Here is a 122,014-nt window from a genome sequence, read left to right as displayed (position 1 = left end):
TGTGGCGGAGTCTGCTGCGGCGGCTGTCTGGGGTGGCAGTGGAACTGCCTCCGGGGGTGCTGTTGTATTGGGGCCCTATGTTCGGCGCCCCCCCCCCCATCCTTGCTGGTTTGGCTGCTAGCCGTCGCGGAGGTCTGAAGGTAGCCAAGCAGAGTGGTGAGGATCGGGACCATCCGAGTCACTGTGCGTGCTACAGGTGGACACCAGCATCTCACTCCATCCAGCGCCAAAGCGCGGGAAGGGAGCCTCATGTTCTCGGTGGGAGCACTGCAGTATCTCTTCCACTGCTGGCCCGAAGGTATGGCCAGGAGATATCGGCGAGTCCAACAAAACCGGTTTGTCCGCGTCAGGAACTCTCGCTTGGGACAGCCAAAGCTGCCTATGAGCTACTATCAGGCTTGCAAGGCTCCGGCCCAGGGCTTGTCCTTGGCAGTTGGAAATCTGGAACAGCGTACCTGATACTAGGCACAGCTTTGAAGTCACTGGTTCAGGGAGGGGCGCTAATTGCAATATGCCATCTAGGTAAGTCGTGAGGAGGCTTGCCGTGTTCACCAGGCGTGTAAGCCTTTTTTAAATGGGTCTCTGTTACTCTGCATTGGCTGTTAGGGCATGCAGTCCTTAGGTAATCCCCCTACTGGAGGGGGTTTTCCTAATATATTTTTAAAAATATATATTTTTTCCAGTGCACCCAGCGGGTGGGCCGAGACAACCGGTGGAATCCTACTATTCAATTCTGCAGAAACGATCCTCATATTGAAGGGTGAAAATTATGAACGCTCCTGTTGCCACACTTTAATTAAGTTAACTGCTTAAATGCACTGAACTGACCAGCAGAATACATTTAATTACTGTCATTAATCTTCACAGATTGACACCACCATTAGTATGTCTACAAGTGGCTATATGTCAGATCTCTTAATACAGTCTATGAAATGTTAAACTTGAAATTTAACTTTAATAAAATCACAGCTGTACTGTTTCATGGTACATTTGCGTGTGTCCAGTGGGTAACTTCCCATTGATGTATGTCCTCATCACAGGATAATAGACACATACACTAATCTTTGTATATTGTGATTTAAACATTTAACACTGGAAAAAAGCGTGTGTGTGTGCACCACACACTGGCCGTCACAGGTGTTCCTATATATATATATATATATATATATATATATATATATATATATATATATATATATATATATATATATAATATTTAGACACAAATATTTATTTTAGGATATATAAACTGGCTAGTTTCAGTAAATGGAAAACTTAATATACATACTGCTATTGATACAGAGCTCTTTCGGTTGCTAATTCATCATATATGAGACACCAAGTTAATTGGAATGACAAAAACAACTGTGCATATATTTCAAAGTCAGCCTGATACATTACAAAGCTCTTTCAAGTTGCAGTTTGTCAATACAGATATCTACTCCAATTAAATAACCTCAATTCTGTTGCCTACTGTTGTGTCTATACTCTTTTTAAAATGTGAATTTACTAGAAAATACATGTAATGCGCTCTCTGCTGTGGCCAGGACAGTTTTATATACATTAATAATAATAAAAACACAATGCTATATAATGTATATTTTCCAGGGCCCGTGGTCAGTCCACAATCAAAAGGAGAATATGACATGTTTTCCTTTTTATTCAGTATTCCAGTTTGGAGCAGCATAATACAAGCCCACTGCCCCTGTTAAATACTTAGTATTGCCCTGATGTCAGTCACGTGGCTTTCCCCTATGGTGTTTATTTTTCTGTGTTAAAACATTCATGATTATGTCACCCCCTATTAACATTTTGACTAGAATGACTAGAATGAGCATGGTATTTGATTTTCCTGCCCGTAAACAATAAAACAAAATACAAGTTTCAACTCATAGGGATGCTCTTGTTTTGCAACTCGGTGACAGCTTTGTTCAGTGCATTCGTAAAAAAATAAATAATAATAAATCCCCTGACACACGTTTTGTAAAGTGATAGACTGGAAAGAGAACGGGTGGTGTGTATTGTAGAGAGCAACAAGTTATTTCTGGTCCCTGCTGCTTCTCGCCGCGCCAAGTTACATGCTGGCAGTCAATTATACAGCAGTCTGAAGTCTGTTGTTTTGTTTAAAAAATATCACCTAACCATGAACTGGAAATTTGAAAAAAATAGGTGTGAAAACGAATGTCTGATTTGTAATAACATGTATATTAATACTTTTTTTTTTTTCCTACAGTGCATTGAGTTGCTATATTAATTTCATGTTTATTTTGTTCGCCAACAATACACTAAACATTATAAACATGTTTTCTATCTCATATTACGGTACTTACTCGATTGGAAATCAGTTTTCTTGTATTGGAATGGTTGTGGCCTCAAATAATCGTGTGGCTTTCTGGCTTTATCTACAAGTTGTTAAAAGGAATCAAAATCCACCTTAATATAAAAAGGGGTCGATGCCTTTAAATCAGACAGTGTCCACTAGAGGGGGTCTGGGCGCTTTCAAACGCGTTAAACATTTCTATCTCACCTCAGCCTGAAGATCCAATAAGTAGAAGATGCCTCGTGATTCAAAATTATTTCAGTTTTCCTGACAGACAATTAGATTGTGCGAGAGAGACAAATCACTCAAGTATTTCAGTTTGAATGTTAAACAGTCTAGTTTTTGTATTAGTAGCCATTATTTAATTATAGGAAATACAAAGTTAGCCTAATGTCGAGACAGGCTGCCAAGTTAGTTTTATGTAAAACGCTTTAAAGGTGGCCTTATACGAGTAAAAGGCGTTTGGCCACCTTGATATGTACATTTTATCATTACTGGAACGGTGCGGGTATTACACAAGCTTCAGCTTTAGCACAACAACGCTCTCATCGGTAACACTACAGTCAGTGTAATTTTCAATTGTATTTAATTAGTTCCAACAGACATTTTTTAAAGTTTCATTAGCACTTTATATGAATACATACTCGCAAACCAATGCTAAATGTCAATTCTAGACAAGGGGGGATGATTATTTCAAAAGTGCTCTCAGCAAAGTGTCAGAAACTCAATTTCAGTGTTATTTCTGGTCTGGTCAGAACAGAATGTATCGTCGTGTAAACATACAGAACACTTTCCACAAATATAACGTTTATTAAATACACTTATATTATACATTTTAGAATCTGCTTTATATATATATAATTGAATATAATTAGTTTAAAATATTCAAATAATAGCCTATTCTATATTATTATTAAATAACTGTGACGGCTTAAAATAACAATATTTGAAATACCGAATAGGATTATTTTTTTACATTAAGAAATGTTTACTTTTGTATCATAAATTAATTACAGAACAGGTAAATTAAATAATCTGAAAAACGTACTTTAATTTAGTAGCTGTTACATTTCCAAACCAAGTTAGCACAGTTCTTCATTACTTAGTCGTGACATAAACGTAGTTGTGACATAAAAGATTATGTTATTATAAATCCATTAAACGCGTCTGTGGTTTAATGCGGGAATAAGTGCCAGTCAGTTAGTCCCATCTGAGAAGAAACAGGAGAGCTAAAAAAAAAAAAAAAAATAATAAAAATAAAAAAAAAAAATCCAACATACTTGTAAATAAATCAGTTTATTAAATGAATACATGTGAGTTGTTTTTTTTTTTTGTTTTTTTTTTTTTTGTTATTATTTATTTTTTTCTCTAAACCAACATCTGCACAAACGAATTCGTCTTTCTTGAGATGAACCCAGATGCAGCACTGGAGCTAGTCCTGTATGCATTGTTCTTAAACCGCCTTGTAGCCTACTCCAAAACGCGCACAGCAGCTATTACCCAACTTCAATTGAATTTCCCACTGTGCATTTATTTTCTTTTTAATCCCAAACGATCGCAGTATTTGTCAACAATTACTAGAGTAGGAGCATATAATCCCGGCGCTTCACACGTATTAGCAACATTTGAAGCCAAATACTCTGAGTAAGCCTGCGTCATGAATGAACCACTGAGACAGGGAGCTTGGCGTGCAAAAAAGAAATAATCATTCGACTGTACAGTGGTAACATCTAGGCGATGCCTGGATGGCATCTGTGTATGGTTACGTGTACTGTTAGTTGACAAGGTAATTATTTTACATTTTTCAGTTTAATCTGTTTGCAAATGCATTTATCCTTATACCAACCGGCGGTCTACTCTTTTGGAACGAGGCATTCAGATCGCTTTCAGTAATTGAATTAGTTGAGGCTTTGGGAGGAGTGTGTTTTTTTCCTTGAAACGCCCATTTTCATAGTTGAAAACCAATGAGGTTGCGCTGTGTGGGGCAGGAGCCGAACCCACTCACACACACTGGGTGAGTGGCTGCCTTTGCTCTAACCTTCTCATTCCGTCTAACTGAACGGCACGAAGTAGCACATGATCAGCGACTCATTTCAGTATTCCTTATATATTGGATCATTGGGACTACTCGCATTCAGATCCAGGATTTACAACCGGGTGTACTATGTTGAAGTATTTGAAAATGCTTATTTGCTTTTCATTTCAGGAAAGGAGTTTTTTTCCTCATCCGTGACAGTTTGAAGGCAACCCCTGACTGAGCACCCAGCTCCTTTATTCCTCACGAAAAAGGCATAAAAAAACCAAAAAAAAAAAAAACATTTTGAATCAGCTCTTGGGGTTTTATCTTAAAGTTACAAAAACAGACTTCAGAAACAGTGGACTTAAAACGCAAAATATGAACTGAAAAAAACTACTGTCTTTTATTTCGAGATTCTTTGACTGGTTACTGGTGGTTTGTGTTTTACAATGACTGGCTTTGCCCTGTCTGTATGACGACCTGGAAACACAGAGAGTTTTGTAACACTGTGGATATTATAAATACATTTTCACGTTTTGCTTGCTTTGCCTGGATCAGCCTACACGGTACATTTTCAGTTTGTTTGGAGCGGTCCTGACAGATAAGCATTGCATACAAACTGGCACTGTCCAGAACTGATGCAGCTGCTGACAATAACACACAAACTCAACGCGAACATCATAAAAAAAGGATCCTCAGCTGGAAGCACCATATTGACTTCATCAACGTTATAAACTACGTGAGCCGATAGACACTTGCTTTTTCTTAGATTTAATCCAACTTTTACCGTCGGATCTGTGACTCTTGCAGTTAATCAGTCCAATTGCATTGCATATGATCGGCTCGGTCCAGGCTGCAATACAGGCTCTTCACGCACTATTTTAATTGTATATTTCCAGATACTGATACATAACAAATATTGCTGCATTTTCTAAAAGGTCAGGCCCACTGATGTAATTGAGATTTATTTCTCCGATAAAAAGTTGTTTCTGACCCGAACACAGCTTTATAAAAAACAGTTTCGAAGAGGATTGCGTGCCGGACTTTAGTAGTGATGTTGCATGTGGAGATGCTGATGTTCGTTTTTCTGATCCTGTGGATGTGTGTATTTAGCCAGGATCCCGGGTCCAAGGTAGTGGCTGATCGCTATGCCGTCTTCTGGAACAGCACTAACCCCAGGTAAGTAACACTCAAATGGGGGAGAAGGCCTTCGAGGGCCGTGGCTCAGAAACTTACCAAGGTCGGGGAGGAAGACGTCCGTGTCAAGACAGTTGGGTTGTGCGGGTAGAATTTAGTATATGTGTGGAGAATGTCAGTAAGATGCTATTAACGATGCTTGTTTAGACTTTCCATTAAGACATATTTTAAGGCACTATATCAATTTAGGTTACTGATCAAGGGTACCTTTATTTTATACTTTATTATACCCACAACCCCTTCACACACAAATTATATATGAACAGTGCTGGTTTCATTTTAAGAGGGGGAAGCGTTAAGTTGGCAAATAGTTTTTCAGATACCTGCGCTATGACCATGTTTATTTTGTCAATTAAAAACAAACTACAACTTTGTAACCATTTTATGTAGATGTCGCTAGATGTTTCAGTAACATTTTAGTAAGATGCAATTCAAGAACATCATGGAACCAGAACTCTCCCCCCTCCAACAAAAAAGCAAAACAAAATCTAAAATGGACTTTTATGCCCACAAGTAAGGTATACGCTGTTGCACGTAATGCTACTGTTAGCATTGAATAGTTTATCTGAACAATCAATAAAATGTCAATTGTTCAGTAAACTATACAGCTGAACTGCTGAAAAGTGAAGTGTACTGGAGTTTAGATTGCTGATAGAAACAGGTGTTCTCGCTGTTAATACGCGTTGAAATACAGTACGTCTGGTTCAGGTGACTACAAAACATATGTTTTCTATTCAATGTAGTTACCTGAATATTGTCATCTTTATCTTAAACAATGTTTCCAACCAAAACTTTCAATTGTTATTTTTAATTCCCTGAGTCTTAAAGGTAGCGAGGCATTTTCTGGGTTATCTCCAGACCATAAACCAAATACTAGTGTTTGTTTGGGGCTTAGAACATAGATTTTTGTTACAGGTCATCGTTTCATAGATTTTTCTGTGTGGTGAAAAAAAAACCTCTTATATTGAGGATTTTTGCTAATGTGATTGCTCATAGCTGATAAGTCCATCTCTTATAATCGTAACATCGTCAGGTTTGAAACCCTCAAAGCAAAGTCATTTTAGTTTTCATTGACAGGATCACACTGCTTGAAGGTAAACTTTATTTTTTAACCTTGCAGTGACAGACATAACAGATCTCAAGTTTACTCTGAATTATGTTAGCTAGAATAACCTTTAAGTATCTATTATTTACAGAGCAATTATTCATGTGAACCTGGTAAACGAAGAATATATCTATTTTCTTTTTTAAATATGGAGATGATAAATCCTATTTAAATATGCAGCAGTGAGGTGTATCTAATGTACAATCAAAATTAAAGACTAATATATTACAAACATTACTATGTAAATATGTTTTTAAAATGTTGGTCTAATCGTGTGGAGACTTTTGAAATATACACAGGTTTTGATTCCTAGGAAAATGTTCCTGACATGTAAATTCAACAGAAAGTTTGAGTCTAAAATATACTTGGCTGATTAAATGCTAAGCTACTCCATTCATTGACAAAGTAATATTATTGGAATGCTAAGCTACTCCATTCATTGACAAAGTAATATTATTGGAATGCACTTCTAAGTTACTGTGCAGCTTTTACAGTGGGAAAAGTTAAGTGCTTTTAAGTCAAAATAATCTTTTTTTTTTTTTTTTTTTTTTTTTTACTTTCAAATTTATAGAGAAAAAATAGAAAGACTAAACTATTCTAAACCATACAAGGAACTTACCGATTTAGAAGAATCTTTTCCACATCCTTCACAAATACCAATAAAACGAGATTGTTTCGCACTATCCTCAAAGCATTACACTTGTATTTGACTGAACTAACGATAAAAAGTATATATATATATATATATATATATATATATATATATATATATATATATATATATATATATATATAGAGAGAGAGCGAGATTGTCAGTGAGCTACTGTAACAACAGTAGCTATTGAATAGAGAATTTATTATGGACCTCTAATAGCAGTGGAAAATGTATGCCTGCTTCCCATAACAAAACTGTTAAATTGGCTATATCGCTTTTTCGTTGCATAGATTCGCTTCAGTTTCTGTGTTCCTTTTCAAATAAATACTGTGTGCCAGGTGTCGTTTACTCCAAAGTGCAATTTCCATAGTTTCATGTGAAAGGAAAATGTGAAGGTCTGAAAACTAGCAACAAGGGAAAACTAGCAATTCAGTTGTTTTGTATTAGCGCTTCTATTTGTAAATAAAAAGGCTTGTGATGATTTTATCCACTCTGAATTACTAAACAAATTACAAGTCTTTATGATATATATTTCTTCTTTTCAAAGTATTCAAAGTTTGTTTCTTTTGATGCTTTCTCAAGTAGCTTCCTATATTTCCTATCACATTTTCCAGAGTTTGAAACTACACCAAATATTGATTTGGTTTCCAGAATTCTATAGGGAATGTGGTACATCCTCATATAAATATAGACAAATGAACATGTAAATAATTAAAAAAAAAAAATTGTTGTATATTCAGACATGTACTAGACTGTAGACTGACTCCCAGTATTGTGCAGTGCAACTATCTTTAACAGTCAAAAATAAAAAAACTTGTTTCTGTAGTCACTTTAGATTGTACAGTAGATTAAGCAAGTGTGTGCTTCTCGTGGATTCGCTCATGGGAATTTCTCGCTGCTTTCAGTGTTGTCTGCTAATGCTGCCTTGCAAATCAACTCTTCAACAAATCTTTATTAGTGATAAACATAATGTCATTATGATATTCAGGTTTTAAAATTGATCGGCAAGTATCTTGGAATCACTGTTCTGTTAAAGAAAAATTATTAAAAAAAAACAAACAGTTGTGCTGACATTTGAGTCCACTTGTCAGAAGAAAAAACTCAAAAGAATCAGCATTCCTTACTTTAAATTGTAGGACAGACAGGGGTAAATTGATATTTTACCCCTGCATATAGACAGGAGTCATTTATTTCCCAGTGTTATTGAATTTCTGGATTTTAATATGCATCAAATAGACAGTAAAACAGAGAGTTTTTTATTTTTTATTATCACAACTTTTCAGTGCCTTATGTTGCTAGTTTTCTCACTTTCAGTAGCATTATTGAGAGCTTATTTGATTTGTCAGCCTTAGGGCATCACTATCTACCACTAAGCAGGAGAATGCTTTTTCCTATGTGTAGATACATTTTTCTGTTTAAAGAATTTAAAATTTTTTTGTTTTTTTACAGTGGAAGGATTTACTATATATTAAACTGTGTGCATTTGATTTAACATAGTAAACTGCCTGTCCTGTTCACATTCATGGGGTTTACATCTGCTTATTGTTTATTGTGTAATGTGCATCTTGTTTCGGGTTAAACTGGTTAAATATACTGTATCAACTTTATACCCATATGTATTATTTCTCTGTCCAGTTTAGTTACAATTACTTACCCACTGCTGTATTTATCATTAGTGATAAAACAATAATATCATAAAGTATTTCAAGAGTTTATTATTTCCAGCTCTGCTGATTCTCTGTACTTTAACCACAAGGAACTCTGGGTTTGGGCACAATGGGGCGATGGTTTTACAGGCCTAGGCCCCATAAGAGAGGACACCTAGTTAAGGGGTTAATTACTGAACTGGACTTCTGTCCAATGAAACATGCAAATGCACTTAATGAAGGGAATGCATAGCAGCCCGCCCATCAGCCCTGTTTCCTGTTGGCAAGGTTCAGATAAAGATGAGCCTTTCTCTCTCTCTCCCCCTGTTGCTATGGACCCAGCAATCACACAGCTCCATGCTGGGCTGAGAAAATGAATGAATACAATTAGTACTTCAGGAGCCCTGGCCCCAGCTGGGTATGCTTGTGAGAAAGACACGCATATTGAAGAGGAATTCTTTGGAAATAATCTGTACAAGAATTGATAGTGTCTTTACAAGAATTTTAAATTTAATGCCTTGAAGTAAAGGCCTTTTTTTTTTTTTTTTCAATAAATAGCTTCAATTGAATGTAGCGGGTCATCGTTTGACAGTCGCGGTTCTTTCCAGAAACACTTGGGTAGTTACATTTTTAAAGTTTAAATTTTGGGATTGTGAATTCTGTGAATCACATTTTTTAAAATAGTTTCTGTAATGCTGTTGATACCCATTCCCGAATGCTGATTTACACTTTGCTGCAGAAGTAATATTGTGATACAAAAAACAATCTTATATTGTAATTTTATATATATTTTTAAAATTAGGCTTAGAAGTGCATTTATTTTGAATCAAAGTTCCTCATGGGAAGTGGAAAGAACTTGTTTAGCACTATCCACTGTACAGTACAGGTAAAACAATACACTTCTATTTGTAGTTTTGACTTGCTTGCTTTGTGTATAGAATTAGTTATGTGACATATTTCCACAACTGAAATTGTAATTGTAAATACTGTACAACCATTGTAGTTTTATATAATGTTTTGCTGTTTTTTTTTAAAAAATAATGTTAAGTTATTATACCTGCCAAGGAAAAGCAGAACCCCAAATCCTCTAGGTGCATATCAATTAGAATAAATGTCTCCTGGCTTTAATAGACATCCAATGTCTATTGCAGTTCCCATCATAAAGAGGCCATGGTAGCTGTTCCAGTAATTAAACCCTCATAATAACTGTATTATTTCTCATACACTGAGAGAGGAGAAGGCAGAGGGTTCTAGTACTGAGTTTGCTCTGTCAGGAGAACAATGAAAACTAATTACACACTCTGCTATCACTATTGTTGCTAGGCTTGTCATTGGAGGAATGAACATGACAAACTATGTGTGTTTTGTTTCTGAGTGAGGTTTATGACACACAACTTTGAGAAAAGAGTTGCTTGGGTTGTTTCTTCCATGCCAAGCACCCCTTCCTTAGTCCCCCCCCTTCATTAGCCCTCCCCCATGTTTTCCCAGTGTTTCATTTTTCTGTTCCCAAGTCTTGTTTTTTATGTACTCAGCCGGGTTTCCTCTGTTTTTAAGGTTAATGTGCTGAGCCCTTCACTCAAACTGCTGGGATCAAAGAGAGTGGGAGCAAGAATTCATTAGTGAGAACTAATAAGCCAGACTCAGGGATAACCCTGTGCTTGAATGGTAAACAGAGTAGAGAAGCCCCACAAAACAAAAACAGAAATATCAAATTAAGCATTGAACCTGAAATTACACATGAACTAGCCAGTAGTTAATTGATTGTATTTAATAAGAACATTGTGATAGTTAAGATGACTTTTAGAGCCTTTATAAATGGCACCAACTTCATTTCAACATGTAAGAATAGAAGATACAATATGATTAATACTTAGTCATCAGAATCAATAAAAACAAAAACTATAGTTCTGTAATATAAGGTTCCATTTAATGCTTTAAAATAATAGTGTGATAATAAAGTCAACTTAAATAGTTGAGGAATTTCCACTCATGAAAAAGGATTCCACATTGTGAAAAAGGATTCTTAACAACCACAATGAAAGAGCTCTTATTAGCCTTGTGTCTATCATATTATTAGCAAATTAAAATAACCCATTGTATAGAAAGTGCAGATGTGGGGAAGCATCCATTTCCATTTGTGTGAGGATGTGTTTTGGGATTAGTTTTACATGAGTAAGTATTAGAGAAGCAACAGCAGTCCTTCACAGGTTCAGTCAGTGCTGCACAGCCCCGTTCAAATGAAGCAGCAGTACCCATACTTGACCTTTAAGGTGCACTCTTGTTCAGATCTGAGTGGGGACATTTTTTTTTATACCTGCAGCCATCTGGCAGAGTTTTATTAGGAAATGGCAAAAGCCTGCTTGATCCAGAGTCGCTGACTGGTAACATTTGTAGACTTTCATTTTTTTTTTTATACCTGTTTTTATGTAATTGGAGCACAACATTCTCCATTGATGGGCAGGTGATCTCATGGATTACTCTGTCTCCATGTAAGAGGAGAAGGCGGCTAGGTGGGGATCAGTCTGTGGCTGGGTAAGAAGTACTAGTGTTTACAAACATAAAAGTGATGTGCTTTGATTCACCAGATGACCACATTTTTAGTAGACGTTAAACGTACAGTAAATATACATAAGTTGGATGCGGTCATATAAAATCAATCAATTAGTTTTTTAAGTCCAACAAATAGCCGTGTTTATTGTAATAGCAATTGCTTAATCTCAATCGGACACATCTCCCCCTTTATCCTTTAAATGCCAAGCTTTTATAGTAAGTGTTTGGTCAAAAACTGTTTGCTGTTCTTTCTTAAACATGCTCTCATACTTTCCACTGGCATCAGCCATAAATTTCTGTCAAACCCACATCATGTATGTGATATTATCCAGGTTATATTAATTAAATGTAAATCACTGCCATTAAACATTGTATAGTTTACCATATATTTTGTTTGGAGCAAGGTTTTAGCAATACACAGCGTGCACAACTCTTATTAGGAAACCAAATTCCTTTTTTCTTTTTTTTTTCCCCCAATGTTGTAATGAAAATGAACAAATTGAAAATGCTTCCGGTTTAAGTAAGACCATTTGAACACTTCTCTTTACAGTAGCTTGTATTTCAGCATTTTCTGAAACCAAGAGATGAATACTGTGCTTGGGGAGGGAGGTAGATCAGTCTGAGTTGTCAGTTCTTGGACAGTAAACCTACAGAAATGTAATTTGAGGAGTGTAGCAGTTAAAAGTTAAGTCTTTTACTTTTTGTCCTCAAACCTCACTTCATTTGCATTGGACTACAGGATATATCTTTTAATGTCAAAGCACATTCTCAGAACTGTGAATTAAAGTGAAATCCTCAGCGCATAGTGAAAAAGCTGATTTTTTTAAACTGGTTCCATACTTACAAGGACATGGATTCAACTGATTTGGAAGAGTTTTAGGTAGCTTAAAGAAACTTGTTCTTACAAAACCATTCCTGACAGCTATTGGGGTGTAAAATTGGAGTTCCAGCGAAGGTAGCTCTTTCAAGAGATTTTGAGACACAAAAGAGTTGGGTTAAGTAGATACTTTTGGACTAAACATGCATGTGGTCCTAATTGCGATTAATAGGTGTGTTTACACTAGCACATATATTCCGCAACGAGAGGACACGCTTTACGATTCCAGAACACTTTGCTTGTGTAAATGCGCTGAGGACATATTCTGGTAAGATTGAAGAAAATGTCATCACGGTGCTGCTTTTGAAACGGAAGAGGGAACACAACATTTTCGACTTGAACCATCTAAATAAAGTAAGACGTTGTAAATATATATATATATATATATATATATATATATATATATATATATATATATATATATATATATATATATATATATATATATATATATATATATAAATTGTGTTGTAGCTCACCTTTCTTCGGAAGTTCTACAAATGGCCAAAATTCTAAATATGGAGCTTGATGATGTCGTCATTACGACACAACGTCAGCGGCTCTTCTTCTTACGGTGTAGCAAAGGAGAAGCCATACTAATGGGGGATTTCAACTTCCCCCAAATAAAATGGGAAAACCCGGTGGGTAGCACGAACGATGAAATAGAAATGGTGGAAATGACAAATGACTGCTTCCTAACACAATTTGTCAAGGCACCGACTAGAGGGGAGGCATGCCTTGATTTAGTCTTTTCAAATAACGAAGATAGAATAACTAAAACAGAGGTCAGAGAACCACTGGCAAACTCAGACCACAACATGGTCTCATTTGAAGTGTTTTTTAAATCCCCAAAAGTAATGACTAACGCTAAGGTTTACAATTTTAGAAAAGCAAACTATGAAGGTATGAAACAGAGACTTACAGAAGTAGATTGGAGTAAAATAGAGAAAACACCCACAGAAGAAGGATGGTTGTTCTTCAAAAATGTAGTACTTGAGGCGCAAAACAATTATATCCCTAAAGTAGACAAATCTGAATGTAAAACTAAATTGCCAAAATGGTTTAATAGATCAATTAAAAAATTAAAAAGTTAGAAAGGCCAAGAGAGAAATAGAAATGAACATTGCTAAGGGAGCTAAAACCAATTCCAAAATGTTTTTCCAATATTACAACAGCAAGCGAACATTCAAAGAGGAGATTAAATGTTTAAGAGATACAAATGGCAAAATCGTAGATGAAGAAAAAAATAGCAAATATATTAAATGATTACTTTTCACAAGTTTTTACAAAGGAAGATACTGACAACATGCACCACATGTCATCCAGTTCCTATCCAGTTTTAAATAACTTTAGCATAACTGAGGCAGAAGTGTTAAAGGGACTAGGAGCTCTTAAAATAAACAAATCCCCTGGGCCGGATGAGATCCTCCCAGTAGTACTCAAAGAAATGAAAGAAGTAATTTACAAACCGCTAACCAAGATCATGCAGCAGTCTCTTGACACAGGGGTGGTACCGACAGACTGGAAAATTGCAAACGTAATACCGATCCACAAAAAGGGAAACAAAACTGAACCAGGTAACTACAGACCAGTAAGCCTGACTTCTATTATATGCAAACTTATGGAAACTATAATAAGATCCAAAATGGAAAATTACCTATATGGTAACAGGGTCCTGGGAGACAGTCAACATGGTTTTAGGAAAGGGAGATTGTGTCTAACTAACTTGATTGATTTTTTTGAGGATGCAACATCGATAATGGATAATTGCAAAGCATATGACATGGTTTATTTAGATTTCCAGAAAGCTTTTGACAAAGTCCCGCACAAAAGATTAATTCTCAAACTGAACGCAGTTGGGATTCAAGGAAACACATGTACATGGATTAGGGAGTGGTTAACATGTAGAAAACAGAAAGTACTGATTAGAGGAAAAACCTCAGAATGGAGTGTGGTAACCAGCGGTGTACCACAGGGATCAGTATTAGGTCCTCTGCTATTCCTAATCTACATTAATGATTTAGATTCTGGTATAGTAAGCAAACTTGTTAAATTTGCAGACGACACAAAAGTAGGAGGAGTGGCAAACACTGTTGCAGCAGCAAAGGTCATTCAAAATGATCTAGACAAGATTCAGAACTGGGCAGTCACATGGCAAATGACATTTAATAGAGAAAAGTGTAAGGTACTGCACGCAGGAAATAAAAATGTACATTATAAATATCATATGGGAGATACTGAAATTGGAGAAGGAATCTATGAAAAAGACCTAGGAGTTTTTGTTGACTCAGAAATGTCTTCATCTAGACAATGTGGGGAAGCTATAAAAAAGGCTAACAAGATGCTCGGATACATTGTGAAAAGTGTTGAATTTAAATCAAGGGAAGTAATGTTAAAACTGTACAATGCACTAGTAAGATCTCATCTTGAATATTGTGTGCAGTTCTGGTCACCTCGCTATAAAAAAGATATTGCTGCTCTAGAAAGAGTGCAAAGAAGAGCGACCAGAATTATTCCGGGCTTAAAAGGCATGTCATATGCAGACAGGCTAAAAGAATTGAATCTGTTCAGTCTTGAACAAAGAAGACTACGTGTCGACCTAATTCAAGCATTCAAAATTCTAAAAGGTATTGACAGTGTCGACCCAAGGGACTTTTTCAGCCTGAAAAAAGAAACAAGGACCAGGGGTCACAAATGGAGTTTAGACGAAGGGGCGTTCAGAACAGAAAATAGGAGGCACTTTTTTACACAGAGAATTGTGAGGGTCTGGAATCAACTCCCCAGTAATGTTGTTGAAGCTGACACCATGGGATCCTTCAAGAAGCTGCTTGATGAGATTTTGGGATCAATAAGCTACTAACAACCAAACGAGCAAGATGGGCCGAATGGCCTCTTCTCGTGTGTAAACTTTCTTATCTTCTTATGTTCTTATGCTCTTACAAAGTAAGCATGCTCACACTTCTGTCCTGAGAGAACTACCCCCTGCTGTTTTATGCACGGATAAACGCACCGTTTCTGAATCTTTTGTACCGGAATCGTTACGGAAGGGTTCCGGAACTACAGTGTAAGAAAGAAAAAAAAAAAAAAAAAAGGATTAACGTTGAAGTCATTTAAAAAAATAACATGATGGAAATTACTGGAGACAGGAATAAAAAAATAAATAAATAAATTAAAAAAAAAAATACCTGGAAGGGTAAATCAAAAAGCCACTTTAAGTTGGCACTTAGCCATTCAATTTGAAGTTTATAAGAAAATATTTTTATATTGTATCCAAGCTTTGAAGTTTGTCAGTAGGTCACCAGAATGTAATTTTGCTCTGCGGTAGCCACGGCATAGCTTTAGACATGGTTAGATTATTTTAATTTGCCTTTTACTTGTACATACTTTATTTAATTATATAAATGTTGACTGATAAGGGCTAAACAAAGCAGACATTTAACCCTCTTGTGGTAGAGGAGTGTGTTGGACTGCAAAATGCCTCTTTTTACTGATCCTTTTTTTGAAACTTCTATATATAGAAAGATATATCTTCCATGCACAATATGAAATAACCAGTACACAATGAGAGTAACTAAACATTCAAACATTCTTTTAACCTTTTTCCAAATAACCGTAACATTTTATTTAAGGGGAATTCATTTTTTAATTTTTTTTTGCAAACTTTGTTTCTTTGATTTAGCCCCCCCCCCCCCCCCTTTTATTATCAAGGTTTTTTTTTGTGTTGTATTCTGTTTACCCTCATTTTTTCCTCCCCAAGAAAAGCCGGGAGCCATGCATGGCTCCCTGCTGGTAAGTTCTGCTTTGAAGGAGCCACAAAACAGTCGCATCAAACTGCAGTAAATATTGACTGGGTCTCTGAGCTGAACCCTTCTCAAAGCCAGCGCTGCCAACTTGAAAGGCTCCTATTGTTCCTCTCTTAGTCAGCACTCTATAGCTGGGGCTGAAAGTATGCATGTGTTAAAGGAGAATAAAGAGAGAGGGGAAATTAAACAGGGAGCACAGTTGAACTTGTAAATGCTCAATGTGGAGGAAAAGGAAGCCTACAAAAAAGGGTAAAGGCTTATGCCACGTAACAGAACCTTTGAAGAGCGCAGTGAAAAACACTGGAGTAAATAATGCATGTAGCTGCACTTGTCTCATTTTAAAGGTATCATTTTAAAAGACTGGTGTTCTGCAAGTGTATCAGAGATAGGATTACCCCATACACGTTTGAATTCTATTACTACTGTACACCACTCTATAGTACGCAACTGTAAAGGTTTCAGTTATTCACTATATGTCTTAAACTTGTAGCTTAACCAAGCTGGCATTGATATTTTAATTTATCAGCATTTTAATGTAAGTAGCATTCATTTTGGGGATAAAAGAACTTTAAATAATAGCTATTATGTTATTAAAAGTTATATTGAACAGTTATGAAAATTACTCTTAACAGCAGAAAAAGGAGTAGATGCATTTGGAATAGAAAAAGTTAATATGCAGAGAATGGTGTTAAAGTACTGTAAGAAAATTACCATGAAAGTGCGTGCAGAACCAATTTACCTGTTAAACACCAGTTCTAGACTTGTTTTGAGATTCTTGTGAACGAGTCCGTAAGTTTCAAATGTGAACTGGGCACCTTATTATTGCTGTTAATTTCAATTGAGATTTATCTAAATTACCATATTCCATTTAATTTAAGGCACAGCCTAAATTTCCCACCCTCGGTTTGAGGAAAAAATAAAAAAAATATGTTTTTTGTTAGTTTTTTGTCCATTTTTGTTAGTTTTTACTCGGCAGGCAGTCATGCTGCTGCTTGTGTATTCATGCAGTGACTTCTTTAGTTGGTGATTTTTAATACACACATCACTATACTGTACTCCAGTTTAGGACACATTTTTAATAAGGAAACAATGGGTTAAAATGTGTGTCTTACATTTGAAGAAATACTGTAGTTTGCTGCTCTGGCTGCAACTGGTTCAACACATTTGCTGTGGTGGTGATGACGATGATGGGGGGGGGGAGTTGCCATAGATACTGTAACCAGCATACCTTAAGATTGATCAGTTAGACTGAGATAAACACTGTTAAAAGATTAAAATGGGCAATAACTTGAACTCAAGAATTGATAACATTGGCAGTTTTTGGGGACTTTTGTAAAGTGTATCTTGTTTAGGGGAGATCATCTTACTGAAAACCCATACAACTGCAAAGCAGTGAGCCACTAAATGGCTTAAGAAGTCATCACCTCATTGTCTTTTGTACACAAAACCCTTCCGCTGGGATCTTTCAACCTCCCCCTTCATTGCTCAAGAATCCGTGGGCACAACTGTGCATTCATGTTAACCAGTTTAAAAGTTAATGAGATAAGACTTAAAAATAACCCTAAACTGCATTAAGCCCCTCAAACAAACACAAGGGCTAATGGTTACCACTGACAATGGCCAATCCATATGGGGGGGGGGGGAGTTATTGGGAATTGAGGCAGGAAAGGCTAAGATGATAAAATACGACTTAGCAGCGGACTTACTGTCAGAAGGGGCTCTGTTTGGATAACTGTCCCTTTCCCCAACTCTCACTCTGTCCACTCTCAAGCCCACTTCATAAATGCTAGCAGCTGGAGGTCTCTTCCTGGTAATCACGGATTACTGCCGCTTTTACATTTTTTTTAATAAGTATTTAGAATACCTACTGAGTTTCTCTATATGCTTTAACATTCTCTGTTATTGCAGCTCCATGTTGGCTGCCGGACTCTGGCAGCCCCACATTGCACCAGATGGTTAAGGTACATTCAACATCAGTAACTAAGGCGTGTAAAGCAGCATCAGCCATGTCAGAAGCAGAACTGTCTGAACGAAACAATATGGCGGTGTCAGAGAAGGCTGCAGCCTGTGCTCTGAAACACAGCAGGGCAGACATTTTGAAACGCAATTCATAATAATAATAAAAAGAGCCAGATACAGTGGCATATTTTCTTATTTCTTGATTGTCTGCAGCTCCCTTTTGACCTCCGTTTTAATCAGGTCGGTAATTTTGCAAAACAAAAGATTAATTCATAAAATAAATACATTCGTTCAGAATAAATGTGTGCTGTTTTTTTGACTGCCCAAGAAGAAAAAATAATACAGACTTCTGGCAAAAGAAAATTGAACAGAAAATATTGAATGAATCAGTACAACATTATAATTAGCAGCAGCTGTGTTTCTTCTTCAGTGTCTGATCAGGTGAATAAAAACACATTGATTTTTACAGTTAAAGCCTCGCAGCAGTATTCCTCTATGGGAAATAAATGTTGAATTAACTGTCAGGTATCACTAAATTTAGATTTCTGCTTTAACACACATTTTTCTACAATTGGTTGCTCACCTGCCGACTTCCACATTTCTTCAGCTGCAACTGCTAATTATACTGCTCCTGGGCATCCAACACTTGTTATTTGGACCCAGTTATGGGCTTGGCTGAGCAGGTATGGGACAACTTTTGTAGTATGTTGCAAACCTAGAAAATATGTTATTATAAGTTGAATGCCTCATACCTATTCCAGTATACCAATAAATAAAACCAAACCTGTCAGTGTCAGATTTGTGTACCTACCTTGCCTCAGTTATTTTTCTGCTGTCCACTAGGATTGAGCTTGAAACAGGAATGGCAGGATTTCTGTGCAGTCCACCGCAAACTGTCTTGAAATGAAAAGCCACATTTAGTACAACAAAGGTATTAAAGTTAAATCGCCAACATATACTAAGTTATTTGTAATTGCATTAGATCAATAATTTGTATGTTCTGGAGCTGGATGGTTTATTCTTTTCCACCAGTACTTTGTGGGGGGGGGCTGAAAAAGTACAGTGCTGGGTATTTTTTTAAATTTGGATCTGGTATTGGCCTAGTTTTTTTGATTGTGTTTTACAAAGACGTGTGTACGGGTGAGTTAGTATTGTAATCATTTTTATGTTTTTTTTTTTTTTTAAACTGCTGTAAATAACGCATTCACTTTAAATCATGTAGCCAGTGCGGATATGAAAGTATTGGGAGGCAAGACAGCAGTTAAAAAAAAAAAAAAAAAAAAAAAAAAAAAGCAATGGGTAAAAGCAAGTAGCAATTAAACCAGAGAGAGTACGTAAAAGACTGTGACGTTACATACCTGATACAGTTTCCATTTAAGATGTGGCAGGTTCAATAGGTGAAGTATATGAAGTCCAAATTACTTATTTAACAGTAATAGAGTTTTTCAGCATTCCTTCTTAGATGCAAATTCATTTTCTAAGACTTCTAGCATTATTCACAATACCCATCATCTGCATACATTTATCAAAAGCGTGTTGACCTTAAAATGGATAGGCATAGTAAATATTTTTCCAGTGAGCAAACCAGAAAATAAATTACACTCATACATAAACTCTTAAGTCAGCTACCTTTTGTGGCCCAGAAACACAAAAAAAGATTTAGCTTTCTTTTGTTTTGCTGCCAGTGTTTCTGGAATAAGCATGGCTAATGGTTAGGCTGTTTAATGGATTGTCATGGTTTTGTGGGCATGGGCACAATACAAAGGTAAAGTTTAGCATTACAACTGCTTACATTAAAGACGACAATGCAATGTGGTATTTTTCTGTTTGTATGATAATGCCAGGGTTGTAGTTTAGGCTAAGGAGTATGCTTTTTTTCTTATCTCCAAAGGTTCTGTCCTCTGTTGTGTACAGCTTTACAGTGCATTTGAACCCTGATAGAGAATAGAGAAAGCTGGTTAGTTTGGTTGCCATTGTGGGCTTAGAAATGTAATTATTTACTGTCACATTTTTTGGTCTAGACAGTTTTATCACTGTTTAACTCCTTTTAGCAACATATACTTCTGCACATATAGAATCAAAAATAGATGTGGATGCAGAACCCATGAAACAAATCCTATACCAGTATTTTGTAATAACATCACGTAGTCACCTGGTTGTCTAAAAATGAATCAGACCAGTGAGTAGGGTTACTGTAATAGTGTTTTAATGCCCCGTCTCCACATGAAATATTGCACAGAGCTGTACCACAGTAAATAAGAAGTGAAGGAAGTCAATCTGTAACTCAAGGTACCCATGGGTTCCAAGCATGTGTGAGAGGTTGTATAAATGGAATCTGATTTGGTAGGTGCTGGGAAACTTTACAGATCAGAAAGGCTCAATTTTCTCACAGCTAAGCTTCGTTATAAAATAAATCGTTGTGTTTGCAGTTGGTAGTACTTTGTAGTCCTATTTGTTTCTTCTTCCGAACTTGATGTGACTTCATGGTAGTTTTTGTTGTGTCAAATGATTATTAGTCTGTGAAGGAAGAGATAAAGCATTTCCTTGTGTTGAATTTGAGCATGCTCTGTGCTTTGGGCCCAATGAAATATTAAAAGCTGTTTGCGGTCTCAGTCAAGCTGGGCATGCAATCCTTTGCACGCACATAGGGAAAATGTGGTCGATACTTACAAAATTCATGTAATTTAGGCAATATTTTTCACACTTTGCTGTTTTATCCCTTTACAGGTATTGTAATATTCTTTTTAAAAACCTAAATTGAATGTATTTTTTAAATAATTTTTGTTTTGTTACTTTCATCTTGGTTTCACAGAAAACAACCACTAATTTTAAAATTATTTAACAAAAATATCTTCAGATAGAATTATACCAATTTTATTTTCAGTCAATACACATCTGTTTAAAAAATTAATACATTGGCATGATTTAATTTAAGTAAAAAAAGGACAGAACCTACTTAGTCATCATGATTGTTGAAAGTTAAATTTAAAATATCAAATTGTTAATGGCTTTTTAGACTCCTTGTCTGTTTTTTAGTTTATTTGTGTCAATTAGCATTGTGGTTTTTAAAGATTCCAAACTTTTTTTTGAGCCAGACTTTATTCACTCCCGCCCCTTACTTTCACCAATCCTGCAGTGACAAGATCCCACAGACTGAATAATACAGGAGCTCTTCCTTAGCAAAGTACATTAGGAAGCTGAGCCTGCCCTGACTGTACATTGCTCACACTGGGCTCATATCACTGGTAAAAGGAACATGGCATGCAGGTGCTTAAATTATTTACACTCATAATCGGCCTTTATGTTACATCGCCCATCCAGGGCTCTGTTATTCTAGTGCATAATTGATGGTGCTCAGAAGTGGAAAAGTTAGAAAAACAGAAGTAATGCAGTGCGAAAGTGCAGTGAGGCGGTCGGAGCAGCCAGCTGGCCGGCCTGTCAGCCTGTTTGTGGTACAGCCTGAACAGGATTGCGTGTGTAGACCCGCCACATCAGTGGGAGAAGAGGGCATCAAGTGTAACTGGTCTTGACGTTGAGCTGGTGCAGAATGTCATCTTCCCAGCTATGTGACAGGCTGAAAAGTCTCTGTTGTCTTGGTAGCCATATTCCTAAGAAAACACTAAAAAGGGACAGATAAAGGGGGTACTGCATAGCTGTCGTCCCAGTCGAAGACTTTTCCAACGAGGTTGAGTTGGGCACAGTCCCTGTTCTTTTCCATTCCAGAGGTTTTTCTCGGCGCCTCAGTAGAAGTAGGTTGCAAATACGGACCCTCTAGGCTACAGCACTTATTTTATTGATTAACTAATATTACACATGTAAACATCGAAACTAAAAACGGTTCATTTTAATTTACATTGTTTTTCAAGGAATAGTGAAATTTAAACACTCTCTAATAAAAATCAAACGCTTAGATGGATAAAAGAATCGGTGGTTTGCGATCTGAGGAAATGCACTGCTTTTTAGTCTTTCCTACCAGTTTGACAATACAAATCTGAAAGGAGAACCTCTCATCTCATATGGATTACTAGACATGCTTATATTTGACTTCCTTGCAATGCTTAACTTTCTGAAAAAGGCCCCCCACTCCTTGTTGGAGACAGTTGTCAGTGCATTGTATGCAAGATGAGCTGATTAGTTCTGAATGGTTTAGCAATGAAATATTAGTGAACTCAACAACTGCAGCATTATGAGCTGATTTTAATGGTACCAGTAGGTATCGTATATCTTAAGATTCTCCCAAACTGCCATATATAGGACAAACGTGCGTGGCATAGCAATATCTAGGCTAGAACAGAAGCACAAAAGGGGTTCGAGAATTTACTTGCTCTGTTTATGTGGTTGCAATAGAAATGATCACATTCTTATTAAGATACATTTACAGAGACCCGCTAAAAAGCAATGTGTGCTTTGTTGTTGTAGGTTGTTTATAATGGAATGACATAGTTATAAGGAAATAAATTATATGAAATAAAAAATAAATGTTGTAAATCAAGCACCATTGCAACCATGTTTATCCCAGACACCTCTATCCCAGATTAACCTAAAATGACAGCTTTTAAAACTATTCATGCTGTTATAAATGGATTAGTCAGAATCTTGCTTTTTTTATATAGAATGGTCTTTTTTCTGTTTTTTTTTTTCTTCTCATTAATCTTCTAATACCAGTGTTATTGGTGGATTGCTGTGTGGCAGCAAGACAAAGTGAGAGGGCTGGTTGTTTTACTTCAATTGGAATTACGGCATAAATGTAATGTAGTATTTCTGTGTGCTGCTGGGTTATGTTTAGAAAACGTGCTGGTATGTTAATGTACTTTATACTTGGATGGAAGAGTAGAGAATGTATCAGTTTGAGTATTTGGAACCCTGGGGTCACAGTTGAAAACCAGCAGATACATTCAGAGTGATTTCTCTGCTCAGTTCCCACTTTCGTATATATATATTTTAAAAAATTTAAACCCACAGCTTTCTCCTCAATTTGGAATGCCCAATTATTATTTTTATACTCGTTCACCACTGCAACTTGGGAAATGGAGGCTGAAACACACGTCCTCTGAAATGTTTTTCTGCCAGTCTGTCATTTTTTGGACTGCGGATGCACAGCGAAGCCACCAGACCTGTAGTGCCGGAGGACAACACAGATCTGAATGGCTCCACTGCAGACCTGCAGGAGCCCTATCAGCCACAGGGGTCACTGTTGCGCAGTGAAACATGGATTGTCCTGCTGACCTAAGCCCTTCCTACCCGGGCAGCGCTCAGCCAATTGTGTGCTGCTCCTAGAAACTCCTGGTCATGGCAGTGGCATAGGTTTAGACGCATTATCATTTCTTAATAGATTTTCCTTTTAGTGTCACCAAATGCCGAATCAAGCATTAAAGGGCAACATGTGGGTCAAATTACGAGCAGGATTATCAATAGATGTATTACTTTAATACGATTGAACGGTATAAAGATTAGTTATTTTTTATAGTTGCACAAATAGGGAAGTGGAGAGGAATAAATTAGCATAGCTTATTTGTTTTAAAAGTGTGTGTTTGAAATTCTGTTCAGGCAAGTGTACAAAATAGTTGACAGGTTTACACTGAAGCTCATTTTCCAGATAAAGTAACCTGCTGTTTAAATGCTAAGTATGTTCATTGCAAGCAAACAGATATATATGTGTGTACATATACACATACACATAGTCTTTGTCCTCATCACAATAGGATGTAGCACCTAATACCCAGAAGTGACCAGCTTCCAGGATTTATTTATTCTAAGAAATTGAGTATGGAAAAGCCACACTTGTTTTCTACAATGAGGGAACCGGGGGTAAGATTTTGAATAAAAGAGTATTTCAATCTGCATGCGATATAAATTTGAAATCGGGGATGACAGCAGTTTTTACACTTTTTTTTTCTTACAAAACAACATAGTCTCAAATGTAAAAGTCACAGGAAAACTCACAACAAGCCCTTTATGCCTACAATAAATCTCAATCCAAAATGAAGAATTTGTTAGACAGTTATTCTAGTTGTCATAGCGGGTTGCTTTTGTGAAACAAACAACAATGTGTATGTAAGGGTTAAATATTAAACTAACATTCAAATTGAAAACAAAACGCAGTAATTGTGTCATTCCATAAAGTATTGCATTCATTATAATACAGTCATTGCATATTTCAATTATTATATTTTACACAGTTTACCCTGGATACCTAATGCAGCAGCAATGTTTATGCATCTGTCTGTATGCTGATAGCTCCCTCCGTGATGGTTCTTGTGGTGATAAAGTGGCTAATAACTTTTATTATTTCAGCATGCTGAAAATAAATGTTTCATCCTATACCATCAAATTAAGAGTTTTGAGATTTCATCTCCATTGATCCTTCTGTTTTTAATACCCCATTTCATTTACATATTTTATATTAACACATCAAATTTGAGATCATACAAATATTATCATTACAATAAAAAGTGTATAAAAGATATAAAATGCTTTGTATTTGGAGCCAACCTTATCATTTTAAGTGAAGCAACACAGAATCCACTTAACGTAAATCTTCAGAAGATAATAATGTTAAACTCGGTAACAGGCTGTAAAAAAAAAAGTCAGTTTAAAATGATATTGGGCTTTGCTGTTTCTCACGTGTGAATGAAAGGATTTGGAGATAACGCCTGAAATGTTGGATGATTTTTCTAAAAGATCAAGGTAATATTTGCATGCGCCTTGATTGATTTTACATTTCAGTAAGGGGTAACTTAAAATACATACAAAAAGACTGTCCAAGAATTATCCACCTCATACGTGTTTTTTTTTTAAATGAAACGTCTGATTTAAATTAAACGTCCTGTTGCTGCTTCACAGGCCAGTTATAAAGATTTATAAATCTTAGAAGCATTACCCGTAATGTGCCTGAAAAGCACTTTTTTTAAATTGCCCTTTAATTAAAAGGGCTTTGTATGTAGTTAGAGACTCAAGCACTGAATATCATACAAACAAGCTCCAAAGGTTTTTAAGAAAAAATATTTCAACAGAAATCTTACCAATCTTTCATACTGCTGTAACCGATATAACGTAAGGTAACAATATACCTTTTGCTTTTACATTTCATATTAAAAGTATATAGTTTTAACAAATTGAATCTGTTTCTTTGTTGGTGCTCTACTTTGCATTAACAAAATATGAGCCACATGAAACCCTGCAATCCCGACACATACACATTTGCTGTTTTCGCACCCGATTGGTATGTTATCAACCATTGAATGGACGTTATCAGTATTTATCAGTCCGATTTTTAATGAGGCAGTAGGTGTCAGCCATTGGTTGGAACCTGATCTCACAGCAAAAACCTTATCATGGAAACGTTTTCACTAGGCTCTGAAACATTACCTGCATAACGTATTTCTGCATTTTACTGCATTAACCACAATGCTTTGCAGGTGAAATTATGACGTTTTCAAAACGTATATTCCAACTGTTGCATTTATTCCAATTATTTATTTGTGATTTAAAACGACCAATTTGTTTGCTTTTAAACCAATTAAATGGTTATAAAAAATGACAATTCTATGTCCATTCATTTTAATTCCGTACACAGTAATGTTATACAAGTGCTAAAATATACACTGCCTTTTTTGTTTATATATTTACAAGAGACCTTGCTTAATATAATTTTAGGAGTGTCAGCACTGTACTTGCATCCAGAGTGCGTCTGCCAATGAAAATAAAAATACGGCTGAAAACAAAACAGCATTTGGTTCAACAGAGACAGTCAATAGCTTTAACACATTTAAGCTAAGTGCTCCATGTTTCTGCGTAGTTCTGCGTAATTTAAATATGCTTCCTGCATGCTCTTAGTTTTAAAACCTTGAAATATACCTTAACTAGTATGACTCAATCCCACAATTCTTTTCAACATCCTGCAGAAAAGTCTGTTTAAGCTACTGACTGTCTCTGTTGAACGGAAATACTGTTTTGTTTTTTGCCATATTTCTTTTATTTTCATCGGCAGATGCAAGTACAGTGCTGACACTCCTAAAATTATATTAAGCAAGGTCTCTTGTAAATATATAAAGAAAAAAGGCAGTGTATATTTTAGCACTTGTGTAACAAGACTGTGTACGGAATTAAAATGAATGGACATAGAATTGTCATTTCTTTGTATCAGTTTAATTGGTTTAAAAGCAAACAAATTGTTTGTTCTGAATCACAAATAAATAATCAGTATAAACGCAACAATTGGAATATATGTTTTGTATCTGTATGCAGCATTCTATCTTGACTGTTCCAACTTATTCAAGCCTCAAATCTTTTCGTGATCTCCAAGCTTGCTCTCCGCACGCCAGTGGTGAATGGAGGCAGCGATGGTGGCATAAAAAAAACATTCCATAATGAATTTTTTTTTTTATTATTCTTAAATTTATGCTGTCGATTTTGGGTGTGTGGTTGAGAAATGTGCTTACCGGAGTACAGTGCACTGATAAATTCCAATTTATTTTTTAAAACAGAGTAGCAGTCAAACCTTGCTTGAACTGGAGTGGAAAGCATACCTTAAATAATGCAGAAAACATGAATAACAAAGGACAGAAACTCATTGATATATTTAGGGCTGTAATTTATATTAAGACAACAAGAAAATCAATCCTATCCTTAGTCAATCTGCATTCAGAGTTACAACTATTGGCAAATTAGATTGTGAATTGCAATTATAAGTACACTTATTGTTAACACAACATTAAAGGGGTGTATCACTACATATGAACAGATGAAATGCAACACATAATGTACAGGCTGATTTCCAGTGAAGAATCTACAATAGTTTCTGAATTAATCCAATAACTGTGTTTTAAAAGAAATAATGGTAATGTTTTATTTTGCACTGTGTGTGTGTGTATCTATCTATCTATCTATCTATCTATCTATCTATCTATCTATCTATCTATCTATCTATCTATCTATATATATACACACACACACACGTGGTGGGTGTGTGTGTGGTGGTGTTGTGTGTATATATATAATATATATATATATATAGTCATTTTAGAATCTTATTCCATTTAGAATTTTATTTTTGTATTTAGATAAGTTCCTTTTTTTCTATATTTAGTAATTAAAGGCTTTGATTGGTAAGCATAACAAAAACAAATGTTTTAGTATGGTAAGAATTGTTATCCCATTCAAGTTTGCAATTAAGTGAGTCTTATCTTTAATTTAAAAGGCAAATGGAAGTTGACAATAGCAATTACGTTCCAGTCTTGTAATTTATAGATGCACGTTTTTTATTTGCCGAAATTGGATTTTTCTCTGTTCAAAAAACTGCTGAAGAATTTATAAGCTACTGCATACCAGTACTTGTGTAGATTGAGAGCCACTCATCGGTTCATTCATCAGATGCTGTATGAAAAGTTATATTTTATGTCACTGAAAGTATGGCTGAGCTCTTCAATGGCTTGATGGGTTGTTAAATTTACAAATGTCCTCCAGTTATAAATTAGAATTAACGATTAGTACAAAAAGCAGAAAGAAAGAACTTGCTGCAGTGTACTCCACATGATTTATTTTACCAGATGTAAAACAGGAAGGTCCTTCACACTTCCAGTCTGTCATTAAGACATTTCCATAATTCGACTTTACTGCAGGCTTGTGAAAGTGACCAAGTGTAATTTGACCTTCACATTAGGACACATGAAATGAATTTGTATCCTGTAGTCCCGAGCAGGATCCATCAGTGCCCATTAAAATGAGTAGAAAAAAAAAAAAAAAAACCCTGTTATCTTTAATCGCTTGGATGCTAAAACCTTGAAATAAGTTCAATATTTATTAACATAATAAACTAAAACAAGACATTACTCTTTGGGTTAATGCGAACAAATAATACTTTTTTTATTTATTAAAAAAATCACAACTGACCCGTTAGCAAGTTATGGATTTATGTTAATTAACTTTGTTTTCTTCATATTATTTCTTAAATATGTGAAATTAAAATTGTAAGAATGTGGATTTCAAACAGTATTGTTTACTTCTCAATGGATGGGGTTTGGTGCAGTGCACTGAATTTTCAACATATATTGTTCTGGGTACAGACTTTTTTTTTTTTTTTTACAGAAATATTGAATTTGTATTTTAATAATTGGGTTACACACTAGAGGCTATTACTATTGCTTTTTTTTTTTATCGCTCACCAGCCCCTTCGAATGTATTGCTGTGAGTAAAGAAGATATTTTGTGCACAGTATAATAAGTTGTTTTTATCCCAGAGCGACTACAGACAGGGGCAGTGGATCAGACCCTCAGATAAACTAGCCTTTGGAATTCAAAAAAGACATTTGTCCATGTCACTTTCATTGTCCTGTTTTACGTGTCCATTCATTCAAGTGTTATGATAATCTTGAATACTTTTTGAATACATTTCAGTTTGTTTTGAAAAATAGTGTCCTTTAAGTTTGGCCTTTAGCGAGAATTATGGGATGCTGTAACCATGATACATGTCATTTGAATGACAAGATTCAATCTGGATAATCTGCACAAGCTTTCTCACAGAGATGTTTTATGTCTTGCATCCAATTGTAGCACTGTTTAACATCTCTGCGGAGTGATTGTCTTGTCATTTCTAGTTATTTCTAAGCCTGTTATTTCTGCTAGAAGTTCTCAAGAATGAAGTAGTTGGGCATTAACAAGACGTATCCGTTACTATAATCTATATGGAAAAGGAAATTATTTGTTTTAATTTATTTTCCTACATTTAAAAGTGGTGATTTTAGTTTTTATAAAAAAAAAAAAAAAAAAAATATTTTTAAAATTTCACTGGTGGTTCAGAAGAGGAACTGTGTCTTTTCTCGTACATGGCTGTTGTTATATATATATATATATATATATACACACAAGAAGCTAAATAATATGCCCAGTATTATAATTTGCAAAGGAAGACTAAAATGTAAAAAAAAAAAAAATGAAACAAAAAGTGTAAACAAATGTGAGGGTGGCAATGAAGATCTACACTTTGGTGTCAGAATTAAAAAAAATCTACGTTAAGGCATGGAAAGAGTTAAGCGTGGTCTTCAGTGTTTCGTGCCAGATTTCGTGTCTGTCACTGCCCCACTTTCATGCTTGTATGAGTATGCAAAATTATTTGAGACAGTAAAGCATTCGGAGGGGGCAGATAGATAAGTGCCCGTGTCTTGTAACCAAGCGTTGCATCATCACATGTGTCTCTGCAGAGCTCTTCTGGTGCTTTCTGACATGCAATACACAGAGGAAAAGGAAGCACGCCATGAAATATCTACCAGATTCGATTTTAAGCAATGCCTTTGTCGAAAGAAGAAAAGCATTATTAATATTAATCTGCTACATCGTAGTGTAAAATTATTGAAGCAAAATATGTTTTCTTTTATGTTTCTGGCTAAATATTGCCAAGAAATCATGATTTGTGCATTTTGCACCAATCCTAATATTAATGACAATTGTTGTTAACTCATTTACCCTGTTTTACACATATTCAAACTCCTTTAAAAGTTGTATTTTATTTCAAATTGAAGTCTACTTGGATAAAGAACTATAATGAGATCTGTAGAATGAAACAACTTATTTTTACATAGGAGATACTGGGAGAGGTTTTATTTTTCATTTTTGGTTTTAGGGTGATGATAATTTTAAGAAGTTATATAAATCTCACATTTTGCTTGGCAGTAAGTATATTGATTTTGAAGGATTTGCTATTTAAAAAAAAAAAGAAAGAAAAACATCAATGTGTTTCTACTTCAAAATGAGCCTGAAAGTTATGGTAGCGATTCAGTCCAATGCACTCCAGTTATGCAGCCACTTGTTGTGCCCTGGCTTTCTTTTGGTCTCATTTCCTTCCTCTCAGTTTTAGTCATGTTGCTGATGTTAATAATGTTGGCTGTTAGTAGTAGCTGAGAAGAAGGTTGTCACAGACAAAGGAAAGGTTGATATGACTGCAAAACAAGAAAAAGTAATAATAACAGCACTAGACTCAAGTGACCATCCATACATCGGGCTGGAAACTAAAGAGCAGTGCTGGTGTTCTTGGAGAGCGGTGAACACCATTAAGCAGAGAGAATTGATTTTTCTTTTCTCTTTTTATTTGTTGAACCATTACCTGCTCCTTAGTGGGAAATCAATAATGCATCTGCATTGTGATAAAAGCATATTCTGGTGTGGCTGCCAGCTAGGAACCCCTTCCAAAACCAATTATACTGTACAAACTGCACTTGGGTTAAGTGGACAAAGACACGTTTTTAAAAATGCAGTTTTAGACATTCGGGGACTGGAGTTTTAAAAGCTCTTCAACTCTTATTTGATGTTTTGTGGCACGTGACCAAAGTAGGAGGACACCCTGATGTTTCCTTGTTTACAGGTTCACCAGTCTGCTATACTTGCTGACTCTGAATGAAGGTTTTCAGATTTGCACTGAGATGAAACTGGCAGACTTCACAGCGTGGTATTCATCCATGTCGTCTCATCTTTTGATATTACTCCACCCTTTAGTGACCTGCATAGATACTGTATCACATCAATGAGTACCATGTGGAATTATCCTGTGGAGTTCAGGCATCAATGGATAAATGATTGAAACAGGGGGGGGGGGGTAACATGATGTGATATATATACAACACAGGTTGTCTCTTAAGAGGGCCTGTAATTTATGAATTTTCTATTTGTCCCTGACATGCTTTCCTGTAATTATGTATGTTTTATACACACTTTAAAAGCCAGAACATGTAATATGAACAAAAGGATGGGTGTCATTTAATAACATGCATTTAGATTTAAATGCATTTACAAAACAAATTATTGTGTGAGAGTAATGAGTGCTTGTCTGTGTTGGGTCACACCAAATGTTTTAAATCCTTTGCAAATTTCAATGCCTGTGTCTGCCTTTCAGGTACGTGTTGATTCATTGCATCCTGAAGCCAAGGCCAGCATAAGCATTCGATCTTTTTCCGATTACGGTGCATTGTTTTCATACTTTCAGAAGTATGGCTTGAATTTTTCTGTGTTTATTTTCCATTTTAACGGTTTGCCTTTAAGTCTTAAGCCGCTACCATATTTGACAGAGAGAGAGAGAGAGAGAGAGAGAGAGAGAGAGAGAGAGAGAGAGAGAGAGAAATCACCGTAGCTGGTGAGTTTGTCTGAGGACTCTGCAGTAGATAAGGGGATAAAATATACTTCTAAATTAACTGAAAAAACTAAACAAAGAACAGCCTGCATTTGTCTATTGGATTGCTATATTATTTATATTTTCAAACATTTCTAACTCTGCTACACTGTTTTAGAAGTGAGACGATAGTAGTCATAATCTTTGGTTACATATATATATATATATATATATATATATATATATATATATATATATATATATATATATATATATATATATATATATAATTATAACAATCTCTCCCCATATAGCTGAATTAAGATTGGATTCCATTTATGTTAAAGAAAATAAAAAACCAATAGGACACAACTGGTCCCTTTGTTGGCATTAGGGCTTTCATCAGACCTTAAACATTTCATTTTAAACAGCAGTTCCTAATGTATCCCACATGGCCTCTCTTCCCAGTGGAGCTGTTTGCCATTTCCTCCCTGCATTCATTTGATCCAAACCAAACAGTTAATGAAGAATCGAGCAGATTCTGACAGCTGTCACCAGGGCATCAATGTTGAGGTGTCAGAGACAGGAAGCTAGGAGCACACTTTGGTATAAAAAAATGATTGGGGGGTTGAAATCTGATGCACCGTCTCTGTACAGGGAAAGGAAAGATAACCCCAAAACTGTTAACATTCAAGATAGACATTGCACTTGATGTCAGGGGTTGTTCTGCTGCAGTTCAAGTGCAAATCAAGTACTGGGACTTTTGTCAACAACTTTATCTAATACATACAAATGAAAGGGTCAGGGCAGATATACTATCAAGATATTGAGTTGTCAGGCCCTGCTGATGACATTTTTGCTGATTTTCTGGGCTCATTTACTGAACAACATATTATACAGAAGGATAGTTGTTTTACTTTAAAATAGCTACATTTATATTCTAGTAAAATTACAACATACCTAGGAAGTGCCTGAGATAACAGAAGTATCTCTGTTTTTTAAATCTAAATGTAAAGTACAGTAGTACCATATACTTAACACTAGAACCACCATTTAAAACCGCTGTCGTCAGTCATAATGACGGTTACATTTTAAACAACATCAATATTAACATGAAAGACAACTATCGCATACAACTCAAAAGTTTTATTCAAGCACTTAACATCAAACATCTGCACAGCCGAAATGCTGTGTTTAAATAAACAATTAAACATAAAAGGGTTTATTTCTAACTTACCATATATAAAGCACTACTTGAAAAAATGAAAAACTATAATAAAATAGACGTTTCAAAAGAAACTAGTGTGTAAACAGGTATGTGTACATACAACACTGTAAACACGAAAGTAGCTTTTACTTTAAAATGAAAGTAACATGTTTTCTCTTGCATGTGTCACTCGGTGCAGCACAGAATCCAGGTTGAGCTGCTTTGCAGTTTTCTGATCAAAATGTTTCTGCTGAAGCAATGTGGCTCGCTTCAAGATGAAATCTGTCCTACTGATATTTTCCCTGGTGCATTCCTTGTACAAAACAAAATAATTGTTGGCTGTCAGGTCCAGTAGAGATAACAACAGGCTTGCATATAAAAATTTAATAGAATACTGTAGGTTATATTCAAAATAAAAAGATGTATTGTAAAAGGCAGTCAAAATGACTGCTCTGGCAGTTCTAGGTAGAGGGGATTATAACATTTTTATTTTTGTGATCCTGCCTTTCTAATGCCACCAGGGGATTTAATGCATGGATTTAGAGAAAGTCAAGAACGGACAACCATGTATCTTTCACACACGCAGAGTAATTTAAATTTTAAAAGTGAAAACCGTCAAAATTACTGCAGTGGCGGTTCTATCATTAAGGGATTGTATATATACAAAAAAAAAAAAAAATACAGTTGTTAACATGAGCGAATCACCTTTCTTGTTTTGTAAAGATTTATCAATCTTAATTGCCTCAGTTAACTACATTTTTTTTTCTTAATCTGTTTTGTCTTCGGTATTCCCCAGTTCTCGTTTGCCGATCCTGACTTGCAGTAATACCACTGCTTCACAGAGACAATGTTTTAAGGGGGGGTAGCAATGTAATGTAGGGTACCCTGTGATATATGTCCACATTAATTAGCCACCATTAGAAGCCCTACGTTTTCTAAATTATGAAAAGTGCCTCCGTCGGCATTATCCATAAAACTGCCCTGCTTTGTCTGGCTACTAGAAATCGTTTGTTTTTAATATACAGTGGTTCCAGGCATACTCGGCAAAACATGCTCATGCAATCCAAGTGTTTCAGAAACACAGACGAGGTTATGTTTTGGTGCATTTTGGTTGATTGGCAGGAAAATAGGGAAGCCAACACCCATTTTCTGTGTTCGTTGACAGAGGTCTAGTTTTATCAGAGGCAGTAAATTCATGAGCATATCTTGATCTACTTATACAGATGAGGAGCTTTCCACGTTTTAGTATACAGGGATTTCTATAGACAATTATATGATGGTTAGAAAATGTTCCTATATGTAAGTGATGCAGTCTGTCTGTCTAACTGAATACTATGTCTGTGTTTTATAGTGGATCTATCCAGCATGCATAATTGTTTTCTGTTCGTCATGAGACTGAATAGGAGTCTAGTTGTTTTCCTATTCACTATACAGGGAGAGGCAAATTAATAGTTCTTCTCTCTAATAAGCCTTCCTATGCTGTTCTTGTCTTGCTTTCTAAAGGTTACTGCTATCATGTCTGTAGGCCGACCCATCTGGCCACAAAACACCTTTTCAACAGACTTGTGTGACATTTTAATTATTGTTTCTGCTTTATTAAATCGTGTCCCAGATTTGTGACATACCAGCAGTACTTCTGGCTCTTGTCTTTCCCTTTGTTCCTATTGTGGGTTCCAGCAATTTTTTTCTTGTGAAGAAAATGCTGTAAAAGACCACAGGTGGACTGGCGAAAGCAATAGACTCTTCCAGTGGTGTACACTACAGACTGACAAGTGACACAGCTTTAAAAAAAGTCTTATCTGACCTTTAAGCTATCTCAGAATATCTCAATACCGTACAATAAAAAGAGGTATTCATACTGAAACTCAAGAAGAGAATGGCTAGGAAACATTATTTTTCTAGCTCGTACTGCCTGGGTTTTATACCATGTAATGTATGTTTAACACATGCACATGGACCATCTCATAGCAACTACAGTTTAAATTATCTCGAATATTCATTATCTTATATGTTGTACATCAAACCCAGTGCATACAAATAAATAGCAAATATTAGTGGGCAATATTTTGTTAGCCATAGGTATTTATACAGTAATGTGTTTTTTTTTTTTTTTTTTTTTTAGTTTTAACATTACCTGTTTTAGATGAATAATAGTCTTAAAACCAGTTGTTGCTGCAGAAGCAGTTTAGATGATTAATACCCAAATATTTTTCTGGCATTCTTGTAATTCACTGTACTGTGACTTCACATACTGTAATACTGATCTAAGTGGATTTATTTTAATCGAACTACATTTTCTATAGTTAAGTTCCTTGTTCATAAGGCATTTGGAAAATAAACCCATATAAGTTTTCGTCACATGCCTAGGGTATTTAAAATAAACGTCTCTCATTCACCAGTGAAATTGGGCTTTTATATTTATCACTGAGAAAAAAGCAACAACAACAAAAAAAAAAGTTAGAATCGATTGACAAAAAACTGCAAACAAATGCTTCAGTGGCTTTGCCGAAACATTCAGGACTAAATCCTTCTCCCCCTCTTCTAGGATTAATCACATTTACTCATAACACAAACAATAAACAAAAGCGTAAGAGCCTCCCTCCTCAGATTGAAATTAAACAAACACTCCACACAAAAGAGGACAAGGAGCAGACTGTGAACCACACATCCCTAGCACCTACACCTTCATACAGACAGCCTGCCTGGCCTGTGGGCTGTGGGCTGCTCACTAATGGTTCAGCCAAAGGTCTGTTTAACAGGCAAAGAATGAGACCTCAAGGCATTTCATCTCAGAATTCAACAAAGAACTGTGTTTTTCTTTATGAGAACTGTGATACCTTTGTTGAAACTGGCATTTGTTTCTGATATTGCTTCCTCTCATTCTTCAGTGTGTCAGATGTGTTTTTCCACATGTTATATATTTGCAATAGGGTTTGTACAAATTAAAATTATCACGCTTCTGGTGAGGACTGTTTTGTCTCGCATGTCAACATGTCATAAATCAGTTTTTCTTGTGTTAAGTGCTGAGACTACCTGAAAGCCAGTTGTCTACAAAATGTTACTGCAATGCCAAAATCTTATAATTTTATATGAATTAAACTTAGTATGCTGTACCAGACTGACAACTGTCCAAAAGTCACAGATTAGTTAGAACATTAAAACAGGGTTGCTTATACTATATTTGAAATGATGTGCATATTATACTTGCTGTAACTAAAGCATATGTGGATGGTATATTGTGGTTGGGGTTCTAGCGGTAGTTTTAAATACTAGAATAAAAACAGATAAACCATTGTCAGAATCATATTAAAAATGGCATACAATGTTAAAAATGACAGAGTTTCCTGACCATGTTTTGCAAAAAGTTGCCACACCATTTAGTGTCCAGTCATTAAACTTTATAATAACAGGTTTCTGCACTGATATTTCTCATGTTAAAGTCCCTAGCATATTTTTGAGCAGTGTCCGAGGTCAGTAAAAAAAATAACCACTAGGGGTATACGCCAGTAATTACTTCTAAACTGAAATAAGGGTTTGTTATATTTTCCATTGCAAATCTTTGACCATCTCACGGTTTTATAAGAAAACAAATTACTGGCGTGCATGCCTAGTGGTCATTTCAAACTGGCCTCATTACAAACATTGTTGCTCAGAGACTTCCATAAAGGTGAAATACTCTGGCGCCTTTGATAAACATGACAAATATCAATGAGTGCATAAATCTAAATAATTAATTTATTAATTACACATTATTGGCGAGGGGGGGTGGGGGGGGGGTAATATGAAGAAAAAAAACTATTATGAAAAAAGTTCCTTAAAGTCACTGCTATGTAGTCACATGCTGTGCACACGACTCCAAGTACAGATTGTGGTCTGCAAACTACACTACATTTAATCGCCATGAGATCACTTTTGGAAATGAAATGTTATTTGGTCAAGAGAAAAAAAATACTCCACATTGAATTCTTGCACTCATTTCAAGAAAGGTGTTAGGCTAAAAGCCATGTCTGACTCCTTCATGATTTGCCAGTCTGTATTAAATACCTCCTACCATTTCTTGGCCATAAATCTTTTTAATTAAAACAGAATAGCAACTTAAAATAACATATTCATATTACATTTGTTATGATTTTCTATGCTGTTTTTCTTGTAGTGCACTTGTCAGTAGCCTTTGGCATATAGGATGGTATTTGCGTTCAAGGACACAAGCTGTAACTAAAATATCCATGCCTTTTACATTCTTGCTTTTTTTAACTAGTGCACCTCTAAGCTGGTGCTTAGAAAGAAAAAAAAAGGAGGTCACCACACAAGTGTTCAGCTTTTTGTCACCCATGCTGTATTGTCTATGTGCAAGGACTGTCTGGCTTTCATTAAGTTTTCTTGTGCTCTGTATTTCCCTGCTGATCATTAGCATTGCCTCCTGCTGATGCTGGGTTAGCAATTCTCCCTTTTCCTGCTCAGTGGAGAATAGAAATTGCTTTCATTCAGCTCCACTAATTTGTGCCCTTACCATTCTCTATTGGAGGTTTTAAATTACTCCAAACATATAGTGTCTGTCTTTCTCTGTTTTTCTTTCTCATGAAGTCCGATTGTATTTACGTAAGGGGGAAATATGTGACCTAATTGGGAGATCAAAGAAGAGCCTTTGGTTAGTGTCCAGGTGCTCGGCTAATGGAACTGTCAGGTTGACTGTACTTTGGTGCTTTAAATCGGGTTCTCCAGTGAAGTAAGACCAGGACAGTTAAGTGATTTCATAAACCAGAGGGCAGGAAATCTGGTTGGTAAACCAAGCTTAGATTAAACACCATGCTAAAGATCATACTGTGTTGGAATGAAATATGAATTCAATAAATCCTTGCAGTGGTTTTACAACACATACATAATGTCAGATTGCTGCTTTTAAATCTCTGGAATAGGGGTTTTCTAATGAAGAAAGATGGATTAGAGTCACATTGCTGATCGTTACTGTTAAACGGGACCCTACAAAATTCATATTATGGTCAAAGTTCAAAGGGTAAAGAATATAAAAACATCTGATACACGATGAACCAGACAGTAATGTCTTCTGACACACCGGAGAGATCACTGTCAACTAAGCAAAGTATAAACAGGACGACATTAAACGTATACGTATAACGTATAAAACTTATACTTAAGAAGTAGTAGTCGCCAGTCTTGATAATTATAATCCTGCGCCGTGATCTTCCATGCTGGCATGTGAGACAGGTGGCGCTGCTGTGCACATAATGATCATTTAGGTCTGCTCGCTCCTCTCATGAGATCTTTCCATCTGGAATGTGACTTTTTCAACCCATTTCTGCTACTCACAGTACAGTAGTACATTACCTTTTTTAAATGTGAGAAGACCCCTCCCAGTTGGTGGCAGCTTTCTAAACAGGAAGAACGAGGTTGTCATTTTGCCTCCAGTATCGAAACTGTGCTAGATTAGCACTCCACTGTGTTCACCTTCTGAGCCCAGTATCCTGGAACGGTACAGCTGATTTGATTTAAGGCACACACAAAAAAAAAAAAATCTAACTCATTTATTTCACATACCTGCTGTTCATTTGTCTGCGGCTTTATATGCTTTTGTTGGAGCCTTTTGAGTATCATATTTAATGTGGCATGACTTTAATTCTTTTCATAATTTGCAGTCAGGATGAAAAAAAAGGCAAAAAATGCACAATATTAATCATTGCAAAAGACTAAAGAAACTAAAAAATGTATTTTACCTTTCATGGCTAATCTGATAATGAGAATGTTTAGCCTTACAAAAATCCTACCTCACCAAAACATACAGATTGCTTGTAATTACAAAAAGGTGTTTTCATACTTGTGCATTTGGGCTTAAGAGACTGCAGACAGTAGATGCAGGTCTAATTAAACCATGCACATCATATGGCTTCCATTACTACTAGCAAGCAACAGTCTTTTTAAACATGTCATATCATTCATCTTGACTGTGCTTTGATCAAGAAGGCAATGTCCCCATTTTACATAGGAAATGAACTTTTGAACTGGAACCACTATTCCTAGCAACTTTCTACATACGTGTTTGTCAGTCCTGTTTATGCAAGCGGTGGCCAGGTTCTCCAGCTATGTCACATTACTTTATATAAAAGATTTCTGTTTGACTTCTGAGAGGTACCTAATATAATGAGATCCCAGATTCATAATAATACTGTAAATACGTTGTCATACACATTAGGTTCCAGTTATAGGCTCAGTTAAGCTGTTTGTAATTATTTGCAGTAGTTTCCTCCAATTTCCACCCAAGTAAAATAAACTAGGGTTGCTATTATTGACAGAACAGGTCAATACCACATTCAAGTATGGATAGCCATCACTATTACTGTTTGGAGGAGTGCTCTTTTTTTCTTGGTAAGGATTAAAAGAACAACTTCACACAGGCCCCTAAGGGTGTATTTGTTTTATTTTTTTCTGAATGACCCTGTAAACATTCAAAATGTTATTTCAGCATTTTAGAGATTATTTCTCTGAGGCCCAGGCATGTGAAAACCTGGAAGGAAAAATGATGAATGCGTCTACAATGTAAGGTTTTAGATGCCTAAGAATCTCTCCTTGAATGTTTTAACAGCGGACCTCTTTCTTGGATTAAGACATTCATTAGTGGCCAACCTGAAGAGGACGTCACCAACCAGATGGGACAAGGCTGTATTTCTGGCATTTTTGAAAAACCCTTTTTTACTTTTTATTTTTTAGTGGAGATTCAATCCTGGGAATGGCACGCCTCAAGAATAGTCATTACCATGGTAAAGTACTATAAGTAACTTTAGCAGGGCTTAAAATAATAATCGCTTTAATAGGGTTCTTGTGTGGAAAGTAAACAGCGACAGTAATGTGAAGTCTTTGAGGCCTGTGTGTGAGAGAGGAAGATAAGTGAGACAGTTTGCAAAGCGAGTACTTTTCCTCTGGACAAGTTACCAAGGAAATACAACTAATGCAGGGAATAAGGTAATACTTTGATGGGGAGGCAAGAAAGTGAGCTAAGCTTTAAGCAAAGGTTTTTCAAAGAGGCAGTTGACGCCAATCTCTCACTGTCAGTTTTGTCTAAGTGTGCCTTAGGTGCTTTTTAGAGGATGTCTACTTACTTTTCAGCATGCTTTAAACTTTTAATAATTTTATAGATTTATTTTCTGTCTTGCCTTATAATTTATAATACTTTTTTTTGAACCAACCACATTACCTTAACTCTATCTTATCTCACCACTGTTTTGTCATCTTGGATAGACATTTTATAAGAGACTTTCAGATCAGTGTATGCTTTAGCCAGCTTTTATAATTGGCTTTCTTTTTTTACAGTCCTTTGTCAAGCTCTTTAATTGAGTAGACATCTCTGAATTGTTCTCCTAATTCTTTTTCTCTTTTTGAAAAAAAAAAACTTTATATAAAAGGAAAAAAAAAAAATCTTGAGCCTAATCTACTGCCAACTGGAAAATTGAGAAGCCAGAGGTTGCTAGCATGAGGTCACATCCCTTATGTCAACTGTCAAATTCTTTTCACACTAAAGGCAGATCACATTAATAACCAGTTCACACTGGTACCAGCCAAAACTAATCGTAAATCTTCCTAATAAAATTTTGATGGTGCTATTGTACTTCAGAATGTGTTTACATCTGTCTAGATAGCAGATTCTATAAACAGCTTTCAGAACAAGAAAGGGTATTCAACAGGGCCATGTGAAGCAGAAATTCCACCTTGTAAAAGGCGACCCCACTATATTTCCTGTGGTGCTTATTGCAGTAAAAAGTGGACTTCTTTAAACAGTTTATTAAATGGACATACCATGATATGAGTGTCTTGAACTAAATGCGACTGAGATTTATTGGACTGTATACCCATTCTCTCTCTAATTTCAGAAACTGTTTATTAATATACTTTTTTATATAGAGGTAAACAGGTGTGTTTGGATGATGTGAATCATTTAGTTGCCCATTGTTAATGTGTATTTGTTACTTTCATGTGTTTTCATGATGAAAGTAATTTCTTTGTTGATGATACACTGCTGGGCGTTCTGCTTAAAGTGTAATATGAATACACATTTATTTGCATATCTAAAATAATTTCTTGATGACTTGCTGTTATAAATTGCAGAGGTTTTATAGCCTCCAGATTTCAGTTGGAAACTTACTCAGAAATCAATATTTCAGTTGGAATGGAACATTTGACTATAAACTCACCTTTTTTTTTTTTTTCCTACTCTCTCATCTGAACAAGTTTGTTAAAATGTGGTTACCAGTGTTTGTTTAAGCCATTGTGTTTCTCCACTGATTAATTTTGGCTGGTCTTTGATGTGGTCAGATGGGAGAAGCCAGAGGGCTGAACTCTCAAGGGAAGTCCGTTCAGCTTTTTAGAGGACAGCTAGCTTTCCCTAGAGGAAGCAAAATTGAAGAAATTAGCATGGAAAGCCGTGAATAGCATCTGGCCTGCCTCACGAGTTAGAAGAGACAATGACAGAGTCAGACGCACGCACACACACACAAACACACACAATTCCAATAGTCCCCAAACAGGATCATCAGAGCCCCTGCAGGCAGGTTACGTAGTGAATGTGCAGGAGTTATTATACACTGGACAGTTTGTCATCGAAGTGGATGGACTCAACTGGAACATATTGCCAGCTTTTCTTGCATAAGCGTTTCTAATTGATAATGGTGGGAATGTGTGTGTAGACATGCTCATTGTCTGTATTACATGGGGATTTTCTGTCGGCTCTGAAGTCAGTGTGGTGATGAAAGAGCTATATTGGCTTATTTAACAAAGAAAGGTTGGCTCTTTCAAACAATTTCCATGAATTCTAAACATTTGTTCATTTTTTTTTTTTTTTTTTTTTACGGAAAACATTTTCAATTCGAATCACTTTTATTAACAAATCCAATAGAAATTAATTGTAAGCTTAATTGTAGAAAGCTTTAAACATTGCAATTTGTTTAATTGCCATCGGCAGTAATGCCTCTTAACCATTAAAAAGAAAAAAAAAGCTTAATTGTGGGTTAAGGTCTGATTAAAACTATTTTGAGCTGATTTACTTCATTTGCAAAATTGCTTCTCCACATGAACAACATAACAAGCTTTTATATTCTGTTTCACCAGAAAGAGAGTTGCTGCAAAAGAAGGGGTATTAATATAACAGGTACTCCTGCAAGAATATAGGAATCAGCACAACATGTCTATACGTTATTGTTCAAGTATATGTAAATGGCCAATTCTGGTAAATGTTTTTATGGTTATGATATGGTAAATAGTTACAATTCAATTTTTTTCTCTCTGCAACCCTCTGTGGTGGCCTGTGTTTTTTTCTTTTCCAGTGGGGTACTTATTTCTCGCCAAAAAATGCAACAGCATGGGATTTTTCCATCAATATTCCACACACAAAGGCGAATGTGAGTGGCACCTGTGGCGAGTCAGGATAATTTTTCAGGGGGCAGTTATTGCCCCCTGTTACATGATGTGACATTCAAAGAATGCAATATCCATCACCTTGCTGAGACGGTAAGCCTGTTGTTCTGTCTCTGAAACCCTATTCATTGCTGCCAGCAGCTGTACCACAGGGAAGCAAATGTGTGAACTGCAGTCTCTTGCCTTGACATGCATGTTCAAAGAAGGGCTTTTAAGAGAACATTGGGTAGTTTGATATAAGACGCAGTTTCTTTTAAAAAGGATAAATGGTTGCTGTTTTCAGAATGAAAAAAGGAATTCAGATTCTCTTGTGTTTAACCAAGCTTAAAGTCTGATAAAAAGTCCAACTGGCTACTGATACCCTTCCGTGTAGTGCACTTGCTGAGGCTTCTCAGCGCTTTGTAAATCAGGCTTTCATCATGAGAGTTTAGAAGTACAGTGCTAGTGCGGTTCATACAGGGTTGTTGTTGGATCAAGAACATATTTGGCATAATGAACATTTCAGCTCTGAACCTTTCAGAATTAGCTGCAGTGTCAGTGGGTGTATCAGTCTGATGCTCGCCCCTGCCCATTGTTTTTCTTTATCAATGCTGTTACAAACACATACAGTGTTAGAACATGAAGATGTTCACAAAAGCTCTGCATTGCATTGGCATATAACTTTCCACTCCTTTGTTTTTTTGCGGCGGAGTGTTCTCACATATACATTAAAATCATTCGCATTCACAAGTCATTCATCACAGCAACAACTAAACCACAAAGAGTTGTATTGTTTACAAATTTAATGACAGCAAACGGCTTGGACAGCTACCAAGACTTTGTTCCAATTGTCCTCATACAAAGGAAGGCATTCCCTACACTTTAATTAGGGAAACTAACAGAATGAAATAATTACCCAGAAGACACTGCAGTGTTTCAAGTACTAATTGATTTGGTGTGTGTGCCAAAATGGTTCCGTCAAGCAATGTTTGGACAAGGCCCCGACTCAAGCCAAAAGTGTTTTCAAATGTATCAGAATGGCAGGTCCTAGAGAACAGTATAATAGTTTGTTTAAAATGGGAAATTAATCAAGGCTAATTATGTGACATAGTTAAAATTCTCCAGAGTCCATTCTACGCTGACTTCTGTATGTCATTACTATGTTTCAATTAAAAACCAAAAACAAATACCTGTTAGTCTGTATAGAGAATAGCTAATCATGTCCATTTTGTGCCTCTTTAGTGAAGCACAATCTACTCTGTATAACAGCATCCTTGGGAATCAAGCATCTTGAATTGTAATAATTAGGCCAGGAGAGAAATGCTTAGATGAATGTAATGATTTATTTTTTTACTTTAATGTGGGACACTGCTTATCAGTGGGCGGTTAATTAATTTACTTAAAAGATTAAGCAACATTTCAGTATTTCCTAATCATCCACAAAGTGTAATTTGCCCTTTGTAATTAAGGTGATTTTAATGGGATTTAATGTTGTAGGAAGCAAAAGTGTAACAGGGTCTGATGCCAGTGATAGTCTTCCAACTGAGAGCCACATAAAAAATGGACAGCTTGGTCAAAATGGTCATTCTTTTTCTAGAACCAGCCGAAACATTTCTTATTTATTTTCCCCTTCTAATATTTAAAACAGAAATGTTAAAAAAATGAATAAACAAGAAAAGACTGCAGTGTAGTCTAAAGACAGTGCAGTGCTCCTGGTAAATAGTGCAGGGTTGTAAGGTTTTCCATGGAAACACAAGAAATTTCTAAGTTTAAGCTTTAGAAAATAGTTGTTACTTTGCTACTATGATATGGATCAAGTTAAGTAGCGAATGAGTTTGCTTTTTTTTGTAGATGCATTACTTTTTGGGGGATGTTTCTCTTGGTTCTGTAATTACAAAAAACATTTTTGAGGCTTTCTTAATTTTAATAAAATTTACAGCAGTTGCCGTGGTGAAAGCAATTTTTGGCAGGGATTTTAGTCTTTTTGGCATATACTACTTGTAAATAAATTACAAACCAGCCTATTCCCATTGTCAGGAAGCACAGGCACATAAATGCCTCAAATTAATCACATTCAAGCAGGAATACTCACCCCTTACCCGTTAGCTTGCCAGCGACATAGGTTCCAGGATTATGGGGAAAGACCCTCTAAACATACAGGAAAAATGGCAAGTTTATAGGCAGAGTGCTTTGAACAGGCCAGCCTGCCACAACTGAATGAGAGAATAAGTCTTCAGATTGTTACCCTGACAGACAACTCAAAGGTTGTGAATGAACTACTCACTGAAGCAGGGTGAACTGTCAGGGTGTAGTGCCAGCTGCACAGTCTGCACTGGGACAATAACAGCAGCCTGTTGTGTAATGAACATTGAAAAGCCCTCAGATTGCCATATATCATAATTTTCCCTAAAAAGTAGAATAATAACAAAAAAAAAATAAAGAAAATATGTTCTTAAACTGTGCCTTTATTCATTTTTGCTTCTAGTATAGCCTACTTTTTCTTGACTGTTTCCCATGTGCCACAACCATATAACAAAGTGAGTAAACAAAGCCTATTGTCCTCTTCTTCCTCTACAAAGAGAATTACTGCCAGTGTTCAGTTCCTGTGGCTTTCCAGTGCATCCAATACGAGCAAGCCTTTTGTCTATGAATACAACAGTGTGACAAAAAGTTAAACCAGTTCCAAATCTCCAAACGTGACAGGGTCACCAGTTACGCACTTTTAAGAAGCAGTGAAAGGTTCATAATGACAGGGAGGCATGGTGAAGGGGATGTACAATGCAGTTCTAGTGTAATGTAATAGGAACAGCTTGTAAAGAGCTAACTGCTTGGGGTTAGCCATGTTAAACAAATGGCTGGCTTAAGTTACCCTCAGCACCTATCAGATTTATTACCCGATACTGGAACCCTGCCACACAGGAGGGCAATGAGAAACAAGCAGGGTTCATGCCGTGATACAGAGTTACATGTTATTAATAAAAGGGAAAAGAAAACCTTGGATGTAATACCGAAACTCTGCTGAAAATCATGTGAAACAATTTTTTAAAGTCTGGTAAACTTCCATCACAAGTAACCTCATGGGCTTCCACTAATATAAACCAGATTCATGATCAGATTTTTCCAAAAAATGTCTGTTTACCATAGCGAAAACACCACTATAACAGTCGCTATGTTATGAGAAACATTTGAGCAGTGTTTGATAATAATGAATATTTCTTAGCCCATAACGAGTTGAAAGAACATTAACATGTGTGGTTTCAACAGCTCAACCCATACAGCAATTTGTGGTTTTGTCTCTTTTGTTTCAGTTCATAGTGTGGTATTGATAAGAATCAAGGCCAAGTCAAAATGGAAACACAGATTTTCTATTAAATGAAAACAAAAAAAAAAAACTACATTTAAATCCACAAGCCTGTAGTAGGAAGCAGAGTAGAGGAAATTATCCATAAATCTCCACATGGAAAAATCCAGGTTTTTGTGTTTTGTATTACTTGTGTGTTCTGTCTCCTGTGAATATGCAACATGGCTTTTAGTTATGTTTTCATGCTTTCTTATCTTTGTGAAAATCAGTTTAAATTAAAAAAAAAAAAAAAAAAAAAAGTCAAGGTGGTTTCATTTCACTGAGACTTAACAATTTGTAGGAACTACAAGTGACACACACCATGAAGTCAATTATTGAATACAGATTATTACCTTTTGTACCTCAAACCTTTATGGGGATTTCTGTTTCTTTCAGTGCTTGCATGAATAGTTGTGTGTTTTTTTTTTGCTTTTTATGGCAAGTACCAACTTGCATGTTTCTTTTTCAAACTTTACAACTTAATTTTCTTAGTGTAATTACTGCATTTGCTCGAATAAAAGTCGGCCTTGTGTAAAAGCCCCCCCCCCCCCCCCCCCCCCCCCCCCCCCCCCCCCCCCCCAGTTGTGAGGGTGAGATTCGGGTATAATTTTTTTTCCCTAAATATATGTATTAAATATCCTGACGCCGTTTGGCCAGCAGATTTGCAAAAATAACAATTTTGACGCATATTACAATACAGCACATGTTTATTATTTGTTTTGTTTTGTATATCCTACAATAGTATTATTTTAGTAAACAAGCCCGACCAACACTTTCTTCCTAGCCCACATGGAAGTATGTATTTCAGTGGAATGTGGGGGGTGGTGTGGTCTGGCTGTAATTCAGTGAATCTGCGTCAGTGTTTTACGTGACAGCCTTGTCATGAGATCTTGAGATGTTTGCATTTTGATCTGAGAAAAATTAGAAGCATTTGCTCTGGCAACGAGGGCAACAAGGATTTGCCCACAACATTGTAGGTGCTGGTGTTTCCCACAGAAGCATTATGCTGCAGGGTCACGCAAGAGAAAAGATAACATTGTTATTATTATTATTATTATTATTATTATTATTATGCCCCTTCATAGCATTCATGCTGCCACTGGTCATCGCAATCAGTAAATATAGGCTTTTACTATAAAATTATAGATCGGTTTGCTCGCGTATTAGTTGACCCCCACAACTTCAGGATTGTGTTTTTGGGTTTAAATTTCTCAGCTTATACTCGAGCAAATATGGCAAATATATTTTCTAACCATTATATTAAAAAACCTAACAATACTGAAACAAATGCATATATGTATTTCCCTCTAAACGTGTGTATGACCTCTACCATAAAGCATGTAGTAAGTGTTTAAGCATTAAAGGCCACCAGGAAGTCTACATGTTTCGGTGATGTTAAACTACAGTGTTTTGCGACGTTATCAGAAGTTGCTCATATTCACTCACGTTGCACTTGTTCACACTGTTTCAGCCTAGTGGCTGTCATGGAGGGTGATGGTAACTGGAGTTGATATAAATTAGGTTCAATGGTGTATGAAAATAAGGAACAATTCAATATGGTGGAAAACATAGCTGAATGACACTGACTGTTTACCCAGACAGAATTTTAAGTAAGCAGCGTCTTTTCCATTGTTCAAACATCACTAGGGATTTTATGGGTAACCCTTTTCAAAACAGATTGTAATAACTTTTTAACATGCATTCCTTGAGGCTCACAGTATGCATTACAAATAAGAAATGTATCTGAAGTAAATGGTGTTGTTAAAAGGAGTAATATGCCCCGCTGAAGGAAGCTTGTATTTTCTTGAGGTAGTTATATAGTGGACAGTTTCTACTTGGATATTCTGCAGGAAGAGTCATCATTTGTCAGCTGTTGAGCAATTTGGTAGGAGACGGGAAAAATGATAACTATGTAAGGGAAGAAAATGTTTTAATGAGCTGGTGAATCTGTTTAAGAGCAAAAAATGTAAATGCTATCTACGTATATCAAAGCTATGCATAAAAAGGGCAAAATGATTGCAGCCATTAGCATTCAAGACATGAACAGCAACTTAGCTAAATGAAAAAAAACATTGTCTGTGAGATGCACTATAAAAGGATAAAAAAAAAAAAAAAATAGTCTCACACTGACAGGCAATACATGGGCTCATTTCGTAGCTGAGACAGGTAAGCTATAATACAGGAATAAGTAAATAGGCTGTAATAACAAGCCACGATCAGGTCGCATTTGTGGTTTGTTTCCTAATAAAACTTAAACTTAAAGCTGTGGTACTGCATGGACCAGACCAAATGACATTTAACAAATGTTTCTGCGTCATGATGGTTAAGATAGTATAGTAACTGAGACAGAATAAGAACGAGCACAATGCAATGTTTTAATGTACTTTCCTGCAGCCTATTTAATTAAATTTTCATAATACCTGCTGCCTTATTTTCCCTTGTAAACAAGCTGTTTTCATGTGTCATGAGGCATTATTCCTTTGGGTGGGGAGGGGGGACCCTCCAGGTAATGAACATGCATTAGTGTACAGCACGGTTGAGATGAAATTCTGGAGACAAGGTTACAAAAGGAAAATCTCCAGCTTGTTCCGAGTCTGGCTGGTTGTCAGGTGCTCTTTGTTGCTGTGGACATGGGGTTGAAGGAGCTGTGTGCTACTCAGTACTCGGTGTGCTCACAAGGAAGATGAAAGAGCCTCTTGTGAGAACAAGCACTGGAGTTGTTGTGTTTTTTTTTTTTTTATTCAACAAAGTACTTTATCTCTGCTCATCTTCAGCATTCACAATGAACAAACATTGAGGTTTTCAAAGCTTGGATTAAAAGTGAATATAGTTCTGGGTTAAGATTGTGGTATAACAGTAAGTATTTATAGTTAATATTGAATTACACACAGAAGACAAGGTTCGACTACTAGGCATTACTATGGTCTGATAATGCACCAGGTTATAACACAGTAGCTTTTTTTTCTTGTAATAGTGTCGTATTGTACACTGTAATCTCAGTCAAACAAATAAAGGATATTCCTGTAAAGGTATGGTCCTTCAGTTGCTTGTAGTTGTATGATGGGAACTATAGTCTAAAACAAGTGTCATTAGCATAAAGATTAGAGTTTACACAGTAGTCTCACACAAACACTGTGTTATGTTTTTTATCAAATTGCTTTTAGGTCATACCAGGACAATGGGGTCAATATTCTTTGTTGGTCTCTTGAAAACAGTTCCTAAAACCAGGGTGGCACACACCATTGGAAAACGAAGTGCTAAAATGGCCATTAACTGCCTGTTTCAAACATTTATTTTCTTAAATTAAATTAGCACGTGCTGCCCCTTTAAGAGCATGTAAAGCTTAGTTTTCATGTAGTGAAAATTATCATGACAACATTGAAAGAGGCCAGTGTCTTGCAGCAATCTCCCAAGGACATCTCGATGTGGCGTGACCTTTGGAGGATTAATAGGATTTTAGACTCAGCCTTTTCATTAGCAGCCTCAATGTGTATTGTGCCTTGTGGGCCAGGACTAGCTTTGAAGCTGTGAATGTTGTGACAGCGTGAATTGTTCTGTGCGTGCATTGTTAATTGTAATATAGCAAGAAATGCATGAACCTTATCAAAAAACGGAAAATGGAATGGTGAATAGGGTCTGAATCCTTCAAAGTGACCACTTTGCAAAGCAAGGTGTCATTTTATAGTCCGTTTCACATAAATATAAGGGGAATTTACTTTTCAACCAAGACTGCCAAGGCGGTAGTGCAGAAATCCTTGTGTAGCTTTGAAAAAATCGATGAAATGTGTGATGTGCCTTGGCATTTGAGTGATTGGACAGAGCATTTTTTCCCCTATGAAAGTAATAGTGTTTTTCAGAAGAACAACTATTTTATTTTTCTCACAAACCTTTAAGTATTTTTTCTACTTTACAATTTAAAAACTAACTAGTTTATCTTTAAAAAAAAAAAAAAAAAAAAGGATTTCAGTTTTTATTCAGATTAGGCATTTTGAACTTGCAAGATAAATGCGAAAAAAATATATGAGCATGGTGCAACAATAAGCTGCCATTACTACTCTGAAACCTGTGTTTTTTCTCAGCTAGTTTTCTGTGCCAAAAGATTCTGAGCAAAGTGGTTTTACAGTAATAAAAGCCAATATATTTTTTTTTCTCGTGAGTGTTAATGTTTGTACATGTCAGTGTAAATGCACACATTGCAGTTGTCCACTGAGATTTGTAGTTGATAAATTAAAAAAGTAGAAAATCAGCAGTTTGGATTACTTGTGTGAATATTGACTATATAAGGATGACAAACATGTTTAATAATACATGACTTACACTTCAGATCAAGGTTTTCTTTATGGGGTTCGTGAAGGTTGAATTTGAGTTTAATTAAAATCTGTATGGGTCTAAACAGTGTATGTAAGGCTCAGTTCATGAATTCTCAGTCCCTTTCATCTCTTCCATCTGCTTCATGTTCTCATTGTGAACAGGACAGTAATAATAGAAATATATGAATTACTAAAAATGGTTTGCATCTTGGATTGACGTTGCCTCTACTGCATGAACCAATAATATATCAAGAACTAAAATGTAAAGACAATTAGAATTTGTTTTATATCTTGAGCAGTAAAACACATCAAAATTCACAAGAACCTTTTTAAAGACATTACAAATGGCCTTTTTTGCTACTAACATGATTTATGTTATTAACATCACCTTTATTGGTTTGGTTGCCGTAATCCTATTGGCTACAATATTAAATGATCAAATCACCATAGGCGCTGGTTCAATTACTTAACCATATGTGTAAGGTTATAAGCCTGTAATAAAATCAAAATGTTTTGCTTAACTTTTGTGGGTTATGACATCATCTGAAAGGCCTCAATTTTATTAGTGGGCCAACCTTCTGTTGTAATATTATACTTAAACTTGAGTGGTACTTGAAATTGGAATTTTTCCTGTAATTATTTTGGCTACAATTCGCTTTTTTGTCATACAATTAATATAAAAAGGGCCCTGCTACCTGGCATATATTCCTTTTATTTATTAACAGTAGCTCTATCAATAACTGTTATTTTGCCCAGTCACAAAAATAATACAATGTGTTTGTACTTGCATTGTATACAGTATTCTTTTCTAAATGGTTTACAGTAACTTCCCACACAAGTCTGATACAGATTGTAGAGATATAACCAGACTTCTTCCAGTTTACACACATATCAGTCTTATTTACATGAAATATCAATAGCTCAAAGCACTTACATTTCCCTGGTTTAATTGGTTCTGAGCACTGCTATCACAACATCTATATCTCCATGGACAGTTGTGCAGATAATAATTTTGAAATCAGAATTCAAGCCCAACCACAGTGTCATCACACAATTAAATGTTATTTGAGCACTCTGTCTGCGGCTCTGAACCCAAGAGAACCTGATTTCTAGTTTGATGATCTTTACAGCATCATAAAAATCATTCCCAAGGGAAAACCAGCTATCAGAAAAACATTGAAGTTTGAACTGCCAGGGGAAGTCTGGGTAAACGACAGTACATGCTCTAATGGCGGCTAATGTCATTAAATGGCATATAATGAATGTGTTTTTTCATCTCCGCTAATTCACTTAGTACTCTATCGGTGTCCGTTCTCATATTTCTGCAGTCGGAGGACTTTTTTTTTCAATACAATCAGAAAATGAAGACAGTACTTATGATTCTAATTTATTTGAAAATGTTAACATTTTAATTAAGTTTTATTATAGTTTGAGTCATTGCTAGGGTTGTTAATATGAATGTATCCTCTTCATTTTTGTTCCATTTTATATTAGTTTCAGAAATAATTTTGTCATTGTTTCAGAAATGAACAGGCAGTATTTATATTTTATTTTTTTGACCAAGATGATTATGTTATTTTTAAATAATGCATTTTAAGGATACTTTTGTGGATTGAGTGTTAGGTAATGAGAAGAAGCGAACCAGTGCCCGCAGCGGTTAAAATTGTGATTTAAGCTCTTACAATAAATGTAATGTGTAAAGCAAGTAGATTTAAAAGAAGAGTCTCCTCTTAATGCTGTCTGACAATGGACAAAAATATATCTCACATAACCTTTGGAATCTAAAGGAAGTATTGGATTATGGTCCCTAGAGAGAGAACACATACAGTATAGGACATGAAATAGAGTATCTTCAATTCTGTGCCACGACTTTGGTAGTAAGCAGAAATTTAAAGAGCTTATTGGACATCAAGACCATCTCTAAAATACAATAAATTAATAAACCATACGGGCAAATGACTACTGGTGTTCAGGCTTCAAAAGATATTTCATGCTTTTCATTAGTTTAGTGTCCACTGATAATTGCTAAATTCATGCCCTCAATATAATTTACTGTCCTGGAACCAGATTTCTTTACTGTTTTTATCTTAAGCAGATCAACAAGGGGATAATGAGTTGAAATGTCTAAAATGCAGTCTGATCAATAGCAGAGAGTACTGTCCATTTGGGTAATGGACATCAAATCATAAACCAGTATTAGAGAAAAGAGTTGACAGAGGTCTAAGAGGTCTTCATTACCTCAGTGTTACACTGAAATGTGTAATATAACATCTAATTACAAATGCATACTGTTAGAATCTTGCTTGATCTTTGAAACCACCCTTAAGCCATTCTTGCTCTAGCTGATAAAGAAAGGGTATAGAATGAGTCCATGAGAAAAATGTGAATATTTTCAAAAACATAGACACGTGTCCTACCTACAGAACAAAACGTTAAAAAGTACAAAGATTCTAGTAACAGTGGGTATAATGAGCAGGTGAATGGGAGCTGTAAAATTATGTCATCGCCATGGAGACTGATAACCTTTTCACCTTGGGCTTCAACGTGATAACTAACCAGGTCTTCACAGCTTGTTGCCCCATAACCTAGACTTCCAGAGACTAAAGCTACATACTTTTGTAGTGCATCCTTCCCCTGACAGTTTCCCAATGATCCTCTTTCCTGCTGTCATTCTGTTTATTATTTATTTATTTCATTTGTGTTGTAAATCAAATGTTAACTTCTGTCTGATGTCTGTTCTTGTTTTTTTTTTTTACTCGGTTAACGTTCCCCCACCCTCCTCCTTTTTCATGCTGATGAGCTAGAAATCCGTTAAACGGATGAGGTAATTCCAAGCTGTCAGCAGAACTATCATATTGCAAACACCAGCCGTTTGTTGGAATTAAAGTAGTTGTGACTGAGCTGAACCAAGTGCCTTGAAATGAAAATCTCTAAACTTGTTTACTTAGCTTAACTGACATAACCAATACAATAAAACCTTCACTCCTTTGAGTAGCCTGTTTGTTGCTGGTGTTTATAACCTGTGACATTTTAATTATGTAAATTAAGGGAAAGCAAGATAGTCAGATGGACCAACAAACATCCTTTTTTTGTATCAGTGCCACTTAGTGTTTACATTTTTTTAATCCAATGTCCTGTAGAGAAAGAGTTCTATATACATACAAATCTAGGAAGTAAAAAAAAAAAAGTTTTTTGTCATCCGGAATTGCTGACTCACAGTGAGGGGGTATATCGTATGAACTGCTGAATTAGTTTAGTTTTTTGTTATGTAAACTGTTGTATTTTTCTTTATCAACAAAGTAGGACGAAACAAAAAAAAACCTTTTGTTTCAGCAAGAGTTTGCTTTTGTACACTGTTAGAAAGAAAATGACTGACATGCATGCTTTAGAGACAAGCTGTAGGCTTGCAATATTCCACCACCAAACATGATAAGCCTTTTGCTTTCTCAGTTGAAACACAAACTTGCATAAGAAAGGAATGTTGCGTGAACAATTGTATAAAATTGGAGGCATGATTATAGCTACGTCTTAAAGAAAGATTGTTAAGTGATTACTTCGTTTTTTATTCCGTTAATTTGCTGAGATTTTTCCAATCATGTTGTTTTTTGTTTTCTGAAAAGGTATAACACAGCTGCAGTTACACACTGGAATAATTCAGTACAGGGACCGAATGTGGTTTTGGTGTATGAGGGTGACACTGTAATTTATGAAGTGTCAGAATAGCTGCTTTTTGAAGAATTCAAGTCTCAACATCTGTCTTTTCTGCTTATGGCTGTTGTCCTAGAGACACATGCTTTTCTGTAGTCTCCAGAAACAGTTTGCGTTAGCTAGGCTGCAATTGATGGTGGAGTTTTGAGCTCTGAATGGGAAATCAGAAGAGAATGGTAATCTGTGTCACTGTACTTTGTCACAATTACACTCACTTTATCACGCCTGACAGAAGGCTAACATTACTTCTAGTCTAAATAGAAAGGGCAGCCTTCCCTCTTGCCTTACTGAGCTTGCTTTTATTTATTTCTGTATTTCCAACATGAGCCAGAAGCATTATTTTTTTCTAGAACATGCGCCCAGACTCTTAACCTCTATTTCCAATCTCTTCAGAAAGACAATGGCATTCTAATTTCTCACATTCCCCAAACAAAGGATAAAAGCGCTAGTAACAACAGTGGTTAAAGCACCTAGAATGTAATAGACAATTAACAGATGAGGGTCTCTAGAGTATCAGATGGAACACAGGTGTCCTGTGTTGTTTTGGCTATTGTATACATAATATTCATCCTCTGTTTTTTTTTTTTTCGTTTACTCTATTTAACCGAGCAATTTCAGTTAAAAACTGGTTCCTGTGCCTAGCCTAAAATAAGAAAAGTGATATCCCCTTCTGCTTTTCTGGCTGCTGGTGACAGGCACACTGTTCCTTTTCCCTTTGAGAACAGCAGCCATTGTCAATCACAGTTCGCATTCCACCCAGTCTGTCAATCTGCCTGAACCCTGCGTGCTTTGACAACAGTGAACACGTATTGCAAACACTGTGCTGAAATGGGCTTTCTAGAATGCGGTTTTGCTAATTGCAAATAAGTGAATACAAACAGTGGGTAAAAAAGCACTGTAAGCAGCACAGGTTGGACCTCATTGTATGTCATCTGGAGTTTAACAGTAGTAACAGGATAGCCTGCTAGGAAAATATAGTGTTTGTCCCTGTGCAACGTGAAATAAGATTCACAGGAAGCAGATCGTCAGCAAATACATTTTTTCCACTGTGCAGCAAACATAATTGTACATTTTTTAATTTCCTCACTGTATTGTTTATTCCAAGAGTACATAGTTTGAAAATGCTTGTACTATGCCAGCTGCCAAAAATTTAAACAGAGCTGTTTTTCAATTGTACACACTGAGACTCTGGTTAATGAAGCTACTGAAATAGGAATGCTGTTAGTAATCTCAGAGCTTCTTTCAGACAAGTGTAAATCAACAGTGAGTGATTTCTAGGTTGGGTTGGGTTGATGACTAAACAGTAAGTCATCCCCTTCAGATGGATTGGTTAGACATGTGTGTCATTTTGGGGGTAGTTTGCCTGTTTAATAAAGGAGCTCTTGTCAAATCTACACTTCTCCAGAGCACTTTGTATTTTATCATGGCTTCCTATTTAGCGGTGTATCATGGTATTCTTTTTATAGGAAGTATTCTTGGAAGTAGTCATATTTTCTAAAGAGCCTATTTTCTGGTACCCTAGCTCAATTCAATTTCAGGCTTGGGCAGAAAGGCCATACCTCATTTTTTTTATGGACGGATTTTACAGCCTGCTCCCCATAACACCTTTTGCCAGTACCATCTGTTGGAGAAGCTGTCTGTCAATGAAGCTGCTCCTGTAGGCTGTGTGTGGAGGGCTGGATTGGTCCAGAGTGACTATTAGTAAGCAGATGTATGCGATCAGCCTGTCTTTCCCCTACCTTTCAATCTGCCATCCTTTTGTATTGATTGAGTGTCGTGTGTCTGCAAGCTATGCAGTCCTTAGAAAATCTAAACTAATCTTCCAGGGCCCATTCAGCAGAGGTTTATAATAGTGTTTACAGTGGAAAAAAAAAACACTATTACAGAAACATGCAGAGCATTTTCTTTTTCTTTGTTTCCAACCCAATCATAAGCAGGGACCTCTACCAAAAAAGACTTGCAATGTAAGCAGTAGGACACATCTGTATTTTGTAAAGGATTAAGTGAAGAAGAATTGAAATTCGGGAAAGATAAAACCATACAGACAATCATACACAGATTTTTCTTCTTACAGTACCTCCAGCTAACATACATAAGGCTATCACAGTTGTTTTGCATTTAATATAGTCATCTATTGTTTGGATGAGAGCAGCTCTTTTTTTATATTGGGTTGCTTTGATGATCACATTTTTACTCAACAGGTGACTTCCTATCAGAACTCTACACAAAAATCCCATAATGGATAACACATTTCCAGTGACATATTTTAATTTCCAGCTGAGTTTGCTGTCAAAAATGAAGTTTCATATAGGGGTGTACATATAAATGTTTCAGTCTTGCTCTGGGGGTGTGCTATGTCATGGTATCACTTGACTTTCAGATGTGCCAATAATACATTCTTAAGGATATTACTAATGGCCATAGATAGAGACTGCTGAAGAGACCAGATAACTTGTGTTTACTTGCTTAAGTAGAAACATCTCAAAAGGGGAGTGGGAGTTCCAACTTTCCGATAAGAAGCAATCTTTAGTAAGGGATTGTTGAGAATTGTAATGTTGTAATGTAATTGTAATGTAATGATTGTAATGTTATGTATCTCATCATTCTTTCAAATGCATTTGTAAATGAGGTATCAAAAAAAAAAGTTGTATTATGTGTATCCTTTAATGAAATGGGTCAAGAAACTGTAGTACAATGAAAGACCTGTAATCTAATATTCAAGTAATGGCACTGAAGTAAAGTTAGTTTCTGGATGTTTCTGACTGAAAGCAGGAAGTGTTGATTGACAATGACAGAGCAAAGTAAATGTCAGACATTCCTGAGAGGGTTGGGTATGTGTTTTCACAGGAAAGGTGTTCTCCTGAAGCACTAATCTGTCAACACTGATTGTTTTTCTTTGGGTTTATGTCTTTAAAAGGTTAAAAGCAGTTAAAATACCAATCACACCAATATAGGTTTCTTCTAATAAGAAAATACAGTGAAAGGGTGGGGTCCTTTTGTCCCCAAAATGCATGTTTTTTATTATTTTCTATATTTGTAGGTAGTTTAGAAAATAAATTGAGAACACTAACTAACAACTATTGATATGGATTAATATCCATATTCATAAGTCTCTTTGGCGTAGGAAGGACTATACATTAGAAAAAACTAGTATATAGTCCCCTTAACACCCATTATAACATCAGGGGGGGAGCCTTCAAAGGCTCATACAAGAACAGTATCCATGTCACTGCAGAAAAATAATAATAATAAGAGCATTGGAATTTGGGTCTGGCTATATTACCTGAGAATTTGGGATACACAAAAAAAAAAAAAACTCGGTCAATAGACCAAATCACAGCTGCATTCAGACTATTGATTGGGAAGTATCCCCAAGCAAGCTGTCAGAATTGGAACAGGCACAAAGGGTGGAACTCTTGGGACATCGACCCTGTTTTCAAAATAAAAAATGCTGTATGATTAAACAGAGTTCATGACATGTACTTCAAGACCTGTTTTGACAAGCTGAAAAAAATGGGGTTCTTAAATATACTACAGACTTTAGAATGACATTGACTGACTGGACAGCCATTTCACATGGTAGAAGTGCTAAGCTTGTCCGTGTTTAGACAGTGCTCGTTAGTATCTTTAAACATTTCAGTTCCAAATTGAATTCTGTATGAAACAGATTTGCTGATGGGAAAAGCTTTAGTATTTTGTATTTAACATTTACAAACTTGTGTTTGCTTCCTGTATGGTAATGTGTTTTAGGAACAGGATTTGATATTCCTTATCTGAAGTCAACAAGAAAGGTATATAAAACGGATGAATTACTGAGATTTCCTTTAGAATTTTGAATGATATTTCAAACGTTAAGAAAATAATATATGATACCTGTAGGCTGTCTGTTTATTTCTTGAGAATCACTTTAGTGTTTAAAAAAAGAAATAAAAAAAAATAATCTTGGTCATTTGGGGGACATGTTTTTGATACAGGTGTTAATTCAGACAGCCTCATACGCTATTTTATGCTGAGCTGCTCTTGTAAATAAACTACAGATAGCCCGAATACCTTGTGTGTACTGTGGCTGATAGGGATGATAAACTGTTTATCAAAAACAAGGGTTTGGGCTGAGAATGTGGACTTACAAAATTCACATATCCTGCTCCTGGGTATTTAATTAGCCTTATCACTGTTACACATTGCTATAGCCGAACCAGATAGTGATGGTAAGGGGATAAGGAAAATAGGACTTCAACCACAGACCTGCTTATTTGCTTTGTTTTAAATCACCTTACATGACATAAATAAAGAGCAATACAACATTTAATTAAACTTTGATGGTTTTGAAAACTTCCTTTACTTTCACATTTTAGTGTTATTGTTGCCTATTGCCTGACTGGTTTATTAATTACAGTGGTTTTGCACACTTGGTTTGAGATAAAATGTCCATATCTAACCTGTTCTTTTAATTAGGTCATTTTGAGGTGACTGGATGATTTTTTTTAACCTGGACACCCTTGGGAAAATGGCTTGCTGTTTAAATTGTTATTTTCTGGAAAACTAATACAAAGCAGCCCTGTGTAGGAAATGCACACAGTTTTCAGTCTGAAGATAATGCCATAGACCACCAGCGCTGTGGCTTCCACGTAAACCTAAAGTGTAACTCCAGTGCTTTATCTTCAAATAGACAATCTTTGGCAAATCACTGATAAAAAGATTACTAGTACTTAAATAAACAAATACAGTATGATAAGAGGTTATTTATATAGAAGGTAAAAATATGTTTCTATGGCTGCATTTACTAATTTATCTTGGTCATTGAAAGGATTTGTTAATTAAAAAAAAAAAAAAAAATAATAATAATAATAATAGAAAAACATAAACAACTCCCCCCAAAAAAAAAAAAAAAAAAAAAACGTTTTAGTTGGCAAAGCATACACTACAAGTCAGTTTGTCACATACCGATCAAAAATGCATCAGATTGCACTCCCACAATTAGTTTAAGTACAGTTTATGCAACTGGGTCATAGTGACCCAGGGTAACATGTTGGCCTTGTTTGGAGCTATTTTTTTGTAAAACTGAATTTTTTAAAGATCTGTACAGAGTTCCTACAGTATAAAAAATCCGAATAATTCTTGTGATGTTCTGGCGATTTAAGGAAACACTCAAGCCTGGAGTGTGTGTCCAATTATGCAGCCATCACATATTGTAAGAGTGAAAATAAGTACAGCTGAACACACAGTGAAAGTGCTGAAGAAAAACAAAATCTGCTAAGAAGTACAGGATAATCTGGACAGTCTTAAATGTCAAATCTGTCATTCAAGGCTATGAACTATTTTGAAATGGTACATGTATGTGGATAAGGACAACAGAGAGCGCTACGCTTCAGAAGATTCTTTTAAGTAAGACTATTAGACTTGTCCTTCCTGGCCTGGCAAAACATGTCTGTATTATGCACTGTACCAGTAAAACCATTCATTTTCTTTACAAGGGTGTCATGTGGAAAGCCAGATGTTCTGATTTTTAGGAAATTTAATATCGCAATGTAAATATTTAGAAAAATTGCAATACCTAAATTATCGGTTAGATTTTTTTTTTTCCCCATACAAAAATAACATCACAGTCTGGCTTCTGTGAGGGTATTACAGTATGGAAGAAATGTGAATTGATCTTGTGTTCCATGTGTCTGTCTGTACACACATGGAACATATCCACATGTAAACTATGCTTCCAGTGTTCTTTAGTCATTACATCTCAGATTATCAATCAACAGTCTGTGTTGCTTTTGAGGCAAATAGGCACTGAAATAACTGGGTGTCAGGTATTCCAAGATAACCCAGAATAGGGCTGGGTTATGTGAACTTATCTAACCTAAACTTTTCTAGTAAGTGTTTGCAAGCAGTAAAGTGAAGCAGTCCTATAATGTTAATTGTGTAAGGCATACATTGCATAATTGCAAACGCAGCTTAAAGCTTTCATTTAATTTCACTTTTTTTTTATTTTTTATTTAATGATACTTTTTTTTTTTTTCAAAAATTGGTAGAGGTGGTTTTTTGTTTGTTTGTTTTTTTGTAGGAAATCATGTATTGTTCCATAAAGAATCAAATAAGTTTTTCATTCATAAATGTTGTGTTTTATACTGAATAAGCCTAGTGTAAAGCATCCTGCCTGGGACTTGAAGTATTTCGTACAATCGTTAGGCCTTTCACGATGTTAAAAGTTCATGCAGTTGTTTGTTGTTTGCAGCTGTGACAGCCAGACTTTGTATAAGATACAGCGACTAAATAAAGCAATCAAGATGGAAAAAAGAGGGATTCAGTTTATTAAATTGTATAAAACTAAATCTAACAATAATATGTCTTTGTTCACAGTATTACCCAAAGAAGATTAAAGTGCAGGAACAAGCTGCTTAAACACTGTAAACTAATTAGCTCAACGTTTTGTTTTCCTGGGGATCATAAGATATGAAGCATAGCCACCAGTGCGTGAAATACACTCTGCCTCACTGCTCTTTTCAATTTATTCTTCTGTCATTGTCATGAGAAGCTGTTCAAAAAAAAAAAAAAAAGAAAAAAGGTTTTTTGGGAAGACCAAAAGCCTGTCAAATGATCGAATTTGACACCTTGTCATCTTCGGGCTTGGCACGAGAGCCCATCCTAATGCCCTTTGTATAAATATAAGCTCCATTTCCCACCATCGCAGGCTACATTGCACGAACGATGTAATGACAAGGCTCATAGGGACTCATTTTGTTGCTCTGGCACGCATTGGCAGTCTCGGAGTCCGAACACTACACAAGATGACTCCTTAATTAGTTTGCCCAGCAAAATCAAAGGTGGTCGGGAGGGGAAAAGGTGCTTGGCATGCAGGACTTTCCAAATTGTGTCCCCTCTTAGCTTCCTTTTCTAGAAGCAATGTTTCATTAATTCACCAGTTGCCAAATGTACACCCCTTCCAAACATATGCATTGAGTCCATGCTTAAAGCATTTGGGCAGAGGGGAAGTTTCATTTAATTGGCTAACTTGTGGGGCCATTTATAAACAGAGCCCACCTGTTGAGTGCTGTGTATAAATATACATGTATATATTATGGTCTGTTGAAATGTTTAGTTTTACCTCTGGTCTTTATTAAAGTTAGTTATACAGTTCAGTGTAGTTATATTTTAAGACAGCTGTAAGATACAAGCAATACAAGCCTTTCTAGTACAATTACTAGAAAATTACTAAGTGATGCAAACATATATGAGTTAACATTGTTACTGAAAATAAAATATTCTATGAAATGTTAGGCAGTTAAGTGAGACCATTTATATCTACTTGCAATTCATAGATTTAGCGTTAACACGTTTTTGGAAAAAAGTTTCAGGTTACAGAACCACTGTTACAGTTGGCACTGATTAGCCTGTAGTCTGACAGACTGAAATCCTAAGAGTAAAGGCAGTGTTTAGGCGTTTAACAGAAATTGCATTGCTCCGACAGTTTGTGAAAACCTCTTTGTTGATAAAATGGTACCTCAATAATACTCTTTCACATTCTAACACACAGTTGCAGGATTGGTAAGGAGTGACCGTAAAACTCGTTGTTTTCTCCCACATGACTGTGTTGAAATGAGCATAAAAGAATGTTAGTGTTTGCAATGTTAGGATCCAGAATTTACAAGAGTTGCTATTTCTTTGCCATTCTGTTGGGGTTCTTTTAATGAGCACTAATCATATTTTAGACTGAAAATAAAAGCACAGCAGTGTTCAATTTAGTTGCTGTATCCTGAGGTTAGAGAATTCATACATAAATATAATCAAATCCAGGAAATCCTGGAGCCTGGATACTATGTATTATTATTATTAATTTTTTTTCAGATTTTAATTGGCACCACAGGATTTAATGCTATTTGAACAGAGTCCTTTTTTATTGCTTATTACAATACATTTGCTTACTCAGGCTCCCTGAGGTGGCAGAGAGGCAATTCATAATTTTTATAAGTCAGAGTGGGGTATTTTTAAGTATGAGACAACTCTGTTAAACCATTTTTGTACTTCGAATCATTTACCTGCAACTGCATTCAAAACTGTATAAGTTGTATACCATAAACTGCCATCACATACTGTAGGGTGAGGCACTTGATGATGAGTTACTCAGTATAATCATTTGGCTGAGAGTCGGGAGTCTGGCACAGAGCATACATTTACTAGACACATGCTACAGGTTTTACTCAGCAGTCAGCTAAATGATCTGATGCTCAAATGTCCTTAGATACACAAAAACAAAATCCTACTGGATCAAGCATGCAACTGCACGATTATCTGAATGCATGATAATATCAGCAGGTTGAAATTGGAAATGCTAAACCCCTCTAAAAATATGGGACACCTCTTATGAGGCTAAAGCTAGATACACTGTTAAACCACAACTAGTGCATTTTACGGCTGCAAGCTGCAAATGCATTTTTTTTTTTTATATTTTAAAATGGGTTACGTAAATTAAATACAAAAGGCTGCAACAAGTGTGAACCTGGGAATAACTTTGCTGATTCTTTGTCTAAAGTAATTAGGCCCCTGCGGAAAGGGAAGGCCCATCATTGTAGTCTATTGTTTCTCTCATTTATTAAGACTGTTGAACACATTATTAAGCTACAGTTTTATTTATGATCACTTTTACTTTGCTCGCTTTATTCTATTTTGGCCCTTCACCACATGTTTTATTAGAGTTTTTATTTTTCCATGAGCCTGGTATTGTAAATATTAATAGGTCTCCGTGTTGTAAAAACCTTTAGCTTTATGAGTTTTTTTTTTTTTTTTTTTTTTTTGCCATTAAGTCTGGCTGACTTGGAGATGCTGAGTTTCCAAAGCCCCTCTGAACAACATTTGTTTAGATTTTTTTTGAAAATTTCAAACCTTTGTAACTAACCTCAGGAGTCAACCTGCTGCCTTGTAATCTAAGCTATGGTTTCTTCTGTGGGAATCAAGCACCGTCTAAATTAGTTCAGATGAACAAAATAATTCCTGCATCATGCTAATTTGTGAGTCCTGGGCTTGTCACAAGCTTATTGTTATTCCAGTAAGTAGAAATAAAATAGGCAGGTGCACAGTAGTGAGAAAATAATTTCTTCTAAAAGACAGCCCTTGTGTATTGGATCATGCAACCTATTTTGGTTTTAGTAGATATTCTTGAGGTGGATTTAAACAGAGAACCCAGCAATGCTTTGTAACCTATTGTATTTTCTATCTGACGTGATACTGTGTTAGCAAAAATACATACAACAGAATGGAGGGAAAAAAACCCCAAAAAACATGAACATTTTATTTGTCATTATAAGTCACCCTAGCAGCTGGGAATGCACATTGAGAGGTAGTCTTTTGACTTAACCTAGAATCTTTCAAGTGATATCAAATGGATCCAGGTGTTCCCAATTGTAAATTGCTATAACCCTTGAACAATGCTCAGCAGTGTTTGGAAATTGTGACAGTTGATAGGCAATGAATTGCAACCATTATAATAAAAATATTTTTACTTGTGACACTCATACTAGTAATAGCCAGCAAGCTTCTGCCAAGTTTTATAAAATGGTGAGCAGTGGAGGATGTTCTTTTGGGTGTTTATGGGCGAGTAAGGGGTAGGGGGCGGGGGTAGGGGGTTCTTGCTGTAAATCTGTATTTCCTACAGTTTACTTCAGATAGGCCACTTTTTCTATATGGTCAATTGAAATGTATGTTAATCCTTTTCCTGCTTCATTGTCTTTCAAAATAAAAGACTTCCTTTAGCTCTGGGAGCCCTGGGATAGAGAGTCTAGTGATTTATGTTTTGCTTTTGTTTTGCTTGTTTGCGTTATTCCCTCAGTGGATCAAAACAGCCTTCAGTGGAGTGTGCTGAACACTGAGCACTGCATTCATGTGTGCCCTTACAATCAGCCCTTTTGGTTTTACAGAACTACTCCATAGATCTTCAATGTTTGTCTCCAGGAAAGATAAAAAAGAGAAAATCCTTCATTGTGGGTGTTCATGCTGATTGCTGCTAAACATCTGGTTGTCATTTCCAGAAGACATTGTTATTCAAGCAGTTATACACGACACAGACTGTGGAGGATACAGTAACTGTACACTATATAATATTTGTTTTTAGAGGTGCCAATATAATCCTGGAGGATATTCCATTGGGGGTGGCCGAAATACACCGAGACATTATTTATGCCCATCCTCAGTAGTGCAAACTACAGTACTCAGTGAATGTTTGTGGAGAGGTCTGTTTATACCACATATGTATTTTATAGTTTACTTTCTTTAACAATTGTATTTAAGTATACATTACCATGCTAGGAAATGGAGACATGTTTGCTGCTCCAAGGGAACACAGTGTTAAGCAGTGATGTCTCTTTGAGGTTTGTTCCTGTGTTTGTAAAGTAACTGAGACCCCAACACTGCAGCTGTGTTGAAGCTGCTGAATCAGTTGTAATGCTAATAGAGAATGTAATGATTATATGTGTGTGTGTGTGTCAAATATTGTTCATGATTTAGGTCAAATTATGTAACGCTTACTAATCTGAAATAAACAAAAATAAAACACTTGAACATCAAAAACATTTTCTTGGGAAAGCAATCTGCAGATAAATGCAGTAGCAGCTTGTTTTTCATTTCTGCTGACACATTTCAATTCAAAGTAAAACATTATGTTTTACTGCGGTCTAGCTATGTCACTCTGCCATGAGAGCCACGACTGCTTGTGAGTACAAAGTTATTCCATAGGTTCTCAACCGGTGTGCCACCAGGGCTGCTCAAGTGTGCTGCGAAATTTCAGAAGCCGATGGTATAACACAGGCTACTGATAAGTAAAAAAAAAAAAGTAAACAAGCAGTATTCAGTTAATAAACTGAAAAAAAAAAAAAAAAAAAAAAAAAAAAAAAAAAATTAAAGCCTGTTCAAATTAAAAAAAAAAAAAAAAAAGTACTTTATCGTATATCTGTTTCCAGCAAAGAACTCTAAACTCGTCAGTGCAACGCAGGAACAATGCAGGACCAGCCGTATTACGCTTTGCGTGGTCGCCCATGGCAACCCGACTCAGCGCATTGGGAGTGATTTTTGACTATTGCTCCGACTTAGGGTTGCCACCTTTTCCACAGACCAAATCCAGACATATTTCTTAGTCTATCAAAACTGCAGTATACTGTAATGCAGGTTAAAACAATGCCAAAAGATCGTGATACAAATCAATCATGCAGTATACACAGTGTTGTGCTCTTGATATTTCTAGCAATCGAACTTGATAATGATTTCTGTTCAGTTTTCAAGTAGCCCAAAATTACATGTAGATGAATGCAGTTTACATTATTGTTAAACTGATGGTCCAGTGATTTCAAAAAATATTTTTATACAATCTAAGCGTGTTACACTTCATAACACTTAATACTCATAATATTAAACTTTTGAACTAAATAAATGAACTTAAGTGGGTCTGCAGAACTATCACTTATGGTATTGATGTTGTATACCGAGATATCCGATATATGTGCTGTCGCCTTATCTGCTGTGTTTTTTATATTTTTTTGGAAGCATTAACCGACACAGGCAGAACATTGCAATGGCCCCCTATTCACTACCAGCTAAGTTGCTCGGCCCCTTATTCTCCACCTAAGCCGAAAATATTATAGGAAAGTTGGTGTTTCTTATCCGTTTCACTTAAAACCAGACATTAGGGTGTCCGGGCTTGTTAATTCCTACCACCCGGACACAGAGGTCAAACCCGGGCAGGTGGTAAACTCTACTCCGACTTGTAGCCTGTGGTTAAATGGCTTTCATTGTAAACGGCTTAAACTGATAAGAAATTATTTTGAGAGTGGCTTGAATTGTTTTTAAGGAGAAAATAGTGTGGTGTGCCTCAAAAAAAAAAAAAAAAAAAAAAAAAATAATATATATATATATATATATATATATATATATATATATATATATATATATATATCAAGGTGTGCCGCAGCAAAGAAAAAGCCACAGCGAGTTATTCTGACTAACTACTGAGCTACTTATCCACATGTGCTATAAAAATGTGTTGTAGGGAAACAAACATTAGTACAAATATTTTAATTGATAAACATATCCCGGTTGCCGTGGCCAGCTTTAAAACAAATGAATGTTACCAAAACAGGTGGTTTAATCTTTAAAGTTTCAATTGGGAATTGCTAATACTAATCTTCATATTCCTGCTTTCTTAGCAGTTAGTAATGATGGAAGTTGTTGGGGATAAACTGACAATCTGAGGCACAGTTAATTGTCAATACATCCCTTTCCTTATATGACAGCTGCAGATGACTCCAATTAGCTTTACTGTGACAGGACAACAAGATACCAGAACAGAAGCTGGCAGGCCCTTGTGTCTCTATGGACCGAAGCCTGTCACCTGACACATTCCTCGTGCTAACAGACTTGTAAGAGTCTCCACTAATGATTAAATCCTTCATGTACCTGCATTTTAATATGAAGAGTGCAGAGTGATGAGAACTAGCAAGCATAAAGGAATGCGTGGGCAAAAGTTTTAGATCCTTGCTTTGTTCACTGTACCTTAAAAAGGTTCAGGACAAGTTTCACTTATTGTACACTACTTTTCCATGTTACTATAGGGGTAGGGTTTTTGATTACTGAATCATTACCTACAGCGTGTAATGAGATTCATGAAATGCAAGTTGAATTATACATTTTAGGTGAAAACGGCGATTTACCCAATGTGACACAAACATTTATCAAACTGATGTCGCACTTCTCTGATTTAGTTACGAACAGAAAACTGTATTTGAGCTCCTGGTCTATTGGTAATAGTTGCTACACTGGGACTGCTGCTTACAGTTTAACTTCACTGCTTAACACTCCAGGCCTATTAGCTATGAGTCACTTGACTAGACTCCCATTTCTAAATCTTCTAAATGACAGCGTCTACCATATCCTACTTGTCATTGGAATAAAACTTTTACATTCCCATTAGATTTTTTTCTTCTTTCAACTATTTTTAATTTGCATCAGCTCACTAAAATAAGCCATTGTTTATTGCAGTCACAAGGATTCTTGCGTGACATTAAAACTATGCTGGTCGCAGTAATTATTGCTGACATGCTGTCTGGTGAAAGACACATTTGCGTGAGTAGAAGGACATTGCAGTGGCAAGGTCGGCCATATTGTGTGGCCTCAAACTACTGTAACCTTGCTTTCAAATTATATTGCTGTCTTTGCAACCATTTAAAATGTCTGTCTATTTTTAAAAAAGCTCCCTAGTTGACCCAAAAGAGGTCACCTCCTCAGCTGCAATTCTGTTGTATTAACATTGGGAGTTGTCAGCCATGTCTCATCTGGTTGCCCAATGGCAACAGAACAAGAATCATGGGAAATGGGATCTCCAAGGGCTACTAAGAGTGAACAAATGTGTATGTAGTATAGGGAGAGCGAAGGGAGGCATTATCCTGAAGAATAATGAAGATGGGGTATTGAAAATTGACCTCATGGAGTGGTTGTAGTTGTTGTACAGACAAAGGCAGCCACAGATCTCCTTTTGGGGCAGAATTGCAAAATGAAAATCCATTTGTATGTTTCTTGTTGTAAATAGTGAGATACACCAGATTTTCTGATGTTGAGTTTTCTATTTGTTTTTCTAAAGCTGTGTTCATCATAAATGGAACACATGACAGCCTCCTGTAGAACACAGAAACTATGCCATTTTTGACATCAGAGCTTGTCCACAACTAGTGGCTTATGGTGTCGGATGTCAGTTAGTGGGACATTTTCCATGCCTCCCTGAATTGTTGAACAGAATAAAAAAAAAAGAAAAGATGGTTCTTATGAATAATGTTAATAGTGTCCCTAGTATTGTAATTCATAAACCATTGACTATAGACAATTGTAATATATCTATATATACACACACACACACACAAATACAGGAGCTGTGAGAAATGCAAACTTTGGCACATGGTGTGTGCAGGTCATGCTTGCACCAATGACATCTACCTCTAAGACGCCAGCAGACACTGACATCACTACATTCATGCGCAGCATAAATGCACAATCAAAACATTGACCTGACATTGGGGAAATAATGAAGGTGAGACCTACACATCTGATACATGATGGTGTAAAATGATATTTGTTGAAGAGGGCAGACTGTATATCAAACTACATGTATCCCTGGCTGCAACAGAAACAAGGAATGATAAAAAACAGGCTGTAGAGGCAACTGGACTAATTCTGTTTCCTTCAGTATTGTTAAATGGTTGGTCTGTTTTTTCGAATGCAGTCACTTACAAATATATTCAGTCAGACATTTATTTAACTTTCATTTACATATGAATCTGCTTTCCACAAAGCACCAGCTCTAACTTTGTGATTTGTAGAAAAGTACAGTCTTCCTGTTGATTTACATAATACCGATGCAGAGCAAGCCCCCATTGTGTTTAGTTTCTTCAGAATTACTTTGGAAAGTTAATTGCTAGTTGTGTTTCAGTACGAATTGTTGTTCTGTAGCAATAAAGAAAGGCTCTTTGGGGGGGAAAAAAAAGTGCAGAAAAAAGTTTCTTTCACATCTGTCGTATTTGTTTGATTTATTTCTCTATCCTCTGATAACTAAAAAGGTGACCATGCACTAACAGTGCACACTTTTAGTGATATGGGTCTAGCCAATGTATTATTTAGGTCCCACCTTGATGGTAAGAGTGGCAGTGTGAATTTGTGGCCTAATGGATAGAATATCCAGTGACAATCCAGCACACTGTCAATCAGTTGTTTTCAGAAATTAGTAAGTGAATTTAGTCCAATGCATTGCCAGATGGTATTGGGGGAGCTTGTAAAAAAAACTCCGTTTTTTCAGTTTTTGTTTTTTTAAAGCATTTCCCATGGTTTAATGCCAAACTGTAATAAAGTAAAAGTGCCTCGAATGGTTGGCCTGGTTGTATACAACTCAGCTGTGAGCTACTCTCTTTATGCAATCAGCAACTTTGTGTGTTAAGAGGTCTACAGATGATCATTAAAATCGTCGTCATAGTTGTGCGGCAACTAACAATTATGGTTTTAATGGGAGACAATGTGGGGGCCAGAGTTTACTATATTGACGATAGAGAACAAAATTCTTGTGAGGTCTCTCACTGGGATTCACTGTTCTTCATTCCTTCCTGTGAAGTCTGACTGACTAAATACACCACTGTAACCAGCCGCTGTAAGATACATGAAGGGACTTTGGGACCAGCCATTTACTGCAGCTTGAAGACGACTTGCTCTTGATGGGATTCTTTGAGAGGAAGCCAGTCCCTTTGTAGCATCCAATACTAATTTTAACAAAGCTGTTTTGACCTTGGAGAGCTGTTTCTGTAATTCGGGTGTCAGACAAAGACGTCGCTGTCTACTAAGGAAACTTACGATGGGGACAGAAAAAATACTGATACATTATGAAAACTGATTCTTGAAAATTACATAACTTTTGATTTGTTGCATCTGAATCTTAAGTCATATTTTCAAATTTACATACAGTACATGTGGTGTGTGTGTGTGTGTGTGTGTGTGTGTGTGTGTGTGTGTGTGTGTATGTGTGTGTGTGTGTGTGTATATATATATATATATATATATATATATATATATATATATATATATATATATATATATATATATTATTCATACATACATATAGACATACAGACAGCACAGTTACTTAACTAGAACACTTTTTCAATAGGACAGTTCACTGAACACCATATAGCCGTTGGCTGCCACTCTGCTGAGTGATTTTTGCAAGTCAAACAGAGGTATTTGTCCAAGGGTTGGCTCAAAACACATTGTATATTCTATCTGATACAATTGATTGGTTCTGGCCATCCATCCAGAAACATAGCTTTACGGTTAATTAAATAAAAACTAGATCTAGTTTTACTGTTACAAAAGACTGAAATACATCTACTGTATTTACTGCATCTGAAATCTAGTTTGTGCAAATATGAACAAAAAGTGTTCTAGTTAAGTAACTGTGCTGTCTGTATGTCTATATGTATGTATAATATATATGTGTGTGTGTGATATATATATATATATATATATATATATATATATATATATATATATATATATATATATATATATATATATATATATATATATATATATATATATATATATATATATATATATATATATATATATATATGATAAAGGATGGATATACTGTTTATAGTTATGTACTGTACACTACCATTAAGATAAGTGTTTTGTGTGTGTTTTTTTTTTTTTTTACTTTGACCTCGTTTTGAAAGATTGTTAGAGTTAACAGGAGTTTTGTTAATGTGAGGCCCACTGTAGAACTTTGAAAAACCGCTTTCAGGTTTTGAGACTGTACAATACTTTTGTGAGAAATTCTCAAATCGGCCAAGCTGGCTTTGATTCTAATTTGTCCCGAGGGCCAGAGAATGAATAACTAAGACTTTAGCATTTCTCCTTTTTTTTTCTTATTTAATGATGGCAATGAATGTGATTGACTGTTTATGGTCTGGAATAGCTTATTAAGTAAACCAAGCTATTTTCATTGAGTCACGCAAGTGCCTGGTTAAGATGTTTTAATACAGCTCAGGAGTTTCTAAAGAGGGCTATTGTTCTCCTGTACAGTGGTTTTTTACGATTCATAATTGTTAAACAAAAAAAAAAAAAAAAAGGTTTTCTTGGATAAATTAAGAAATGTATGCACCAAAGGCATGCAAACCATTATGCCACACTATATCAATTACACTTATCTAGCATCCTTCAAAGTAGTTCCTACTAAGCTAAATTTAAACAAAGGACTGACTAAAATGGAGGGCTGCAGAATAGTTGCATCCATACGCACAATGTGCTCAGAAGAATTTGGTCAGAACCCGAAGATTTTCTTCAAGCTATAATTTTTGGGAGCCGACAGGAACATTCTCAAGACAGCATCAGCTCCCGGCAGAAATGTTGCAAAAATATGCAAAATAGAAATGTTAAGCCTAGCCTATAACTTTTGTCATTGGTTATTTATACATTTATAATTATTGGGTTCTGGAAAGTTTGGAATTTTCTGGAAGTTTTTGGAGTGTGCCCCCAAAATTTTGGAAATTCTGCTATGCTGGTCTTATTGCAATACTAAAGAGAACAAGTGCCCTTTTCTATAGAACTGGAAATTATTTTAGTGCCACAAGATTGATTGAAACATGATAACTTGAACAAAAGCTGGTGAAACAGTGCTTGTAGGGTAGATTTGTTCATTCTTATACCTTTATGAATATCATTTCACACAGTTGAGTTTTCAATGGGTCAGGCACAGTGCTGTATCTGATATATGACAGATCAGCAGCAAACCTCATTAATCATCCACATCTATGCAAAGTAACTGATTCAATTTATGCAGTATTCATTTTGCACTCATGGATAGTTCATGCTTCCTTCTGAACAGAAAGAAGCAGGAGGCAATAATGGGAGACATGAAGCAGAAACTGTCAATGCCTTCAATCCTTTGCTTGGTGGCAGTATTTTCATCTACTTTCAATCTTGCTCCTTTTTTATGCATGGCTCATTAGTACGTGCAATACTTCAGCCAAGTCAAAAGTAGCAACACTCTAGTTGTACACAAATGTATTCTTTTTAAAATGTAATGGACAGAGTTAAATGAGAGCTTAGAAAGGGGCAAGCATTATCTGACAGACAGTGAGGGCAGAGGCTCAATGTAATCACTTAGTGGATGTAATTCTATTCATGAAACAAACTCGCTCTCGACGCTGGCGTTTTTCAAGACCCAGTTGTGGTTGCATCTAAATGGCAAGATTATGGGACAGTGATTTGTGTTAGATTGATTCCAATTCCAGCTACTGATGCCAAGGTTGTTAAAGGTTGTAGATCTAGGTTTTTTTTTTTTTTAATTTTTACTTTTTGTAGTGCGGGAAACCTTTCTTCCTCTCATGGATCACTGTTACCCCTACTTTCCAGTTTTGGGTTTATATCTCTCTGGACATGGACACACTAAGTCTGAAGACCATTGTTTGGCTCCAGTTAGTTGGGCACAACAGTAAGACAGAGAATTGCCAAAACGTTATACCCTCACCCCCAGAGTGTAACTGTTAATATTACATTTGTTTGCCAAATGCTGATCTGCCCCCAAAATATATACACGTGAAGAATGATGTATGCCCCCTGCCTTATGCAGAAGTTTCAGTGGGGACTGCAGTCATGCTAATGCTTTGGACACGTTATTCATTTTTTTACAGGAAATGATAAAAAGTTCCCAGTACAAGACAGTAACTATCTTCTCTAACTGTGCTTGGTAACACTAAATGCCATCACCAAACAACTTACACAATTCACAAGAGCCCCATCTGTGTGATGTGCTTAGTCAGAAGATAAGTAGCTGTAAATTCTTCTAGCCGTTAATTCCAAAGTGCTTTTAGTGCTCTGATAAGAACGCTACAGATGGGGGTCTTTTTGTTTCTTGACAGCTAGCAGGTCAGTAGGAAAGACCCTGGAGATTTTACCCTGTCAGTTCTTTGTCAGGTAGTATGGGGGCTTTGCTAATGGACATAATGAGCACCAGTATAGAGAATGTAGTGGACGATACTCAGTGGCAACAAAGTGAAAGTCTTTTTATAGTTTTTTTTTTTTTTTTTTTTTTTTGTAAATGGAGAATTGTATTGAATAAGAAAAGGCACACGTCTATGTGTTGCAGAAAATACCCATTCCGTTCTTCATTTCCCCCATTTTAGTTCTAGAAAAGTATTTATTTTATTAATATTTTAATTTTAAGAGTATTCACATATTTTATACAACAAAACTCCATAAAAGGCCATAGAAGTGGAAATTAAATATCCATTCATTTTATTCCACGAATACCTTGTCATACAGCAGATGTTTGCAAGTAACATTTTCTGAGGGGGAGGGTGTGTGCCTGCTAACTCCTAAAATAGCTTGTGGCATATTTGTCACTCTTAGCTCTCCCTATTTTTATATTTGGCAATCATTCAGTACATACTGTAGATACAGATATGTAATGAATGAAGTCCAAACGGCAGCCTGCTGTTATTAAAGGCCAGTGTGATAAACTACAGACATATTTTTAAGGCCGCCTTTCCTGTAGAGAATTCTGGTTTGAATTCTGGTCTTCTTGCACCGTGCTCTAAATACAAAAAACAACATGTACAGTACAAATTTAAATGCATGTTCAGACAGGCTTTATCCAGATACACTTGATTGAGATTGAGAGAACAGCTGGGTTCAATGGTGGTGGCAGATACTCAGCATTCTGACATTGCCTCTATGTATAGATGCTGCATGAATCTTCTGGCAGGATGCATCAGTTTTTTTTTTTTTTTTTCTTTCTTCTTAGGGGGGCTGAGTTAAGAGGTTTTAGCACACATGCATCTTCTTTTTTGGTGCTGTCATTGGAAAAAGGGCAAACCAGAAATATGTCAAACTCTAATTAGTTGTAGCCTGACCTGACCTGACGACCTCATTTTGTCCAAACTTTTTTTTTGTTTTAAAAAATGAACTAGTTCACTACTTATGGTAATCAATCAGTGAATTTCTAGTACACATAACCTGCTGACATCTCATAGTAAATTAGGTACACATGGATTTCTTATGCGGGTGGTATGTTTACGGGAAAGGTCTCCTTTCTTATTTATTTAACAAACAGATTTGCACATATAGCTAGTGCACAGAGGCAAGAAAATATGAATTGTGTGCCTACAAGCTCCGAATCGGCACTGAGTTAATTTTTTTATACATATTTATCGGTATTGATGGCGTATTGTATTAATCATCAACCTACACCTAACTGGAACTTGAATTAATGCAAGTATGAATTTGCCTAGTCTGTTTTCTTGGTTGCCTAATTAGAGGTAACAAAGGTTCCCAGCTCACTAAAAAAGACAGCAGAGATAAAGACATTCAAAGAATTGGTAAAATCAATGTAAGAATCAGGAAGGAAGAACATTAAAAGACTGATCTAATGAAATTCAAGTAGGGGTAGAAGAAGCCATATGGGTTCATATATTTCCTCTCTTTAAAAGCAGTCTGTGGCTTGAGTTTGTTAGGCATCATGTGATGAAGTGTGTTGCATAGTTTCTATTCATTTACCTGTCTATTTAAATATCCATGCACATTTGGTCATTCATTTATTCAATCCTTACATTGCTGACTAAGCTTTTGCTTTTATTCACTTGTTGATATTCCTGCCTGTCGTATACCTGTTTTTACATAATTGATGTGCTACTGAAGGCTGATGACCTAATTCAGGCATTTATGAATAGCCTCTTTACCAGTCCATGTACTGAGAATTAATAGAAGTTGACCTTTGGCTGCTGGGTCATAATGCTAACATTGGATCCTGTTCTCTAAAGAGCATTGCCACCAGCAATGAAGGGTAAAATTAGGATGTGTACAATTTATGTTCCAATAGCTGACTGCTTGGGATTGTCTTAAAATATTTTTTTTATTCAAACCTTTATGGGATAGAACTACAAGGTTGTGTCATTTATTCATTTTAAACACATGCTGTACTTTTTCAATAAATGTTTCTCCCTTGAAAATATAGAAGTCTTGTTCTTTTCTCAAACAACCATTGTTATTAAACAAACAAAAAAAAAAAAAAAAAAAAACAACAATAACTAGGTAATCCCAGCTGTTTCAGAAAGCAGGCAAAATATAATCTATGAACCTGTTATTAGAATTTGCTTATTGAGACAGAAAGAAAGATGAACTGCAACACAATTGAATCATATATAGTTGTCTGTAAAACTTCGTTGCTACTCAGGATTTCAAAGCCACGAAACAGAATTCAGCTCCATGCGTTGCTACATATTGTTGTCAAAAAGGCAATCCGTCAGCCATAAGATCATATTTTTTTATATTGTTACTTAAAATTTGTTTTTTCCCCATTCTTTTTTTTTGTGTTGGTTAACATTTAGAAACCATGTAGCAAACTGGGATCGTGAAACGCAGACTGGACACATATCTTGTCTAAACATTTTGCTTTTCTTTAAATAGATTTATATGCTTTCTTATAATAATACTAATAATGCAGTTCAGTCTTCCTGATTATTAAATGTAACAGAACAAGACCATTTATGCCAGATATGATTTTCTGCTTACTAAAAAATATTGCTGTATAATTATTGCCATTTTTTTTTTATCCCCTCATTTTTTTAATGGTGGGTTAATTATATAATAGTTCCTTCAAAGCCAATTTCCACTTTGCATTATAAAAACCAGTTGGCATCTCTGCATGTGAGCTGTTGGGAGTTTTTTTTTTTCCCTTCTAATCCAGTACCATCACAATTAGGGGAGGCAATTAGCTGGGTAAGGCCTTGTCTAATTTCTCATGTGGCTCTCCGCATCAGGAGGCCTGATTGCATTTACAAACCACTTCAGCTACCCTCTCCATGTACCAATTCTCATGTTAATGGCTGTCCGTGCGCTTGTTTGCACACGCTACACAGGGATGTTATGTTTTTGTTTGTTAGTCCAACATAGAGCCAGATGGGGAAATGTAAGAATAAAAGTAGCACAATAGCTGCTGTAAAGAACAAAAAACCCATATAAACCTTGACTGTGTCTGGCAATGTAGCCGGGATGTGAGGCGACGTGAAGTGATTGGTAGCTTTTGAGGGAGCCGGTTCGACTGCGGTCTTGGTACTGCCAACAGCTTTGTGTGACAACTTAACAAGTAAGATGTAATGTCATTGCTTTGTCTTTTTCATCTTACTCCTGGTTTTAATGAGCTGTGGATGAAAGGTACTTTATCATCTCTAAACAAAACAGATTGTACAGAACTGGCTGAATTAATATTAACGGTTCCAAGTCTAAATCACACTATTGGCCTATTTTTTCAAATGATTAGTGTTATTATTTTTTGTATTTCAGGTCATTTGTGTTATTGAGTATTTCCCCCAATGTATTATTATTATTTGTTATTTGATCTTTTCTGTGGTTCCTGGTTTGAACCTTACTGTCAAGGGGTTCCATTTTCATTAAAACAGTGACATCGTTAATAACACAGAACCATAGCAACAAGGTCAGTTGGTGCTGAGATTTTATTTTATAGGCTTTTAGTTATAGATCTTACCACTGGGGGAACGAGTACAGCTGAGTGTGCTTGCAAGTGGGGGGATGAACTTATGTTTATAATTATAGTATGGAATTCTATTAATCTGTTACATTTTGCTACAATGAGCCCTCTGGACATATATATATTTTTTTCTTCCTTTTACAGCATCAACAGAGCTAAACAGTATGCATGAGACAAATTAGGTCTTTTGTAACTTGATTTTATTTCTGTCCTGTTCAAGCATGTATCATCATGTTTGTGCCTCAGCCACCTGAACACTGGGGAAATCAATTGGCAAGTACTGATGGAGCCCCCATCCATGGCCACTTCCACTTGTCTTACCCTACACACAGCGAGGCAGTGATGTCATGAATTCCTAAATAGGGCAGATTGCAGTAGTGCTTAAAATTCAGATCATACTCACACCTTCTGTCTAAGTTTCACTTTAACGCTGTCCCAGCCCTCTGCTCATTAAAAAGGGAGGATGGCCCCAAGGGTTAAAGTCAGAGATTGATGGCAGAATCGAAATGTATGCTGCCTCTAACTAACAGTCTAGTTCACAGCAAACTTCATTATCTGTGTCTATTTTATTTATCTTTCTGTCAGTCCACATACACTGCCAGATGCCTTTGATGACCTACAGTCATTTTTGTGGGTGTTTTGTTGTATAATGAGATGAGCTCAACAATTCATTTTCATGAATGTGTAATTTACAGGGAAACAAAAGGTGCAGCACAGGTTGCGCTTCTTCAACAATACTGAACTTGCTGCAGCATAAAAACCTGTCATTTGTCTCTGGAGAGTTTAAAGCTCTCTGATTGCTATACTGCTGCTTCACTTTTGGCTGATGCATTCAGCGTGAATAAACTTCTGATTTGAATGTTTACTTCATAACATTATGTCTTCTGCATGAAACAGCCCTTTGAGAATACACGTTTGTGAAACCAATTGACAATACACCTGGTTTACTTTTTTTTAATTTGTATTTTGCTCATGTTTGAAAAGCCTTACAATTGTCAGAAATGAACTGGGCTGCTAGTTAAAGGACCACATTTGTGTTTCTAGTCTTTGTGGTCAACTACCACACAAGCAGAGGAATAAATACGATTGAGAGGGAGTAGATATAGTTTAGCTTTAACCAGCCATGCATGGTACAATATCGAGCTGATATGCTGAGGTCCATGTATGCTGGAGCTGCCCAGAAAGATGATAAAAAATGAAGAAAATGACCTCCATCTGCTCACCATATTGTTGAGAATGTTTTTGAAGGCCAAAGCCTTAAATTACCTTTGCTCAAGGGAAACTGAGAGACATAATTATCTCCAAAAAGTCCTCAGAATGGAGGGAGATTTATCATGCAAAGCCCGGACCACAGATGTTCAGTGCTGTAGAGTTTTCAGTGTTCGAGAGCAGGTGTAGTACAGGTTTGATTATGTGTGCTGCTGGCTTAAACTCCCCAAACAGGTGTGCAGGGAGCTGAAAACCTGATGAAATTGTGTTTCTCAACCTGGCCAGCGTAGTGGGAAAGAGAAGCAACTCAAGTAATTATGGAGGATTATGCAAGCCAAATTTAAAACAATGCACTGCTCCTTCCAGCAACTAAGTTTCTTTTTTCTTTTTCTGTTTTTATTTGTTCCTTGCAGAAAATTTTAGACAGCGTTAAAAACAATAATAAATTATAAAGTGCTTATAGCCTGTTAAAATGTCCTTTTAGGTTCAAAATACACATTTAGGTTTTAGCCAGTTTGGCATAGTGATTTTCAAAAAAAAACAAAAACAAACATATGAATCCCACAATTTCCTATAGTTCCATCACATTTCAAAGGAAGCATTTTTTTAAAGACAAAAGCTCTTTTCAGTTGATGACAAACCTTGTGATGCTGATCTCGTTTTGATTCATTAGCCTGTCTTAACAGACAAAATAGATGGGGCAATTCATCCTTTTAATTATTAACAGATACAGTGACAAATGGATAGGAAATACAACCTTCCCAGTATTAGTTGCCCAGTCTGAACTGAAACTGCTGTTGACCCCAAAGGAAAAAAAGGGGTCTAGATTTTTTTACTCATCAGTCACCTGTCTTGTCAGCCTGTTTGGGGACTTTCTGACCCTTTCACAGGCTACAAATGTGGAAAACAAGACTTGTGGCAGAAGGTCAGAAAGCTGAACCGCCTTGATGGAGGGGGCTTCTGTTTTCTTTGAAGGAGAGGGACTATCTAAATCTTGGGACTACTTTCTACACTAGAGTTTGTTGGTAACTTAATTTACATGTGCGAAGCATATGCAGACAGTTTGAAGGGGATGAGTAAGCACAGGTCAGTGTTGTCTACTGGTTTAATGTTGTATAGGTTCATTGGATATTAGCTGCAGCTGTGATGGTACAGAGAAACCACCAATGCATCTGTTTTTAATGCTTAGAGCTCTGGGGGAGCGAAGTGCATGACTCTTTGAAGTACAGATGCTTAATGATTATAAATACTATTGCTAATATTTTTTAAGATCTCTGAAGGCGCACTGGTACATTCCATATTTGGACTGGGGTTTAATGTCTGCCTGTCTTTGAAATGTTTATCATGTTTCAGTCTACCTATCTATACAAAGTTATTAGCTATATGTTCAAGTTCTAATTAGGTGGATATCTCATTTAAATGTCCAGATAGCAATTATTTTGATATTGAGTAGATTTTACAAAATAATTTCTGATTCCCAAGACTGACTATCAGAAGCACCATAAGTAATCATAATAGAAACAGGTTGTAGAATTTGTTTTTCTTTTTTTCCAGTCTTATCTATAGTTGTGTGTTATTTAACAGTCACAGTCGCACTATTTAACAGTAGTGTTCATTTCATATTTTCCATGCTCACAGTATGTGCTAAGCAGGTCTGACTGTCCTTTCTAATTATATTCAACATGAACATTCTTACTGCTGGATATACATTACAATGCCTCAGAGTGTCTGCAGCCATTTCATGAGAGAGAGAGAGAGAGAGAGAGAGAGAGAGAGAGAGAGAGAGAGAGAGAGAGAGAGAGAGAGAGAGAGAGAGAGAGAGAGAGAGAGAATCCTTAATAGAGATGTGTTGAAACAGGTGAACGAACCAAGTACAAACCTTCTTGCTTAGCCTACAGTATGCTGACATGTCACACAGCACAGAGGTGCCCCCTGCTCACCTACTCACTTTATCATCTACACATCTTGGCACAATTGTGCCGTTTCAGCTCTGCAGACTTCTCAAAGCCTTTACCACAGGAGCTGAGGGAGAGAAAAGTCATGAAAGGTCAGGCCTGGATATCTAGGTTTACTTGAAACTGCAATTTTTGGATACACACAAATATAACTATAAATATGCTTTAAAAAGAGAGTTATTTGATTGAAATAATAACATAACAAACTACGGCTAAATGATTAGGGCTGTTCAAACAAAGACTTTCAGATAACTCTTTACAGAACCTACAGTACAGTGAAATCGTCCAGTGATAAATACTAATAGCTCTATTCGTTTTATTCATAAATAATTTTTAACTCTTGAACAGTAGGTATTTTTATCCAGTTGTTGTTGCACTCAGAAAAAGTGAAACTTGCAGTTTATATAAAAACAAAGATTATTTATGTATTTTATTTAGTGTTTAAACAGAACCAGGGCTAAAATATGCATACTCACATTAGAACTTAACCATTGGTAAGTAGCCCTTACAACATATATGAAAGAAGACCCAGTAAGCCAGATGGTTAATCAGCTACTTTTGGAGCACTATGGATTTACCGATTTTAAAGCTCAATTGATACAGAAACTGTGTGGCAGAAGTTCCAAGAACCGTACAGCTGCTAAGAGCATAAACACGTGGTTTCTTTTATAGAAAGACATGTGCACCTAAATGATATCTGAGCTTCAGTTCCACTGTGCGAGCCAGGAGGAAAGCCAGCATTGCAGGTGCATGGGACAAGAAGCAGACAGTACAAATCACAGCTCTTTCTCCTGCAAGTGTGATAGGGTAGCACGAACTGCTATAAAACAGTAATCTGAAGGCTGATGAACTTCATTCAGCACAGGGACCGATCCTGCTCAGCTGTGTAATTGTAGTGGAAATTGGCCAATCAGAAGGCAGCGTTGCAGGCAGCCTTTCAGGAGTCTTGTTCCAGCAGACTGGGCAAAAAAGAGGAGAGTTACAAGTAACTGGTTCCTCGTTCTGCCTCTGTTTGGGGTTATAATCAACTGGTAATAAATATCTAAACTCAGCTAGCCAAGCCAGTTTATTACACAACAACTTCTAGCTCTCTATGTTGTCACCTCAAGCTCATTTTGAACAGCTGTTGCATAATAAAGGCATGCAATTATCATAATTTGACAATTAGCCTGCCATCGAGTTCCAGTTTTGAATGAACCCTTATAAATTATAAGTGAGTGAAGGACTGCCTTTCTCAGCTGAAAACTTTCACTGCCACAGGTGCTGAGGTGTACTGAGGAATAATAGCACTCACAGCTGCCAGAGGGACTCTAGGCGTCGAATTTGGAACCATGTAAAAGGTCTCTTGGCAAAAAATGAAGCAGAAATCCTCCTGTTTTATTTCGCGACTGACTGCATGTTCATGTCTGCTTAAAGAAGAAATTTCCCAGTTGTACGTCATAACACACATTCTCATTGTATCTGTCTGCAAAGGTTTGCTACTTATAATTTGCCTGCCACTGTGGAAGAAAGGTCAGTTCTGAACCACTATATTATCATTTTCTGATAATTTTCTGAAAATGTTATGTCAGACTGAAGCTGTCTGATAATTAGAAAGACCACACCTTTCACAGCATTATTGCCTGCTTACATTTCCTGAAGAGAATTTCAACACATTTTGTTGAGTGGTCTACCAATATTATTGTGTTGCTTGAATAATTTGTTTTACGATTGGGGTATGCTGTAGATGTGTTGTTTATTTTATAGTATAGTACACCCTTGCTATAACACCCTTCATTATAACGAACCTTCGGCTATAACGAACCTGGCCCCTGGACACCAAATAATAATAAAATTAACATAAACACGCACTGTCAACATCCCGGTCTGTAAGCACGGGAGACACCTCCGCAGTGAAGTCAACGTTTTTGTCTTAATAAAAAACGCACGCTGTTTAACTATGCCGCCGAAATTAAAATAATTTTGTTACAACAAAGCTGGAAACTATATTGAACATTTGAAGAAAAGAGTAACGCAGACATGTCTCTGTCGTGACTATAGGTTGTCAAAAACCACTTTTTCAGATTGTTAAACAACCATGCGGCAAAGCAAAATTGATTAAAGAAAAAAACAACAATGAAAAAAACGTGAGGATTTGAACTTTTCATGTCGGGGTGATTTGGAATGAAAGACAAGCTTAGGACTCTTGCATGTTGGATTAAGATTTGGTGCACTTTGAAACGATTCATGTCAAATTTATTTTGAATAAATGATCAGCTTCAATTTGGGATTTCTGTACTGTGTTTTAATTCTTTAACAAACAGAATAAAGCAAAGGCAGAATACTACATACATGAGACAAACTGGTACATGTGATTCTACTTTTATTCACAATCTCATGTCTTTAAGTTACTCTAACAGTTTACTGTTCATTGTGATTGTCCTTTCGCTATAACAAACCCCTCAGTATAACGAACAACCCAAAGAGTTCATTTTAGCTAAGGTTTACTGTACTTTATAGTGTTACATGCTGTTGTTAGTTCACATTACATCTAGTTACAATAAGTGCTGAGTTATCATTGTCAGTATCTTTAAGTTTATTGAATAATATGCAGACAGTAGGCGGTTCTTAAGAGGTGTGAAACAGAAGAGATATCAGTTGACATTGTCTGACATTACGCCATAAGGATTGTATAGTACTGTAAGGGAAAACTAGACTGAATTTATCAGTGCAAAATCAGTCAATAGATATTTATTTTATATAGCAACTTTCATAGTGGACCACCATCACAAAGCGCTTTAAATGAACTACAGTAGGCTTGTGATTAAACCACCATGTCATGATTTGTGCCTCTCCTACTGCTTGGAGTCATGCTTACTGAGCAGAGACAACAGTTCACAGATCACTCAGTTTGTGTTTTTTCTGTCGGCAGTGCATTGGGCTATCCGCAGCTCTTAAGACTCAATCTTTTTTCTGTTGCCAAACCACCTTTTCAATTGATAATGAAAATCTAACTGATTGTAGCTCTCCTCAGTTGTGCTGACCCATCTGCCCTCCTCTTTTGGTTTAATTTGTAGTCTAGACTGAGAGACCAAGACAGGCAGACGGTGTGGGTTTAAATGAACCTGAATATATACGAGTAGGACCGATTTGGAGAAGTAAATTAACACCAGGTAGAATGAATTAGTTAGTAAGTAATACAGAACAGGGTGTAACATTGTATCCTAAATGAGTAAGTTCTGCTGACCTTCAGCTCTTTCGTGTAAAGAATATTTGATTGATATTGTAGCAATCGTCTAGTTAAATGAGCAAGTGTATTTGTGGGTGTTTATAGGTAATTGTCCTTTTTAGAAAATTGCATGTGAAATTGTTGTTTTATACTATGAGGAGAAAAAAAGAGAAGACCTTTGTTTCTTGGCCACTGATGAAACATGTATCAAATAACCAATGTCCTCATAATGAGTTATACCAGACACTTGATAACTCTTAAGAGAGAGTCTTACCAAAGGCCTCCTTCCACTGATGTCTAAGAATCTTTTTTGTCACTAAAAACAGCTGTGCCGGTGTCTACAGACAGCTTTCTCAGTTGTCTCTTAACAGTGCTGTCGGGTTAGGCTGTGCTGATAATTAATATCATGGAGCCCCATTTTTTTTAAAATCATGTTTCATGTCTGTGTGTACTTTGGCAGAAGAACCAAACTTCTTTTAAAAAAAAAAAAAAAAAAAAAAAAAAAGACAGACAGACAGACAGACATTAGTGGCTTACATGCCCCTTGATGAAGTGCTGTCTGCATTAGTGGAAGCTGCTTCTACCCTTCTGGTTTGAATTGTTTACACTTAGTTTAATGTGCAAACGTCAGTTTGTTTAATCAAAGGTGGGCAATTACGCGAATTCATACAATGCATTATCTAAGTTTTTCATAACCCCATTATTGTGAGTTTATCATTGTGGTAATTCTTTCCATGGTGGAAGAAATTTAATTTTGCTGACCAATGGCTCACTGGCCTTTTACTGCTGGTGCCAGCCAATTCCTTGAACTGAAATAAAATTGAAGTTAGTAAAATTTCTCAAAGCAAAATCCCTATGCTTCTTATGGAATATTTGCTTTAACTTGACAATGCACAGATGTGATGTTATGCCACTTATACCTAAAGTGCCAATGTACAGATGGGATGTGGGCACCATTCTGGCACCAGTAAGACACATGTTTTACCAGCCTATCAAGGATTATTTTGACTGTGGTAAGGAGTTAACATCTGGTATGCTTTGAACATAAAAATAGCATTATTTTATGGATTTAGGTAGCCACTCCTTCCATTAACCAAAACCACAATTCAGCAGTGCGTACTTATGTCATTTACATGGATTTCATAAATGGATACCTCTGTTTGTTACAGTTGTTTCACAAAACATACCACATGATTCCATGAAAATGATTATCTGAACCAGACAATTCAACCTAAAAAAAAAAAAAAAGAAAACAAACTTTTATTTTCATCCTGTCATTGGAAGAACAGCTTTAGTTTGACAAATCAGAATTTAATTTGAATTACTTACCAAAAAAAAAAAAAAAAAAAAAACTGGAATTAGAAAGTTGTGTTTTGATAAATTTTACAGGTACAACAGTATTACGGTGATTAGGGTAACATCCAGGTTTAATCATTGAGCTTACTGGAAATGCCTTTGTTTTTTTCTCTCAGGTTCCAAAGAGGGGACTACCACATTGACGTGTGTATAAATGACTACCTGGATGTGTTCTGCCCTCACTACGCAGACTCCGTACCGGAAGACAAGACGGAACGATATGTGCTTTACATGGTGAACTACGATGGCTACAGCACATGTGACCACACCTCCAAAGGCTTTAAGAGATGGGAGTGCAACAGGCCTCACTCGCCCAATGGACCACTCAAGTTCTCCGAAAAATTCCAGCTCTTTACCCCCTTCTCTTTAGGTTTTGAGTTCCGACCAGGCAGAGAATATTATTATATCTGTGAGTATATTTTATAAGCAGACACACATAATAAAACATTTTTTTAAAAAAGTGACTACTAACTTTTGAGAAAAGAAGTACAAACTTGGTGGTAGGGTTTGCAAATATTTTTTTTAAAGACTAAAGCTGTAACTGCTTCACATGGGAAATTAAATCTTATCTTAGCAGTCTGGACATATAGACAGTCATAACGAAATTATTCTGCTCAATCCTCTGCGGTGTTGGTTAGATCTACAGTAACTCACCTGCAAAGAAGAGAGCAAAAAAAAAATGAGACCATTTAGAACACTCATGTTCTTCCCCGTCCACCCCATAAGCCCTGCAGCACAAATACATTAAAAAAGAAACTAACCCAGATATGGTATGAAGGTTATCCAGACAACTTTGTCAGTGAGGGATTTGAAACTTTTGTTAATGTTTTAATTGTTCCCTTTTCCTTTTGGGAATGAGTTGTTTGTGAATCAGCATAAACTCTGCAGTTTTTTTGAAAGCAGCCATTTCACACAACACAAAGCACTTCAGTAAGAAACCGCTCTTCTGATAACCAGTTCACAAATATCTCTTGAGGGCTATGGAAGCCGGCATTGGGCATACAAGGAAGATGACCTTTAAGATATCACAGGGCGGCAGTGAGTACAGAGAAGCACCTATAGTCGAGGTCCATGGGAGGATTTAGAGTCAGGACAACGTATGGGAGGGATGAGTGCATTTCTTATCCATGCTCTTAAATATTGTTGCCATCAGTCATTACAGATAAAGTAACATTTATAAGACACTCAAGTCAAGTTTTTCACTTATAGTTTCATTTTAAAGTTATGGATCAAAAACAATCCCAGAAACACATTTCCAAGTGACTCAGTAGTTCTAGTTGGGGTTCAAGAAAGTGATGTGGCCAGGGATTAAGGAATCTTTCCTTTATTTCTCAAACTGAGAAACTACACTGTTCGCAGTACTGGTGTTAGATGTATCAAAGAAACATTTAAACATTTCATATACATTTTATATGAAAATAACCTTAGGCTTTTTTCATTGCGTAAAATTCAGATGTTTTACTCTTTTTTTAGATTGTAAAAAAGTGTGTTAAATATATCTAAATCCAAGATACACAGTCAAAGTATTTGGTCATCTTAACTGTGTTTCCTTTTTGTATTCAAAACATAACACAAGCCTGATATACAAGTAAACCATTCCAGTATGGATAATTTTTCAACTAGAATATTAAAACAAGGCACATCGATCATTTTGTTAAACTATCCACACTGTCCATTCACTCTGATTCTTGTGCTGATGTCATTAAAAAAATAAGCTTGGGCAGTTTGTAAATGTCAGCACAAGCTCAAGAGTGAATTACTTTCTTGTTTGTGTCTCTTATTGTTTTTTAATATATTGTATCATGTTTCTATTCTAATGATATTCCCTGTGTTTGCTATGTCTCCTCAGTATAGATTCCACAGAGATTGGTATTATCCTCGTTCTATATTAAAAAAAAAAAATGTTTCTTGGTTCTCAGCAGTTTCCCTATCTATGATTATACATCTGTATAAAGCATAAGCTGGTTATTAAATCAGTTAGATATTTTATCTGGATCTCTGTTAGTTTTTTTTTATTTAATTTTTTATGAAGTGTCAGTTGATAGATGACAGTTGAAAGTCCCCTCGCTGAGCTGGGTATTCAAATCAAGTAACATAAAAGTGATGAAAACAAAGAATGGTTTAATTCTAGTAAGTTGTGCTATGAAGAGTAGGGTGCTGTGTATGATCATCATCATGTGACAAAACAAAGAGGCATACACAGGGAAACGTGGATTATGTATAATGTATAGTATAAGCTGGATGTCTGCTAATGGAAAGATATCTTACCCAGCACCCTTTAGCAGAAAAGTTTGACCTTATGGGTGAACAGAAGCCCAAACATTTCTTATTTGCAGACAATTGAGACAATATGCATCAGATGTTGCTGTTTTGGTGATAATGAAGATGCAACAAGCCTTGTAGCTTTACCTAATCAGTTATTCAAGGACAGTTTGACATTCTGTTCTTGACTTTACCAACCGTTTCATTACATGCTATGTCAAGCTTTATTTTAATGGGAAAATATGGATTATAGGTAAGTGATAGTACACAGTTGCTGTACTAGGCACTTAATAAATTGTGTATTGAAAAGTTCAGAAAACTATATTTCTCTATTTATATATATAAAATGAATGAGCCTAATCTTTGCTAATTAATTACAGCTGCAATGTGATCAGTGTTGGGCACGTTACTGAAAAAAAAAAAGTAACTTATTACTTGTTTCTTCTGAACAAAAACTAATATAATGCCCTTACTTATTACTGAATAAAAAAGTAGTAATCATTAAAATATGTCCAACTATATGTCCAACTTTTCACAAGTCATAAGGAGGTAAAAATAAACATGTTACATAAAAGCTTTTTTTATTGAGAGCGTTAGTTGGAAGAAACTGACATAATATATAAAACGTTGTGTTAGATAAATGAATGTAATATATGCAAATGCATTTTGTAGATACATGCTATGCATCAATTATCAAGTATTTTTGAGTTTGAGTTCTTCAAAGCTTACATTGTCAATCTATTTTAAACGTTGCATTTATAAATCTAAATAGTCTGTTGCATCACAGCAACTGAACTAAAGTCTACTTTGGCTTTAAAGAAATGTACAGAGAGAGGAGCTTGTTTATTATTATTTTTTTTTTGCAGAAAGTAACTAATATTGTTACTCCCTAAAAAATTGAACGCATTATATTACCTCGTTATTGACAAAAGTAATATTATTACAATAACACGTTACTTAAGTAACAAGTTCCCTCAACTTTGCATATGGTGCTTTGGTTTTTACACTTGATATGAACACCTGGATGTTAGAAATAATCACTATACATTAAACCTGCTGAGCACATTTCAGTAGGTCTTGTTATACAAACATAATCAGCTTATTATTTTTCAAGTAGCCTGAGTACAGTTCTGAGCTTGAACAAAAGGAGGATGGGGCCATGGGTAAAGAGAAAGAGAAATTAACATTAACAAGCCTCTATTTAAAAAGCATTGTTTAAAACTGGCACACACAACAAAACACTTGTTATGGCCCTTAGATAAAGATTAACAGTTCCAGCAGCTCATTTTAGAGAAACCCGACTTGATGTTGTGTCCCATTTTTGTGCGAGGTGTCACTATAAGGGTGATTTGTTATCTTTTTGATAAAATTATATGGAGCAGACAGAAGCCTGATGTAATTCATTCAAACAGCAGAAACCAGTTAATCAACAAAAGCGAGCACAGGATAAAATCAAATTGAGGCCATATTTCTTCATTTTTTGGCAGCCCAGGCATTCAGTTGAAAAGTAAAATTGTCAATCTAGCTGATGAGGCAGCATGATTTCTTATCTGGCCAACATTTATTTTATTTCTGTGGAAGAGTGCAGATGTAAAATTGACTGCCCTCAGGAAAACGCGGGGAGCTATTTAATATTCTGCACATCTGCATGCAATTCAGTGGAATACTGTATTAGCTGTCTATGAATAATGGCAAAGAATGTGTGTGGAGCTGACAGGGATTGTTAAGAAGGGGTCAGAAAGGTTAGGGAGCAGGCCTTTGGGTTGAAGAGTAGTGTGCATTAGACAGTGAACCTTGGATTCCAACATGCTTAAGGCAGCATGTTTTTCTAATATAGTGAATCGGAGGTCTGATTTTAATCAAACAAACTGGAAATCCAATATTGTTTGGGTTTTATCCCCCCCCCCCTGAAAAACAAAACTCAGTCTTGTTTTATCTAGAACAAGAAATGGAAGTTCATACATACTGTGTTGGCTAGGATAAACAAGGCTTAAAACTAAGACCCAATGCGTTACTAGCTAGATTTCTGCTTAGGGGTCATTTTGCTCATCTACAATATATAGATTAGAGATGTTCCATGCTTGAGAGATTTTAAAAAAGGAAGACATTTAAACAAATAGTAAAAATAATAGCAAATTATTGCTGGCATGAAACATACAAAATTTCCTGTAGAACCGCATTCAAAACAGTGACACATGGTTTTGAGTTTAAATGTGTTCGTTCCATTGTTATTAATAATTGTAAGAATGTAATTCAGTGGACCTTGTTCCCCTTATCTGTCTAAGTAGCATTCTTAGTCCACTTTGTGGAACTTATTCGAGCTGTATGCTGTCCATTGATATGTAATCAGAACGTTGGGCAAATGCTTGTTGAACTTTTGGCTACAGTTAAGGTCATAAAGTTGCTGGCTGTAGACATGAAGCAACCACCCAGGCAAAGTAAAGTTGTAACTTTAACCTCAAAACACTTAATAGCAGCTTGAGCATTCATTTTTAGGTGCCTTTTCAAGTGAATTGCGAAAAAAATAAAATAGTTGCTTAGGTTTAAAGTTAACGGTTTAACATCAGCGTTGCCTTACATTTCTCTAAAACATGCCTTTGGAACTTAACAGATAATACAAGCCAACTACAGTGTTTTCCTAGTCAATCTTCCATTGTGATGCATAAATAGTGAATTCATAGTAGATATTCAGGTTTTTCACAGCGCTTCTCACAGCGGTGGCCCACGTCCCCCGCTGGGTGACAGGAACACACTGGCCATTTGTTGGTTAGTTCATATTTCACACTGGAGGGAATATAAGGCAGGGAGTAAACAGCAATAGGCAGTTTATCTGCCACAGCATCGGCATCCCTTGACTCTTCGTGTGTGTACAGCATCTGCTTAATGATCTCCTTCAAGGCCATTTCCTGTCTCCTGACAAAGGTTATATCATGTCAAGGTTTTGTCTTGCAATGGGAAAGAAGGCACTGGTATTAGGTTCTGTATGGCTATGTGCACTGTGTCCAGTTCTGTTTCAAATCAGACTTGTACGTATAATCTCGCCTGCAAGCCAGGTTGACTTCTTTGACATAAAAGTTATTTTGAAAACAGAAAGAGCAGATCGGATAACAGTTGCTGGGAGGCCAGGATGAAATGTTTTAGTAAATTTGAGAACAGAAAATATTGAAAACAGCGCAATTTAACCCATCCTGCATTATAAAAAAAAAAAAAAAAAGATTTTATCACTGCCAGCTGTGACTGTAACATACAATTCACAGCAGGATTGAGATTTCACAAACTGATGATATTTCTGCTTTAAAGAGCAGTCTTCATATAACAGCACTGGGAAGAGTCATAGGTTGTCCACAGTCATCTTAGGATGCTTACAGGCACATTTAAAATGTCTTCAATGAGGGCAGTTGTTGACATTTTGTATGAAGTGAGAATGTTATATCCATATTAGACATTTATGTTTTAAATTGGATAAATTAAGCTAATGTATTATGTCTGGAGTCATAGAGTTAAGACATGGTTCTTAAGGTTTTTTTTAAAGATTGCATTGCTTCTAAATGTCTGATTAAGCTTTATTATACTTCATCCGTGCCAGTGAATGGGTTATGCCGTTTATTTAAAGCTCAGTGTTGATTGTCTAGGGACAATCCATGGTCAAATAACTCATCTTTCACAGTTTTTAGGACAGTAGTTCCTGCATGTAACTGCCCTTTGTAGGGTCACTTACTTTATAGAATGAATTGCCTGAACCTGCAGTAGAGAGGAACTGGGATGGTAGGCATTGTTCTTACCACTAACAAAACCAACATGCTGCCTGTGTTACAAATTCATACAAATCAGCTTGCTTTTGAGAGGATAGACTTCCCTGGAGTAGTGCAGAAATGTTTTTTTTTTTTTTTTTCTGCTAGAGAATACAGGAGTATATGCTCAGTGAATTATCTATCTATCTATCTAGCTATCTATCTATCTTATATTTATCTATCTATCTATCTCTTATATCTATATATCTATCCATCTATCTATCCATCCACCCGTCTATCTATCTATCTATCTTATATCTATGTATCACCAGTATTATAAAACTGGAAAAAACAGCTTTGCTATGGGTAGGAACAGTTCAATGATGTCTGGGTTTTAGAAATGTAATTTCTTTGTCAAATGAATTGCAAACATGAATAGTTGCTTTAGCTTTTATGTTAGTCGTTTACCATCGCTGCTGCCTTAAATTTAAACTACATGTACATTTACTCCAACCCCAGTTAAAATAAATAAATAAATAAATGGAACTGTATTCTCAAAAGACAACTGTTTGTTATCGGTTTGTACTTGTTGCAATTACTTTTATATAATCTAATATACTGTACAAAAAAGTTTAAGAATTTAGAGTTAAGTTTCCCTCATCTAGCATGCCTTTGGAACATGATACATGCGTACACTTTAGAGTTTAAAAACATAATTCTACCCCGAAAATGGGGTCCATACAATATTTGTATATGTCTGTCTGTATTTTATGAAATGATTTCTTTGTAAACATGACATCCCATCTGTTTGATTGTCAAAACAGACTTTATCATCTGTAATGGAGTTAAAGATGTCATATTTTATTAAAATATTTAAATCGGTTAACAAAAAAAAAATATTACAATTTTTGCCCACAGTCATATAAATTACCACATTTACACATGTTAATTGTTGGATATGTTTACTACTACCTGCTTTTATTTATTTTTAATTTGAATTCTTTTAATTGTTTTATTTAGTTGTACAGTATCTCTTCAGGTTAGGGATGTCCATCATAAACTGCTGCCCTAAATAGGGAGAACAGTAATGTAGCTAAGCATTCCAAAAAATGATTGTGATAAAAATGATGATGCATCAGAAACTGCTGGTCCATTTGTAACGAGTGAGAATTCGGAAATCCAATGTTCTGTGTAGTCCTGATATTACAATAAGGTTCATCATGCACTCCAGCCACATACTAAAAAATAAATAAGAATGAATCACTTTTGGGTTCATTAATGTGTTGCAGGCTTCTTCAGCCATGCAATTCATGTAAATCAGGTACTTTTTTCCAAGGAGAATACCAATGACTTCAGCTGCTTTTACCTGGCTGATTTACATACACTTCTTATCCAAGGTAACATATTACAATACAAACTATACCGTGTGTATGTGAGAGAGTGTAGGAGGGAGGGAGTGCTTAGCTTCTTTTACATCTAATAGGCTGTCCTTTTTGACTAGCACAAATTGATGAAGTATAGCCTGTGGCCAACATAATGAAAAACTGCATTTTTAATGCTTCTACACTTGTGCATTTTCTTTACAAAAAGTAAATGCTGATTTTGAAATTCCCCACAGCTCTGAACTGACAAGAGTGTTTAAATTTAAAACACACAGCTGTCGGGGCCCAGATCTAAATGTTACATTATATTATATTGAAGGTGGATGTGAGTCATGCCTTGGATGCAAATCAGCAGCAAAACAGCTGAATTCCAGGGGGCAAATACAACTATAGACATACTACCTAGCAAGCTTCTTAATCAAGCATGGTAGTGAGATAATTATTTTATTTTTATCGAGCATTGATAATTTCAGGGGGGTTGTCACCTTGTACAGTACATATCTCAGTACTGAGTATATACTGAATGAAGTAGCTTTCAAATTCTGTAAAATATAATGACAATTTCAGGGTACCACTATAGAACTAGTTGTGGCCGATATTACTTTTCAGTAAAACAGAAGTGAATTACGTTGTAACTCATTATGGATATGAATTAATTTAGGATACAATGCATTTTTAATAGCTATATTGGTATTTACAAGGGTGGATTCTGATAGTTGCCTCCCATCATGGTAACCAGGCAGAATAGTAAAATACTATTTAGCACCCCAAAAATGCTGCCAGGCTCTGTTAATTTGCAAGCATCCCTTATGAAGAAATTAAGGATTCTCTGTGTGACATATGTGTCACAATTTATAGTGGTGATTTTGCTATCGAAGTGACTTTGAATTTAGTGGTAAAGTTTGAGTGCTGAAAAATCCCTGTACCCATTTGCTTTGCCTGGCTAATAGGGCGCTCAGTAGATTGCAGTTTTGAATATTAAATATATTTGTACTGTTAAATGTAGAATTGAGTGGAGCTGATGCATTTTCCTTGATGTCAGAGCTCATCCTGGCTTTTATTTGAAAAGACAATTGAAGTAGTGCTACTATAATTGGAAGCCCATGTTGAGCTTTGGAAAGCTCTGCAGGTCATTGCTTACATGACAAACACTAGCAGCTAGGAACACCAAGACTACAGCTATGGATTGCTCAGAACTGACACTGACTCTGAGAATATGTGAGAAAATTATATATTTAATTTGAAACTGAGCACTTTCAACTCTTCTAATGTTTGGATCCTCAAACTGAATATTAAGAATAGATGTCCAAATGACCTATTATCAGGGACTAGGGGAGCAGTTACTACAGAGAGGAACAGTATGGGGACGTGTTTTTTCCATTAACCTAGTGATGCATTAAAATGAAGCAAGTGTGATGGAGTACGTGTTTTATGGCCCATGCTTGGGGCTGCAAAATACACTTGGGTTCATTTTTAATTTGGAAACAGTATATACTACTGCCACAGTGGTTTTTAGTATTACAGAAACAACATGTCTTCAAAATAAAATACAAAGACTGGAATGGACCTTGGTGTTGTCCACCATTTAACCCTTTGTTATATTTAATATACCACTTGTGCATATCGACTGAATTAGATCATTATGTATTTTGAACTGGTGTACTACTCATTTCCATTAAAGAATTGCACATTATAGCATAATTAGCCATCTCTGTGTCTCAGCTTCTTTATAAAATGTCACAATAAGCAAGATCGTTATAGTTTATAGCACTACTGGTGCCCTCAACTTGCATATAAAAAGTCTTACATTTCTGGTTTGTCTCCTGCTCATTACACCATTTTTTCCTAAATACATTTTTTTTACAAGGTCTTATGTTTTGGTGTTTTCTTATGGAAATCACTAATTAAAAAAGCCTGTTTTTATATACAGATGTAAACTCTAACTGGTTATAACAAAGTATAGTGTGTAGTAGAAATATTGAAACAATTTTGTAAGTGGGAGTAGTAAGTGAGGCAGTAAAGAGGGAAGAAAATGTCTAAGCTTACATAGCTAAATTAGAAAGAGTTTTGCATAAAACTTTATATTTCAACAACCCACTGTTTTATTTAAAACCTTCCTGCAGTGGCATTACATTTAAATCCATAATCTTGTCCCTGTCTAATTGAAGGCTTCACTGTGAGCCTCTATCAAGACGTATAGTCAGAAGTTGTGAAAAGTTGTTCCAATTAGAAAGAAAGTCATGCGACATGGTATATGCACTTCACTTAAAGCCATTCATAACTCACAGCCTGCAGGGTCCACAGGAAAGAGGCAATTTCCTGACTCTACCCACAGACTATAAGCAATATGCCCCAAGCGCACCCTTTTCAGTTCATATCAACACTGGGAGCCTTTCAGACACTGATTTAGTTTACAGCCTAGGCTAGCTTCTGGTTATACCTAACCTGGTTATCAGTTTAATAAGAGAAAAAACCCCATTACTACTGAAATATTGTGCATTGTGTTCCAATTGAAACTAGTTGTTTCTTTTCTGCATTTCTACATACTGTACTGTAGCTCAGGCTCAAAACCCAAGCCTTCAGTTTGTCAACTACACTGAGGACCCTAAAAAGGTTATCACAAACAGAGGATCGCAATTTGAAGTGTAAAACTGATAATAGCAATAAATGTCCTCCAAAAAGCTTACGTTTGTAGATCACATTTTTTTGACAGGAATCTGAATTTTGAAAAAAAAGTGTTTTCTAAATTCTCATACAAACAAAGCTGCTGGTAACAACTGTTTCTATTTTTTTATGCTTTGTGATCTTTACTGGTGACTTAACACGGACAGACAGTTGTTGTTCTTTAGAGGAAATACATAAACAGGCATAAAGGTGGTCTTCATATGGGGTTGAATATATTTCTCTATTAATTTCACACTAGGAAAACAGTTTGTCACTTTCAATTAAGCAATAGAACCCTCATAAGACAGATTTACCATCTGGTAAAGCCCTTCTCTTTATGTTAAATGCCCTCGCCTTCGACTCGTGAAGGCAAAGCCCTCTTATGAAGGTTACAGTGCTGTTTAGAAAATGGATTCTTAAAGAAAGGTTTTCTGTTTGTTTTTATGCAGCACTGGTTTCTGTTACTAATGAATACAAATGTTTTCCTCATTATTCCATAAGTAATGCGGTTTGCTCAGAATTCCATCTGTGGTCTGGTAGCCTTCACTTGGGCTTCATTTTCTGGTTTGACTCCTACACATTCTGCCATTAAACCAGGTTAAGTCACTTGCTCAGGGTCACCCAATGAGTCAGTGGCTGAGCCAGGATTTGAACCATGGACCATGCTGGTTACAAGCCCTTTTCTTTAACAACTGGATCACACAGCCTTCTAAGAAGAGTACTGTGCCTGTGTTGTTACTTTGATGTGCTGAAATAGAGTTGTTGAAAGTAATCAGATACCATCAGATTGTTTAATTTCTTCAGCTCGTCATTTAAACTGGACACTAGTTGCTATTGTGGTTACTGTCTTACCACTGACAACAAACACTATTCTATTCTAAAAAACTTTATTTAATATACTACATTTAAGTAGATGGATTGAATGTATAGGACAGCAAGGAAGCAGACTAAAGCCCTTTTCACACTAGCACGCCTACCTGGGTCCGGTCGGGTGTTCTGGCTACTGGGGTCACAATCCCACGTAGTGTGAAACCACATACCTGGGTCGTACCCGGGTTAACCCGGGTCCCAGCGACCCACTTTAGGATGTGGGTTGACACACTTTGACCAGGGTTGAGCCTGACAAAATGCAATACTGCCGTTCATAAACCGACGAACTAACAAATAGCCACGCCTGCGTGAAGGTTTCACTTACGTAAGAAATGTTTATTCTGTTTAGCCATGTTTGTTTTTCTTGAGACACAGCATGAGTCAGATTACAGCAGGGATGAATAAATGTTTGCTATAATCAACATTTGGGCCGACAGTTCAATCCAGAGAAGCTTGGATGGAAGCGCCTGCAACAAGCTGCTTCCAGGGCATTAATATGCATATTGTTTACTGTCACATAGCCAACCCAGGTAGAGCATGCCAGTGTGAAAAAGGCTTTAGTCTACATTGACTTACAACATATTTTCCAGCGGATTGATTTGCAACAGTGATTAAACATAGTTCAAGGTCCTTTACCAGAGATTAAGGCCCTTGTATTGACCAAACACATTGAAGGAGATCTTCAATCTGTTTTCTAATATTTAATTATTTTCCCTGTTTTACAGCATCTATTATTGCAGAGAATGGAAGGAGAACTTGCCTGAAACTGAAAGTTTTTGTGCGACCAACAAGTAAGTTGTTTTATGTAAAGCTTGTGAGGCGTAAAATTTTATTTATTGATTTATTGAGTTATTTTATCCTTACTGTTAAATCCTGGGCGGTATCTGTTCTGTATAAAACATGTTGTGGTTTTCATATTTTTCTTATTATTCTTCATGAAAGCTTTTTCACTGTGATAATATACTGGTTGCTAACTTGTTGTTTCATATGTGAAGAATGTGGCACTCAGTGTAGTGTCATTAGCTTTAAACAGTGGGGGTGGGGGGATCACAAGTGTCACTAACATATTTGGCTATTATCTCTATTTTTGTTATAGACAGCTGTGTGAAAACTATAGGTGTTCATGATCGTGTTTTCGATGTTAACGACAAAGTAGAAAATTCATTAGAACCAGCAGGTTAGTATGCTTAGAAAATCTTTTTTAACAAATGTTCCCCTTGTCTGTCTCTCTCCCTCCCTCCCTCACTCCCTCTAGTTCTTCAGGGCTGTTCTTTCCCTTCTTGGCATGCGTTACATGTTAGAACGCTTTGCTTGCGCTGCTGTAAGGGGATGGTAATGATAGCTGTGTTTGATGCTCTTTCAAAGTGTACCGCCAGCAGTGCATTTATGTCCACATGACAAGAAGTTTGTTGGAACACCAGAAGAAAAAAGCATGAAAATCTAATCAAGATGCCTAGAAATTCGTGAACTGTTAGGATACTACCAATAGTAATATGTTTGGTTTTTCCTTTCCTTTAAAAAAAAAAACTGCAATTAAACTGAACCCCTGTTTCCAATACAGCCCAACCTCTGCATGTAACTAACACAGTGTTCAAACTGAATGTGCTTGAATGCCCTATGGTGTCACTTTAAGACTTTGCTTGCCGATAGACAGTAAGGAGCCCGAACATGTTTTTATATCACCCATTGTTTCTCCTAAGCCCTTATAAAAGCTTGACAAAGATTTTAAATAGACTACTAATAAATAATCTTGTATTAAGTTGTCCTATTTGCATTTCATCCTTATTGCAAATGCTTGACCAGTAGGTGTTCGGTTATGTTTTCCTTTGTTTATTTTATTTCTGGTAAATATACTGAATAGTGTGTTCAGATACAGCTCAAGGACAGGACTATTGTGAAATAATGGTTAGTGAAAGATTTTAAAAAGTCTGTCATCGGGTTCTACAAATCTTCTATAATAACTAATAAATAATAACTATTCCTCTTCCACTGGTACCGTAACTACACACTGAGATTCAAAGACAATCTCAGTACCCAAATTCAGTATTTCCTTATTATTAATGCACTCAGAATTAGATACTGCTTTTCAGAGCCTGGCAGGCTCTGTAAATTGGCATGATTCAGTACTGTAGTGCAAGGGTAAGAAATGTAAAGCTGTTAAAATATGTCCCGTTGACTTTGCAAAACCCTGTTGCATGCATGCCTGATCCTCCCTGGTAAATGAACTGGTTGCTCTGTCTTTGGAGCATATTTATGTGTCTCTTTATATCGTCACACTTGTCTGTTTTACTGAGTGCATGGCATGTTCTGCAAGTGCTTCACAATTATTACTAATATGACAAATCAGGAGCTGCTTCAGTACAAAACAAAAAAGAAATCAATAGGTCAAACCACATAAGATAACGGTGGCTTTAGGTTTTCACCTTGCATTCAATTGTTTTTCACCTTGCTAAAAATAAAAGGGGCAAAGAAAACACAATCATTGATACTGTTTGTGTTGATTGTTAAAGAAATACATCCTGGAATTTAATATTTGCATCTCTGTAAGCCTGTGTACTAATTCAACACGCGTATGTCATGCAGTGAAGTTGGAAAAGCAGTATTGCGCAAAATAATCTAGTTTATCGTAATTAGATAGCTGTAGTACTTGCTGTTGGCGTTTGATCTATTTTAACAACTAAATGCTTTTTAACCCCTTGACTCCTGTGTAACATGTATATTTTCTGTCAAAACAGATGACACTGTACATGAGTCAGCTGAGCCATCCCGCAGAGACAACAGCGCAGCAAATACGCCAAGGATACCACGCCTACTACTGGCATCTGTACTGTTTTTTCTGGCAACGCTGTTGGCATTATAGCGCTTCATGCCCAGGGAGAAGAGCCGGGTCCAGGAAACACTGAGATTCCTCCTTAACCATCTGACCTGTCGTGGTGACCTGTTCTGCAGATATTAAAATTGTCTCTTTCAGTCTGAAAATAAGAATTGAAATTCAAGGAGAGCCAATTCCCCCCAAACTGTAAACTAAGATGCCAAAACCTGTTTGACACTTAGTGATTCTTATTTTCCTGTGCATTATTTTTTGTAAGACCCCACGCCCCCCACCCCCCACACACACACACACACACAGATGTTGGCTCACTCTGTCGGCTGAACTGGGACGAAAAAGATTAGTGGCAGATGCAGTCAGTGAGATGGAAGAAAATTGAACAGGTTCCCAAGAGGATTTTACTCCCCCATGCAATATTTATACCTTCTCACTCTATACCAGAAGATGAGCACGCAAGGCATCGTATCAGTGTAGGGCTGGAGGGGTGATATTAAGAATAGATATAAGTCTGTTTCCTCCAGGAGGAAATGTCTTCTGAAAAGTGTGCTGAAAATGTGGGTTCTCTTAGAGGGATGGAGCATATTCAAAAAAGTTATTTGTGAAACGTTTGATAAAGAGAGAGAACAAATTGATAGTTCAAGACTAAAAGGTAAAACAAGAGTAAAAAAAAATAAGCATTATATAGGGAAATTAAATCGGTTAAAAAGCCAAACTTTGTCTCTCTCGCTCTCTCTCTCTCTCTCTCTCTCTCTCTCTCTAAACTGTGATTTATATAGAATAAATGATTATATGGGCAATTAAGAGCTAGCCTAGAATGTGTTTTTTGGATATATATATATATATATATATATATATATATATATATATATATATATATATATATATATATATATATATAAGCATAAGCTGCAACATTCCAATTGTTGTTTACTTGCAGTTTCAAATACATACATACAAACATACTTTTTTATACAGTTTGCTGCAGGATGAATTAAATATTTTATTACTAAAAGCAAAAGAATAAATAAGATAATTGCAGTTTATGTGCTATGCAGTTATTTAGAATAGATTAAACTGGAGTGTATACAATGATGCCTGTACCAGATAACTGGATATGTCTAGATGCCAACAGGTAGTTAAGAACTGAGCAAGTAAAACTGAAATCGTTTTAGTCATCAAGGTATCAAGGAGTTACAAAAGTTACACTAACTAAAAATAGGTTATTTTGTTACAGAAAAAAAGGTGTGGAGATTGGTGTGTTTCTATCTACAGTATCTGTGTAACCTGTTACACATATCCTTTTTAAAGGGCTGCTTATTTGGGCCTAAAACTAGAGAGATATACTTTTTTTTTTTAATTTCCACATTACGAATTTATATTGAGAGAGGGTTAGAAAACTTAGAAAGTAGAAAACGTAATAATACAGTAAACAATGTGAATCTCTCAAATATGTCAAAACAGGCAAATCTATTGATAGAATCCTACAAACACATGCCTTTATCCACTTTTCCCAGTTGGACAATTAAAACAAAAAAACATAAAACACAATACTAGATGAGTAGAAACCCCTTCAGAGCTACCAGAGGTGTTGATTATGTCTGTTTTCTTTTATCCAGTACCTACAATGTCAGCCCATTAATGTAACAACAACACCAACAACGCCTTCCTACTACAGGAGAGCTTACTGCCAAGGGTGGCTATCTGTAGACTTCAATATAGATATTAACACAAACAGCAAGGTAGTTTATCAAGCTGAGCTGACATTATGGGATTTTCATTTTCTATGCTTTTGGGGCCTTTGTACTGAAGGCACAACACTCCTGGCAACCAATATTTTTCACAAACCTGAAACAGGGAAATAAGGATCAGTATGTTAAGTGGATACCGTGTATCCTGAGAAGTCAATAATATAACATCTAGTGTTAGTTTATTAGTACGTTGTTTTGTTTTGAAGGGTAAAAGATTAAAAAAAAAAAAAAGACATTTCATTGTTAAAATTCTGTATTATTAGCAAAACGCTGTTGTAAATAGTGTTTGATATTAAAGTATTAATTTGATTCTTATGTCTTTTATAAAATGAACATAGTAGAACCTCTGGGTAATGTGGAGTACACAAACCTGTTGTGTGATGAAGATGCTAAACACGATTTGAGGCATCGATCCTGTAGTCCTCTGTGTACTGAAGTGCACACTGTAAACACAGGCGCAAGTGGGCTCACCTGTGAAGTGCTTTTATTCCGTTGCCTGTTCAAGGAATCATGAAGATCAGAAGAAGTGGATCAATGTTTTGTCTTAAATGTTAATGGGTCTAATGTTGAAGCCTTGTTATTCAGCATGTTGGTCCTTAAGCTTAAAGGTATTTTACTATCTCTTTCCATGGACAGTTTCTCCCGAAGGATCTTGCCAGTATCATGTGTGGCATGTGCATGGACTTGATTCAGAAAAAAAAAAAAAAGTTTGTTGGTATAGTTTTTGTAAACTTTGATGAATGTGGATTTTTTCTCTTATGTGTCAGCATCTTAATGAAACAAAGAAGGAAGGCTGTATTGTACCTGTTCAGAAACAAAAACAACTGTACATAACCTCTCTGTGTAACACAAATGAATCTATCAGATTTCAGAAACTCGGAAATTAACCCACTGGTCCTTTTATTCTCACCACATAGCTTTAGTTGTCCACTGTTTCCATTCATGCCCTCTTGTGTGTTTTTATTTTCCTTGAGCGGTGAATGGGCACATCGATCCTCTTTGGCAACACTGAGGTTTTCCCATGCCTTGTCCGCAAGTTGCTCTAATGCGAAACAAATCTCTATACAATAGGCTTGCTGCCATTGTCTGTACTGTTTAATAGATACTGGCATGTTGGAGGTTACCCATGAGTCTGCGAAATCTGCTTTCCATGCTTACTCTTGACAGCCTTATTGAAGCCATTCATTTTATGTGCATCTGGACATGGAAGTCCGGCTCAGTGTGGTCTTGTGTGGCTCGTACGGCCCTGCTTTAGCAGTTACTTTGCACTTAATTACGAGTGCTGGTTTGACCTGCTTTACAATATATGAGTAAAAAAAAATAAATACAATCTAAAGGTCTGTATTTGTGTATACACTTGTCTGAGCAACTATAAATAAATAAACTAAAGGTGGTCATCATTTTAACAGGTGTCTGTTGATGTTTATGTGTTGAATGTGTAAACAAAGTTTACTCGGGTTAGACAGTCTCCCATTCTGGAAAACACTGCAAGAAGGGTTCAAGGTTAAGATTGTGAACTTTTTGAGCAACCATGCTTAAGTGCATACCTAGCTTTATGCCATTGGTTCAGTCAAACAATGGTCCACTAGTTTTAATGAAAGGTTCCAGTGCAAGATAATTATGAAACACATTACATGACAACATCAAAAAAGACAATTTGAGGAAAAAGGGGGCAAATACCGCATGCTTAAAACAGCATCTCAAATGTGTATAATATATTGCATTTCATCAATAAACCATATTTCTATTCATTTTAGCTAGGGTAATTTGAAGATACTGGTAAAAGACAGATTGAGTCTACAGTGAATCACATCTCAATGTCTATGTTCTGTCCTGTAAGCCACACTCGCCATAGCTGAGCTGGTTTTTCCCATACAAGAAAAACCAAGCCCATGATGCAGTGGAGTAACTACAATATATGCACTGATTGCAGTTTTATTATTCATAGCCTGTGTTCATTTTCAGAAAGTTAGCAAAACATCCATGCATGTTTTACAAGAAAATTAACCCACTTAGACCTGCATATCACTTTCAATGAAACTTGGAAAATGGCAGCCTGTTACAGGCACAAAAACAATAGAAAGGAAAACAAAACAACAATATAATTCAATAATAACATTTTAAAACACGTAGGCCTTCTAAGATGGCAGTTGCTAACAAGTTTATATGTTTAGCTTTAGACCACAGACTGTAGAAGTTAATACTGCAGGTAATTCTTTTTCTGGTGTGAGTAGAGGAGCTTGGAAGGCAGAATCTGTAAGAGTTAGATTTTAGCAGAGGGAGTGAAATTAGACCCTGGCTGCTTTCTGACCTTGATTGCATTTTGTATACAGATAGGGCACTTTCCACAGAGCGTCCCCTTATATGACCAGCAAACTGTCAATCAAGGTAAATGTGTATGTGATGGGTAACCTGTATGAAAGGACAACCATTTACTGTTACACAGCACAACTAATCTCAGCAGCAGTAACTCAGATGAACACTGCGATACGTTGCTAGGGTAATCAAGAATCATTATCAGAAAATACATTTAAGCATAGAATGGTAAACATCGTAATCAGGTGATCAGGAAACTGAGAATACCAGTCATTACAATATATTGTTAAAATGTTACTATAGCTGGATTGACAATCGTTCCTTGGGGATAGAGTATTCTTGCCTGTTTTACCCCAATACTTTCCCTTAAAGTGCATCTTGTTATGGGTAGAAAATAACTCTTTCTGCAATATTCAACATATAAAACAACGAGGAAAACCACAGCCTGATTTTTAAAGCATTTTACAGTACTTGTGACTTTCTTTGGATTGCATAAACCACCTGTCTGTGGTTCCCTTTCAATTCGAAGACGACCACCAACAACATTACATATGGGATATGCTTGCCTATTTGTAGGTATTTTCTGAGCTGTCTATACCAGAGCTGCCAATAGACCCCATCCTGGGATGACGCCCTCGGTCCCGTCTACCGAGGGATTAAAACCATCATACTGAGGAAGCCATTTCTCTTACTACGATGGTAAGGTAAGACCATCTGTGTTGGCATCTGAGCATATTTGGAAAAGAGCTTCGCCCACTGCAGTTCCCTTGCCTTTCAGGCTGAAAGGTGGCTTGCCGCTTTCAAGGAATCAGTGACACCTGAGTTAGACTTTCTTTCTTCCTCAGCAACCTGCGCGCAATTGCGTTGCAGGCTGCTTTTCTCTATCTGTGGTATGTGAGTCGACTGTCTGTGCCGTATTGGTTTAAAGGAGTGAGTGTTGTCGTTTTTTTCAGCCTTTCACTTGTGTAGGAGCATATCCTCCACCGGGGTTATAGGTGGTTAGGCCCAATCCTTTTTCCCCCGGTGTCGAGTTTCAAGTCGACCGCTGCCGAGTGGCATTATATTTAATATATATATATATATATATATATATATATATATATATATATATATATATAGTTATTGTTGTTGACTAAATACCTTTGCTGACACATCTGCAGTGCACATGCGGTATCCTGCTCACCTGCGTTGTGCAGCAGCAAAAAAAAACAAATTTTTCCAAACCCGCTATAGAATAGACCTTGCCAGCTGCCCCAGCCTGCCCACTTCGGCGCATTGGATCTTCAAAAAATCAACAACAGCAGCATTGTTCTCCCCTGTAATATTGTTGTTATTGCATTATTGTGATTGTACCCCATCCACAGATTCGCCCGCTGTGGCTTTGGCCTGTGTGTCCCCTGGTATACGCTATGCGTTGACCATGTGTGACTACATGCGGTTAGGGCAGGCACAACTGCTTCAGCTGCCCCCCGGTGCTTCGGTACCCCATTGCATGCTCAGCCCCTGGTACTTTGGTGCATACTTTTCCCAGTGCACTCAGTGCCTGGTGCCCTTGGTGCATATAACACCTCTGTGCATACGTTACCCCGGTGCTTGGTTACGCGCCCCGGTTAGAGAAAGCGACAGCGGTGCAGGAGGATCTGGTTCTCGACTCTATGCCAGCTCATACAAGGCCAGCCCTTGGGGATACCACTTCACCTGGATCTCCTCAGTCAGGTGAGAGGCACTCTCTGGCATCCAGAACCTGGCAGGTCTCAATTATGGGTCAGCCCTATCAAATGCGGTTGTGGGTATTCTGCAGGGCACTAGGGCAGACTCCACTAGGTCGCTGTATGACTATAAGTGGAACTATTTCCAGAATTGGTGTTTGACTAGAAGCTATGACCCAATTTCTTGCCCCCATGCCGGTTATCTTGCAGTTTGTGCAAGAACTGCTTGATGCTGGTAGGTCACCTTCCACATTGAAGGTGTATTTGGAGCCTTGATGTTGTACTGGAGGTTCTCATGAAGGCCCCGCTTGAGCCCGTACACTCTACAGAGTTGAAGCATCTGTCTATGAAGACAGCCTTCCTCTTGGCTATCACCTCCACAAAGCGGGTCAGTGAGCTGCAGGCGCTGTTGATGCAAAGCTCCTGTATGCGTATTTCGGACAATGGCAGCAGGGTGTCACTGTGTACAAACCCTGCTTTCCTCCCCAAGGTGATCATAGCCTTCCACATGAATCAGTCTGTGGAACTGGAGTCTTTCCATCCACCTCCATTTGCTTCAGAGGGCGATAGGAAATTGAATTTTCTTTGCCCGGTGCGGGCATTGAGGTGTTTCGTGGATAGGACAAGAGCTCTGCGTCGTACTGACCAGCTCTTTGTCTGTCACAGTATACGGACCCTAGGACAGCCCCTCTCAAAGCAGCAACTGTCGCATTGGAGTGCGGACACAGTCTCGGTGGTGTATGACAGTGCTGGCTTACCCCCACCTGGGAGAGTAGCTGCGCACTCTACTAGAGGGTTCACAACATCTTGGGCCCTCTTCAGATGCGCCTCACTTAACTAATTCCCAAACAAGCTAGAATACTTTAAATACCATTCACTCTATGCATAAAAAAATAACTGTCTCAACACATTCCCTCCAACTATTAGTCTAACATGTCTGCAGCTCTAACAACGCCAAACAGAAGATGCTGATGTCCCTGTTAAATTTAGCATCTCAGTTACAGATGTTGCTAGCACTCTGTATAGTGGCACTCTTAAATGTCAATTTTTTCAAACTCTCAGTTTCTTTCCAGAGTTTTTCAGACCACAGACCACTGCACAAAATACCAATAAACCTGCTCTGATGATTCCTAAGAGAATGTAGCTGAACTCCAATAGGTTACCTTCAATGTTCCTGTAGTGTGACAGAGCCGTCTAAATACTGTAGACATCCATGGCTAACAGTTTCCAGTTGTATTGGCAATGTGTGTATATAAGATTGCATGGTGTATATTCTATGTATTGATAATACACTAAAGTCGAAGGGTTTCTAATCTTATCTTGTCTGTTATATATATATATATAACAACTAGTTTAAGAACATTTCTTAAAGTGTGTAGATAATGGGAACTGTTCACAAAGCCATCTTTAAATTTGCTCCAATAAATTTTATTTCATAGGTATAAACACCAGAAATTCTACCTCTGTGCACTTCTGTTAAACTTGCGATTTATTTCTCTCCAAAAGAGTCTTTAAGCAACTGAATTAAACAGTGTTTTGTGCATGTTATTTATTTATTACTTCTTCAATTTAGTCACTATATATATATATATATATATAATATATATATATATATATATATATATATATATATATAGTGTGGGGAACTGATGAGCAGAGAATATATCAGTCTCCTTCTTAAAAGAGCTGTATTCCCGTATCAAAGGCCTATGTCTGTAAATGTGGGGTTTTGTATTGCAGTTCTGACTGTAGCCCGCTTGATGACAATGGTCTGCAAATATATTGATATTAAAGGAATTATTAAATAAATGATTGTCAATTGCAAAAGTAATGGGTAACAGGTGTTACTAATTAATGTAATTGACAGCTATTAAAACCATGTCTGAACAGAAATCAGGGAAAGAAAGTAAGGAGACATGGTACGTGTGGGAAAATAAAAAGAATATAGTAAATATTGCAAATGCGAGAAGGTGTCATGGGAAAACAGCTTAGCTGTCCTGTATAACAGATAGGAAACATGCATTGTTTAGTTAGAACTTCAAGAGGAGGAAGAAGTATGTTTTGATTTTGACCATGTTTGTTGTGCGTTCAATAAACCTTTGTTTTATCTACTTTAAAACATGACTTCTGGGTTTATTATTGCCACCTTCCAGCCAAGCTACCACAATCTGGTGGCAGTGGTGGGATGATAATAGTCTCCAAAAGGAGAAGAAAATAAATATCCATTTTGTCAAGGAAGACTTAGTGAAAGTGTTGATGCAGGCCACGGCAACCCAAAGAGACAAATCATCTGCAGCGGGAGCCAACTGGAAAACCAGCTCGATATCCAGGAGCTGATATAAAAGGTCAGTATGATGTGAGTATTGGAGTGCCCCTACCATGGCCATGAAACCCAGCCGTGGAGGCATACCAGGTCATTTGAGAGGATGGCTGAAAGAAAGAATTGGCCAAGGCAGCAGTGGGCCAGAATTGTTGCTCCATTTCTGCCGGGGTATGCACAAAAAGAATATTGTGACCTGGAGAGACCACGGTGGTGAGAGGTCAGCAAGTCCACGATTGGCAGTACCAGGAAGGTCCAGTGGGGCTAGGAGCTGTGCTGCTATCATGGAAAAAGAGTGTCTTGCAATTAAATGGGAAATAGAGACTTTAAAGTACTATCTGTTGGGACAGGAGTTCCCATTGGTCACAGACCATTCATCCTTAAAATGGATGCATATGAATAAAGAGAGAAATGCAAAGGTGGCATAGTGGGTTTTATCCCTCCAACCATTTAGGCTCCGGTTTTGAGCTGGGGAGAGGGATTTGTGGGGAAGTGAGGGGCAGAGAATATATCAGTCTCCTTATTAAAAGAGATGCAGTCCTGTGTCAAATGCCTTTGTCTCTAAATGTGGGTCAACACAAAATAAACCATGCTGCCTTACTGTACACATTGGTGTACAATGTGAATAAAATATTATTTATAATTTAAACTAAATGATTTTAGCTTTTTAAAACATTTTTATTATTATTATTAGCTTAGACAACTAACACAGAATAGATCATGATGCCGCATTGACCTACAGGAGGACAATCAATTCTCATTAATACAAATTTCAAGGGATTTTAGTTAGTCAGGGGTACAGTGCTAAATTGTGCACAATTACAAACCACTTGCACTTTAATAGAATAGGTGTGTTTCCTACTCTTATATAGATGCTCAGTATGAGCTGGAGGGGTTAGCGGCACATGTGTGCAGTCTATTGCTCCCAGCACATACAGGAAACAATAAATGTCACAGAAATTTGTTTTCAAGGCTTGTAAGTACACGCTGCTTTTACGTAAAAATAGGTATTTGGGTATTCGCCTCAAAAATGCATTGAGCACAACTGGCATCGCATGAGAAAAGGCGGACTGGGAAAGGACCGAAAACAGCTGAAAGGACCCAGAGGCAAGATAATGCAGGGTGGACAATAGTTTGACCACTGCAGGGATAGCATGGACTCTCTGGATGACAGGCTCCAGGTCATCTTTTAAATCAGACAGCAGCTCAGTAATTACGAATCTGCCGAGCCTGTACCTGTTCTTAATTTGTTCTTCATTTAAATTGAAGAGGGTAATGCAGATATCTTCTCATCCTACAATCAGCTGAAGACAATGTCTCCTTGTTGCAATCACATTGGCTATGGTTAGGGGATAGTGATTTTCATACTACCTATTAAAGGTTTGCTAATTGCAACTGTTTAAAACATGCTTTGAAAAGTTCTTAACAAATTGTTGCAATTGCCAACAGCTTTAGTACATCTCATTATATTGTTTGAGAACCCTGATTTCCACTATCTCCACCCAATTTTTGCGAATTTATGCAGGAATGCCCATAATTGGATATTCATCTAAGGTTGAACTGCAAAGAAAAACTGCTGCCGCAAATCATTTCCTAAAAAGTCACTAATAGCGTTGCGCTTGTTTAGTACATTTCACCCTAGACTTCCAACTCGTTTGCATCTGGCTTGTGACAATTGCGGCATGTGCAACACTTTAGTAAATCTACCCATCAGTCCCTTACAATGGATACTGAACAAAACACAAAGAGTTTAAAAATGTCATTGTGGCAATGTGCCCTGCCCCTGTGTGTATTTTTGTGTTATATGTTGCGTGTGGTGTGTTAATGTTGGTATACTATTGGTGCACGGGATATAAATGGGTCTGTGTAGCATGAGTGATTTAAAATATATAGCTGTATTTAGGCACGGGGTTTGCACTTCACTTCAGGTGCATTTAAAGTAATTATTAGCATGTGAGCACGGTGTTGCAGAAATTAATTAACATTCTGGGATTCAAGTGAATAATTAATTAGTAATTGAATCCCGGCACAACAGTATATATAGATGCATTTTACTCACTCAGGGTTGTATGTTCGGTGAGTGGATAACTGGTGTGGAGAGAAGAGTAAAATGCAGTAAAAGAAAGGAAAGTAGACAGAACTACTGTTTTTACTCACCGTGTTTGCCTGTTAGTCCACTGTTTGCTTAAGTGTTAGTCCGTTTTGTTTTTCTGTTTATTATGGCTTCAAGTGCCACGTGCTGGTTTTGATTAAACCTTTTATTTTTCATTAAAACACTGAGCACAGCCATTGTGTCTCAATTTCAACACCAGTACTGCCTGCTTGTGTGATTCTTTCTGGCCTGATGTCACCGCTACAGCCAGCCTGTTCACAGTCATCCAGTCTCACTAATTTTGGATTTGAAGAAATCAGTTTTGGCCACAGCCATTCCTTTGTAGATAAGAAAACATTTATATTGAGGTACTAACTGTGCAAGTTGCCTATAATTACAACTTTCTGCTCCAGATTTTTACCAGGTATCCTGGATCATGTCATTGTCGTGCCTGCTGCATGGAGCATGCAGTAGAAGAACTTTTGATGGCGTATTCTTTGGAGCCTTGTTGTCTGCTGTGTGCTATGTAATGTACTGCAATATGAACCTATAAAGCAATGATTTGTTTTCCACTTTAAAATCATCAATATGAGACTAATAGCTAACATTGGTAATTGCCTCATTACTATTCATAAAGTAGACTTGTATCTGCTATGGGTATGATTCATAGGTATTTATTAGATTTAAGATGAACTGATTTGCAATGCATATACTAAAATGAAATACAAATATTATCAGTCGATAGAACTAGCAAATTGAACTCTCATTCTGTTTCGGTTCCAGCATCAGGTTTGTTTGCCATAAAAGTGAATACATCTAATTGTGTTTAGAATGCAGTATGAATATTTATAATAATGTAATGGCAGAATTTGTGCCGCAATGAATTATAATGATCTCAACAAGAACAGATAATGAGAGCTTTATTAAAACACGAAGTGGGTTATTTGAGAGCCTTATTTATGATAAGACACAACCCTTTCATAAAGCGTACACAGCCATTCAGTATCAAAAAGTATCAAAAGTTTGAGTACACTTGCTGGAAACTTGTTTTTTTTTTTCATAATTGACAATGTTTTACATCGTATATGTTTCTGTAAATACTTGAAAATGAAAACACATGTTACAATATACAAAACGAAACATAAGAGTATCAAAGCAATGTTCAAGAAAATTGAAAATTGTCTCTAAATCTTGAATTCCTCAAAATAGCCACCCTTTGCCTTAATAACAGCCTCACAAACACGAGGCATTTGGTTAGGGAATCACCCGTCATGTCTTCCCAGCTCTTCTGCAGCAATTCCCAGAGATGTAGGGCACTTGTGGATAGCTTTGCTTTGACTCTTGTGTCCAGTTTGTCCCATACAAGTTCTATGGGATTGAGGTCTGGAGACTGGGCAGGCCAGGTCATTAGATTGAGTTGTCCTTCACTTTCCTTCTTCGCCAGATAGTTCTTGCACAACTTTGAGGTGTGTTTTGGGTCATTATCTTGCTGAAGAATGAAGGACTGCCTAACTAGCCGTAATCATGATGAAATGGCATGCCTCTGAAGTATGCTATGATAGCCGTGTTGGTTGAGATTGCCATGGATCACCAACTATGTCACCAGCAAAGCACCCCCAGACCACGACACTGCCTCCTCCATGCTTGACAGTGGGAACCACACATGCAGAACTCATGCGCTCACCCTCTCTACGTCTTACAAATACTCAACGGTTGGACCCAAATATTTCAAATTTTGACTCTTCCAGTTAGACCAGCTTCACGTAATCTCCTCTGAACAGTTGATGTTGAAACATCTTTACTCCGAGCAGCATTTAGCTGAGCTTGTATTTCAGGGGCAGTTAATCATTGGTTTCGCAGTCTTGTAACTCGAATGAACTTGTTCTCTGATTCTGAGGTCACCCTTGGCCTGCCTGACCTTGTTCGGTCCTCATGAGTGCCAGTTTCTTCAAATCGTTTGATGGTCTTGGCCACAGCAGTTACAGACATTTGCAAAGTTCTTGAGATTTGTCTTAAAGATTGACCTTCATTTCTTAAAGTAAGTCTTTTTTCTTTGCTTAACTGAGCGTATTTTGTTATTTTCTGCTCCCTTACTTTCAGGAATGACAAACTTGTGCCTATTTTTAAGAAAAATAAAAAACTGAAATATCTTGCTTGCATAAGTATTCAACCCCCACACATTAATATTTGGTAGAGCCACCTTTCGCTGCAATAACAGCTTTAAGTCTTTTGGGGTAAGTATGTACCAGTTTTGTATACAGTGTTGGAGGGATTTTGGCCCATTCTTCTTGGCAGATTTGCTCCAGGTTGTTCAGGTTGGTTGGACGACGCCTGTGGACCACAATTTTCAAATAGTGCCACACATTCTCAGTGGGATTGAGATCAGAACTTTGACAGGGCCACTGTAGGACATTCACCTTTTTGTTCTTGAGCCACTCTAATGTTGCTTTGGCCTTGTGCTTGGGCTCATTGTCCTGCTGAAAGGTGAATTTCCTCCCAAGCTTCAGTTTTTTAGCGGACTGAAGCAGATTCTATTGCAGTATTTTCCTGTATTTTCCTGTATTTTGCTCCATCCATTCTTCCTTCAATTGCAACAAGATGCCCAGTCCCTGCTGATGAGAAGCATCCCCACAGCATGATGCTGCCACCACCATACTTCACGGTAGGGATTGTGTGTCTTGAGGCATGGGCAGTGTTAGGTTTGAGCCACACATAGTGCTTTGAGTTTTGGCCAAAAAGCTCTATCTTGGTCTCATCTGACCACAAAACCTTTTCCCACATTGCAGCTGGGACACTCTCATGCTTTCTGGTAAACTCCAGACATGCTTTCAGATGGTACTTTTTGAGTAACGGCTTCTTTCTTGCCACCCTCCCATACAGGCCAGTGTTATGCAGAGCTCTTGATATGGGTGACTGGTGCACCATTAATCCACTCCCAGCCACTGAACTCTGTAGCTCCTTCAAAGTGATTGTTGGCCTCTCTGTGGCTTCTCTCACAAGTCTCATTCTTGTTTGAGCACTGAGTTTTGAGGGACGGCCTTTTCTTGGCAGTGCCTGGGTGGTGTGATGCAGCTTCTACTTCCTGATTATTGATCCAACTGTGCTCACTGGGATATCCTAACACTTGGATATTATTTTGTACCCTTTCCCTAATCTGTGCATTTGTATTACTTTATCTCTAACTTCTGTAGAATGCTCTTTGGTCTTCATAAGAACATAAGAAGAACATAAGAAAGTTTACAAACGAGAGGAGGCCATTCGGCCCATCTTGCTCGTTTGGTTGTTAGTAGCTTATTGATCCCAAAATCTCATCAAGCAGCTTCTTGAAGGATCCCAGGGTGTCAGCTTCAACAACATTACTGGGGAGTTGATTCCAGACCCTCACAATTCTCTGTGTAAAAAAGTGTCTCCTATTTTCTGTTCTGAATGCCCCTTTTTCTAAACTCCATTTGTGACCCCTGGTCCTTGTTTCTTTTTTCAGGCTGAAAAAGTCCCTTGGGTCGACACTGTCAATACCTTTTAGAATTTTGAATGCTTGAATTAGGTCGCCACGTAGTCTTCTTTGTTCAAGACTGAACAGATTCAATTCTTTTAGCCTGTCTGCATATGACATGCCTTTTAAGCCCGGAATAATTCTGGTCGCTCTTCTTTGCACTCTTTCTAGAGCAGCAATATCTTTTTTATAGCGAGGTGACCAGAACTGAACACAATATTCAAGATGAGGTCTTACTAGTGCATTGTACAGTTTTAACATTACTTCCCTTGATTTAAATTCAACACTTTTCACAATGTATCCGAGCATCTTGTTAGCCTTTTTTATAGCTTCCCCACATTGTCTAGATGAAGACATTTCTGAGTCAACAAAAACTCCTAGGTCTTTTTCATAGATTCCTTCTCCAATTTCAATATCTCCCATATGATATTTATAATGTACATTTTTATTTCCTGCGTGCAGTACCTTACACTTTTCTCTATTAAATGTCATTTGCCATGTGTCTGCCCAGTTCTGAATCTTGTCTAGATCATTTTGAATGACCTTTGCTGCTGCAACAGTGTTTGCCACTCCTCCTACTTTTGTGTCGTCTGCAAATTTAACAAGTTTGCTTACTATACCAGAATCTAAATCATTAATGTAGATTAGGAATAGCAGAGGACCTAATACTGATCCCTGTGGTACACCGCTGGTTACCACACTCCATTCTGAGGTTTTTCCTCTAATCAGTACTTTCTGTTTTCTACATGTTAACCACTCCCTAATCCATGTACATGTGTTTCCTTGAATCCCAACTGCGTTCAGTTTGAGAATTAATCTTTTGTGCGGGACTTTGTCAAAAGCTTTCTGGAAATCTAAATAAACCATGTCATATGCTTTGCAATTATCCATTATCGATGTTGCATCCTCAAAAAAATCAAGCAAGTTAGTTAGGCACGATCTCCCTTTCCTAAAACCATGTTGACTGTCTCCCAGGACCCTGTTACCATATAGGTAATTTTCCATTTTGGATCTTATTATAGTTTCCATAAGTTTGCATATAATAGAAGTCAGGCTTACTGGTCTGTAGTTACCTGGTTCAGTTTTGTTTCCCTTTTTGTGGATCGGTATTACGTTTGCAATTTTCCAGTCTGTCGGTACCACCCCTGTGTCAAGAGACTGCTGCATGATCTTGGTTAGCGGTTTGTAAATTACTTCTTTCATTTCTTTGAGTACTACTGGGAGGATCTCATCCGGCCCAGGGGATTTGTTTATTTTAAGAGCTCCTAGTCCCTTTAACACTTCTGCCTCAGTTATGCTAAAGTTATTTAAAACTGGATAGGAACTGGATGACATGTGGGGCATGTTGTCAGTATCTTCCTTTGTAAAAACTTGTGAAAAGTAATCATTTAACATATTTGCTATTTTTTTTTCTTCCTCTACGATTTTGCCATTTGTATCTCTTAAACATTTAATCTCCTCTTTGAATGTTCTCTTGCTGTTGTAATATTGGAAAAACATTTTGGAATTGGTTTTAGCTCCCTTAGCAATGTTCATTTCTATTTCTCTCTTGGCCTTTCTAACTTCCTTTTTGACTTGCGTTTGCAGTTCTGTGTACTCTTTCTGCGTATTTTCTTTTTGGTCCTTTTTTAATGCTCTGTAAAGTGCCTTTTTTCGCTGAATATTTTTTTTAATTGATCTATTAAACCATTTTGGCAATTTAGTTTTACATTTAGATTTGTCTACTTTAGGGATGTAATTGTTTTGCGCCTCTAGTACTACATTTTTGAAGAACAACCATCCTTCTTCTGTGGGTGTTTTCTCTATTTTACTCCAATCTACTTCTGTTAGTCTCTGTTTCATACCTTCATAGTTTGCTTTTCTAAAATTGTAAACCTTAGCTTTAGTCTTTACTTTTGGGGATTTAAAAAACACTTCAAATGAGACCATGTTGTGGTCTGAGTTTGCCAGTGGTTCTCTGACCTCTGTTTTAGTTATTCTATCTTCGTTATTTGAAAAGACTAAATCAAGGCATGCCTCCCCTCTAGTGGGTGCCTTCACAAATTGTGTTAGGAAGCAGTCATTTGTCATTTCCACCATTTCTATTTCATCCTTCGCGCTACCCACCGGGTTTTCCCATTTTATTTGGGGGAAGTTGAAATCCCCCATTAGTATGGCTTCTCCTTTGCTACACACATTTCTAATGTCATTGTATAACAGATTATTGTGCTCACCGTCTGAATCTGGCGGTCTATAGCATGCTCCTATTATTATGCCTTTTGAATTTTTGTCTGTTATTCTGACCCATATTGATTCGGTTTTATTTTCTTTGTCCAGGTTTAACACCTGGGCTTCAAGACTGTTTCTTATGTATAGCGCTACCCCTCCTCCTCTTCTGTCCTGCCTGTCTTTCCTATACAGTGTATACCCACAAATATTATATTCGTCCCCATCACTCTCAGATAACCACGTTTCTGTAACACCTATCACATCATAGTTACCTGTTAGTGCAGTAGCTTCAAGTTCTAGAATTTTGTTTCTGATACTTCTAGCATTTAGATAAATACATTTAATGGTTGTCTTACCTGAGTTGTTGTTCTTGTTTTGATGCGGTCTCCCTTCTGTTTTTTTGTTGATTTCTCCCCCCTTCCTTTCTAGTTTAAATGCTTCCGAACCTGCTCGAGGATCTTTTCTCCGAGTAGACTGGTTCCCTTGTTATTTAAATGCAGTCCATCCCGTCTATACAGATAGTCCTCGTTGTAGAATGTGGTCCAATGATCAAGATAGGTGAAGCCTTCCCGTGTGCACCACGTCTTCAGCCATTCGTTTTGATTAATTATTTCCAGCTGTCCATATGGTCCTTTGCAAGGTGCGGGTAGTATACCAGAAAATACCACAGTTTTGGTTTTCTCTTTTAATTTCCTTCCTAGCTCTCTGAATTTGTTTTGCAGGGATTTTGGTCTGTCTCTTCCAATGTTGTTTGTACCGATGTGGACGACTACTACCGGGTCGTCTCCTGTTCGTTCTAGGAGCCTGTCCACGTTTTCAGTGATGTGCTTGACCGAGGCTCCCGGAAGGCAGCACACTGTTGTAGTAAGGGGGTCCAAACTGCGAATTGAACTTGCTGTGTTTCTCAATATGGAGTCCCCAACAATCATGACCTCCCTTCTTTTTGCTGTCTGGTCACCACTGTCAATAGGGTCCTGGATGTTGTTCCTTTCATTCTCTTGTTGTTGGTTCTGCTCATCAAAATTCTGAAGTGACTCAAATCTGTTGGTTGTTTTGATTTCTGGTGGTTGTGTTTGACGAAGTTTCTTTTTTTCCCTGCTTCTGCCTACCTGAACCCAGCTGTTCTGACCTTCTATCTCCCTGGTGGCTTTCAGTCTGTTAGGGGTGATGCAGACTTCCATGAATTGTGGGTGTGCCAGTTCCTCAAGATCCTGTTGCTGTCTCACTTCTTCCAGCTCCATTTCTAGCATACTTACTAGTTTATGCAAATCCTGGATCGCGCGGCACTTTACGCACACTTGGTTTAGCTCCGCTGGGTTTTCTCGGATTTCCCACATCAAGCAGGTGTCACAGATTACTGGCTTGAAGACCATGTTGAGGTTTTTTTTTTTGAAGTTTAGTTTCTTCTGCAGCCGTCAACCTGCTTTCAAACTGCTTCGAAACTGCTCTGTACTTTTCCACGCCTGTACTTCTTCCACTCGCTGTCGCTGGGAAGACTGCCTCGTTTAACTGCGTTGTTCTGCTGTGCTGTTGGCTCCTCCCCTCGCCCGTGTCTCAAAACGGCGCTGAATTTGAATCAGCTGCTCCGAGTTTCAGCTTGTTTGTTATCAGAAAAACACACGCGGATGTTTGACACACACACATATATACCCTGAGATTTTGGGATCAATAAGCTACTAACAGCCAAACTAGCAAGATGGGCCGAATGGCCTCCTCTCGTTTGTAAACTTTCTTATGTTCTTATGTTCTTATATATATATATATAAATTAAATGTCTTCTGCATTTAAATGTACTTCAGTTTGTTTAGTATTTTTACCTGCTGTGCGACCAAGTAAAATATATAAAATATAAAACCACAACTACAGTGAACAACAACTGTTTACAGGCTGTTGCTATGTCAACTAAATCTAAAACCTGAACATCTATCAAAAGCCAAAGTGTACTTGTGCATCTTTGTGCAAATATTTATAGATGGCATATGTTATTTTTAATATTAATTATTGATAAAGAAAAATAAAATTAGCTATTGTTTGCAAACGTATACAAGCCATCAATGCTAATATGCAATTGTTTGTGTATCTAGAAATTAATCTATTGCTCCTGCATTATGGGTTTGTTTCATGTAACAGCAGTGCACACGAGCATTCAATAAATAAGAGTAATGGTCAGTGTACTAGAAGGTCATTCTAAATACCAAATCTAAATTTAAAAGCAAATCTAAACTTCCATTGTATTGCTTAAGATTATGCTTTATAAAAAGGGCAAATCAATGAGTCTTTGTAAACATAGCAGTACATTACAAACCAAACTCTGACTCTGAGAAAGAAAATAGAGAAAATATCGTTGATGGTAATATTTGTTATTCACAACAATACCTCTTGACGTGTGTTCCAAACCACCGAAAATGATTGTGCATTATACGTACAGGAAGCAACTGTTGTTTTTGTGGAATGACAAAACTTTGTAGTGTATAAGGAAAATTCTACTGGAAAAATTAATTGCACACTGTTGCCAAAACGTTAAGTTGTAAAATTGAAGCTGACTTGAAATGTATTTTTCCCAGTAGGCTGCTAAAGACATCTCGTAATCGCAAATCATTTATGAGACTAATATGTATTCCATACATGTCTTGCTTTCAGATCTAATCTTCACTCCATAGATTACAGTTTACTCAATGTTCTTCTGTGCAGAATTATTGTTTAATAACCCTAGTGTTGTTCAATGCCAGCAATTCAACACCACTCATTTTCAAAGTTCGGTGAAGGTTTTTCACAAAATATGTATGGCAGATATATAAAAACAAGAACAGTTTAATATAGGATTAACCTCTGGTGAATGGACAACTTTATTCAAAGGATGGGTATTTACTTACTATTCTCAGAGGAAGAGTGATATCATACTTCATCTAATTGCAGTTTTAATATCTCTTTCCATAGTTTACTTTAATGTACAATATTATCACAGACTGAAGTTATACAAAGTTTACCAAACCTTGATATTGAGAGATACTGACTCATATGGCTGTATTTTGTTGTACTATGCTGAATTACATATACAAACACCACTACCCCAGTACCCTATATAAAATGAAAATAAAATCTATAAAATAAATTTAATTCCTCTGATACAGTAATATAAGTACACATTGGTCAAGCACCTTTCCACCAGATAAACTAACAACCTAAATATAAAGCTATTGTAACCTACAGGAAAACACATGAAGGATAAGCCAGCTAGGTTTCACAGCATTAAGAGGGTGAAGGATAACCCACAATTCTACAAAACCCTTCAGCAGAATAACATAACAGAAATGGGAGACACACAGCCCACAGTGAATGAAGCTAATTGTGTTTTAAATATGATCTGCTAAAAGGATTTTTAAAAACTCAATAAAGATATTTTTCTAAGGTTACACATGTGGTACCTAATGGTATTGTCAATCTGCAAAAACAATAACTTTTAGTTGAAAATGTATTCTGTCTGTGATTTATGTATTTAATATTTCAATGGCAGAATTGTACAACTCCAGAGGTTATTTTATTGTGATCCTGGGGTAAGTAATATTGGAGCAATTCATTTTCCTTTTGATATTAAATTATTTTAGTTTATAATGCTATCCATCAACATTATGGTAAATTAAATGTACAGATTTCAAGAGGGAGAACTCCAAGCTGGGAACATGCTTTACAGTTGACTACCTGAGAAATAAGAACTACCTGAATAATTCATGAATCGTTTATACATTTAATTTTTTTTTTTTCCCGATCTCATTCTAAAAGGTATTTCACTGTTAAGTATATTTTAGAATTTAAAAAAAAGACATTTTGACTCCCTCTTTGAAACTAGGGCATATTAGACACTTATTAGTGATATCAGGCTTGATCTCAAATAAGACAGGATTTGCAAGATGCTTATTTTCTGTCATTCTTGTTCATGCTGCTTTAGAAGTGTTTCCCTGTTAACATTTGTATACTAATCCCAATTTAACACGATCACTTCCTGACCAACCTCAATCCAAACATAAATTACAAGGCTTAGGGGTCATGATTTTACTGTATGACAAAGCTGCATACTGTATACACACATTGTAATGTCTTTCTGCTTTGGTCTATCCCCCTTAATTTCTTTAGTGAGGCAAAAACAACTTGGCCAGATTGTTCTTACATTCTTTATGGTAAAAAGAGAGGTATTTGAATTGCCTGAAGTACTGTTGTGTCCAGACATCTAGGGAGCAGCAACATCTAACAGTTTTGTTATATTTCTACAGGTTTGGTACCTTGGTGTAGCCTGTGACCAGTATATAAATTAATCATATAGTAATGTTAAAAAGACAATGAATACGCTCGCTCGCCCTCTCTCTCTCTCTCTCTCTCTCTCTCTCTCTCTCTCTCTCTCTCTCTCTATATATATATATATATATAATTATATATATATATAGTCGTATCAACTTCTTCAGCATATAAAAGAAAATGAAAGACCCACCCAAGTTTTTATTTTCTTTTGGTGGGATAAAAAAAAAAAAAAAAAAAAAAAAAAAAAAAAAAAAAAACTCACATTAATTAATCGAATATTTTTCAATTTGGATGCTTATAAGTGGAAAATACCAAAGGGAAACCTGATAAAGCCTTAATTACTGAAGATTGTTATTAAATAAATAAACTAAATGAGGCCATCTGATGGATATAGAGGTTTAATTTGATGAGGCTTCTCATACTCTTGGGGACTGCTCATTTTGCACAATATTTAATTTTGACATGTAGGTGGTATAATTAGAAAACAAATCAGACGAGGCTTGTAACTAGAAGCACGTTTTAATATTTCATAATTCCAGACGAGTCTTCTTGCTTACAATCAGCGTTTAGTTTGTAAGGTGGTCAGTGAATTTAATTATTAGCACTTAAAGGCTGAGTGGGATTGAGGTAAATGCAAAACAAAATAAACAGGAATATAAGTAAAGATTTGGTTTTAAGGTAAATATGTATTTTAGTGTGTACCAGGAAAAATGTATTTAAGTAGTTATAGAGCACAACCTACAGTATCATTATAACATGGCCTGTGAGTGGCAAGCTTTCTAACATCTTACAATGGAGGTGATTTCACTAAGATTTTACCTTTTGAAGCCTCGAAGCATTATAATGAGCATGTAGTATAATTTAGCGATCTACCACTAAAGCTTTTCAGTTCATTTTTTATATATTAATGGTTAAAATGTGGAGAAAAAAGTCAATAAAATATTTCTTCAATATTCAATATCTTAGCATTGTGATATGAAAAATAAATCCAATACGAGGGATTTTACAGAAAAAAAAAAAAAAAAAACATCTAGGAACTAGGACTGAACTTTGAACTGCTGTTGTAGGTTAACATGTAGACGATTATGAACCTGCGTATGAAATCCCAAGTTACAAGTAAGTGTGAAATTTTTCTGCGGGAATACAGCTGAAACTTATTTTTAAAAGACCCACCTCTTACATTCATGATGAAATGTAAACCCTGCAAGTTAAAGACAATAAAAAGTATGTGAAAGCAAGTTATACTGCTTGGTCTCCAGCATTCATCTGCTCCAGTAATGTATATCTTCTGCCAATATATTCCAATGAAAGATAATTGGTCTGTGTTGCTTTTTAAAGGCAAGATCTCACTTAACATGTATATAACTACAAAACAATACACAAATCAATCTTAAACTGTACATCAAAACAATTTATCAATCTGTATCTGCCTAAGAACATAACGTTGATAATCAATGCAAGCTTGGGTGACATGCGATATTTGTTTTATTAATGCCCACCTAAATGAATGTATAGTGGATATCCCATTTTGCGGATAACGCATTTTGAGGTGGGTACTCTGGCAGATCTTTATCTTAAAATAGTCTACTTGGGTAAGTAGGTTGTATTCAGGGATTTTAACTAAATTAAATGGGATTGCTAATTTGGTCTATTACCAAAAACAATTAAAAAAAAAAGTAAATTAGAGGATTTTTTTTTCTTACTGTACTAATGTAGCAACATATCAAAGTCAGATGACATTTACAACATTTGCAAATTTAGTTTTCATTAACATATAGCTGCCCTTACCAAAAAAAAAATTAAATAAAAAATTTAACTTCTGGTGTATATGATCATTTAACTAGGAATCATATTTGCATGTTTTATGGATTACTGTACTGAATTAGTAATACAGACGACAAAATACACAATCCTATTGTAAAGGTATATCATAAGGATTTTTTTTTATTTTTTAGTGTGAATATTATTACTGTGTTTCTGCATTCTTTGGGTCCTCGTAACAAACATAAGTGATGGCATTCACCTTACATCATGGATACTGGATGTTTTAAAATGGTGGATTCAGTAGCAACAAACAGCTATATGTATATTTATATCCATATATCTATATCAATATGACTGTAGAATTTAAAATTGCACAATATATGGGTGGTGGGGTCAAGGGTAACATATTCAGTGAACCATGTTCTGACTGAGGTAGTTATACTGACTCGACATATTAAAAGATTATATACACACACCACACCATTATATATAGATATATATATATATATATATATAAGATATATATATATATATATGGATATATATATCACAACATATGGTTTACCAAACACCCCCGGTCAGAGGTGAAAGATGGAGAGAAAGTCTTGAATGCATAAAGTACTATAATCGTGTACGTATAAACTAAATATAATAAACTAAATGAAATAAGAATTAAATGTGAAATGAATCAGAGAATAATCCAATACTTTTGTATCCAGCTCATTTCTCATTTTTTCTGTTGTTTTCCCCTTGAAAAACCATTGTTTTCCAACCTTTAATCATTCCTGCACAAACCCATGCTCTTACCTTTGCTAAGTGAATACACTTTCAATTATTTTCACGCATTAGGACAATAGCTAGCCTTTGTGAGTTCTGTGTCACACTTTATCATATCCACCTCCTAGACTAGAACACCTGTGGCTTAATTTAGTCCTAAATAGATTCAATGCATTATTTCTTAGTTCAGCAGTATCTGTGCTGAAGTTCTATTCAGTTCATTTTTCGGTCCTATACAAATGTGTTTTTACTTGTTTAATACCCATAAACATTCAACATTAAACCACAAAAGATAAATGATCCCTTTAGTAGCAATAAGGGTTCCACTATTGATATCAGTACTGTTTCCTTGCTGAAGATGTAAAAGTCTCCTACATTTTCAGAGTAATAATAAATCTGCAGTAATACATATATATATATATATATATATATATAATATATATATATATATCAATATAATATAATATATATATATATTATAGATATAGACTAAGATTAATCTGATACAGGAAAGCTTTATGGTTTGTCTATTATTACGTTTTCTACTTTCTAAGTTTTCTAACCCTCTCTCAATATAAATTTGTAAGGTGGAAATAATAATAATAAAAAAGTATATCTCTAGTTTTAGGCCCTAATAAGCAGCCCTTTAAAAAGGATATGTGTAACAGGTTACACAGATACTGTAGGTAGACACATAACAATCTCTGCACCTTCTTTCCTGTAACAAAAGAACCTATTTTTAGTTAGTGTAACTTTTGTAACTCCTTGATCTCTTGATGACTAAAACGATTTCAATTTTACTTGCTCAGTTCTCAACTACCTGTTGGCATCTAGACATATCCAGTTATCTGGTACAGGCATCATTGTATACAGTCCAGTTTAATCTATTCTAAATAAATGCATAGCACATAAACTGCAATTATCTTATTTATTCTTTTGCTTTTAGTAAAAAAAATGTAATTAATCCTGCAGCAAACTGTATAAACAAGTATGTTTGTATGTATGTATTTGAAACTGCAAGTAAACAACAATTGGAATGTTGCAGCTTATGCTTATATATATATATATATGCATATATATATATATATATATATATATAATGGTCCAAACCAAAGATCCGATCGAATAGCTAAATAATAAATAAAGATCGATTTATAAAAATATAAAATCACAGTTGAGAGAGAGAGAGAGAGAGAGAGAGAGAGAGAGAGAGAGAGAGAGAGAGAGAGAGAGAGAGAAATATGAACAAAATAATTTTGCTTTTTTAATTTGATGACTGAGAATATATTTTATATACATGTCAATTTCAGTAGTGTACCAGAGGACACCTGTGTTGGCTGTGTTAAAACAATGCAGTTCTGAATTGTGCACATTTCCAGTATGCATTCACGTTATTTCATGGAACCATACACATACAGTATAATGTATACACCATAAAATCAAATAAACAGACTATAAGAGGGTGTAAGCAGTCAGGTTAACTGATTTTCTGGATGCATTACAAGTCCAGAAACTCTTGTGAACACCTAATTTGCAGCCTGCAAAACCCTAATCTCTCAAGTTGTGTCATCAATATACTGCAGAAAGGCAATCACGCACTATTTATAAAGTCCCCAGATGTTTTATAAAAACAGGCTATTGAAATACATGTTTGTCCTTGTACTGGTCACCTGAAAACATTTCTGCAGATATTCAGCAGCTGTTTCCCTACTGTTATTTCAAGTCCCCTATTGCCTTTGCAATTCTTCAGGAAGAGTAATTCAGTAATTCAGTGTTCTAGTCTGAATATACAACATCTTAGACACATTTCAGTTCAATTGAATCCCAATAGATGATAAAAAATTACTGAAGACCATTTATTTTGTTACTCATTAAATACACGCCAACAGACAATATAACCTACTGTGATGGCATTATCTTGTTCTAGAAATTATCCAAAGGGAATACAACAGGTTAACTTATCTGTAAAAGTGCTTGGATGGTTATTCCAATGCTGGATGCTCATGTAAGAAAAATCTTTCCCAAATTGTCTTCACTGACTATGGGTATTAATATCTTATTTTAGGTAGGGTGAATTGGTTTGACCTCCTATTTTGTTAATTTAGGCAGAGACTAAATCATTTTTTTTCAATAAAATGTATGCGCCTGAGTACATTTTCAAACTATGAATTAATTACCTTTATTTTACATAACAAATAAGAAGTAATTTTAATAGTCTGTTTCTTAATTGTGCAGCAGGCTATTATTCTTCAATTTATTTGACTAAAATGAAGTGTTCGATATGTATGAGATTTAATATAGGCTTACATAACCCTTCATTACCCTTTTGCAGATGTTTACAATCATTCTGAATTGGTTTGGAGTTGAGTTATTCTAATATTGAGATTTGTTTCCTCAATTTCTCTACTGCTCTCACTGGGTACCATTTTTATTGCAAATATACATATGTGTGTGTGTGTGTGTGTGTGTGTGTGTGGTTTTGTCTTTTGCTCTGGGTTTCTACCATATCCTTGGGCATTCAAACAAATCTATATTCATCAAATGCTAATAAGAGGTAAGATACTTGGTTTAAAAGTCAT

General features: G+C 36.3%; 1 protein-coding gene across 2 annotated transcripts; it reads left to right on the top strand.

Annotated features, from left to right (window-relative positions):
- The first annotated feature begins 4,331 nt into the window (after positions 1 to 4,331).
- Positions 4,332 to 97,536, top strand: LOC121302937 (ephrin-A5-like). Of its 2 annotated transcripts, XM_041233308.1 has the most exons (5): positions 4,338 to 5,516; positions 83,093 to 83,385; positions 94,611 to 94,676; positions 94,982 to 95,062; positions 96,621 to 97,536. In XM_041233308.1, the coding sequence occupies exons 1-5, from the start codon at positions 5,392 to 5,394 to the stop codon at positions 96,743 to 96,745; spliced, it is 690 nt and encodes a 229-aa protein (XP_041089242.1). In that variant the 5' UTR covers positions 4,338 to 5,391; the 3' UTR covers positions 96,746 to 97,536. The 2 variants fall into 2 exon arrangements, with proteins under 2 accessions (XP_041089251.1, XP_041089242.1); XM_041233317.1 differs by lacking the exon at positions 94,982 to 95,062 and having other exon boundaries at positions 4,332 to 5,516.
- Positions 97,537 to 122,014: the final 24,478 nt, after the last annotated feature.

This window comes from Polyodon spathula, chromosome 2 (assembly GCF_017654505.1).
Source record: "Polyodon spathula isolate WHYD16114869_AA chromosome 2, ASM1765450v1, whole genome shotgun sequence".
Lineage (NCBI taxonomy): Eukaryota > Metazoa > Chordata > Actinopteri > Acipenseriformes > Polyodontidae > Polyodon > Polyodon spathula.
Note: the sequence above shows the minus strand (reverse complement) of the source record. Positions and strands in the feature narration are given on the sequence as shown.

Coding starts and splice junctions, on each gene's coding strand:
- LOC121302937 (XM_041233308.1), top strand. CDS start 5,392: ATGTTGCATGTGGAGATGCTGATGTTCGTTTTTCTGATCCTGTGGATG. Junction 5,517..83,092: donor TGGAACAGCACTAACCCCAG/GTAAGTAACACT, acceptor TTTTTCTCTCAG/GTTCCAAAGAGGGGACTACC. Junction 83,386..94,610: donor CAGAGAATATTATTATATCT/GTGAGTATATTT, acceptor CCTGTTTTACAG/CATCTATTATTGCAGAGAAT.